The sequence below is a fragment of the Peromyscus californicus genome, unplaced genomic scaffold (assembly GCF_007827085.1).
Source record: "Peromyscus californicus insignis strain IS unplaced genomic scaffold, ASM782708v3 Scaffold_21__1_contigs__length_65335640, whole genome shotgun sequence".
Lineage (NCBI taxonomy): Eukaryota > Metazoa > Chordata > Mammalia > Rodentia > Cricetidae > Peromyscus > Peromyscus californicus.
The window spans coordinates 1-111,739 of record NW_026294514.1 but is presented as its reverse complement, the minus strand read 5'-3'; the positions used below and the strand labels follow the sequence as shown (position 1 = coordinate 111,739).

Here is a 111,739-nt window from a genome sequence, read left to right as displayed (position 1 = left end):
ATGAGCAGGTCCTGACAGCTCAGTTGAAGCTCAGCTTTTTTTTTTTTTTTCATTGCATTCATTTTTCTTTTGAGTGGTGGACATCAGAACTGTGTGCTTGTTAAAAACCATGAGATCATCAGAGGAACCAAAGGCTTCCCCTAGGTTAATTTATAAATGACTCAATTACCCTCACTGTGGTCAGAACCTGTGCCCAATATATCCTACACTGACACCATCATAAAATACAATAAACTTTGAGGAAATAAAATGAAAACATATATAGACACATAACCTATAAAGCCCTAGTTTATTTTTAAAATTCTATGCAACAATCACTATCACCTGAAGTCACTGTAGGTCCTGCCCTGAAGGAAGCTGTCACTGAGTAGGGCTCTTTCCAAACTCACCTTCCTCTTCCACCTTGAGTGGCTGCTCTGACAGACATCAAATGTTCACTGATTGTTTTCCCACCAATTTCCTAGAGCCCAGATTCTATTCCTGTCCAAAACTAGTCATTTCCTAGGACACAAAGACAAGGGCCACATGTCCCTTTTGCTTCAAGACAGAATCCCCATTGTTGGTTCCACTTTAGTCTTTGGCCAACAGCGACTGGTAGGTTGTGAGCTCAGCATCCTCATCCTCCTAACTTTTGCCTCACTGCTTTTCTTAAACTCTGGAAAACCTGTGAAGATTTGTGACTGCATGATACCAGCCCCGTCAGGTGCTCTCTTCATTTTATATGACATTTGAGAACTGCTATCATGGCTCATGGGGCTAAAAGAGTATTTAAAGCAGTTGTAATTTAATATCTGGAGTTCGGCCAACAGCCTCCCCAGGCTTAGAGAAATGGTTCAACTGTGGGTAGCCTGGGAGGGGGGGTAGTTGTGGATTTAAGAGAACGTGCTCCTGCCAACATGTGGGAATATTACCTCACCCCAAGAGCTAAAAATAGGCAGATGTGTGTTTATCTAGCTTCTCCAAGTTCAGAGAGCTCACTCAGGCCACTTTGCATATAACCAGATAACAATGCTTTCCTTTGGTGGCAAAAGACAGTGGGACAAGTATTCTGTTCTCCTAAGGAAAGATCAGGGGCATCCTTTGTCATTTTGCCATATATAAAGTGTCACATGTGAATTCCAGTCTCCATCAACCCCATGTAATTCAGTTTTGTGTTTTATCTAGTCAGTGTTGATGGTGGCCCTCCCGTTAGAGAAAATTTCATCTATTTTCATCTTAATGAGGTCCATCTGATTTTTCTGCTTCACAGAGTCTGACAGGATAGAGTCATCTCTTCATAGTATCCAGAAATTTGTTCCTACAGATTATGCCAGCTACACACAAGAGCATTATTGGTTTGCAGGCAAGAAGATCATCATCCAAGAATCTATTGAGAGCTATGGCACGGTGGTGTGGCCAGGGGTGAGAACTGCTACATTTATTTGTTGTCAGGCTTTCTGAAGAAAAAAAAATGTTTCATACATCTGTGTTGTCTAGGACAACTGGCCATTTGCCTTCTCACCTCTGTGCTTTTCTGATTGATGAGTAACAGCCTGGTCTCCCAGGGGCTTGGGTTGTGTTTGGGCTCTGCAGACATAATAGCAATTCTTCTAGCAACACTGGTTTGAAGCAAAATCCTCTCCCTTTCCTGTACCTCCCTCCTCCTCTTGCTCCTTGCTGATCCTTTTTCTTCCTTCTCATCATGATAGACAAGTGTGCCATCACTGAGCTACACACACCCCTAACCTTAAACAATATTTACTGAAATACTTTCAAGTGACATATAAGTAGACCACATTGGAAATGAGATGTAAAACTGATACAACTATTACATGAAAAAAGTTAAGAATTTATAGTGTAGAATTTGCAATAGGCACCTTTGGGATCCCCTCATTCTCAGCCACTCATTAACTTCAGACTTATTTTACATGGTAAATGGCATTTACTTCAGAGAAAACATTCAGCAGTCATTTCTCTACCTCTCACTTCCCATGCTTGTGAGGATGGTACTGAAATAGACAAAAAGTCCATTATTTTCAGATGTGTGGTCATGGGCAGTTTTTGTCCATTTTTCCTTGGTTTCCGTATTTCAAATGTGAACTAATGGTGTAACAATGAGTTGCTGACATGCTTGTCAAGATTAATGAGCCACTACATCTAGGACCACATTAGTTTTAGTTATTGATGCAACATTATTCATACACCTCACAGCTGAGAATACAAAGGCTCAGTAAGGTTCATAGGCTTGATAAACCTTAACCCTGGGGTGCTCTGGGTCCCAGTATTATCAGTCTTCCCAAAGCAAGCCTGTCCAGAATTAAGGATCCACAGCAGAAATTTCAGACCTTTGGAGTTATATTGAGATCTTATTGAAATGTAGATTTTGATTGAAGACTGGCTAGGGGAAGGAAGAAGGTTGTGACTATATTTCTTAAAATCTGTCTTAATAACACAGATGACATAGTGCAGGGACTCTGATCTGGGAAGCCATGATGGTGGCTCTGTGGAGCACTGAACAGTCACGAGGGTCCCACAAGACTCTCCAGGTGGTCCTGGGGATTGGTAGTAAGTGGGAGGAGCCAGGGCTTCTAGTCTGGGGGCTCTTTTAGTATTTATACATGGGTATGATTTCCTTCCAGCAAAAGTCTTTTCTCCAACCCTAAGTTTGACAATACCACACCTCCCTGTTCCTTTCCTATTATATTAGGCAAATAGGTAACTATAGTGATGGTAAATATTAGGAAAAGGCCTCAGTCTGTTGTGCACCAAATTGGCCTTTCTTGGGATCTGTAAATGGGAAAATGATACTTCCTGTGTGATTTATAGTGCAGCTGTCCATGAAAAGAGGTTACTGTTAGAGGTTTTTTGTTTTGTTTTTAAGGGATAGAGTTTGGGGTTTGAAATGTCAAAATGATACTTCAGATGACACTTATTGGAGGGCAGGGTGTCCTCAGAGGGAGGCTGGCCTTAGCCATCTTCACAAGATTGTACAGAGAATTTTTTCTGGGCCACTCTAGGTGACCCTCTACAGTGAAGGTCCACACAAGAACTTCTTGCCAACCCAAACCCCCTTCCTTGCCTTGGTGCTGTCTGACATCTACTACTCTCACCCGGCAGGCCACCTGCATCTTTCCTCAGCTGGCACGTCTCTCCCTGCATGAGGAAGACTGTACTGACTTCCCAGCCTCTATTCTGCTCTGTTCCACTTGTATGCTTTGCTTATGCCATGTAAACCACAGTATTTTGTAACTGGTTTACATGTCTTAGCCCTGCCACCAGAGTACCTTGACAGCATAGATAACTGCTATTATCCTTGCAGGTATCTGTTCAACAGGAACACAGGATGCAATGGGGTGAATAGGGTTACTTCGCTATTCACCTTATGGCCTGCAACGATGAAAGCAGGTGTCCAGGAATTCTCTGGCCAATCATTTCTGAATAGGAAGTAGAGTGCAAACTATAGAGCTCAACTCCTTTTCATCTCCATGTCCACACTGCAATCCTGGCCTAGTATATATGGGTTTGTTAGTCTCTTGCACATACTTACCTTTTTAGTTTTTCCCAGGGCATTGCTAATATTTCTCTCTCTCTCTCTCTCTCTCTCTCTCTCACACACACACACACACACACACACACACACACACACACACACACACGAGAGAGAGAGAGAGAGAGAGAGAGAGAGAGAGAGAGAGAGAGAGAGAGAGAGAGAGAGAGAGATGGTCCTAGCTGTCCTGGGGCTCACTACATAGGCCAGGCTGGCCTCAAGCTGACATGGATCCTCCTGCCTCTGCCTCCTGAGTGCTAGGAATAAAGGTGTGTGCCACGATGCCCAGCTGATGCAAATAACACTTATTTTTGGTGAATCAATGAGGTATTATCTCATTATAGAAAAGTTTGGGGAGTAGAAACAAAGAATGAATAAACAATGAAAAGGACATTTGCTGTCATGCACAAAAACTAATTTGCTAACTCATATTGTAGTCCAGACTGGCATCATTAGGGTTGATCTAAACATGCAGAACTAGACCTACAGAAGCTAAAGATCTGCATTTTTAACAAGTTACTCTGAACACTTTGAGAAGTACTATTCTGACAGTATTTATCAGCCAAGAGGAAGGGGAGGGATGGTGCCACTTGTCCAATTAACAGTCTTAGTTAATCTGAATTTTGATGAAAGAACTGGGAGAAAGGTGTTCAAATTTGTAACTTACTTGAAGCATTTAAAGACTCAATATGACAAAGCTGGTAGAAATTGCTATTTTTCAGTGCACATTCCCCATTTATTCTAAGAGTGGAACTAATCTCCTTTTCCTTCTTTCTGCTTTGAGATCAGTCAGGTCTGACTCAGATGAGACTAATCTGTTTCTCCAGTTCTGTAGGTAGAATTATAACATTCATAGCAGAGATGGGTATGACATTTAATTTTTCTTTTTCTTTTTCTTTTTTTTTTTTTTTTTTGGATGGGGGAAAGAGACAGAATCATAGGGTAGCTTAGGTTGGCTCAAGTTCCTCAGTGCTGTGCTTACAGGTCTGAGCCTCAGTATCTGGCTATTTTGGTTCTTATAAAACACTTACAAGCTGAAAATATTTAGGGTTACACCTTAATGTTCAACTACAAGCTTACAGTGGTCTGCTCCTGGCGTCTAATGATCCAATTCCAAAATGGAAATTGTTGTTAATGTTTTTTAGGCTACAGCTTTGTGCCAATATTTGGAAGAGCATACAGAGGAATTAAATCTCCAAGATGCTAAAATACTTGAAATTGGTGCTGGACCAGGCCTTGTTTCCATTGTGTCCAGTCTTTTAGGTTTGTTTCTTCTTGTTCTCATTTCAAAAAGATCTCCTGTGACAATACTGATTTCTTACTACTGACAGGGTATGCATAGCTTGGCCACAATTTCATTGAATCACTCCCAAATGTCACATGGCAGGAATCATTAGTTATTCAGAGATAACAGTCTTGGAGGAGCTAGTCAACTACTTCAATTCATTTAATTTTTATGCAAGGAAGTTGAAAGTCCAAAGGTATGAAACTGAATCCCTTTGACATTCATGAATGGGGATGGAGGTTCAAGTTGGGATGCTGGTGACATCTAATGTGGTACACAAAGAGGAAACTGTACAGTTTAAATAACATCAGTTTGCTCAGCCTATACCAACAAAGGCAGGGTTTAGAGATGCAGATGTTAACTGTCTTCTAATAAAGGAAATTGTGGCTACTTACATGTCTCCATGAAGCATTACCATTTCTCTTTCTTTTAGGAGCTCAAGTCACGGCAACAGATCTGCCTGATGTTCTAGGAAATCTTCAATACAATCTTTTAAAAAACACACTGGAATGCACAGCTCATCTACCTGAAGTGAAAGAACTGATATGGGGGGAAGACTTGGACCAGAAATTCCCTAAGTCAAACTTTTATTACGATTATGTCCTGGCCTCTGATGTGGTCTACCACCACTACTTTCTGGATAAGCTACTCGCTACCATGGTGTACCTTTCCCAGCCAGGCACTGTGGTGCTTTGGGCAAACAAATTCAGATTCAGCACTGATTATGACTTTTTAGATAAGTTCACGCAAGTTTTTGATACCACTCTCGTGGCTGAACATTCAGAGTCATCAGTCAAACTTTTTAAAGGTATACTAAAATGGGACTGATATGTAAAGAGCCTTTCAAAGTATTGGTGTCTTGTGAGCTATTAGAAGGTACACTGTTCCATACTGGTATAGCTAGAATTCAAGTGTAACTCAACACCACAACTTTCCAGGATGATAAGATTACATAGTCAGTCTAAGTATCTACAGAGAACACAGAAATATGAAAGCTGACTTGCAAACTTCCCAAGAATTTCACTTAGTTAAGTGCTTAACACATTTTACATAAAGAATGTAATGAACAAGTGGGTTCCTCCTTGTTTCTGCTGTAACTGCCTGAATTTTACATGTGCCAATATGCTTTTGCCATAATTATTGACATAGAACTTGACAAGGTCTTTGTAGCCCAGGGCAGCTTTGAAATAGATATGCACCTGCCTCAACCTCCAGATTACAGGTGTGTGCCACGGTGATTGGCATACTGTGATTAGGACATTAATATGGACTGTGGCAGGGGGAGGGTAACAATGACTAAGGGTGCAAAACATGGAAACTGCTAGAATGAGGAAATAGATGTCTTAAGAACCTCTTTCGAGGTGTTAGAGATATGGCTTGGCAGTTAAGAGTACTTGCTATGCAACCATGGGGACTGGACTGCAGATCTCAGCACCCATATAACAAGTTAGTGTTCAGCAAACAACTCTTTACAGCTCTCAGGGATCTGATGCCCTCTTCTGGACACACTAACACATCCATGTTACTAACACACTCAGACACATATGTATCTTAACAAAAACTTCTCTAGAGAATTTACAAGTACTTTATCTCAATTACATGTGACAATTTCCCATTAGACTTCTACATTGCCTGTTTTTTTTTTCTCTCCACAAATTTCTGATTAAAGTTCTTGCAACATTAGAAAAGAATGGAATTACTTGTTCTCATAAAACATCATAAAAATAAAAAATAAGTATCACAGGACTGGGCGGGGGATCAGTCAATAATGTGCTTGCCATATAAGTGTGAAGGCCTGGATTCAATCCTTCAGAACCATATAAAAAATTGGGCACAGCAGTATACTCCTGCAATCCTGGTGCTGGGAAGGTAGAGACAGGAGGATCCCTAGTCTTGCTGGATAGCCAGTCTTATCCGAATTGGTGCGCTTCAAGTTCAGAGACCTCATCTCAAGAGTAAGGTAGACAGTGATTGAAGAAGATACCCAGTATTCACCTCCGGCTTCCACACAAATGTGAACATAAATACATGCATACTCCCCCCATACACTAGAGTCAAGTTTTTCTTATAAGAAAGGAAAAACAAAATTCTGACAACCATTGTTACACACACATATGAAATTATGTATCCTTTCACTAAATAAATAAAAACAACTAATTTTGACAAACACATTAGCTATACTTTCCTAAAAAAAGAACTTTTCTGCAATACTCTGCTTTAGGATACAGAAATTACAGGATCAAGTCTCACAGGAGAAACAGTGTAGGAAAGGACAGAGTGTTTTTGGTAACTGTACAATGTATGTCAAAAACAGGGTATTTGTCTGGGAACTCTACAGTATTATTTTATTTGCTGTTATTCCCTGTTGAGTATGGGTGGGAGAACTCAATCTGGAAATCATTTGTTCTCAGTGTTAATTTCAGTAACTGAGTATGACAAAGACATGATGGCCATGATGGTGGTGGGGATCAATGGAACAAAATACAGTTCAGAAAGACACTCCCACACACTGTCAACCAATTCCGACAAAGGTGCCATGGTCATTCAATGGGAAAGTAGTCTTTTTTGTGGTTGTTGTTGTTTGTTTTTTTCAAGACAGGGTTTCTCTGTGTAGCTTTGCGTCTTTCCTGGAACTCGCTTTGGAGACCAGGCTGGCCTCGAACTCACGCCTGCCTCTGCCTCCCAAGTGCTGGGATTAAAGGCGTGCGCCACCACCGCCTGGCAAAAGTAGTCTTTTAAGTCATAGATTCAAGAATAAAAAACCTGTACACAGCCATATAACACACCCTTGACTCTTATCTAATTTCATAATAAAAAATTATAAAACACAACAGGGCAAAATCTTTGTAACCTTGGATCAAAGAAAGATGTCTCAGAAATCATATCTAAAATACAACTTATCAATTTAAAACTACTCTGTGGCAGGTGTGGCAACTCACACCTTTAATATTAGCACTTAGCAGGCAGAGGTAGGGGGAATCTCTAGCTAGCCTGGTCTACATAATGAGTTCCAGGCCAGTCAGGATTACATAGTGAGACCCTGCCTAAAAAAATTAAATAAAAATTGTGCAACTGGATCATACCAACCACAAAAACCTTTGCTTTTTAAAATTTACTAGCAGAAAATTTACAAAATTTACACCAACATAATACAGGGCTAGTATAAAAATACATAAAGAACTAAAATAACAACACAGTCCAAATGAAAAAGAGTGGACAAACTTTGTAAAAGGCTTCAGCAAAGAAGCGACACATGTCTAATAAGCGTATTATTTACTGTGGAAATGCAGATTAAAACCACAAAGAGATAGCACAACCACTACCCAGTTTAAAAGTAACAGAGAAAGATGAAAAACAAAACCACCACAACAAAAAAAATCCCCCCAAAACTCATGACCCTTACTTTATGAACAATACATTAAATTAGTATCGTCATGTTAGAAAATAATTTGAAGGGTTCTTACATTTAAAAAAAGTCTAATAAACATCAATTTTGGTCTCTGACCCAGAGTCCTATCTCTAGGACCTAGACCCTGCAACACAGCCAGTTCCCGGGAACCCCCAACCAACTCTGTCCCAGTTGCAGGCCAGCAGGGAAAACTGCAGGCAGGCTCTCCCACCAAAACCCCCTGCAATCTACAAGACCCAAGCCCTACCCCAATACCCATCCACCTGTGACCCCAGTAACTTCCTGAGACACGGAATCTGCCAGTTCTCATTGGACCAAGAGGTGAGTGACTCTTCTCCTACCCAGAGTCCTGCCTCTAGGACCCAGGCCCTGGGACACAGCCAGTCCCCAGGAACCCCCACCCATCTCTGCCCCAGTTGCTGGCCAGCAGGGAAGATTCCTGTGGGCAGGCTCCCCCACCAAATCCCCCATTGGACCCAGCAATCTACAAGACTCACACCCTACCCCAATACCCATTGCCCTGCAACACCAGTGACTTCCTGAGACACAGAATCTGCCAGCTCTGACTAGACCAAGAGCCCTGATAAGACCAAGAGAGGCTCCCTGAGTCACAGAGTCAGCTAGCTTGGATTGGACCAAGAGCAGCTCCCTGAGATACAGAATCTACTAGCTCCAATTAGACCAAGATCTAAGACTGGACCCAGAGGGGCCTCCTGAGACACAGACACAGCAAGCACAGAGTGGACTAATAGTAGCTCACTCAGACACAGGCACCTCTTGCACGTATTGGAGGAAGAGATGGGTAGACATCAGTGCAAAAATACATACAACAACATAAAAAGCAATATGGCACCACAGAACCTAGCCCTCCAACAACAGCAAGACCTGAACATCACAATGTAGAAGAAGCAGAAAGTGACCTTAAAAGTAACTGCATGAAGATGCTTAGAGGCCTTTAAGGAGGAAATAAAAAATTCCCTTAAAGACAAACAAAAAATTGGAAGAAATCAATAAATTTCTTAAAAATGCCAAGAAAACCATGAAAAAGCAATCAAACATATGAAGGAAACAGTTCAAGACCTGAAAAGTGAAATAGAAACAATGAAGAAGACACAAACAGAGGGAATGCTGGAAATAGAAAATTTGAGTAAATGAACAGTAAACACAGATGCAAGCATAACCAACAGAATGTAAGAGATGGAAGAGAGAATCTCTGGTGTAGAGGATACAATAGAGGAAAAACATTCATCAGTCAAAGAAAATACCAAAGCCAAAAAAGTCATAATACAAAATTTCCAAGAAATCTGGTACACCATGAAAAGGCCAAACCTAAGAATAATAGGGATAGAAGGAAAAGAATACCAATTCAAAGGCACAGAAAATATATTCAACAAAATCATGGAAGAAAACTTTCTCAACTTAAAGAAGGAAATACCTATGAAGATACAAGAAGCTTATAGAACACCAAATAGACTAGACCCCCCCCTCCCCAAAGTCCCCTTGCCACTAAACATACAGAATAAAGAATATTTAAGAGCAGCAAAGGAAAAAGGCCAAGTGATTTATAAAGGCATACGCATCAGAATAACACCCGACTTCTCAATGGAGACTTTGAAAGCCAGAAATCCTGGACAGATATAATGCAAACACTAAGAGACCATGGATGCCGGCTTACATTAATATATCCAGCAAAACTTTCAATCACCGTAGATGCCGTGAACAAGACATTCCAGACAAAACCAGATTTAAACAAAACCTATCCACAAATCCAGCCCTACAGAAATTAGAAGGAAAATTCCAAACTAAGGAAGTCAGATACACCCACAAAAACACAGCAGTAAATCCCAAAGAAGAGAAATACACACACACTACCACCAAAAGATAACAGGAATTAACAATCACTGATCATTAATATCCCTTAATATCAATGGATTTAATTCATCTATAAAAAGACACAGGCTAACAGATCGTATACAAAATCAGGACCCATCCTTCTGTATATAAGAAACACACCTCGGGCTGGAGAGATGGCTCAGTGGTTAAGAGCACTGGCTGCTCTTCCAGAGGTCCTGAGTTCAATTCCCAGCAACCACATGCTCACAACCATCTATAATGGGATCTGATTCCCTCTTCTGGTGTCCCTGAAGACAGGTCACTCATATACGTTAAAAATAAACTTTAAAAAAAAAAAAAAAAAAAAAAAGAAACACACCTCAACTTCAAAGACAGACACTAACTCAAGAATAAAAGGCTGGGAAAAGACTTTCCAATCAAATGGACTTAAGAAACAAGCTGGCGTAGCTATCTTAATATCTAACAAAATGGACTTCAAACTAAAATCAATCAAAAGAGATCGAGAAGGACATTACATACTCATCACAGGAAAGATCCACCAAGATGAAGTTTCAATTCTGAACATTTATGCCTCAAATACAAGGGTACCCACATTATGTAAAAGAAACATTACTAAAGCTTAAATCACACATCAAACCCCACACATTAATAGTGGAAGACTTCAACATCCCACTCTCACCACTGGACAGATCTGCCACATCAAAACTTAACAGAGAAATAAGGGACCTAACATGTTATGACTCAAATGACTACAGAACATTCCACCCTAACAAAAAAGAATATACTTTCTTCTCAGCACCCCATGGAACCTTCTCTAAAATTGACCACATACTCAGTCACAAATCAAATCTCAACAGATACAAAAAAATTGGAATAACCTCCTGTATTCTATTGGACTACCATGGCTTAAAGTTAGATGTGGACCAATGGAATCGAATTGAAGACCCTGACATTAATCCACACACCTATGAAACACCTGATTTTTGACAAAGAAGCCAAAACTGTACCATGGAAAAAAGAAAGCATCTTCAACAAATGGTGCTGGCATAACTGGACATCAACATGTAGATTGCAAATAGATCCATATCTATCACCATGCACAAAACTCAAGTCCAAGTGGATCAATGACCTCAATATAAAATCAGTTACACTGAACATGATAGAACAGAAAGTAGGAAGTAGTCTTGAATGCATTGGCACAGGAGACCACTTCCTAAATATAACACCAGTAGCACAGACACTGAGAGTAACAATTAATAAATGGGAACCTCCTAAAACTGAGAAGCTTCTGTAAGGCAAAGGACACAGTAAATAAGACAAAATGATAGCCTACAGAATGGGAAAAGATCTTCACCAACCCCACATCTGACAGAGGGCTGATCTCTAAAATATATAAAGAACTCAAGAAACGAGACATCAAAATAATGAACAATCCAACTAAAAAATGGGCTATAGAGCTATACAGAGAATTCTCAAAGTAAGAATTTCAAATGACTGAAAAACATTTAAGGAATTGCTCAGCATCCTTAGTCACCAGGGAGATACAAATCAAAATGACTGAGAAATCATCTTACACCTGTCAGAATGGCTAAGACCAAAAGCACTGCAGACTTATGTTGGAGATGATGTGGAGCAAGGGGAACACTCCTACATTGTTGGTGGGAGTGCAAACTGGTACAGACACTTTGGATATCAGTATGGCTGTTTCTCAGAAAATTGGGAATCAATCTTCCTCAAAACCCAGCTATACCACTCTTGGGCATATACCCAAGGAATGCTCAATTATACCACAGGGACACATGCTCAACTATGTTCATAGCAGCATTATTTGTAATAGCCAGAAACTGGAAACAACCTAGATGCCCCTCAACTGAAGAATGGATTAAGAAAATGTGGTACATATATACAACGGAGTACTACTCAGCAGAGAAAAACAATGACATCATGAAATTGGCAGGCAAATGGATAAAACTAGAAAATATCATCCTGAGTGAGGTAACCCAGACTCAGGACAAACATGGTATGTACCCACTCACAAGTGGATACTAGATGTAAAGCAAAGGATAACCAGACAACCCACAACTCTAGAGAAGCTAGCTAACAAGGAAGACCCAGAGGGATGCATGGATTGCCCTGGGAAGGGGAAACAGATGAGTTCTCCATGAGTAAACTGGGGATGAGGGATGGGCAATGGAGGGTAGGGGATAGGGGATGAGAACATAAGGGAATTGGATGGTCAAGCTGGAACGGGGATGGAGTGAGAAAGCAATGATAGACAGAGATACCATGGAGATAGAGAAACCCGGTGCTAGGGAAGTTGCCAGGAGTCCCCAAGGGTGACCCCAGCTTGGACTACTAGAAATAAGAGAGGGTGCCTGAACTGAACTGGCTTACCCCAGTGATCAGACTGGCGAATACCCTAATTGTCATCACAGAGGTTTTCTCCAACGACTGATGGAAGCAGATGCAGTAATCCACAGCCAAACACCAGGCAGAGCTCCAGGAGTCCAGTCAAAGAGAAAGAAGAGGGATTCTATGAGCAAGTGCATCAGAATCATGATGGGGAAACCAAACCAAACTAGTGGGAACTCATAAAAGTTGGATCAATGGCTGTGGAGCCTGAATGGGACTGGACTAGGCCTTCTGCATGGCGAGACAATTGCGTAGCTTGATCTGCTTGGGGCGCCCCCTGGCGGTAGGATCAGAATCCATCCCTGGTCAATGAGCAGGCTTTTTGGAGCCCACTACCTATGATGGGACACCCTGAGTGGCCTTGAGGTAGGGGGAAGGGCTTGGACTTGCCTCTACTGGATGTGCCTCCCCATGAGAGGCTTGACTTCTTGTGGGGGGGGGGAGTGAGTTGGAAGGGGGAGGCTGGAGGGACAGGAGGAGGGAAGAGGGAGATCTTTGATTGGTGCATAAAATGAATAAAAAGTTTTTTTAAAGTTGTTCTGTTTTTTATTAAGAAATTTTCCACTCACTCTACATACCACCCACAGATCCCACCTCCTCCCTCTCCCCCCAGCCCTCCCTCCCAAACCATCTGCCATCCCTACATTCTCCAAATCAAGGTCTCCCATGGGGAGTCAGCAGAGCCCCACACACCAAGCCAAGGCTGGTCCAAGCCCCTCCCAGTCTCGCCAAGGCTGCCCAAGGTGCCACAAGGCAGGAACCGGGCTCCCAAAAGCTTGCCCATGCACCAGGGATGGATCCTGATCCCCCTGCCCGGGTGTCCCCCAAAACAGTTCAGGCTAAACAACTGTCTCCCAGATCCAGAGGGCCTAGTCCAGTTCCATGGGGGCTCCACAGCCACTAGTCCACAGTTCATGGGTCTCCACCAGTGTGGCCAGTCATCTCTGCAGTCTTCCCTTCATGATCTTGACATCCCCTGCCCGCAGAATCCCTCTTCTCTCCCATCAGCTGGATTCCCAGATTATTCATGCCAAAGTAAATACAAACACCCATCAATGGGTGAGCAGATGAACAGAATGAAGTATATCATGTAATAGTGTCCAAAGTGTATTAATCAGCCATGACGTGCACCACAGAGCCAGCCTACAGTGTGCATTAAACTCAAGAATATTGCACTAAGGAAGAATGAAGAGATTTTGAATTTTGTCATTCTACTCTGAGAACTGGTGGAAAACTCAAAAGGGTAGTGATAAGCAGGCCATGGCTTGTTAGGGACAGGGTAGAAATGGAAATTGATGATAAATGGGCAAATGATTTGTTTTAAAAACAGGTTGTGAAAGGGGGCTGGTGACATGGCTCAGGGTGTAAACAAGCTTGCCTCTAAGCCTGATGACCTGAGTTCAATCTCCAGAAACCACAGGTGGATGAGAATTAACTCCTACAAGTTGCCCTTTGACCTCTGTGTATGTGATGCACATGCCACACAAATACAAAAAAAAATTCAAATGCAGCCCAATTTCTTCTCATATGTTCTACCTTTGAAGTATATAATTTAGAAAAATAAAATTATAGCAATGAGATTCTGTCTTCTAAATATCTTCTTGGACTTACAAATGTATCTTATTTTTATTTCCAGGGTAGGACTCCAATTCCATGCTATTGTGTAAATGGACAAATATTTTTAGAAAGTCTGGATTGACTACGGTTAAGAGTAAGTAGACAAACTGCTGCCTGGTGTCTAGTACAATTCATTACAGGGCCATTATAGCTCAACCAGGACACCAGAAACAGAACAGCCTCCTAGATCCCCATCCCTACAGGATTTCAACTCATTGAAAATCTTTTTTCTTTTCCTTTAAACCTCCACTCACTTTTCCGCTGCTGCAAATTTGAAGCAAATTACCGGAAAATCGTTTCTTCTGCAAGTTCAGTTTGTCTCAAAGTATGAGCTCTAACTGTATCAATGCATCTGAAATACATTTTTTTGTTTGTTTTCATCTTTCAAGACAGGGTTTCCCCATGTAGTCTTGGCTGTCTTGAAACTCACTCTGTAGATCAGGCTGGTCACGAACTCACAGAGCTCTGCCTGACTCTACCTTCCAAGTGCTGGAATTAAATGCGTGTACCACCACTGCCCAGCTTTAAAATAGAATTTTTAAAAATCAAGTAACTAAGCAATATATATGCAGTGTATAAATGTCATTGTCTCATTACATGGCATTTCTAGTATCTCCACAGAGACCCTCAAAGGTTTCGTTTATTTTTTTTGGTCTATTTCCATCTTCTGCTCCCATACTGCTCGTCTTCTTGTAAATCATACATTCTGATGCCTCTGATTTGGAATCAGTTAGGGCAAGCCTAGACCAGATTAGCCAAGTTACAGTTATAAGCTAACACAAATTGATGCTGGAAGATGAGTTTTGAGGCAGCTAGCTTAAGGAATCATTGCCAGCATGTGCTAGGTAAGCCCACACATGAAACCAAATGGAATTATTACAGCTCCTCTATATCCTGTGCACATGTTTGTTAAGAGCTGGCACTCTATTCTTCACTACCCCTGGTGTATGTGGCTGAAATGTACATATACTACACTAACTGCAGGACTGGCATTTCATGATTAATTACTGTATGGCCAAAGAGTGAAAAAACCATACAGCTGCTCAAGCTCTTCTCACACAAGTGGGGGTTCTAGATGAAATTAAACCAGCACCTTTGTATGCCAGCAAGCAGCTAGTATTTTGTAAGAGCAAAGCTCCCATCATGCCCCAACTGATGGATCTAGCGGGTCAGGAGAGCAGTTGGAAATTCTGTCAGGGAGAGTGCTGTCTTCCTTTCTTTGGTTTATATGTTCAGACTCAAGTCTAGTTTATTTACTACTTTCTTATTCTTCAAAAAGAAATTCCATTCGAGAGGTTTGGGGGATGCTCTCTCACTCACCTCCTTACATGTAGGCTTCTTACTTTACATCCTACATGTAGAGGAAGAAGACACAAATCCTGGCTTATTGAAAGAACAGAGAAGAAAACATGACACAAAAACTGTAGTTAATTCAAATAAGCAATCTCTGAATGTAAGTAGCATATTGCACGGGACACAGCCATCAACTGAAGGGCTTTTGAGTGCCTGTAGGAAGATTAGACAGTAAGGGCATGTTATCCAGCTTCTGGCCAAATCATTAGGGTAATGGGCACCACAAGGGAGGTTTGAGTTTGTTTGTCTAAGGGCAGGGCTGGCCTCTTCAAAGGTAAAGAACATGTAATTCTTGGATTCAGGTAAAAGTATTAAGAAGGAATAGGAAATCCCAGGATGACAAACTGCTTATAATTGGAAAGAGGATCAGGAAGTAATCCCAAGTACACTCTGCAGCTCTAATGTTTCTTTAGGACATTGCCTGTCCCTTGTTCTTCAGTTGTTTCAGTGAGAAGAGTGTAACGTAGTTACTTTCAGTCACAACCTCATCCTTGCATCTTCTTTTACATTTTCTTTTCTTTTTCTTGGTTTGAGGACATGTTCTAGTCTAGAGATTACTTGAGTTCATCTGTTCTCAAGAAGCACAGTATAATCCAGACAAAAATAGTGGGTGACATGGTAGCACCTTGACTGACCCAGCTACAGAACTGTACCATAAAAATATTTACAAGAACAGGCTCAATGGCCAGAGTTTACTGACCCCTGTCTGAGGAACTTCAGAGGTAGGGGCAAGACCTGCTGATAAAACAGATTCTGAAATTAATAAAAGGTCACTCTGCAGAACCTTTGGGAGCTGCCCTCATCTTTCTGAGCCTTTCAATTCTGTTACTGAGCTAAGACTGGATGCAAGTGCCTGTATGTGTACAGGTGAAACTACATGTAATGATGTGAGAAGTCATGAACATGGCTATCCATGCATGGATATTAGACTCTAGACCCTGCAGAAACTGCATGCAAAATATTTTAAAACATATTATTTGTACTTTTTTCATAAGGCTCTCTAACGTTTTTATCAGATAAAAGAAAAACAATTACAAATGACAGACAGGATTAACTAGTAGATTCTTTTATAGCAGTAAACCAAGGGATGAAAAACTCACACACACACACACACATGTGTGTGCGTGCATACACACGTACATATGTGTACACACATACATGCTTCGCTATTAGATTAACTATAGACTTTTTAATATTATCTCTTTCTATCTATTTATTTTATGGAACCAGAGATACTAGACAAAAAAATAAAAGTAAAATAGTTAAACATACACAGGACTTAAACACAAAATAAGCACTGGAAATGTAGTCAAATAACTGCAAACCCATAAGAAACATTATAAAATACATTATACCTCATTTTTTGGCCAATAGATTTAATAAACTGTTTGTTCTAACGCCAAGTTTAATTTATAAAAAATTAAGACCAACTTTAAGGAGCTTCAATATTTACTTTTATTATTTATAAAAAATTAAGGTATCAGAGTGCATATGGTGTACTGTGCCTGTGGTTTTGCACATTTATTCATGTGTTTTACATGATTTCAATGTTATGAACATACTGTGTATATCTTTACAATACCTGATAGATTCAGCTGTCTGGCACTGACACATGAAATGTTAACGCATTCTGATGGACATACTTGAAGGACGCTGTAAAAACAACTTGTCTGTTATGACTCCTTGTTGAAGATCTCTGTAACAGCTGTCCTCCCTCAGTTGTCATGTGTTAATGCTACCCCGCCTCCCGTTAATTGAATTGCTTTTTAGAAAAAAAAAAAGTCTGAAAATGAAGTTCTCTTAATTTTTAGTTAAATATATAATTTAGCTACCCCTAATGTAGCTTTTTTAAGGCCTTTATATAATTGGAAAAAGAAAAAGTTGAGCATGTTTTAACCCTTTTGATTTATAAAATAAAAAACAGGATTTGACAGTTTTACAATTAAAATTCACAGATGAAAACCTCTCATGCATGTGAGCAGCTGCACCCAACTCATAGTGCTGGGGCTGGCAGATAGGATATGCCCTGCCCTCGCCAGTGTGGGAGGCAGTAGGAAAACAGCATGATGTCAGAGGTCTAGATTTACATGTATTAAGCCACACGCCAGTGAGTTCTCTGATAAATACACATAGTTTTAATTATCAGTATTGGATAGTGGATGAAAACATGCATTAGTTAAGACTAAAAATGCCACACATTTGTTCACTATAAAATTTTCTTTTTGGAAATTTAAAGTCTTGGTTCTTATTTTAGAATACACAATAATCAGGAGGATACATGATGGGGAGCCAGTTTTCAGTAAAAGATGCACAATGGGTCCATCCAAGTAATTTCATCAGCTATAATAAAACAGAGCATTAGTAAAGGAGATGGAGTTCCAAGCCCAAAATTCAGAATATGTAGTAATATTATAGTAGTAACACACAGATAGAACCTTCCTTTTATCAGTCTATTTTCCATTAATCCATCCACCCACTGCTGTCCTTCCTAACAACCAATCCTTTTCGGAGCACAAGAACATAGAAACAATGACAAGAACTCCATAAAGAGTTCTCCTAACCTAGTCAAGATCCAAAGAACTTAAAATGTCTTACCATTTGGACTGACTGATGAAGGCAGACATAAAAGAAGATGACATTAAAATAATTTCTCTTTATATAGTTTCTCTTTGACCATCTTAGAACCAAGTCAACACACATTGAGAACAAATGCTTCCTTCAAAAAGGAAAACATTGTCTTCTAACTAAAGAAAGTAATTAATTCACTTTTGGCCTTGCTGAAAACATTCAAGGCTAATATGGGTCTCTGAATAGCAGTGAGAATGTTTTAGAAATTTGGATGGCTACATGTGATCTCTCATGCATTTATTAGACAGTTCATATTGCTTTAGTAATGGTAACAACTGGCTACAATAAAACAGGTAATGTTTTATAATGAGCACAGGTGTTTTTCCCCAGTGTTCTTGTCACTATGCAGTATGGAAATGATGTACAGTATAATTCAGACACCACTTACTTGAATACAATTTTTCCAGTTTTCTTTTGTTGGTTTTTCTTCTACAAGTTTAGTTGCAAACTTAAGGCCTCTCCCATACATCTTATTTACTAATGCATGCTTGTATGCAAATGTCAAAACCTATGATATAAAACAAAGTAAAGATTACCTATAGAACATGTATATTCTAAGGCATATAGCTTTAATAATGAAATAATTAAAGCTTTCACAGAAGTATAGCTTTTTGTATGTGTAGGTATACATGTGCATGTAGAGGTCAGAGGTCAACACAGGGTATCTTTTCAACTTCTCTATATCTTATTAAGGTTGATTTGGCTAGAATGCTGGACCCATAGATCATTCTACTTCTGTCACCCCAGCTCTGGAATTAAGAGTGCATGTCATGGTGTTTTTTACATTGGTGCAGGAAATTGAACTCAATTCCTCATACTGGTGTGGCAGGCAATTTATTGACTGAGCTGTCTTCCCAGCACCTGGAATCTATAGCTTTTAAGCTGAATAGGTTGTATCAGGGAAATAAAAAAAAAAAAAGTGTCTTTTACAAGTAATTACATAAAAAAGTATAGGAAGTAACTGATGAGAAGTCATAAGCTACTAAAATCCACTTTAAATCATTTCTTTGTGCAAAGTAAACCACAATTAACATAATTACAAAAAACAAAGAGTAGAAATACAAGCGGTCACTATAAATCACTAAAATTGTAAAGGATAAGTTTTACATAAACATGCTCCTTCTGTATACTGATATATCAAGCTGTTTCTTTCTACATTTTGCCTGAACTGTGGAGTGTGGTAACCATTTTCAAAAAAAGAAATTCCGTTACACTAATTAGTTCTTTAGGGCTAAGCCAAGTATTAAAAAATATTCCATTAACAGGGTAAACAGGTCAGTATTCTCATGTATTGCCCCTGGTCAGCAGTGTCACTGTGAAGACAGAGTTATACCTAACAATTTCACTGTGGTGACAGCAAGTGTCTATCACCCTGTTATATTTCTCAAAGACAGAGACTAGATTCTAGTTATCTTCATGTTTTCAGCATGAAATAGTGTTTATCACACAGCAGACCTTCAATAACAGTTAACAGCAATACCACTGAAGACTTTCCATGAACTTAATACTTATTCAGAACATCCAAGGGTAGGTAGCCATTGATCTTACTTAACAGGTAAGAAATAGGCACCAATGTTCAGTAACTTGCCTAAGGTCACTGACAAAATGGCAGAGGTAGGAGTCAAACTCAATTTCAGGTCCTAATGCTTATTCCCTACAAAATTCTGCCTGCTTTAGTTTCTGGAAGACTACTGAGGCCTTCTGTTCTATGGGGAAATTGGAACCACACAGGAAGAACTTTTCCTAGTTTCAGCTGCTTTGGTTTTTTGTTTTTTTGTTTTTTTTTTTTAAATTAAAAATTACCATGGCTAATTCTGAGAACCAGTGATTGACAACTATAACAATGGCCATTTCTGGTGAGGAGTATTCATTTACTTTTCCTTCTTTTCTTTCTCAAGGAAGATTAATAAAAACATATATAGTTAACTGGGTGGTGGTGGTGGTGGTGGTGGTGGTGGTGGTGGTGGTGGCACACGCCTTTAATCCCAGCACTCAGTGGATCTATGTGAGTTTGAGGCCAGCCTGGTCTACAGATCGAGTTCCAGGATAGGCTCCAAAACTACACAGAGAAACCCTGTCATGAAAAAAAACAAAACAAATCAAAACAACCCACAAACAAACAAACGAAAAATCCAAAACAACAACAAAACATATATAGTTATATAATCTCTACTATAAGAATAGAAACAAAAGGGATTTGACATGTATTTTTTAGAACCCAAATCTAAAAAACAACAACAATAAAAAACAAGCAAACAAAAAAAAATCAACTTTGCTTTTCCAAACATTTGTTTAAAACTAGTCTCTAAAAACTGAGAGATGTAGAAGTTAGTGTTTTGAGGAAAATGAATAGTGATACCTAAACTAAGGAGCATATTTTACTTTGAAAATTAGCATAAAAAGATGCAGGGAGGAAGAAGGAAGATTTCTAGAAGATAACGTTTGGGCTTCATATATAACTGTCTTAAAAGGCTATTATATATGTCCCCAAAATGTTTTCAAAATTATTGTTAAACACTTTAAAACAGGCAGGACAAATGCAAGGTACTTGGGCTAAATGCATCTTCTTCAGAGTGGAGCCTTATTTTCTTCCTCTTTGGCAGGCAGAGCACAAGCAGGCCTGAGAGACCACCACCAAGAGCTGTACCAAGACCAACACCAGAAGGGTAAGTTACCTTAGTGTCAAAAAGATCTGTCCACTTTGTAGTTTCCCAAAAGGTTTCTGACAGAGAGTCCAAGGTACTTTCTCCTTCCTCTTCCTTCCCTTCTGCATCTCCAGCTGCTGCCCCATCATGAGGCTGTATGTGAAGAAGGTGGTCGGCCAGAGCACATCCTTTCCTGCAGAGGGCATCTACCAGTGTGGATTTCTGCTTGTCCATATCACTGGAGAGGAAATAAAAGAAATTTTTTTTTTCATGTCAGCTAAAGGTTTTCCAAGGGGATGGTCTTATTTGAAGTACATGCATTCTTCTTCTCTAAGACTGAGCATGCATAAATTTTGTATATCCATGTGCATACATTTGTGTTACATATCAAATGAGATTCTTATTAGTAAGCATCATAAGATACTGTAGTACACACAGATGATATCAGTTAGGGCAACTATACTTGGCTGAAGCAGAATGCCATAGCAACAGAATTGAAAGACCATTCAGTTCTGTCAGCTACACAACTTTTAATAAGAAGAGTATCGTTTAAGCCTTTACATTAGGAAATATAGCAATTATATATTCATCTATATGTAATGTACAGAAAGACAAAGTTTTTGTAGTCATGAATATGATATTATGTATAAATCAAGCAAACAAATATGTTTACTCTGAATACACTAATAACTGCTAGCATTTCAGCCTATGAATCCCTTCATAGTCAAAACAATTCTATGGGGCCAGTAAGATGCTCAGTGAATAACAGTGGTTGCCACCAAATCTGATGACCCAAATCCATTATGGGAACCAACATGGTGGAGAGAGAACTGATTCCTTTAAGTGCTCCTCTGACCTCCAAGGGTACATCATGACATGTGTACACCCATACACAACACAAAATAAGCAAACTCAAAACCAGTTCTATGTATAAGACACTCCTATGGGCTGGGCAACAGTGGCACATGCCTTTAATACCAGCACTCAGGAGTCAGAGACAGGTGGATCTCTGTGAGTTCAAGGCCAGCCTGGTCTATAGAGTGAGATCCGGGACAGGCACCAAAACGACACAGAGAAACCCTGTCTCCAAAAACCAAAACCAAAACCAAAACAACAAAAAAGACACTCCTATTTTGCATAGGAGGAAACTGAAGCTCAAAGCAATTCAGGACTTGATCATGGCCTCCAATTAGGAGTAGTAGGCATAGGATTCTAAGCTTAGCAGTCTGGCTCTGCAATCTATGCTCAGTCTCTGGAATAAATTGTCTTGTTCTGGAAAGGCATCTTGGTTTTTTTTCTAAAGAAGTTTTACAGGTGCTAACATACTGTTCCAGACTAGGATATTCTCAGAGGCTTCCAAGACTATTTGATTGTGTGAGGTCATCTAAAAAGACACCTTCAACATCAAATGCACTGAAAATGAAAATATACCCATAAGACCCCTTAGTTTATTACCAAGAACAATATAGTTTCCTTTTTTATTTCTGAACTGACTGCTTACAATCATAAGTCAGGGGGTTCACAAACCTATGTCTAGTTGTCCTATGGTATCAGCAGACTGGTTTAATACCCACCTGCATTCCACAGAGCTCAAGAATGGAAAGGGAGTGCTTGACATGGACCAGAGTGCTCATTCTCCACATTTCCCATCTAATCCCTTTACCATTTTCAATTGTCAGCCTGAACCATGAAGTGGTAGAAGTGCTATATGCTCCTCCCACCCCTCAAGTTCAGGTCACTTGCTTATTTTATAATCCTGTGGCAACAGCCTTATTCACCAGGGTAGTTCAGTACTTGGCCTGAACCTTGACAGATAAATGCATACAGAATTTGATGGGCCATAGGACACCTCATTTATCTGTTCATTTAATCATATAATGCTTGGCAAGACTCATTAATTTGGTATCCTACATATCTGCCTCCCTCAGTAGATTATGCTAAAACACAAATATGATTCTTCCAGGTCTCAGTTTTAAATATTTTAAGGAGTTTTTCAGCATAAACTCCACATTCCAGGCTTTGTGGTCCTTCTCAATTTAATTCTTTTTTTTTTTTTTTTTTCTCGGTTTTTTTGAGACAGGGTTTCTCTGTGTAGCTTTGCGCCTTTCCTGGAACTCACTTGGTAGTCCAGGCTGGCCTCGAACTCACAGAGATCCGCCTGGCTCTGCCTCCCAAGTGCTGGGATTAAAGGCGTGCGCCACCACCGCCCGGCGTTCAATTTAATTCTAATCTTTGTAATCTGACTCCAGAGAGAGTGTCACTACCGTCCTGTCTGGGCTCTAAGTTGACCTGAATTCTACCAGTCATCAAGAGCATCGACGTTTTGAAGAACTAACCTTCTTTCTCTATGTGGAAGTGCCTGGATTCTGCTTTAGCTACTCCAGATTAAGAATAGCAGACTTTTGAGTCCCCTCTTGAGGCATCTACTTTCCTGCTCACTTACTGCAATGTTCTCTCATCACTTTTCAGATGCCTGGTACCATTCTTTTCTACATTAGGGCAGCTCTAGGAGTCAGGAACAAGCATTAACCCCAGCTTTTGAAGGAGACAAGTGCTTTGGAACAGACTCAATCATGAGGGCAGTTATCATCACCCACGCCAAACCCAACTGACTAGTTCCAACTATTCAGGAAGGTTTGGGGAATTCAGAAGGAAGCTGGTATTGACACAGGTGCTCTATGCTTGCCAGGAATGGATTAAGTTACCAGCAGGATTATTTTCTTAAAGTTTTGACATCCTCTGATGCAATAATCTAAATCTCAAGTATATGGAAATATTCTGTTCCTCTCTGCTACCTTAGTACTGGATCTATTCAGGTTGAACACCTTGTTAAACTATAAAGCTTTGTCCATTCAGAATAGAGTCAAAGCTTTCTCCTTATAGGCTTTTAAAATATTAAAAATATTTACTATATTTTATCCTATCTGCCAATTTTTGTTTTTGTTGTTATTATTTTGTTTTTCTGAGACAGGGTCTCACTATATAGACCAGGCTTGCCTTGAACTCAAAGAGATCCAACTGGCTTTGCCTCCTGAGTGCTGGGACTAAAGACCCAGCTCTATCTTCCAATTTAATTTTCAGCATTAGATTAAGTTCCTTTAATTGGAAAGTCTTATTAATTTCTTAAAGTGCTTCTTAACAATAACTTACATATACTTGTTCATATCTTCTGAATTAAAACTGGTTGTTCCATTGTGGTTATCATAGCTACATTTTAGAAATTATTTGAACCCTATATTTTTTTTGAATCCTATATTTTAATGCCTAAGCAAGAAACTATAATTCTTATCAGATTACCTAGAAAACACCAGTGTCATTTTCAAGATCATAAAATAGCAATCCTGTCTCCATCTTTCTCTCTCTCTCTCTTTCAAGATGGTCTCACTAAGTAGACCTGGCTAGCCTTAACTTACAGAGGGCAGTATGCCTCTGCCTCCTGCATGCTAGGAATAAAGGCATGTGCCAATACATCTGCCAAGTAATCTTGCCATTTTTTTACAAAAATGATTTAAACAAAAGCAACTTTGCATGGAAAAGAGACATCCAAGGAGGTACGCTCTGTGTGTGTGTGTGTGTATGTGTGTGTGTGTATGTGTATGTGTTGTTCTTTTATAGACTTAACCTAATTATTTCAATGTCTCTAAAAATATAGTCTTCTTATATATTATAAATATATAAAAACAGGGTAGTTATTATTGTTGGTAGCCATTAAAAGTCAATTTCAGGTGCTTTTCAAAGCATAGAAATTCTCAACTAAAGAAAATAAGAGGCCAATACATGCCTGACTCCCTTTAACTTGGGATTATTTCTTCTATAGATGGTAAAATTTAGAAAGCACAGGGAAGGTAAATGGACCTTAATACTTACTGAAATCTCAAAATGAATCCTATATTTTTTCATATATACTTGAATTTGAGAAGATTCTATTATTATTTTAAAAGATATATATGTTTTGTCTGCATGTATGTTAAATGCATCGTGTGTGTGTGTGTGTGTGTGTGTGTGTGTGTGTGTGTGTGTGCGCGCGCGTGCGCGCACACACACAGTACCCCAAAAGTCCAAAAGAGGGTGTTGGATAGCCCTAGAATAGTTACAGGTGGCTATGAGCTGCCATATGGGTACTGGGAACTGAACCTGGGTCTTCTCCAAGAGCAGCAAGAGCACGAAACAGTTGCACCATCCCTCCAGCCCAGAGATTCTATTATTTTTCACAAACTATATGATGTAACACATTTAGAAGGCACAAAGAAAAGGGAAAGTCATATAAAGCCAAGGAAGACAGCTTAACATAGTCACTGTCAGTCTCCTCCTATGTCAAGATAAACACTGGCTTTAAGGAAGTAGAACTGCAATCCAAACTAGCCTGACAACAAGCCAGCAATATGCAAAAGGCTATGTCTTTTCACTGAGTATGGTTATGAAGGACAGAGACAGATAAAGTAGTTTTTTCAGGAAGGTCAGCCCCAGAGAAGGAAGTCTCCTGATACTCAAGAGGCACAGAGGCAAGCAACACACCTAGGTAGCTTATATGTTTCCCTTTGAGATAAAAATTAGTTCTGTTCATATTCCCAAGAAAGGGCTGTGGTGGCACACACCTTTAATCCTAGCACTCAGGAGACAGAGGCAGGCCTGTCAGTTCGAGGCCAGCCTGGTCTACAAAGCAAGTTCCATTCTAGGACAGCCTGGGCTACATAAAAAAGCCCTGTCTAAAAAAAACCAAAACCAAAACAAAGGAAAAAGCACAAGCTTTGGAGGCAGACCTTGGGAATCCTGATTTTCCCACTTCCTAGCACAGCACTATAGGCAAGCCATTCATCCTCTATAAGCTTCACTTTCCTCTCTTCTAAGAGCTGGGCAGAAATGATTCTATTTTACAGTGTCTGGAAGACTAAAGATAAATGAGACCATGCATTTAAAGTGCTCAAAATTCCCTGTATACAATCATCATTTAATAAATACCAATACACTTTCTAATATTATTAAAATTACAAAACAGCAGCCAAATGCCAATGTTTTAAAAATCATACTACTGGAAAATATGAAAGGGAACTACCAACTTCTTTTAATAAATTTTATTGTACTTGAAAACTGCTTTGATGACAAGTCTTAAAACTCTATAATAAAACTATAACTAAAATGTAATGCCAAAAACTCTAGCAGTTTTGCATCCAATATTTTATGTAGAAATACATAGTGACTGATGAAAATTTTAAAGAAAACTGTAGTTCTTTTAGGTAGTCAAAATAGTCCTGGTTTATTAGCTACAACTATAAAACAATTAGGATATTTATAATCTTATAAGTCAATGAGTCTATTGTGTTGAAATAAAACCATACAATATAAGAAAAGAGTGATTTTGGGGAGAATTAGTACAGGGTAATGGTAGGAGTTCACAGAAGAGTGAAGGGACTGAATCACAACAGCCATTGAAGCTCCTCCATGCACACAGAGCACCAAGCTTTATAAAAGCCAAACTATAAATGCTCCTCTGCACTTCTTTCCAATATTAATGACAAACGTCTTCCATAAAACTAACTTTGTCAAAAACTTTAACCTCATTTTATTTATTTCACAAGACATTATGAACTAGACTCTATGTTTTCTATATTATTGGTCAATAAATAACTTAGAATTTCATGAGGTGATATCTTCTTTATCTACCTAGTTCATATAACACTGTTTGATCAAAACTATGCAGATATTCCGCCTGGACAGTGATGAAGGCAAACTATTTTTGACGGGCTGTGTTTTAAAAGCCTGAAGAAAATTATTACAAAATTTCTGAGGGAGTATGAAAAAAACTGTCAATCTTCAATGTTATGTATGTTACAACAACAACAACAAAATCCTCAACACTAGTCCCTAATTTTTAAACAAGTAACTAAGAAATGAGATGCAAGAAAGATTATTTACTGGTTAGGTACTTTTTTATAGTAGCTGCATCAGGCCTGGGGTCAGTCTTCATTGCAATGTAAACTGCTAGAGCAGTTTGATCGATGTGAGAAATAACAGCATTGGCAGCATCAACGATTTCATTAAGTCTTTTCATCCGTTCCTGGGTAGGAAATAAAGGGGTGTATCAATCAGTGCATTAAAGCCTTTTCATTTCTACTGTCCCAGCCATGGACTGTCAGGGCATATGTCACTTCCTTCTAGTGCTAGAGCTCTGTGCTATCTTCTAATCTGACTTTTACAATTCCAATATCCCTGGAAAATGGGTTCAGATGTGACAATATCTGACTTACAGTCTGTAGTTCAAAACTTAAAACAAACATATAAAGTTTACCAAAATGTGGGTTTTTTAAACAAGGAAATTTCCTTTCTATCATACCATTGATTTTAGAGATAGCAATCTCTACTTTATCCTATGCCACATGAAAAAAACAGAAATAAAACAAAATCCCCAAGCCTTCATTCTCAAGCAAATTCTTTCTAAACAGTCACCAAAATAAGAAAGATAAGAGTAAATAAAGATTATAATCAAGACTCTAACTATGACTATCATGGATGGTCTACTTAGCAGTTGTTTTCTCTTCTGTCAAACTGTTTTTGAGAAGCCTCCTTTAAATACTCTATTCTAGTTTACTCCAAACCTTTGTGACTTTTAACTGATCATAGCTGGCATGCTCCTACTCACTAACCAATCAAGCACCAGTTTCATGGTTTCAGCATATACATACTACACATCATTACTACTACTGAACTCAGTAGTGGCCAGCTCTATATTAAGGACATACATATCCAATTGCAGGAGACTCATTTTCAGTAGTCAGGAAGAAAAGACACAGAGAGATGCACCTTTACTCAAAAATACAAACTTTAGCTACTCTTACACAAAAAATTACACAAATTATTAAAAAAATGAATATATCCAACCTTTTCAGCATCCAATTGGTGAAGTCGTGCAACATACAGAGGAAGGTAAGCAGGATATGTTTCTTTCAATTCATTGTAAATGTCACTAGAATCAAGCCTAAGAGAGACAAATTAGTGATTTTTAATTAAAAGCAAACTTCTGTTAAAAAGAAACTTAAACATTGCTTCACAGTCCTAGTCATTAAAATATTTTATAATTATTAATAAAGACTAGTTACAGATAATATACCTATCTGAAAATTACTTTAGTTAAGAATTCTATAAAATGTCCAGATTAAAGTAGACATCAACATGGGTTGGAGGATATGGCTTGTTATATATATATATCCTTGGAGTTGTTAAGAACTCACACTGCTCTTGCAGAGGACCTGAGTTCAGTTTCTAACACCCATGTCAGGCAGCTCACAACTGCCTACAATATCAGCTCACAGATACACATTTCATGGGCAGTACTACACTCATGCACAAATCCATATCCACACTTAAATATACACATAACTAAATATAAAGTCTTTAAAATAAGACCTCAATGGCTTGCTTACATACTAGCTATACCTAGATTTACTAAAAACAAGAACAAGATTTCTCTTAAAAAAAAAAAAAGGGGAAAAAAAACACACACTTCATAAAAAAAGCTTTAGACCCATCTAGAAAATTCTAAACTTTTCTGAAAATTCTAAGGTCTTATTTTAAAATACTTCTTCTTTTTTTTTCTTTAAAGATTTATTTATTATGTATACAATGTTCTGCCTGCACATATGCCTATAGGCCAGAAGATCTCATTACAGATAGTTGTGAGCCACCATGTGGTTGTTGGGAATTGAACTCAGGACCTCTGGAAAAACAGCCAGTACTCTTAACCTCTGAGCTTAAATGAAGAGATAAACTAATGTTCCTAAATGGAGAAGCTGCATAAAACTATGCCAATTCTTCCTGAATATATTTATCAAGATAAAAACAACCCAAATTAACACCCAAGTGGTAAATAAGTAATTAGCACTACAGACAGGTCACATCAGGAAATTCACTTAAAATATTCAGAATTTCACAGAATATGAAAATAAGACTGATAAGAATTTTTTACAGAGAAATATCTCATTAAGTACATTTAATTCTCTATAACAAAACTTAAGCCCTCCAATTTAGTACAAAGAACAAATTAGAGTCTGTTTTCTTTTTCTCCCCCAGCAATTATTCAAAAGGAAAACCAGTATTTACACCTTTTTTAAAAGTCAATTACAGGGCTGGAGAGATAGCTCAGCGATTAAGAGCACTGGGTGCTCTTCCAGAGGTCCTGAGTTCAATTTCTAGCAACCACATGGTGGCTCTCAACCATCTATAGTGGAATCTGATGCCCTCTCCTGGAATAAAGGCATACATACATACATACACACACACACATACATAAAATGAATAAAATCTAAATAAAAAGAAAAAAGCACAAAAAAATGAATACATGTAATAAATTTCTTTTAAAAAGTCAATTACAGTTTAATTATAGAGTTGTTCCCCACCCCCTCCCCAAGAATTATTTCACGTTTCCATAAAGAGAACAAGAGAACTCTACTAATTCTTTGGGTTTCTTCTAAAACATTTTCTGAATCAACATCCTTTTCAATTATTTTCTCCTTTTGTTTCTGAACAGTCATGCTCATCTTGGCTTTGTGAATGTTACGATTAGTTCTCTAATACCATTTGCATCAGCTACATTAAATCTTATATATTTCACTAGATTGCAAATTCACATTTTAAAAACAAAACTAAGAGGCTAGAGAGACAGATCAGTGGTTAAAGTGTATACCACTTTTGCAGAGGACCCGAGTACAGTTTCTAGCACCCATGTCCTCTGCCCTCTTCACTTATGTACATACCATATAACTAATCTATCTTTGCTGTACATTTCAAATGGATTTAGAAAACATCACACACAAACACACACACACACACACACACACACACACACACACACAGACCAGTTAACTTAAAAAACATTTCCAAAACAAAAAGAAACTCCTAAACCATCTAGTTATCAAAACCTTCTCAAAAACTCCATATTCTAGCCCTAAGCAATCACTAATCAACTTCTGTCACTATAGCGCTCTCTAGACTGGACATTACAATGACAATCATTTAAGAGGGCTCTTTTGTGACTAGCTACTTTTGTTTAGCACAATGTTTTTAAGTTGTAACAAGTACCATTTCTTTTCTTTCTTTCTTTCTTCTTTTTTTTTTAATGTCTGAATAGTGTTCTTGTATGGATGGATATAACTTTCATTCATCAGCTAATAAGCACTTGGGTTACTTCACTTGGGTTACTTCCTTTCTTTTGGTTTTTCAAGACAAGGTTACTCTTGTCTCGCCCAGCCTGCACTTGGGTTATTTCTAAACTTCGACAATAATACTTCTGAAAACTCCTATGTGCAAGTTTCTATATGCATATATATTTTTTTCTTCAGTATGTACAGAAGTTAAATTACTGGATAATATAACAACTTGCCATTGTGTTACCTTACTACTTTCAGGATATTCTCTTTGACTGTCACCATTTTTACCATGAAAACTGATGTATGGATTAATGATGGAAACAATTTCAGAAAAATCTGTTGTCAAGGGGTTTTATCATTGTGTAGACATACATGAATCTAGAAAGAATTGGCTAATCAATGTGTCCTCTGAGGCACTCCTGAGACATTATAAAGAGGAGATGGTTGGGTGGTGGTGGCCCCAGCACTTGGAAGGCAGAGCCAGGCAGATCTCTGTGAGTTCGAGGCCAGCCTGGTCTACAGAGCAAGATCCAAGACAGGCACCAAAACTACACAGAGAAACCTGTCTCAAAAAAAAAAAAAGGATGTGTAATGCTTCTGACTGTGTTACAGAAAACTTGTTTAAGTTCAAGAACTCTCTAAAATGGGAAGCGTAGTATAGTATATATACATAATAGTACATACATAAACCGGTAACATGGTCACTTGCTAAGTTATATGTGGTGTACATAACTTATTTATTCTACTTTTACAGTGGTAATACTGCAACTTTATAACAGCACCACCATAAACACTTCAACATTATGGAGACTCTGAACATTATCAGATTTCAGACCTAAAAATCTCATGGAATCATTGTTATGGATACAGTCTGTGGTTGATTGAAATCCTATGTGGTGGACCAGTGACAGCTCTGTTATAATATTTCTTTGCACTTACTGTTTTTATTATTTATTTGTTTTTGTTTTTGTTTTTTCGAGACAGGGTTTCTCTGTGTAGCTTTGGAGTCTTTCCTGGAACTCACTCTGTAGCCCAGGCTGGCCTCGAACTCAGAGATCCACTTGCTCTGCCTCCTGAGTGCTGAGATGAAAGATGTGCACCACCACCGCCTGGCTGCATTTACTGTTTTTAGAGTTCACTAAGCAACCTGGATGTATAAATTAATGTTTTTCAATAAATATGGAGGAGTTTTAGCCATTATTTCTTCAACCATTTTCTCAGCTTTGTTTCTTTCTCCCAGTACACCACTATTTGTACTTTAAAAGACTCCGAGATCCCGTATTTCTCTGAGGATCTGTTGCAATTTTTTTTAACCCCACTTTCAATCTAGAGGTCTTGAGTTTAAATTTACAGATACTTTGGCTCAAATGAAGTGAGTTCTTTAAAGACATTCGATGCCGTCATTTTTTAAAACTTTTCTCTGTCTCACCAACATAATTTCTAAGCCTGGGTTCTGGAACAGGTGGCAGGAAAACAGCATACTTTTCTGTAAGTGACACCCCACCTGTAGGGATGAGAACTTTTTAATTTTTAGATTTTTATTTATGGGTAAGTGTGTGTTTGTGTGAATGCTTGTCATTTGTACTCGGGTGCCCATAGAGACCAGGAGAGGGTGTTAAAAAGAAAAACCCGCCGGGCGGTGGTGGCGCACGCCTTTAATCCCAGCACTCGGGAGGCAGAGCCAGGCGGATCTCTGTGAGTTCAAGGCCAGCCTGGACTACCAAGTGAGTTCCAGGAAAGGCGCAAAGCTACACAGAGAAACCCTGTCTCGAAAAACCAAAAAAAAAAAAAAAAAAAAAAAAAAAAAAGAAAAAGAAAAACCCTACAGTTGGAGTTCCAGGTAGTTGTGAGCTGTCCAATATGGATGTTGGGATCCAAATTTGAGTCCTTTGGAAGAGCAGCACATGCTCTTAACTCCTGTGCTCTCTCTCCAGTCCATGAGCTAAGTACTTTTGATGGAGGGAGAGCACATGGGGTCTTTAAGGTGGAACGAAGCCTGCAACAACCAATAAGAATATGTGTAGACTCTGTCCAGTGACTGATGGGGGCAGATGCAGAGATCCACGGCCGGGCACCAGGCTGAGCTCGATTCTGCAGTCAAGGGATGTCGAGATCATGATGGGAGGACGTTCAGAGATGACCGGCCACACTAGTGGAAGCCCATGAACTGTGGACTGGGACTGGACTAGGCCCTCTGGATATTGAAGACAGTTGTTTGGCTTGAACTATTTGGGGGGCACCCAGGCAGGGGGATCAGGATCTGTCCCTGGTGCATGGGCAGGCTTCTGGGAATCTAGTGCCTGTGGTGTGACACCTTGCATAGCCTTGGTGCAGTGGGAAGGGGCTTGGACCTGCCTAGGTTCAGTGTGCTGGGCTCTGCTGACTCCCCATGGGAGACCTTGATTTGGGGGATGTGGGGTGGCTTGGGAGAGAGGGCTGGGGGGTGGGATGAGGGAGGAGGGGGGAGGGGGGAATCTGTGGGTGGTATGTGGAGTAAAAAATTTCTTAATAAAGAAAAATGAAAAAAAAAAGAATATGTGCAGAATAAGGAATGGTACAGTGATTTTTCTCTTACTGAAAGGTAAGGTACAAGGAAGACTGTGTCCTGGTGGTACCAGTCTAAATCAAGAGTTGGGAGGGAAAAGGCAGCAGTCTGTAATACTTTTACTTTTCTTACAAAAATGTGTGAGTGTACATGTGTGTGAAGAGACATAGTTCAATTTTAGAGTTATTTCTCAGGTACCCTATACCATTTGAGACAAGGTCTCTCACTGAATTTGAAACTTGCTGATTAGGCTAGGTCAACTGGCTGGCAAGCCCCACGAATACATGTATTTACCTCCTCAGTGCTAGGATTATAAGCATGTGCCACCATGCCTGTCCTGTTTATTTTTAAAATATGGGTTCTGAGGACTGAATTTGGGTTTCTCATGCTTGTGAGATAAGTACTTTATTGAACTATCATTCTTACCCACCATATTTTACAAATATTGTTGATTAGAAGCTTCTCTGGTTTGCAGTTTGCTTTCAGAACCACTTCCAGAGGTTTTGAAAGTTCTTTTTTTTTTTTTTTTTTTTTTTAACAAATTTTTTCACCAGTTTCCCTGGATGGCAGACTAAGGAAGGGGCTTCTCAGGCTCTCATGAGAGAAGCCAATCTTTGCAACTCTGAAGAAATTGTACTGTCTGCTAGTTATAACATCCTAAGTCAGCCAAAGGCAGATATGGTTGACTGACACCTGGAAAGATACACTCAGTTTAAACAGGACAGCATATATGAATATGGACTGACATCATAATGGTCTAATCCTTGGGAATTCTGTTCATATTATAAAAGCTTTTGTTCCCCCTCAGGGAACAAAAAAAATCTACAAGGATTTATACAGAGAGTCTGCTAATGAGGACTCCAGAAAACCAGCAGTCAAATAAAGCAACAATTAGAAAAAAAAAACAAAAAACAAAAAAACCTGATATAACCACACAGAATAAAGTTTTAAGTGGTAAAATATTTTAAGTTTTAAATGGTAATCTAAAAGCCCAAGAATAAACTGGGGAAAACAGTGATAAGTAAGAACTTATGTTAAAAAGTTTAAACTGGTAACAAAAGCTTAACATTCTAATGAAGAATGGGCAAAGTACATGTTAAACTGAAACAATAGCTGGTATCTAAACAGCCCAACTGCCAACAACAGTGGCTTTTCCATCATGTCTGGATATGAATCTTACATTCACAGCAGAAAGCAATTTGAGAAACATATCAAGATAACTTTTAAAGACATCTAAACTAACAATTAGACTATACTATCTGACAGAAGTTTTAAAAATATCTTCATTAGGCCAGGTGTGCTGGTATAAGACTGTTATTCCAGCCTTTGAGCAGTGGAGGCAGGATGATCAGAAATTCAAGGTCATTCTTGTCCAACTAGAGAATCAAGACCAGCCTGGGATAAATGAAACACTATCTCAAAAAATTAAAACCAAACAGATAAGAAAACAAAGTTAAAACTATATATATATATATAAAGTCATCATAAAATTATAGACAAGCTATAAACATATATTCTAAATAAATTATTAAATATATTATATTCATGCACTCATAGGACAATAAATTACATAGTCACTAAAAATGGAACTTTTAAACTATTAAATGACACAGGAAGTACCCAACACCAAAATTAACTGGAAAAGTAGGATACATAACCACTCACACTGCTACATGCTCAAACAGACAGAAAAGATAACAAAGGCAATGGTGATTTTTGGAGAGAAGAAAAAAGTTATTATTTTTTTTCTTTTTTTAATGCCCTCCAATAAACTTCTCTTCAGCAGCAAGTTATAAAAAATTTATAAAACTCATAAAGTATAAATCTAAGAAAAGTTTAAAAACCTGCAATTCTATAATCCAGTCAACAGTTTAGAGTAAGGCTAATATACATACAAAAGCATTAGTTGAGAGAGACTAAGAGGGCTGGAATCCATAAAAACAACCTACTTTGTCATCCACTGAATTTTAAGATCTCTTAATGCTTCAGTAAACTCTTCTTTCAAATCTTTCTCTTTTTCTGAATCCTTTTCTTTATCTTTGCTGCCATTCTTCATCTTTGTTGGTGGAGGTATGAGATAGTAATGAACAGGGATCACATCCTACGAAGGTGGAAGAAAGCCTTAGGTTCATACACTTCATTTCACACACTTTAAAATCATTGTCAATAGCTGAGAATATTGCAATATGGGTTGTGCCTGAGTTCTAGTACACCGTATTCCAGATCTGAAGGGTCAAAAAACAGCAAAAATACCAATCCACAATTACCGAAGTCTTTCGCCCCTCCACTTTTAAAAGTACTGAAGCTTTTATCCATCCCTTTAAAAGAGGTAGGAACTTTTCTCTTTGAGTGTCTTTAGTATTCTTAGTTGCACTTGACACAATAAAGACAGTGTATCCTGTCCTTTCATAATTAAATCTGAATAGAGGAGTAAAAAAAGTTAAAACTCAAAAGAGAAATTGTTTTTTTTTTTCTAGCAAGAGGGCAGAGTAGACAAATATCATTCCTGCACTTATAAACACACGCTCTACCTAGAGTTAGTCAGACAATAAATACAGAACTAAATAATTTCTGATAGTGACATATGACACACACAAAAATGAAATAATATAAGGATAGCATGACTGTTGCGTAAGACAGGGAAACCATGGAAACAAAGATCAGTGAATCTAAATGACAAACATGAATGAATCTGAATAACCTAACTGAAGAGAGGAAGAAGTACCTTCCACCCCATGAATTAGCATTTGGAGTGGAGTTGAACAAATATAAAAATCTGAACCAGTATATGAAAGCAGTTATGTAAATTGATAAAGTGGACTACATATATAGCGAGTAGAGCTTGGTAGAACATGGTAAAAAATGTAAATCGCATTTTAAATATATAAAAAAGTTTATCAAATATCTTATGCAAGGCAGTGGTTAAAGGCTTTTTGCTTTTAAATGACTTGATCTTGTATATATTAAAATTTGAGCTTATATTTTCATTTTTGTAACTCTTGATGATATAAGTCTTGGGAATAGACCATGAAAGGGAAAACCAGAGGTAAGAAAACAAGTCTAAGAATCCCTACATTCTGTGGAACTAAATAATAGGCTGTGGAAACAAGAGAAAATGAATAGATTTGAGATATTCTTTGAAGGCAGAACCAATAACGTTTGCCAATGGTGCTTAAAGCCAGGACATGATCAACAGGGATAAGAGACTGGAAGAGAGTAGATCTGGTATTCCTGCTTTGCCCAAAGATGCTCTAAGACTGGGACAAAACAAAAGGAAATTGGGTTTTGAAAACCTTGAGGAAGACCATGAAGAGTGAAAGAGCAGGGATGGCAAGATGACCCGAATCTGATTCCTGGACCCATACTGCGGAAGGAGAGAACTGACTGCTGCTAGATATCTATACACACACACAGACACACACCCTGTGGAAGGAGAGAACTGACTGTAGCTAGATGTACACACACATACACACATACACACACACACACACACACACACACACACACACACACACACATCACTCCCTACACAGAATAAATACATGAATTAAAAAAAAAAAGAATGAAGTGATGAACTGCTAATCTAGATAGAGAAGAGATTGACCAGAAAACTTGGCTGTTAATAACCTTGGCAACAGTAGTGTACTGGAACAAAGATCAAAGAAGAGACAGAGAAAAGGGAAATAAGCCTACAGTTCTTTGAGAAAGTTCTGCTTTGAAGACAGCAGAGAAATATAGCTTAATTAGTTTATCTATGGTATATAGTCTTTCCTATAAAAACAAACTGCTTGGGAAATGTAACCAAATGGCTAAACTTAGTTTTCGGCAAAGAACTGATTGTCCTTAATCAAGTCATTAAGTCTACTTTTCAAATTCTATTTTCAGGATTATATTGATCTTCTAAGTTAATATCTATACTCATCTTAAGTTTCTAACATTGAAACAAATTTATCTTACCAAAAGGACATATAATGCCCTCTCACATTATTTCAGAAATAACATAAATGAAAAGTATTTCAAAATCCTTCTATCCCAAATAGGACTTTCAGGTACGCATACTGTATAAACACATCCATTTTAACAACATTCTGACACTCAAAATTCTGGGGTATATAGTGATTCAACAGTGTATGAGCAATTACTGTTGTAGCTCTACTATCACATCAACACAAAATATTAACCACTATCTCTTCATGACTCATTTAAAGCACAGAAAAACAGAATTGAGGAAGCCACAGAAATCTATTTGCAGACCTCTATTATGCTTTCTGAGTTAAGGGAGCCAGAGCCCAGGTACAAGGGCTCACACAAGATCTACTATTGGGCTTGCTCCTTTAGGACCCTGCCACCTACCTATACATCCTTTTCCCCTCAACATCACCCCTCCTTTTATTTTTGAGACCAGTCTTGCAATGGGAGCCAGGCTGACTCTGAATTCATGATTTTGTCTCAGAGTCCTTCCTCTTAACCCACTGACAATGCTGGAATTATAGGCATGCTACACCATGCTCAGCTTTCTTCTCCATTGCTTGCAGGTCACTTTCCTGGGTGGGCATTGCCCCAGATAAAGCAAAAAATTATTTGAAAAACCTGAACCAAAATGCTAGCATCAAATTTTCAAGCAAACAGCTTCAGTATCAAGTGTTTAGTACAACTGTCTAAGAAGTAAGGATAAAAGGAATCTCCAACATTTACTTATGTAAATATGGTTATATTGCCTTTGGAAAGAAGTTCTTCATATAACCAAGTTCTTCTGTGTGCTACACAGACTGTAGATCAACACTTGTCTGACAGTCCGATTCAGTCTAACAGTAACGTGTACCCTTTTTAGCTTCCCAGGCTAGAAAGAGGGAAACACTTCTAGGTAGATAAACCTGTTTCAGAAGGCAATTTCTCCTCTGAATTTCAAAGATAAGGCATTTGCTATTACTATTTTAGTACAGAAGACAGAAAATAGAATTTAATATGAGTATATGCTAATGTACAATAAACAACACTTATAAAAATAAGAAATCCTGTTACAGCAAACTTAAACTATCACTAAAAGTGTAAGAGTAAAAAAGTTTATGATCTTAGGGAAAAAAAGTCAATAACCAGTACAATTAAAATGTTAGTAAAACCCTAGAAAATACTTCATGACAAGAATTTTCTCTTATTAAGATTATAAAGGTAGTACTTTAAAACCCTAATCAAAAGGAAAATGGAGTTATTTTAATTTGAGTCACTATGATCACTCTTTTTTAATAAGCATTTTTTTTCAACTCACTTTTTTTTTTTTTTTTTGGTTTTTCGAGACAGGGTTTCTCTGTGTAGTTTTGGTGGCTGTCCTGTATCTCGCTCTGTAGACCAGGCTGTCCTCGAACTCACAGAGATCCGCCTGGCTCTGCCTCCCAAGTGCTGGGATTAAAGGTGTGCGCCACCACTGCCTGGCTTCAACTCACTTAAGTGACTCATCTCATAGGGTTAATTTAGTAGTAATGATTTTGTACCTTAAATCACAAATAATTGTGATTATGTTTTATAAAAGATAGTGAAGAAGAATATCCATAGTAGAAAAGTTATAAAGAGTTCTCATTAGGAGAAACTTAGTATTAAAGTTGAAAAAAAAAACTTTCTTTTTTTTTGTTTTTGGGTTTTTTTTTTTTGGTTTTTCGAGACAGGGTTTCTCTGTGTAGCTTTGCGCCTTTTCCTGGAACTCACTTGGTAGCCCAGGCTGGCCTCGAACTCACAGAGATCCGCCTGCCTCTGCCTCCCGAGTGCTGGGATTAAAGGCGTGCGCCACCACCGCCCGGCCCGAAAAAAAAAAAAAAAAACTTTCTAAGCTATCCTCAAAGTTTTTTAATAGTGTTCAAACTGAAGAATATTTTTCAGAAACTTAATGTTACCCATAAAACCAATAACTGCTCAGTAAGCAGCATAACACAGCATCATTTAGATATGGTCCAAAAGACCCAATTTCTCTAGTGCTTAATGTACTAATTTAGCTATTAAATTAAAAGCTTTATACAAGTTCAACTATTTTAAAGATGAGTATCATTGATGCCACTTGTGATTTATTAAAGTAATTATTTTACATTATATGTGTAAGTATTTCTCTTTGTAACATTATATTTGTCTTTTATACAAGAGTTGTAATGTGCCATGTACTTGTACTGATAGGAAGGGACAGAAGTAACTCTAGTTCCCAAATTTGTTACTCAAGCTTTTTTCAGCCTCCAGCAATAATAATCTCATTCTTTAGTATCATTTATCATACCTTGCACAACCTTAGCCCAACAAAACTTTGCAGACCAACTAAAAAATACAAGTGGAAGAAAAGCAATGCTTAAACCCTTGTTGATATATGCTTCCTATTTTAGTGAGTTCCTGGGAAAACTTTTCAAGCTTCATGGCAACTCAAAGAAGCACACATCAATACATAAGATTTTTTAAATGCTGAGTTATGATTTATTAAACATGTTTAGATGTTGCCCAAATGGGTCAAAACATCCATTTGAGAAATACTGGTCTTCAGTTCCTTAACTAGAAAATTCTTCATGGTGCATTAGGGCTTATCCTATCAACACACTGCAAGGACATTCTGGAAGACATTTTAGTACTTTGAAACACAACTGATTCTCTCACTGTACTAATTCTTACTTGAAGAGATCACTGAAATGCTAAATATATCAGTGGCTCTTCCTCAAATGTGTCCCTTTCTCTGTACTTGGAATAGAGACCTTTTTTAAGTTAAATGTGGCTCCAGCAGTCAACATAGACTCTCATATGCTAAAGGAACCCAAGCAGAACCATTCAGAGCATCAAATCTGCCTGTATTTTTATTACGGACTTGACTTAAAAGTCATTTCCATCACTCCTTTTTGTATCTGTCCTTCTATAACTAGGATAGATGTAAGAGCAGGGACTAGTTTATCAACAAAACCATCTTTTTAAAAATGGCTTTTAGATTTTAATAGTTTTTTTACATTTAAAAATATTTATTACGTGTGTGTGTGTGTGTGTGTGTGTGTGTACAGGCAAGGGCCACGATACACATACAGAGGTCAGATGACAACTCTTTCCACCATGGGAGTCCTAGAAATTAGACTCAGGCTGTCAGATTTGTCAGCAGGTACCTTTACCATCTTGCCAGCACTAGATTTTAAAAATAATTAATTACTTTGCTCTCTATTGCTATATTATCACATTCATCTTTTTATGGTTTTGGATATGCAAAACTTCAAACTTTTCAATTTGACATCTTATCTATACCAAGAAATGAGAAGTAACAAAAATTGTCCATACCATTGGAAAAATAGGGTTTATGGTTTGAAAAACCTTTTATAGAAAGGCATTATGCCAATACTGCTCGTAGGTATTAACTTACAGAACTATACTGCAGAATGTAAAGAAAGGAAACTAAGGGAGAGATTCTTTAAAAATAAAGATTTATAATAGTGAGAGAAAAAAAGTTTAACTACTATGTAAATACGGCTTTAAGACATCGTTTTTAAGAACTGACAATCAGTACCTTTTTAAATTTTCCTTGTCGTTTTGTTGCAGACTGCCCCTGGGAGTTAGAACGACATTCTGTAAGAAAACATGCATAATCTACACAGGATGGAGATACCACCTCTGCCTAACTTTCTTCCAATTTAACATTCCATTTGTATGTGTCACAGTACTCAGAGGGTCAGATCTGTGACGAAAATGGCACGCTTTAAAGAAAGCAACACTGCCATACCAATTTTTAAAAATAAAAATTTGCTCAAATATGCCATTTTAAGGCAAACCTTTTCAGCTTTTTATTTAAAATATTTAGTGATCAAATTCCATAAGCATTAAAACATTTAAAAAAAAACATTTAAGTTAAGCTGACAGTCTGCAGAATCTGATTGTATAGAGGAGGTCATAACCATTACATAAGCCTATGGCATTCTTTAAAAACAAACAAAACAAAAACCCACAACACTCAGGGTTACAATGAAAGGCAAAGTGAAGTAAAATCACACTTCCTTTCCAACTACCAAATTGTAAGAAGTGTAAAACTGCTGAGGAAAGTTTAAATGAAAATTTCAATGGCAATTATACTAACTCAATAACTTTAGATTACTGCTGTCTTCTTATAAACGACCTTTGTAACTATAGTTGTCTCTAACGGTACAGTCAGGAAGTACTATTTTCTGAATTGTAAGAAAGTTCTGTCAATAATTCTTTTCTGTAACACTTTCCATGAGAAGTGAACTTCTGAGATGAGCTATCTATCATCTTGGTCAAAAAAATCAGTTGCAGTCCCACAGAAGGAGCTATGTAGGTAAACGTACAAAAGGATCTGAGGATTTATTTTCTTATTTCTTTTCCCTTTTGTCAAGACAGGGTTTTTCTGTGTAGCCCTGGTTTTCCTGAAACTCACTTTGTAGACCAGGCTAGCCTTGAACTCAGAGATCCGCCTGTCTCTGCCTCCTGAGTGCCAGGATTACAGGCATGCACCACCATGCCTGGGTTATGAGGATTTCTTGAATCAGTTCAAGAACAAAGTCCAGTATCAAGTGCTGATTTACTTCAAATGACACTGAGGTATGTATGTGTAAGGAGTACACACTGAAATGCATCCTGAGAAATGTTAAGGTAAACAACTTTTTCTAAGCACAAAATCCTCAAATTATGCTTCAATGGCTGTGAATATATGACCTTCATTGAACAATGACAAGCAATAAAAATAAATTTCAAGATAAATGAGATGAGCTCATTCTGACAACAGCATTTACAGATCTCAGTATTAGGTTAAGCATACTTGCATAGTTTTGTGTGAACTAATTCTTATGAGAAATGCAAAGATGTGAGAATGACAACCCTGACTGGTATTACAATGAAATGACCTGTGATAAAGGGTGAAAGATCCACAGAAAACACCATTCTAAGTAACAAATCTATAATGAAAACAGATGGAAAAACCTGAAACAAATGCCTATAAGGCTGTAATAACAGTTATCTCTAAATGGGAAACAAAAAGCATCTTTTTCTATAAACTATAAACACAATATCAAAAGAAATATCTTGTATCTATCCACATAATTATACAAGGTCTCAACAAGTTTTCACAAATGTGAAGGCTAGTATCTAGTAGTAAAAATTCTTCAGACTGGGTTTTTATAAACAGTTAAAGAGAAACTGACTCATTCCAATCTCTACAATATGTTTGATTGAAATTCTAGGGTTATGTTGTAACTTTTACATATCCCATTTATTTCAGCCAATTATGATTGGGATCTCAAGAAGATTAGGTACTGAGTCAGGACAGGTTCAGGACATGAGGTACAGGCTTGTGGAAAAGAACATAAAACTATTTTTCAATGACACATTTAAAAAGACACCAAATATTAATTCACCTTCACTAATAGGTCAAGAAAAAGAAAAAACAACAATTACCCTGTGCCCTCCCTGGTGTCTCTTTTACCCATCTAAACCGTGCATTTAAAGCCCATCTTCAAAAGGATGAAAATTTTAAACAGGTACTTTCAGTGTAAAAACACTAGTACTTACAGGCTTTCTTTCCCAAGCTCAGTCTTTGACAATGTCAAGGAGCCTGCAAGGTAGCATCCGGGTCCTGCCCCCTTAGGTATTCTAATGAGAGAATTAAAAAGGGAAAAAAGTAACAAAAGAAAAAGTTTCACAAAAATACTTAGAGGAAAACCATCAAAATAATCTCATACTGAAATATATATCCTATATCTAAATTTTCAAAAATAAGACTGAGAAATAACTTCAGACTAAAATGATAGCAAATTATAAATTTAGACTAATATATGAACCACAATGTCATTCATCAACAGCATCACTTACCTTATCATCAGGTAAGGGAAGTAACAAAGAATGGCTGGTTATATTTGGGTGGTAATGTCAAACTGCTTGATTTCTTCTTTCCTAGAAGTGCAAAGGCTATGATTTTCATGAATATCTAAGCTCAAGGTATTAGATAACCTATGAGAAACAATAAATGGAAGATCTTTAAGACGATCCAAATCACTGATTTGTTCATGACGAATCTGCAGTCGAATTGTATAATCTCCTTTCTCCAGTTTCAAAGAATACTAAAAAAGAAAACATTTGGAAAAAGTAAGTTTAGTTCAATAACATAACAATAAAAGGATAAAAGAGACAGTTCCATTTACAGGATGTGTACAAGGTGTGAGACATTATCTATACACAAAATGCCTAGGGTGCTAGTGAGCAGGCAGGATCAGGAATATCAACTGGTTTGCTCAGAGATACAGAGAGAGTAAAGAACGAAGGAGCTCAAGTAAGGTCTGACCCCAATGTTCTCATTCTTTCCACTATAGGATATCAACACACTCACATAATCAATATACATGACTAAGAAATGCAACATTTTTGTTCATGGGTCATCAGAAACATGAAATAACAATCAAAATGTCAAACTGAGTTTTTATATATTTTCTAAAATAAACATTCAAATGTATGTAAACTTTAAATTTTAACTGTGAAGTGTCACACACAGTTTATGACAAGCAGGGAAAACAGGGAGCCAGTACAGATCAAGAAATACAAAGCTACTACATTCGACCTTGCTAACATGCTCATGGAATAGGAATGCTATACTCTGCAGAAGCAGTGTCTTCTGAGATGGAAAAGGTAACTCAAGTATGCCTTGCAACATTCCATTTTATAGCGATGAGACTGCTGCTTGCTTGAGGGGGTAAAACTGGGATCACTCCTTAAATGACCAAATGCAAAAACTTCCATAAATGATTTTCATTATTCAGCAAAAAAACAAAACAAACAAACAAAAACACCCACAGCATTTCAGGAAAAATAACTCATTTTTTTTTTTTCAAATACAATTGCAACTAGAGATGAAATTTCCAAGTAGTTACATATCAAGAGATTTTTTTCCCCCTTCAGTGACAGTGGAAAGCACAGTGCCTGGCATGTAGTTCAATGCTCAGTACAATTTCAGATCTGAAGGTACTAATAAACTGAAACTACCGCCTTACTAACCCCAGAGTTCCACTCAGACCTGGGATCACTTTATAGTCTCATACACCTCATTCCCTATCTATATTTAAATAGGTAGAAGCAGTGTGTATGAAGGAGAAACAATACAACAAACGAGGTCTAATCTTGTGGCAGAGTGCATGCTGAGCACATGCAAAGTCCAGGCTGTAGTCCTTCTCCTCCACTAAAAATGCTCTCCTGGCCAGTGTTTGTAAGTAACATCCTCTAGTATATGGCAGAAAAGTTGTCAAGTCTGTTCCTTAATAACTACAAGAGATTTCCAAAGGTGTAAAAAGATTGAATGCAAAAAATTATACTATCTTTAAAAACTTTTCAAATGTTTTACCTTAACACAAAATTTGGGATTTATTAATTCTTTTTACAACTTATACCTGATGTGGATAGGCATCGCCTGAGCCCATCTGTCTTTTGTTCTGGTCAAAAATAATCCACAGTTGGCTGTCAAATTCTGACTCATATAACAATTCACAAAGAAGTGGACAACTAGGTGTGACTTCTCCACTTTTGGGCTATTAAAAAACAAAAGGAACAATACTTGACATGGCTTATATATAATTTATAATACCATTATACTGTTTCATTAAGAAGTATTCAAAATACATTCTTGTAAACAATTTTTTTTCAGAGTATAAGACAGCTACTATCTTGGCATTAAATAAATTAACTCTTGTAAACTTTAAAACATACAAACCTAGTGCTATTCCTACACACACACACACACACACACACACACACACACACACACACACACTCATTTCTAATGAATATATACAGTTCTAACATATATACTCTAATTTCTTTATAAAGACTGGAATCTACCAATTCACTGAAATCTATCATTCTGTAACATTAAAACTAAATTTACATTATGTTTCAATATAGTAAGCATAACATGAACTGAAATCTCATCAATTCTAAAAATCCCCTGGATCCAACATTTACAATGGTCTCAATTACTTTCACTACTAATTCTACTTTCACTACTGATTCTTTGCAGGGGGCAAGAAGGACAGGTGTTATTGATGGAGAATTACTGTGGTCAGGATGTACAGTATCTCTCACATATGCTGAATGCTTGGTAGCCAGCTGGTGATGCTATGTTGTTTGGGAGATGGTTGAAATACAAGGAGGTAGGGCCTCAGAGGAAGTTGTGTAGCAGGGGGCATGCTCTAATTTTTAGTTCCTGGTCCCCTCCTCTCTGCTTCCTGTCCTTTATGAGTTGAGCAGCCTCTGCTAAATATTCCTGCAGCCATTGTGTATTGCCTGACTACAGGCCCAGAAACAGCCCAGTGAGCACAAGCTAAACCCTCTGAAACAGTGTGGCAGAGTAATAACTCTTTCCTTTATGGTTTTTTTTTTCTGTTGCTTGTCATATTAACAAAAAAAACCCAATAAATTATTAATAAAAACTAAATCTCAAAGATAAGTCACGTCTATCCACCTGTGATTTCACAGTATATAAAATGAGAGTTTACAGTGCAGGTATATTTTACTAGGAAACACTTACCTGATGAAAGCTGTATGTCAGAACCATCTCATAAAGTTGGCGATTATTTGGCAAAACATCTCTTGATCCTAAAGGTCTGGTTTTTGCATTTACTGGGCTGTAATAAGGCAACTGCATCACTGAATTAATTCAAAACTTCATTTAATGATACAGAATAAGCAGCTAAACATGCCAGGTGAGAAATCACTCCTGAAACTGCCTTTTACAGTAAACCACATAATATTTTAATTATTAATATGTTCCCCAAATTGACTAAATCACTGCAAATTACAAAGATACTCTATTTATCATCAAAAACATTTTTAAAATGTTACCAAAAAGCACTTAGCATAGCCAAATCCTAACACCTGGGTGATGACTACCAACAAGAGTCAAAGAACAGCTCTGATATATACACTTCCCCCACCCTTACCCACTGGTGCTGCTGCACAGGCATGGTATGGGCCACATCATATGCCAGAGATATAGCTAGTCCTTGCCCTAAGTAAATGGCACTGCCAAGGTATAAGTAGCAGAACAACAAGATTGGAAGATTCTGCTTCCACAAGGAGTTTATAGCATACACCCAGGAGACAAATTTCTTCTACCAGTCAATGGAATTTTTCTGGTATTATTGAATTTTTTATAAATAGTGGACCTATGCATTCACAAAATAAAAATTGAACACTGTCAACTTGCTTTTTGTAATAGCTGAGACTAAACTGAGGGTCCTACGCATGGAAAGTGAACACTACGGTTAAGAAGAGACAGGGTCTCACTAATTTATCCACGTTAGCCTTGAATTTGCTCCTCCTGCGTTAGCCTCAATTACTAATGTATGTCAAGGAGTGAAATGGTTAACATACAGTGACACTAGTGATAATAGGATCAGTGAGGGTAGAAAGCAATGCTGAGCTACCTTTTGGAAACCCCAGAGGATTCCTAGGCTGAAAAATCAAACTGGATTTTTTTATTGCTAGCATCACATAGATAAAAATTAGAAAGAAAACAAACAAACAAAAACCCCAAACCCCACATCCATCCCATTAATACCCAGCTTTTGTAGCTCTTAAGACAGTAACAGATACCGTAGTGTTTGGACCCAGCTCTTCAAAGTTATGCAAGGAGCCAGGTCTTCATACTTCAAGGAGGATTGAACATCAAAACGATTGATTCCTTCAGATGCATGCTACAAAAGATATTTAAAAATTAATTTCTCAAACTTTAAGATAATATTTTATATCTAAAATAAGTGTATGTAATGCAAATTTTTAAAAACTCATAGATGAATAAATTCAAATTTATTGATTAGTTCACCATTAAGGTTTACATCTACCACAGAAATTATTTTTCATAACACAAATGACACTAAGAATGATGTGAATGTTATAGTACTTACAATGTTTAACTGTGGTGCAGTACACACTATCCCATGGAATGATATGGTATAATCAATATTGACATCACTGAGACTTGCCCACCAACGAGCAATACAAAATTCAATTGCTTTCCCACCCTGCAAATAAGAATGTTAAAGAATGAATTTGTTTTCTAATTCTTCTTCATATCACCAAATACTACCTGTTATAAAACAAAATTTTTATTTGCAGCAAGAAAACTAAAGATTTTATCATTTATGCTAGATGTTCAACAAATTATAATTGCACAGATGGGTATTGGTAAGGCATTTAAATAGTTATTAATAATCCAACACTATTTTTAAATTATAAAAGATACAAGACAACTATAAAAACTACACACAGAAAATTAATAATTAAAAAAACACCTAGGACCAGTTTAAAGATAATTAAGATTAATAATGAGAAGGAATATTATAAAACTTGTAAGGCATACTCAATAGGCATGAATGAATTCTGTTTTCACAGCCACATGGCAACTGAAGTGGTATGGTCACATCCTCTAAGAAAAACTTTAAAAGGGTATCCTAACACTGCTGTACTAGTACAGTTAAAAAAGAGATGAATAATGCTAACACTGCCCCATATAAAAGTAACAGAGACACAGGAGATTCCAGGAAGAGAAAGCCCGAAGGAGCAAGCAGAGCAAGCACATTCACCAACCATGAAGGAAGAACGAGTCATTCCTAACATGGTGAAAAATGGAGATCTGACAATAGTTTTGTCTGCAAATCAAACCACTTTATAGATTCTCAACAGGAGGACATTAGTAAGATAACTATAGAAAAATCTCACATAAGGAAACAATCTGCAGTACTTTGTGCTAACAATGTAAATGAAGGTCCAAATTATAAAATGGTACAAGATTAGAACTTTTCTTTGAATTAAAGAGATACAAATATTGGTTGGGGTACAGTTCAGTTGTAGAGCATTTGACTTAGATGCACAAACCTGGGTTCCATCATAGCACTTTAAGGAGAGAATAGAGGAGTAAAATTAACTATCGAAACACATCTTAAATTTTATTTACTGGCATAGATTTGCACTATGTAAATCAGGCTGGTCTTGAACAGCCTTAGAGATCTGCTTACCTCTGCCTCCCAAATGCTAGGATTACAGTTAAGCACTATGATAACTGGCTTGATTTTATGTACTCTTTGAAAAAAAAAAAAAAAAAAGATTGTTTATTTTATGTATACGAATGTTCTGCTTGCATGTGGTGCTTACTCAGTGCAAAGTGGTTGGAGGGCATTAAATACTTTGGAACTAGAGTTACAGATGGCTGTAAGCTGCTATGTGGGTGCTGTAAACTGAAGCAGAGTCCTCTACAAGAGCAGCAAGTACTCTTAACCCCCAAGTCATCTCTCCAGCCTTGGTTTTCAGTACTCTTCATTAAACGACCTATCATCCTACCTCATCTGATAGGCATGAACAAAATATGAATCTCTAACATGTTCTAGGCACAAACTATGAAGTCTTAACCCATACCAAAAGAAAAGGGAGTGTTCTGAATTTTAACCTGTCAAACTTACCAGGACAGGAAAGGCTTCTATCAGTGTTCCCTTTTCTGGAAGGGAACAAAACTTATAAAATTCATGACTTCGATATGCTCTCTGCTTCACAAGCTGTACTGCATGAAGAACAAACTTTGCTGATACCTCAGAAGAACATGAACACACAGTAACTTCTAAAATGAAGAAAGAAATTAAATTTTAAAGTGGTAAAAATTAAAATGATCACAAAATATTTTTAAATAACTTTTACCTGTTTAGGGAATAATAAAAAATATTTCTTTATTATTTTTAGATTTATTTTAATTTGATGTATATGGTGTTTGTTCTCATGTACATTTGTTTGCACATCATGTGCATGTCTGGTGCCTGTAGAGGCCTGAAGAGGTCATTGGCTACTCTGGAACTAGAGTTACAAATGGAAGCCTCCATGTGGGTTCTGGGAATCAAACCCAGGTCTCTCTGGAAGAGCAGCAAGTGCTCTTAACTATGCTTCTCTCCAATTCCTAAATGGTATTTTTAAACGAAAGCTGCAAGTTTCCTCAAAACAAACAGAGTACATGTACAGATGATATTCTGTAAGAAATAAACCATTATTAAGTGAACAGTAATCCTAACTTCAGACACTAGGAAAGAACAAAGCTATTTCTGGATCTATACATAATTATCCTAACCAGGGATTTTAAAATCCCACATTTCTCTCGTTTTAACGAAAACAAATTAATTCCCAATAAAAGGATTATAATTTTAGAAACCCCTATTTATCATGTCTAAATTCTCTTCCTAGTCTTTTACCTCTTTTTTTCTCCAAAGTATCATCATCAGAACCATACATGCTTAGTTTTATTATACCACATGGCTAGGGGTAAAGTAAAATCATGAGGCAATATTATTTAAAGAACACTTGTTCTAATTCTAGAGTACTAAAGCAATGGTCAGTTCATTTTGGTTCTTATAGACAAGGGGGCAAAGAGGGGAATAAGAGTACATATATGGTGTTTTGACAGTATTCTAAATGATCTGAAATAGAAACCATCAGACCCTTTCCAATCTAACACTGAAATGATATGGAAACATGTTCATTCTACACCATTCAATAATGTTTTATAACAATAACCTCCACCCAAACCCCTGCATGTTTTCAACACCAACTAAATAAATCATAAGGGAATTATATTTACTGACTTATCGCTAAAAAAGTTTTTTTCTTCTTTCTCCTTTTTAATTAAAGAAAACAGACTGTGAGTAAACTGCAAAGGCTGGGCAGAAACAAGAGTAATTTCTGTGAATAAGGTTTTTACTTTTTAGTACACTTACTGAATTGTATCAGAGCCTTGAACTGTACAACTCCAACGTGCCGTATGTAAATACTGCAGTACTATGCAATGCCACAACTTGGCCAGAAAATAGCCCACAATGACAACTCACAATTATAGCCCCAAATAGCTTTCTGTCACTGAGTACACCAAACTCTTAAGAGTACAAAGGTGACCTTAACATAGAGGAAGTACTTTATAATTATCTATTCTTATGGACAGTATCAGTTAAGATACTTCATGCTACCTCTTTCTCAACAAGTCAGTCAGAGTCTGGAGAAGGCATTTCATAGGCGAAAAGGCCTTTAAGATGTAGTCTTCCGCCGGGCGGTGGTGGCGCACGCCTTTAATCCCAGCACTCGGGAGGCAGAGCCAGGCGGATCTCTGTGAGTTCAAGGCCAGCCTGGGCTACCAAGTGAGTTCCAGGAAAGGCGCAAAGCTACACAGAGAAACCCTGTCTCGAAAAACCAAAAAAAAAAAAGATGTAGTCTTCCTCTAACAGCCTAGCATAGACATAGGATACAAAAAGATAATAGTTAGGAGTAACTCCTGAGAACCCTCAAAAGGAAATCAACACATCAATAGTGCATTATTACCAGTGTGCAAATTCTCAAATAGATTTTAAAAAAAAAAGGTCATAGTCAAATTTTACTTACCAGCCCAGGTTGCACCCTCAGGAACCTCAACAAAATGTCTTCGAATCTGACCAGGTTTAAAATGTACATCTGTAAAGGCTAGGTCATAATGTGATGACTCATTTACTCTGAAAATTAAAAAAAATATATTAAACATGATACTCTAAAAATAAAGCTACATGCAAACAATAAACTCAGTGGCACTCTAGATGTTATACAAGAGTATACACAAGAGTACAGTTAGATTGAAATAAGCCTTGGGGCTTGCAATAAGTCAGTGATAAACAGTAAGCACAATACTACCTCATACTGTAACACAGCAGCAGATATAACCTCTGACAGCAGCACACAGATGATTCTACTCACTTATCATTTTATATCTTGTAACAGAAACAGTAAAAAGCTTATGATGTCTCCTGTCTGATTAATAGAAGTTTACAAAATTCACAGGATTTTCTCATTACCAGATTCTCAACTAGTGATTTCTAAATATTAAAATCAACTTTTTTTGTGTGTCAGTAATAGTCTTAGAGATGTACAGTTGAAACAGATAGTTTCAACTCAGTTTTCATGCATTTGTACTGTTGGTTCCTTTGCCTCATTTGCCTGTCTCTTAAATAACCAGACTTAATTCTGGGCATCCTATGTGAAAGTAGTTTCTTCTCTCTGCACATAAACACTTTTTACAAGCTCCTAGACAGTCTTTGACTGATGTATTCCAGTTTCTTTAATTTATACTATTTGATTGAGAGTCCTCTAGGGATAGAAACTGTATCTTAAACATTCTAAGTTAATAGCTTTTGGGGGGTTGTTTGAGTTAATTATGCCATAGGCCTCAGGCAATGAGGTCTATAGCATTAAATTAAGGAGATTAAATTTAAAACATGCTGTGAACATTGGAAAATTGCATCATAGTTAAATTTTCCATTATATATTTTGTATAAGTCCAGTGGGAATTTAGACAGGACTTTCTTTTATTGAATTTTATTTAAATAAGTTGAATTCCTGATTCTAGGAAGGATGAAAGAATAATTCAGGAAACAGAAAGTTGTAGGATATTTGTACACTGTGTGAAATTGTATTTGCTGTGCTTAGTGTAATAAAAAGCTGAACAGCCAATAGCTAGGCAGGAAGTATAGGCAGGATTTCCAGGGAGAGAAAAGAGCAGAATCCAGGCACACAGGAGATGCCAGGAGAGGAAACAGAAAGTACAAGATGGAAGAGAGGTAATACCACGTGATAGAACGTAGATTTATATAAATGAGTTAATTTAAGTTACAAGAGCTGGTTGGGAACAGCCTAAGTTAAGGTCAAGCTTTCAAAATTAATAATAAGTCTCCATGTCATTACTTGGGAGCTGGCTGGTGAAACAGAAAAAGACTTGTTACAAAAAGTAACTAGAAAAGCATAATAACTCAGAAGAGCATAATCAGACATAGGAAAGTAAAGCAGAGTGAGTGGAAGAGGATGAAGAATCACTACCGAGTAATAGAGAAATGGGGTAAAACCAAGGCGGCCTCAATTGGGCAATATGAATTCACTGGTAGTCTGGGTAAAGACATTTCAGTGGAGGGTGAGCAGATGCCATGGGTCCTCAACTACTCATAATTAATAAAAACAACATAGCTAACTACATGCCATCTGTAATGCTAGCTAGGAGCAGAACCTGATTATCTGCTTCTGTCTTAATAATCTTTCTGGTTATTGACTTCTGGGCTAATACTCCTCCAAAAGTCTATACTATATCACACATAGGCATTAACAATTTATATGTAATAGTAAACTAAACATCTTACTTACTTTGCTGCTATAACTGCGGTGATTGGAACTCTGAATAGAGGACCTGCATTGGGGGATGCTATATCATAGCCACATACCTTGAAGAAAGAAGGGTAAGTTTCAGCATCCTTGAACAAAGTTGCAAAAAAGGAAATAAAAGGTGTAATATAAGCTCAGAATAATTTAATCTTAAAATTTAAAGGTCCTACAAGTAATTCAATACCAAATTATTGACATTAGTTCACATAATAACACAAAGTACAAATAATCACATAGCAAACCATGACTGAGACTAATGGACAATAAGGCATCATATTAAAAAGAAAAAAATTATTTTAATTACTTTCTACTACAATCTAAAACTAGTATTATAAATACTTTTGGAGGTAGAAAGATGTTATGACACTGTGTTTACTTACAACTACCATGTTTAACAAATGTTTTGTTTAAATAATAAAGCTAACTACAGTTTGTCTAAATAGTATAGCTAACTACAATACAGGTTTAGCTACATTGTATAATTAACAAAGCAGAAAGGCCTGATCAAAAAGGCTTTGCTATCTATGTCTTCCACTAGCCTTCTTCACAGAAAGATGCAACACTATATATCTAATTGCTTAAATGGATATAGAAAAGCTAGAACATCTGGCAAGTGAAAAGGTATATAGCTGTTTTTTAATGAGAAAGAAAACACACCAGGGTTCACTTTTACCTCTTAAAACATTTCAAAGAGGAAAGAAAAAAAAAGATATGACAATACCTCTGTATAATGCAACCCTTCTCTTAAGCCCCTGGGATCCACACGTATGTTTATGTGCCGACACTGATTCATGAGCTCCAGATGGCTGGGGCACTGAACCCAAGATGAATTTGAAGTCAAAGCTAAATGAAGCTGAAGGGATATTTTTTCAGAGTTTTCTGGCATTTAGAAAAAAAGAAAAAATTAAAATCAACATTTCCCCCTTTTCCTAGAACCATTTTAAAAGTTCTATGTTCTGTCAAGAAAATTTAGCAACTTAGTGTGGTCAGCTGTACAGTGCATTAACCATGACATCCAAAATAAAAGCACAGAATCTTCCTTATATTTTAGTATCCTTGTGTGATTCATATGCATTTTCATCCAACACTGCTAAGTCTTAAAAACAGGTTAGTGGATATTTTATATTACTGCATGCAGAGAGAAGCATCCAACAAAAATAAACTGTCAGATATACAATGACAGTTTTAATTATACCCAACCGTGCTACAGTGTCTGTGTGTGCCCCCCCCCCCCCCCCCCGCTGCTTCTATTTCTAATATTAACCCAAAGCTCTGTCTTCTACTGAAGGAATGAAATATAGGCAGAAAAGGAATCTGTAATTTTATTACAAATTTAATAAAACTTTGGGCCACTGAAGGCCTGGGTCCACTGTTTTCTTCATAGTCAAGAGGCTGCCTGAACTGCCATGGTACTGGGATCCCTAATTAACATTTTCCATCAAATCTTTTAAGCTTTAAAATAACCATTAATTAATTTGTAACTTCTCCTTAGAGCAGTGGTTCTCAACCTATGGGTCGAAACCCCCTTGGGTCAGCTAAGACCATTAGAAAATAGATATTTACTTTACAATTCTTAACAATAGGAAAATTAGTTATGAAGTTGCAATTTTAAGGTTGGGGTTTACCACAACATAAGGAACTGTATCAAAGTGGCATTAAGAAGGTTGAGAATCACTGCTTTAGAGCATTAGACAAGCAGCATTCTTCTTTTAGTTACCATTCATTTAAGCCACTAATATGAACGATTCTGCTTATTGCCAGCCTACTACTTACCTGTGTTCTCTGGAAATACAGGTTCAATGCCAACACCATGATCTGAAGGAGCAGCCACCTGAACAGGATCTCGGAGGTAGATGCCACGGTTATTTCCAACTGTAACTGTAAAACCTAATCTGTTAGCAAATGATGTATTCTGAATGAGGTAGTCATAGGCTTTGTCAACCTAAAAGAATATAAATGGTGAAACGTAAATGGCTAGGTCAAGAAAAATATTTTAATCAATTTAATTTTAGCTGTAGCAAAGCTAACCTCTATATTCACTTCTCTAAACTAATTACCACAGCTAAGGTGGCAAACCTATGCTTTAAAACAAAATACCATTTTAATCATGACTTGATGACCCTCCACTTCAGTCTACATTTACAATTGTTCTCACATGATTCAAGGCCACTCACTAACTTATGCTTGACCAATGCTTACTTTTACCACTTTGAATTTCCAATCTCTACATGCCCTCAGTGTTTCTTTATTTTAGTGCAGCTACTCTCTTACCTACAAAGTGTCTTTTTACCATGATTGCTAATAGTTCTACAATGGCCCACTCTATAGTTTAGACAGGCTGAATCACCATCAAAAACCCAACTTTACAGCATCATCTTGATGCTTTATCATTATTTTGTACACAGACAACAATACCTGAATAATTCCATGTCCTTGAGCAAATACTTCTATATTGTCAGCTTTTATTGCAGTATTTTCTAGAGCTCTTCTGACTGAGTGAACAGTATAGTCAACGTTATTTGCTTTCAGACCTAAAATTAAAAAACAAAACCAAGAAATTAATGAAAATGAAGTCACTAGTTGAAATACCCCCCTTCACCAAGATGATAACATGTACTCTCTTCTACTATGTCTTCTTTTAATGTTTTAAACACTTCTGATGTTTTCTTAAAAACTAACTAAATAGTTGATTTAAATTGCTTTCATCGCATAAATACCTTTACTCAGAGAAAAATTCACTGCAGGCCAATCTGCAGTCACATCAATGTAGGTTACATAGATATGAAATAGATGTACCAAGCAGACATCTAAGGGGCATTCAAATGGCATTTTTCTTAAAATATTGTAGGTTCAGCACTATGGTTGGTAACAGCAATTTTCAACCAGATTATATGTTACAATCACCAGTGGAACTTAAGCAAACTAAATAAAAAACACCAGACAGGTCTCACTACAGCTCAGAATCTTTAATGACTAGGTACCAAGTGATTCCAGTGAATAGCCAGATTTCAAATGTAGAAAGCTATGGCCAACAATCTGCCAACCTATTATTCACTATTAAGGGATGAATACTATACTATTTTTGTCCTCCCAGAACTCATCAAACATGTTAAAAGTAAAATATTGTAATATGCAAACAAAACAAACAGGTAGTCTATGATACAAACTAAAGAAGCTATAATTGTGTCCGTGAGAATCCAAAGGAGCAGTAGATGAGTTGACTCTTATAGAATACATGAGTTTTCAGATCCAAACCATGGCAGAAAGGATTTGCAGTAGAGAGCTGAATATTCAGAGAGAAGACATGCAACCTTGAAATGTTTGGTGAGTTTGAAGGACTAGAAATGAGTAGAGACCAAGATCTGTTCTGAGGTCTGACTCACCCTGATAGGTGATGTAGCACTGACTGGGAAGCAGACTATTTCTCCCCAGTGTGGCTCATTCATATTGGGTAGAGGAGACAGTTACAAGAGACAGAAAGGGAGTGAACAACAGAGGCAGGTGGGAGGGACACTTTCTGAGGCCTGAGTCCTAAGTGACTTGGTGACACCCTATTTAATACTACACAACATTTATCACCTGGTAAAGTAGTATAAACATTTTGAAATTCAATGGATTGTTATCTCGTGTATCATTTTCTACCTTTCACCTTATTTTGTGTCTAGGACATAACCAATTCTATCCATGCTCTCACCATGAGAACCACAGAAAACAGTCTACAATAAAGAAGAGAGCAATAAATAATGCTCTTACCTGAAAGTACCAGGGCAATTCCCCCACAGGCATTGGGGGAAGACATCGATGTACCATTCATTAGCTGAGTCCCCCTCAATGTCCAGTTAGGCACAGAAGCAATGGCACCTCCTGGTGCACTGATGCTCACACCAAGGGCCCCATCAGCACTAAACAGAAAACAGGGAGGTTTATGTAAGTAAGGATAGCTGGATATGTACAGTCTTTAAAAGGTCACAATCATAGTCCAAAATGATATGGTATTTGGAATCAACAAAAAAAAGAGAGACAGAGACAGAGACAGAGAGAGAGAGAGAGAGAGAGAGAGAGAGAGAGAGAGAGAGAGAGAGAGAGAGAGAAGAAAGGAAGGAAAGAAGGAAGAAAAAACCAAGATATTATTATGGGGCAGTAATGGAAGGAAAATGACTCAACACAGAAAATTTCTCACTGTACATTTATTTTTTTTTCCTTTCAAGTGAAATTTCTGTGTGTATGTATCTATGTTTATGTGAGAAAGTCAAAGGCATCAGCTATTTGAGTGCTCGAATTCCTTATATGGGATTTTAAATTTTCTAAGGGCCACATTAAAGAATTTTAAAATTACACTGTGTGTGTGTGTGTGTGTGTGTGTGTGTGTGTGTGTGTGTGTGTGTGTGAGAGAGAGAGAGAGAGAGAGAGAGAGAGAGAGAGAGAGGAGAGACAGAGGGAGAGGAGAGACAGAGAGAGAGACAGAGGGAGAGGAGAGACAGAGAGAGAGACAGAGAGGAGAGACAGAGAGAGGGTATGGGAGGCATATGCTGGTATCATGGCATGCCTGTGCAGATCACAGGACAACATATAGGATTTTGCTCTCTCCACTATGTGGGGCCTGGAGATTAAACTCCAGTGATATGTCTTAAACACCTCTGATCACTTATCCTACCAGCTGTAAGTATATGGTAGCATCCAGCGCTTTACTCTGTCCCAAGTAAAGCTATAAGGGCATGCTATTTCATGATTCTTCCCCCTAAGTGAGTGATTTTTTTTTTAAACTCCCAGCTAAGACCTCTAAGGCAATTTGATTGCAGTTCCACAGAAAGTGGGCGCTATTACTAGTGAAATGGGTTGGTGGAGGCACTTTCAGAGCCTATCTGAAATATGATTAGGCTAAGTGTCAGTTAATCTGCAAAAACATTCATATTATATTACCGAGAGAAAACAAACTCTTTGAATTGTATCATCTCAAGAATAAAAGTATGTTCTTCAAAATGGCACAAATAAATTATATAATGGATGTGAAGACTTAGGGAGAATTTTCATGTTCTTGTTTATAATATCTACAGTATTGACCAATAGTCACAATGAACACTAGGTATTTAACAACTGGAAGTAACTACAAAGAGTCAAAACAAATTCTTTTAGAAAACTAATTTCCCACTATCCTGTAAAGCATCTTTAAATGTTTAATGAGGTATCAACAAATGTTTAAAATTTAAAAAAATATTTTCTGTGGTTGCTTTTGTCACCTGGAATCTTAATGAAGAACTATCTAGTTTGGGTTGGCCTGTGGACACATTTGTAGAGGACTGTCTTGATTAATTGATATGCAAGACCCAACCTGAAAGTGTGTAGTACCATTCCTTAGGGTAGGGCCCTTGACTGAATGAAAAGTAGAGAGTGAGTTGTGCATTACAAAGTGCGCACTCCTTTCTGCTGACTGTGGATATAATGTGACCACGTCTCCAAACCTTTTGAAGTTATGACTTCCCAGTTATCATGGGCTGTACTTGGAATTGTGAGCTAAAATAAATCCTTTCTCTCCTAAGTGGCTTTTGTCAGGATCTTTTATCCATCAACAGAAAAGAAAACAGAAACTAGTACTGAGAAGTGGTAACAATACTGTGGTAAACCTCATCGTGTGGTTTTTGAACTTTTGGAATTATTATTGTTGTTGTTGAGGAATGTGTAAGATTTTAGAAATTTAGGCTAGAAAAGTCACTGAATGCTATGGCCAAAGCTTAGTGGGACCTTCTTGTGGGAGTTTGGAAGACAAAAGTGCTGAGAAAAATGCTGACTGTGGAGGCCTGGTTCGAAAGTTTTCAAGGGGGAACAGATATTCTATCAAGAACTGAGATGGGGCCGTTTATGTGATATTTTGACAGGAACCATGCTGTAATTTGCCTGTGAATGGAGAGCTTCTGTGGGGTAAGTTCTGAAAGTTATAGCCTGCTTTGTTTGACATAGGAAATTTCAAGACAGAATGATATTCAGGCTGGTGCTAAAGTGAAAGTTGTAATTCATAGAGATTAGTATCTTTATAATGAAACTTATGTTATACTGGGATAAGAGGAAAGATGTTCTGAGTCTACACCCTTGAGACTTCATTTTAAAGTGATCTAAAGAAAACCTAAGATGATATGGGGTTGGGGGTTTCGTTAAAAGCAACTACATGGGAAAATGTTTCTCCAGAGTCAGCACCCAGGAGGCTGATACAGTTGTGGTCCAAGGGCTGGGCTACATCTCCAGAGGACAGCAGAACTTGGCAGTGTTAGTGTTATAAATGTTGTCCATGTAGTACTGGTTCTGAAGACAAAAAAGAAAAAAAAAAAAAAAAAAAAAAAAAGCAAGAGCAAGACTGATGGAGTTAGAGAGGACCTGAAGCCAGACACTGTAGCAAGGTTGAAATTCCTGCAAATAGGCCCTGATAAGCCAGGGTATGGATCTTCAGTTGCTATAGAGAACCCAGAAAATCAAAAGCAGATCTATGTATCTACTATTCCATGCTGAGAAAGAGGAAGTACAGTTTTTTCAGAGGATACTACCAAATATGTCCTTCACAGTATCTTTAGTCCACATCTTATATTTCATACCTTAGTAATTTAACCAAGTATCTACTAAGGTGTTTCATGTGTGTTGTATAGTAAATGAAGACAACTAAATTCTCAGAGGGTAGTTGGTTGTAGTATTTTATTGAAATAATTCTTTTTGTATTATTGTAGTTCACTTTGTTTTGTTTTTGGAGTTGAAGATTGAATCCAAGGCCTTACATATGCTAAGCATACATTTTATCACTGCACTATACCCCAAGCATTTAAAAAAATTCTTTAAATGTTTTATAGTAAATGACATTGGCAAAGGCTGGCTTTTGGCTTAAGTAATAGTCTTTAATACATTGGTTGTATTTTAAATAAAATTTTATTTAAAATTTCAACATAAAATTTAAATCAGAATTAGAAGTAATTCATTTAATAATTTTTGAACTAGCTGAACACAAACCTTTGTGGATTTTGAATTCTTTTTTAAAATTAAAAAAATTTAATCAATTAATTTTTAAAGATTTATAAGTGTGTGTGTGTGTGTGTGTGTGTGTGTGTGTGTGTGTGTGTGCCGCGCACGCGCGCGGCATGTATGTCTGTTTGAAGTGCAGAGATGTTAGGTGCTCTTATAAGTTACAGCCAGTTGTGAGCTGCATGACATAGGCGCTGGGTCTAAACTCAAGTACTAAACTCAACTCTGCAAGAGTACTACATATTCTTGGCTACTGAACCATCTCTCCAGCTCAGACTTTAGATTCTCATCCCAAGCTATCCTTCCTGACATCAGATGAATGGACAAGGGCAGCCTATGGTGATAGTACAAGACAAACTTTTCTGATCCATAAGGAAAAACCAACTGATTAGTTTAGTATAATAAATTAGTTCCACACCAAGACCTGCTTATCTTTGACTTCATGCTTTCCTTCCATATAGAACTTCCTCCTGTCTCTTAACATCCTATCACTCCTTCAAGACTGACTATGACCATCTCTTCCAGGAAGGGTTTAACCAACTGCTCCTATTGTCCCACCATCCAACAACGTCATTGTGAACTCACAGCATAAATTAGCCATTTGTGTCTGAACATAATGCATGCACTAAGACAGCTGTGAATCAAAATTCTTCTAAATCATCTCCAAAGAAATAAAGGAGTGAATAAAAATGGGCTTTATTTTTTTATCAGGTGCCAGTACTCACTGATGTCCTAATTAGGTATTGTAAAACTTAGGACTTCTACAATCTCTTAAAGAAAAAAGATTTGTTCCTAGAATCAAATATAGTTCAGATGATGTCAGAAAACCAACACTTGTCAATCACAATTTGCTTGCTTATGGTCTCACCCAAAATGCTCAAAGTAGATTATAACTTCAAAATGAATATAAGTTCTGTTACTGTGATTCTTGATAAAAGTACACCATGTTTCACCAAAGTTTAAACATCAAACTTGCTGAAAATAAATCTATCACTGCTTATTATCTACAACCTCCCTCTTCTCCCAACAGTACAAAGTTTTATAAAATATATGTATTACTTCCAAGAACTACTTGTACTCACCTTGGGCCTCTAGAAGACCATGTGTATTGATTTGCAGGTAATTTCTCTCTCAGTGAATACTCTGCAACCATCATATCAGGAGAAACATAAGCTCCAACACCTATAGGATGAATTTCACCAATAACTAAAGGGAGCACAATTTTTTTCACACATCCTAGTTTTTTTTCCCAGTGAAATACAGTGTTCATGTGAGTAAACTGCTTAATATCTACTCTCTCTCTCTTATAAAATGGAAAGGAAAGAACATTTAATGGAGAAACAAAGGAAGTTTATATAATAAACTAAGTACTAAGTACATTGCTTTTGTGCATATAGAAAAATAACTTCCAGGATTATTTTGTGTACTAAAAAAACTGCCTAAAAGTGTGCACATGTTTTATTAAACCACTTTTCCTAAACTCCTAGATAACACAGTTCCTCAGACTTTCCTAAGAACACATTTAAGGTCTATGTGAAGGCATGTCCAAACCACATCCCACATGACACACGCAGCCCACTATAAGCTTATTTAAAACATTATGAAGGTTAGTTTTTGTAACCCAACTTTGTAGAAGAAAACATCCTGGGCCTACAATGTTTTATATATAGAATACAATACTTGATTAAACTGTGATTGTTTATTTTAATTTATGTATTTTTGAAGACAGGGTCTCTCTAGTATCATGGGCTGACCTCAAACCTGTGATCTTCCTCCTTCAATCTTCTGTTTTGCTTGTATTTAAACAAACCTTTTTCTGAAACTGTAAAGCTTACTAACCTATCACACTGGACGTAGTTCCACCTGGACAACCCACTGTAGAAAGGCATGGGCCATTATTTCCAGCACTTGAAACATAAATTGTATTATGTTTCCATACTGCTTCATTAATTACTTCACAAATTCTCCTAAAAAACAAAGAATTCCTTTGAGCAAATACAATTATTCCATATTTAATTATAACCAAACAAATCACAACGATTCCAAACTGTGTAAATAACAGTAGCTTTAAATGAGGTGAGTATCAGATCTACTAAGTTATATGATTACATACACATTAGTAGGTAGGCTTTTAGTAGGACACAATGTCATTCCAACTGATATACCCTAGTTGAGTTTCAGGGGATTGGGAAGTCATATGAAATGCAAGAAAAACATAAGATAAAGCCTGGCTGGTGGCACACACCTTTAATTCCTGCCCTTGGGAGGCAGGCAGAGGAGTAGCTTTGTGAATTTGAGGCCTATCTGGTCTATATAGAGACTCCAAGGCCAGTCAGCCAAGGCTATACAGTGGGACTCTGTCTCAGAACAAAAACAAACAACAACAACAAAAAAACCAAGCAAATAAAACCATATGTGGAAAACACAGTATTAACAGGGTTTGTGAAGTGGAATGTTGAGAGAAAAATAAAAACCAAACAAAACACCAAAGTGACTCCTGCATGTATTTTGACCAGGGATTATTTGACTAAAAAAGCTACTTAGTATCTTTAGTGATAAAGTTAAATGGGGGAGAGACTAGGAAAAAAGTCTAAGAATTTGAAAATCAAAGAAATCTACTTAGAGACTGACAACAAACAAGAAAGTTTACTGGCATTAGTTAAGGAGGACGAAGAAAATGGAGATTATGGAAACGTCTAGCTCCAAAGGGTCCTGAAAAATCCAATGTGTGATATCTGACAAGAGATTCAAGTTCAGTTACCAAAACACTCAACACTGTGGCTCAGAACTGCCTGTGACTCAAGCTCCAGGGTTCTACTGCCCTCTTCTGACCTCCATGGACACTGTGACACAAGTCACACCCACACCCACACACACCCATACACACACGACAGAGAGAGAGAGAGAGAGAGATTAAAAAAAGTGTAACTGACAAAGGAGAAAAGAAAATAATGAAAAAGATAATGAGATAACAGAAAAGGCAAGACTGCACTATAGAAAGAAATGGGTACATATTAAAATAAAATAATATTTCACAAGAAATCCAATTACCTAAAAAGAGTGAGCCACCCAGTAACAGGATGGCATCTAGATTGTTAAAGCTTACCTTTTAATAGGACCTTAAATAAAGCCTCAGATGTAGCTGTTGTTTTCTCCAGTCCTGCCCAGGCCGCAGCCTCTCAGACCCAAATAAACACATACAGGCTAATATTTAAAACTGCTCAGCCATTAGCTCAGGCTTAGCTCTTTCACTGACTAGCTCTTACACTTAAACTCAGCCCATTTCTGTTAATCTATATGTTGCCACATGTTCCGTGGCTTTACATGCTGCTCCCTGGACGGCGGGCTGGTGTCTCCTGACTCAGCCTTCCTGTTCCCAGAATTCTCTTCTCTACTTGTCCCGCCTATACTTCCTGCCTGGCTACTGGCCAATCAGCATTTATCAACCAATCTGAGCAACACATTCACAGCATACAGAACATATCCACAGCACTCAGATATCAAATAACTGGTATATATTAGTACTTTGGTGATGGGAGTAATGGAGACATTGATCACTAAAGTGAATGCTCTAAATATTTCAGATATATATTAATATAAAGGAAAGGAGCTAAGTGTGGTAAATCAAGTTAAGGCCAACACTGTACTTAAGTAGAGGAAAGATATGGATGACATATGTTGTGGAACAGTTTCCTCTAAGATTGAAATTGTTCATCCTGCAGGGAAGCTCCTTAAGCAGGAAAGTAAACAATTCAACATAGCTTCAGCAAGTCCTTGAAACTGAAAAGATTCACTAGGCCCCCTCCCTGCCAGAGTACGCAATAAAAGCTGAGAGTCCATGTTAGAGGAGTGAAGCTACGCTGCAATGAAGATTCTCACAGAAGCTAAGTTGCAAAGAAGACTCTGAGCCCACCAGCTGCCTGCAAGAAGTAGAAATCAGCTGATCTGCCTAAAAGAGGGTTAGACCAACTAAGGCATTTGGAAAGGACAACCTGTTGAGCTGCCTGCAGGCTATGCAGTGTGCTCCAAGTTCTCAGCTTTTGTGAGCTGTCACCCATGCTGGAGTGGGCTTTAATGACGCAGCTATCTTTGGGTCATTTCTGCTCCTGCAAGTAACCTCACCCATAGTACTATAAGTAACTCCAATAAAATTCATTGGTTTACCAAGTTAGACTCTGGTGGTATCTGTACTTTGGTCTGTTGTGGGCTTCCTATCAGGTGAGTAGATGTATGTGTGTTGTATCTCCCTAGTGAAAGTTTTGTTACAATATTACAAGAAAAAAAAGGGATGCAAGAGAGAAAGCATGGACTGAGGAGACAGGGAAGCCTAGCAAGCAGAGCCAGCACGTGTAACAACAGCAAGGTTGATAGATAAGGTCAACAGTCACTGAAGGGAACAGCAAGGTCTGTGCATATCTGAGAACCTGTCTAAGCACCACTGACAAGTCCCAGAACATTTGTGAATGAGCTATTCTGGTGATGGATGGTCCAACAAATCCAAACTGGCTGGAAAGGAAAAAATGGAAGCAGGGATCAATGCCAGAGGGTTTGGCAGGTTGTGAGTTTCAGAAGCACCATTTTGGAGGAGCAACTCTAGCTACCCATGATTGGAATGGTTTGGCAAGGTGCAGTGATTGAACCTGGCATCAAAGACATAACATAGGAGTGAGGGTCTGACGCACAAAACACAATTATTTGCCCATCACAGCTATATTTGACTGTAACTGCAATTCACTTAAACCATTTGATGCTCTCCGTTAGGTAGGTTCTATCATGTAACAACTGCCAAAAAAATACTTACCCAGAATTTGGCCAGTGAGTTGCTTCTCCATAGCTGTAGTTGACAAGATCACACTTATGATTTATAACTTCTATCATCTATTAAAAAATTAAGAATCTAGTTTAGGAAGTCATTTATAGAGACATAATAGCCAGTAAATAAGGTTTATAATTCTATTATGTCTAGACTAATCATATCCTAATTTATAAGGTATTTCTAGGCACACTGTAATTAAAGCCAAAGGGTAGCATGAAAAACAATTCAAAGTGAAACTATTCTCTTTAGAATGCAGAAATCATACAAGGAAATAGGAAGAGGCATTGATTCTGAATAGATTTAAGGGCACTTAAGTTATATGACAAAGTGAATCATACAAAATATTAATTTACAAAGGGTTTTAATTTCCTTTTAGAATACTGGAGCAAGTTATGTTTTAAAAAACTATCTTGAAAAGCTTACTCAGAGATATACTACAATGAATAAAAATATTTTTTTCTACAAAGACTTTAAGCCAAGAAACTTTTTCCTAGTGATTTTTAACTTTAAACTGAATTAATCAGCAATGGTTTGCTTCTAAAAAAAACATTGTTCTGTATACCAAAATACTATTTAATATACTCTTGATAAACCAAGAGTGCAAACATTATATAGGTTTTTTTTTTTAAGTCTCTAAATTATTAATCTATATCAAGAACTCCCAGATACTCACAGCTCTGATGAGGCCTGTGCCTGTTTCCATGGTGCTTAGCCTTGTATCACCAATCTTAATGGATAGAATTTGAGCACCAGGAGCAACTCCATTCCGTTCAGGCTCTTCTGGAAAATGCCCAGCAGCTATACTCGCTACATGGGTTCCATGAGCTCCTATAGATAGAAATAGGGTGTGTGTGCACAAGATGAAAAAAAAGTCATCGCATACTAAAATTTTAACCATTTCAACATGTATATTATGACAAAAATAATTAAAAAACACAACCTGATTATATATCTAATATTATCTCAAATATATCCCTACTATTCACACAACATAAACTTCAATTACATATTTTTTTCTACCCTGGATCCTACTGCTTGTAATAAGTAAATACTGTAAGCCATAGAAGACAGACAATACTGAAATACATAGAACTCACAAGTAACTTGTATCCAAAGTATTTTAAAAAAAAAACTTCCAAACCCAACAAACAAAGTAGAGAAAGGAGTTAGAGACACTTTGCCCACCAAGCAAAATGGTACAACATTTGAAAAATCATTTCACAAAGAGTATACAAGACATACAAATACGAAAACATGTTTTACTTCATTAGTCATCTTGGAATTACAACTTATTGTCACAATGAAGTATCTCTATATATTTTTTAATATCGCTAAGATGTTGAAGGTTGACAATAGTTTAGCATATACCATACACTGTTCTTGTTCAACAAATTTGAACACAGATATACTTATAAATTTAGTAATCTCAACTCTGCCCCAGTACCCAAAAGACAAGTGCAAACAAGTTTATCAAGGTATTCACAAAAATGTTCATGGCTGCATTATTTATGTAATTCAAAATTCCAAATAACTTAGGGTTCACTAAAAGTAAATGGATATTTAACATATTAATCCATAGAATAGAGATAAATCACGATGGATTGAATTGAAGCTTATAAAAATAAGGATGAATTAAAGTCTCATACAAAAACTGGGTTAATTTTATTTACATAATTGGAAAAAGAATAAATCATGTAGAAATGAGACTATTTTTTATCACTTCTGACAATACAAACACCCCCATATGGTCCAAAGTAATCACAGAAATGTAGTAATGAAAATCAAGACAGTAGTTAACTTGGGAGAAAGCGGTAAAGGTTATTGTTTTTTTTAATGTTAGCATATAAAATAATAAATTTCATTATGACATTTTTATATATTTATCGTACTCTGATTTCATTCAGTCCTCATTATCTTCTTTTGAATCCTCCTATCTCTAGTCTTTCTCAACACAGTCACACCTTACTGTACTCTCTTTCTGTCTCCTCACCTGCCAAACCCTGAAGGCAGCATGGTCTTTTCACATTTTTATATCCTCAGCATAAAAACACCAAGCCTATCTACAAAATTATTTGGCATGCTCTTCTGCTTTATATAAGTGTTTTATGATAGTTATGTTTTCACTAAAACTCATATTTGACATTTGTATATATTATTTTTGATTATGTAATATACACAAGTATTTACAATCTGTCTCGGATAGTTATCTAGTAGTATACTATCTAGTAGTCAACTTATTTAAACTTACATAAAACACTATAATGAGAATCTTTTTACCTAAGTCTCTGTACTTACGGGTGAATTTCTCAAGGGTTAACATTTGCAAGTAAAATCACTTCATATTTATTAATGGATTTTCTGATGTTAAGATTTTGCTTTTATTTATGAACTACCTCTACAGTTATAACTTTAAAAGAAAAGAGATAAATCACATCAAAGTTTCTAAGCTTGGTCCTTCAATAGGAATTTCTATAATGAATTCATTAAAGCCTTACGATGACCTGCAGGAATTTGTCATTCAGCCACTGCATAACTATCTCTCACTAATAAATCTGATAAACCAGATACCTCCACTGGTCACAATGGAGAGTAGGTTTCCATCATCATAAATATTAACAGAATAATTCAGCATCTCAGCTGTGCCAAAAGAGCCGTATTCTTGGGCCTCTTTGTAGTTTCTTAATACAGTAGATTTACTCAACTCTCCATTTTCATTCGAATCAACACAGGCTCTGTTGGGAAGGAGAAATAGGTATTAAAATTTACTCTTCCACCCCTTGTTCTCAAGATCACACAATACATTTTCTCAGTCATCTTCTCATGCATACTTCTTCCACTACTCAAATCCAATGACTAGATTCCTTTGTTTCAGAGTTAACAGTAAGGCTTAGGTAAGAAGTCAGTGCTAAAACCATGCACAAAGACACTGATGATCACAGATGGTATAGAAGAAAATCATCTGGGCAGATGAGAAATTAAAATTGAAGCTTGGGCTGGAGTGTAGACTAATTTAAGATGGTTCAGACACTTCCTGCTGCCATTTTTAGTGCTGGCGTTGTAAATCCAGCAGCCTCTACAGCTTCCTGATACCACATGACTATAAACTCCAAACTTTAGTCACATATAGCTTTAGGAAAACAGATTTTGTTTTTTATTTTTTAATGAAATGTATGTTATGTAAAAATCAGCCCTTTGTTTTATGTTTATTTGTGTATGTGTGTGTATTTTAAGACAGTTTTACTACACAGCCCCAAATGGCCTGATAGTCACTAAGCAGCCCATGCTGGCCTTGAACTTGTGGCAATCCTCCTGTTTTAGCCTACCAAGTACTGAGAATGCACATATCCACCATTCTGTCTAACCCAGGACTCAACACTTAATTACTGTGTTATGTTGCCAAGTTAATTTAATCTATCTCTATTTAAAACATCTATGCTCAAATTTTCTTCTTTTTATCCTTAACATGTTTTTAGTAAATGCTCCACACTATCTGTGGTTACTTTGCAAACTGCCCAGTTTTAATGAGGATTTCCATATATCTCAGTGATCAACCTGCCAAAATGTGGTTAAGATTTAAAAAAATAGATAAATGTAATGCTTAATGTAAAAAATACTAAGTTCAAAACATAATGATATTAAGTGACATGGTTATATAAACCAAAACATTTTGCAGCTTTGAGAGTTTACAGTTCTTCAGGGTAGATAAAAACATTTGAGATTACCTCCAGGTCTCACCATCATGCCACACCAAGCAGTCATACACAGGGCCTGGATCACTATACTTTTTCTCAAAAGAATTAAGTAATTCCACTTGACTTTGCAGCTCTTCCTTGATTAGTTTATTGGCCTATTAACCAGAAAACAGATTAATATTATAATATTTTTTGTGTACCTGAAAGTTGTATTAACATATGACCAAAGACAGTGTTGAACAAATAGAAAAAAAAAATCACTTCACTTTGAAAAAATAATAAGAAAACAAAATGTTTTTGCAGTGTTGGAGACTGAATCTAGGGCCTCCAGTACGTAAGGCAAGTGCTCTACCACTGAGTTATATCCTCAGTCTACAATTTCACTTTTGATTATGAAAATGTATATATTAATAATAAAAGAACAATTAAAAAGGATAAACACTAAATTGTGACTTGCTCCAGGGATGGCATAATGAAAGCTTTTCATTTGTTACTTATTAACACGCCTGGGTTGACCAAAGTTGCTGCAATTAGCATATTATTTTCACAATAAACAAAGACAAAAGGCTTACTACTAATGAGTTCACATATATAGTATATTTCATGGAAGTCCTTTGAACGCATTCTCAAGGTATAAAAAAATTTAATGCAAGGTAAGTCCCTAAATCAGCAGTGTCTAACTCTGATTCCATGAGAAGCTGTTACCTTACTGGGAGACCGGAATTTTAAATTATGTGTTCATTGAATATTTCCACAGGGTGTAGTTCTTTATAAGTATTATTAAAGTTAACTGTATTTTATTCTTTAAACAAGAATTGTTGTATTTATATTATAGTATGACGACGGCTAGAATTGTTTACAATATTATAATTTTGAACTATGAGAATAACGTGGGAATACTGATTTATTGTCCCTGAATCTCAGAGTAACACCTGAAAAAGTTGAAAACACTGAGAAGCTTGTTGGTGTTTTCAATGTTGTAATTCTAAATTGTTAACACTGTTGATGAATAAACGTATTTTGATTTTGATAGAAACAGCATAAAAACAAACAAAAAAACCACAAAGACATTATTTTCACTTATAAACTGATTAAAAATGAAGAGGTTGGGAGCAGTGGTTAAAAGCAGTTGCCACTCTTGCAGAGGACCTAGATTTACTATCCAGTACCCATAACTGTGTAACTTCAGCTCCAAACAATCCACTGCCCTCTTCTGGCCTGAGGACACTATGCACACATTATGTAGGCAAACGCTCATACACATAAAATAAGAATAATAAAATAAAAAAAAATTAATGGGTACACTTATATGCCTCTGGTGGGAATATAAACTGGCATAATCATTATGATTTATGAAAAGCTATACTCCAAAATATTTTAAATATTTTTCTTTTTTTAAAGATTTCTGGGTTTGGGGATTTAGCTCAGTGGTAGAGCGCTTGCCTAGCAAGCAGAAGGCTTGGTTTGGTCCTGGGTTTGGTCCTCAGCTCCGGAAAATTAAAAAAAAAAAAAAAAAATTCTTTTGTGCCTTTAATCCCAGCACTAGGGAGGCAGAAGCAGTCAGATCTCTGTGTGAGTCTGAAGCCAGCCTAGTCTAAAAAGCAAGTTCCAAGACAACCAAGCTACAGAGAAACCCTGACTTACAAACAAAAGGTTTATTTTGATTTTATGTATGAGTGTTTTATATGTATGTATGTATGTATGTATGTATGTGTACCACCTGATGCCTATAGAGGACAGAATGAACTGGATCTCTGGGAACTAGAGTTACAGACTAACTCTGAGTCCTCCTTGAAAGCAGCAAGTGTTCCTGAAAACACCAAAGTATTCTTAACTGCTGAGCCATTTCTTCAGCTCCTAAACTGACATTATTCTTAACACTCAAAACAAAACACAAAGCCAGTACCAATCTGCAAAATGAACCAACCGTATTATACCCATAAAAAAAGACTATCATAACAAAAGTATAATGAACTTGAATACCTAGACACGGCAGATATTCTAATATTCTCAGCAAAAGAAACTGCCTAAGAGCTCTGTATGATTACATCTTACAAACGTCAAAGAGGAAAATCATTCTAGTTAGAAGACAGGATGATGACTGTCTTGGGGAGGACAAATGGGACAGTGGCTAGGGAGAGGCACAGAGGAATTTCCATGTGCAGCTGGTAAAGACTTCATGGCTATATTTTAAAATATTCATAATATATATGTAAATTGACGTGGCATAATGATGTCAGAACTGGTAACTTTAACACACGGAGAAAAAAATTGTCAAGGGATGAACCCTATGAAAATGTAGTCTACTGAATTCTTTAGAATACTAGTATGATTCTTTGAAACATTCAAAAAAAAGTAAGTAGCACCAACTTGGGAAGAGCCATTGTTGGCAATATCAAATTCTTCTTGTTTTCTACAAGCTTCTGCAAGCGCAACTCTGTGAATAGGATCCCAGATTTTTTCTTTCCGTTCTTTCTGCAAAGACAAAAAATTCATCTTACAATCAGGCAGACAAAATAGTTAGGGAAACCTACATGGTTATATTTATATCTTGCTAGCAGTTCAGATATTACAAAATTCTAAAGGCTTACAAAAACCATTTCTAGTTAAGGTTTTAAAGTAGTAGATCAATTGATGAAGTTGGTTAGGAGAACGAGTTTATCAAGTCACACCAAAATATTTTTATATTATTATTCCTCAATTTATACCCACCCTTCTCTAAAATGTAGTGTATCTTATCAGGTGCTATTATTTAGAGTAGAAAATACTCACTCCTGGACCCATACAAAATTGGAAAATGCAGATAGGCAAATACAATGACTAAATAAAGACTGTAGCTTCACTGGGAAGTGTAGATATCCTCAATCATTCCTGTCCAGGATGCCTCATCGTCTTATACTGGACAAGGCTCCATGCTTCTGAAATTGGTCTTAACCTTTATCTCCATTCTTCATCACATAGTATCTCCTATCAAAAGTCTTCTAGATAAGAGAAGCCTTTCAGTAAACTAATAACTGGACTATCTACTAATAAAAAGAGCGTATGTCAACTATATGATCTATATTCGTGTATTAATTTGTTACTTATAAAAGCTGACTGAACATAATAATGTCACATCTGTGTGTTTATATCAATCAAACTATGTGCATTAAAATGAGTTCTGGCTCATGGATCTAAAAGGAAGAAGAATATTCTGATTAGATGACAGCACCCACAATATCTATCAGGGTTACTGTCAAAACCTATACCTTATTTTACAGTTGAAGTACTGGACTCATATCAGCAATTAGTGTCATAGCGATATTCAGAAATGGCACCATGCAATACAGTAACCCATAGCAGTTCCCTTAATAGAGCATATATTAAACACTTCAAACATTTGCATCATCACAGAAAGTTTCACTTGACAGCAACTCTTTAAAGCAAATTCCTAACCACACTTAGCTCTTCTTTTTCCAACTACAGACATGTTTTATCTTATTTATGTGCTTGTATATGTGTCTGTGTGAATTTATGTGAACTATGTGCATGCTGGTGTCCACTGAAGCCAGAAGAGGGCATCAGGTCCCTTGGAACTAGAGCTATAGGTAGTTAAGAGTCATCTGACCTGGGTGTAGGAAACTGAACATGGGTTCAATGCAAAGGCAGTAAGTCCTCTAAGCTGCTAAGCTATCTCTCCAGTCCTACTTGTGTTTCTTATACACATACTTCAATAGCTTTAGATCTGATTAACAGAATAGTATTAAATGATGACAAACTGAGAACAAGAAGACTAGACAACAAGATAAATGGGGCAAATTCTTAGAAAACACAAGAACCAAATAAAGAGGTCTATACTTTAAGAAAGTTCTTTAAAAAATCTAAAGCTCAGTTTATGTCATCTACTCAAAAGAACCCAAGCTTTAGTTTAGTTTTTTTGTTTTAATTTCCTTTAAACTAACTACTCCAAGCATCCAAGACTAAGAACCACTTTAATAAAAAAACATACTCTTGAACAGTCTTTCAAAGTTCAAGTCCCTCAAAGATTTAAGACCTTATGAGAGTTTACAAATGCAAAAATTTAAAAAAAAATCCATTTTCTTCAAGTAGGAATCAAATCTAAGCATATAAACTTGCAAGCAAACTGATACTGGGTTTCTCATTACCTGTATCCTTTCCTTGAGGGCCTTTGGATAGAAGTCATAGCCATTTTTAATGCCAATATGATATTTTCCCGAAGGATTTGTCCAACTTGCAGGAATCTGTAGATAAAAACAAACTGTCCACTAACTTTCCAATGCCAATGATACACCACTGTGAAGTCAAACTATTTCACATCTACTCTACTGGCTCACATTGGGTAAAGAGACTCATGTATATGAGAAATACTTTTAATATTCTAAGTGGTCACTTAATGTCACTATGGCTTTATAGTTTATAAAATTCTTTGAAAATGTATTATTTCATTAAATTGCTAAGATTATTTAACAGTTCTTAAACACTGCTTACACCCCATCTCTCCCTTTATCACACTTGTGCCAATTAAGAAGCAATTTTCAGAACTTACTCCACACTCAGATTTCCTATTTAGAGTAAGAACGTCATTCTTCTACAATAGCACCGTACAGATAATGCACAAATATTAAACAGGGATCTTTGAATCCTTATGGACAAAGCACTATAAAATCATGTTAATTTCATTTAAGATCTGTAACACTCTCTCAAATTGTCTCATCATCTTTAAAAATAGTTTTTTAATAGAAAGATGAAATGAAATTACTTATACAAACAGGAAGGTAAAAAACTGGAATCAGTTCCATCTTGGAAATCAAAAAATTCAGATCAAAAGATGAGATTTTAAACCAGATAAATGTGGCTGTGACTCTAAACTTCACCACTAAAGTGGGGGATTTTAACATTTATCTCCTCTTGTGTGCAAGGAAAAAATATCCCATAATCCTAACCTTATAACTTTTTTTGGGGGAAAGTCAAGCGGGAGATGTATATGGTCTCTCTATTCTTGGAAGCAAAAACTAACCCTGTTTAAGAGAAGCTGATTCAGCAAAAAGCAAGCAAGCACTCCAAAGAGGGGAAGAGTCAGCTGTTTCCAAGATGAGGTGGCAGCACTGCAGCTCTAACATATATGTCTTAGAGAAGTTTCTACGAATATTTATGTGGGTGATATATTCATGGGGTAAATGAATACATCATTTACCCTCTTCTCTCCACAAATCATGGGAGGTGAATTCAAAACCACAAAGTAAGTAAAACAATGAACCCAAGGTCTTTAGGGGTTGCAGGCCCTTCATTAGAGCACGTGTGGGAAAATACCCTGGCACCTTAGCTTCTGATATACTGAGAACAGCCAACCTATCAGCAGCCTCAAGGCCATTTAACCACAAAGGGGCATTATGAAAATGCAAATGCCAAGATAAATCAGCACTTTCCCTTTGAGAATGGCTCAAGGTTCATGACTGCTCTCATGCTCTCTGTTGGTTGACATTATTTACTTCTGTAGGATTGAGACTGCCTGTCATTTTAAAGCTTGATTTATCATGAAAGCTGGGATTTGCAATAGACAGGCAGGCTGCTCAAAGAACCTGACTCTGGCTGTCTAGCTCTACCACTCTTGTCTATTTTTTACCAAACAGTGAAGCTAGGGATCATAACTCAACTTTATGATTCTTATATATAATAAAATGCAATGACCACCAACCAGTTTAAAATATCAAAATCTATTCCTATTCATCCTAATTATGAAAAAAAAAAAAAAAGGGGGGGGGCTGGAGAGATGGCTCAGAGGTTAAGAGCACTGACTGCTCTTCCAGAGGTCCTGAGTTCAATTCCCAGCAACCACATGGTGGCTCGCAACCATCTGTAATAAGATCTGGTGCCCTCTTCTGGCCTGCAGTCATACATGCTGTATACATAATAAATAAATAAATCTTTAAAAAAAAAAAAAAAAGCTGTTAGCTACCAACAACTCACATCTAGCTGGCTTGTGCCTTTAATCCCAGCACTCAGAGGCAGAGGCAGGTGGATGTCTGTGAGTCTGAGACCAGCTTGATCTATATAATGAGTTCCAGGACAGCCAGGGTTATACAGTCAGAGACTATGTCTCAAAAACAAAAACAATCAAGCAAACAAACAAAACATCCTCACTTGTCTCACTTATACAGTATCTTTCCCCAACTCATTCCCATGTTCCATAGCAATTATTTCCCACATAAAAAACTTTTGGGTGAGAATTTCATAAAATTAGATCTATGAAAATTATTATTAAAGGCCTACATTTTAACTAATAATTTGTGAGTCAGCTGGCTGTCTATAGAAACTCATTCATCATCAGAAAGCATGTTCATCATATTCTTGTAATGTCTTGACATAACAAAAACAATGGCAAAACGTTGCAACAAAATGCCACTACCAGGCAACACAAATAGCCACTGTACATGTACCTTTGTAAACTTTGCCTAGTACAACTGAAAATGTTCAAAAGGCCCTGAAATGCCAACTAATAAAGAAAAGCAAAACTCAAAAGCCATTAGACATATTTAACACATTAGTTAGCATATATATAAAAAAACAATGAAAATAATCCTGTTGTCAATTTATATTTAACTATAAATAAAACAAAAATTCTTCAGGGTCCATGGAATCACATACATCTCAAAAATTAAGATTATCTATTTTCCTTTAAAAGTAGAATAGTTATAAAAAGTATACAAAAAACTCAGAGAATAAATACGGCATATACTTCATCTACTGAGCTATCTCTCCAGGTCCCCATGGACATCATCCTTATCTCTTTTTTAAAGATAGGAGGCACAGCTCCTTTAAGAGATGGCTTCCTGACTCAGCATTAGTGGCAAAAAACCATGTGGCTCTTTTAAGAGATCCTATTACCAAACACTTAAATGGAGTTTATGAGCAGCCAGCAGCATGCTACTTGGTGGTGGCATGGACCTAAAACCTCCCCAGAGTTGGGGCGATACCTGTGGCTCCCACCAATACTTCCACCATGAAGCTAGACTCATGAAGCAAAGGAATGGGGTGGAGCCAGCTGTTTAATCCTAGCCACGCCTGTTTAGCAGATTAAACACTCATGAGGTCAGAAAAAGATGGAGATATGCATTAAAGACAGATCAGACAAAACAAAACAAACAAACAAACAAAAAACCAAAACCCTCTAAATGTTTCACAGTGTGTTTAAAAATATACATAGGCTTGGGAGAGAAAAGAGAAGGTATAGACAGTCATAAAAAAGAATACATAGTTTTAAAATAATAAAGTCCTTAAAAGGAAATAAAGCCTTTTTAAAAAAAAAGCCATGTAAAGATGGAAAATACACAGAGAGTCTGGATACTGTATGTTATTGTGTTTCCTTTGAATTGTTTGATTGCTGTATGAGCAACAGCTGATAAGAGACATTTGATTATAAATGTTGCTGGATTAATCCAACCTATATATTTTAAAAATGCCTTGACTTCAAAATTTAAGTCAAAAGATATGTTACTTTGCAGAATAGGTTATGCTTTTATTTCCACAGGAAATGAGAGGCTGTGGATTCATTCTGTGTTAAGAAAAATCAGATTTGCTAAAGGAAGATCCCCTGAAAAATCTCCAATGGAAACAGATGGCCCAGATGATCCAGTGTTTCAGAGCACCCCTGCTGCAGTTTCCTCTGAATTCTGCATCCAGAAAGGCTTCAAGGCTGCTACAGGCTGAGATGATCCAGCCTCACAGACTACTCCAGTCAGGACTTGACCATAATCCTAAATTTTCTCAGAGTCCCCATAGATTAACAGTGCCCCTAACTGGCAGGAAGTAGCCTAGGAAACTATGCCCACATTCCCCCCAAAAAAATGGATTATGGATGTTTGTCTTTGTCTAGGGGGTTTGGTTACAAATAGTTATTGGTAATAGTCAATCTCTTGAAGAAAAAGAAAAAAGTGGGCTATGATATAGAAATGATGGAGAAAAAGGTAGATTATTAAATCTACTTTAATCCAAAAAACAACTGTTAATCTTACACATTTTACATCAGTATGGATTTTAGTTTATTGATACAAATTTATTTTGTTATACTGTATGTGTATTTCTACTCTTATTTAGGGTATTATGTTTATGTAGCTCATTTAAAATGTAATATATAATTAAGAAATGCAGACTAATAGTCATCTATAATAGCAAACTTATAGTCATGTTAGGTATGTTTCATACAGAGATATATTTCAGATAGACGGGCAATCTTCAAACACTTCAAAGACCTACAGAATATGGCATTTAAAACGTTTTAAGAACTTAAGACTTTTCTCGACAGTGAGATACATCTGCTCCTGGTAGCACCAATTACTTCAAAGAGGATGGTGGGCATGGAAGAAACTATATGAAGTTTGTTTTCTTTACGGCAAAAGTTAGCTACTGGACAAGAAACTCCCCTTGCCTTGACTGCCGACAGTAAGTACGCTGTCCAATCTGGACAAGCAGGACACAAAGAAAAGCAAATGCCAAACTTTGCCAAGATAGGGTAGGACAGTCCTGCAGATTTTCCTGCTTCTGAAAAAAAGTCTGTCAGACATGCTAGGCCTGTAGGCCAGAACTAGATGCCTCAATGTTGCAGAGGAACCTTGGGTGACTGGCCAGGCAGCTTGAGGTCCCTGTCATTGTCATTAGGTAACATTTCACCCTTCTGGGGTCTTTGAAAGAGCTGAAGACTAGAGAGTTATAATTATAGTTTTCCTTAGTCATGATAAAAGATAAATTAGATACAACACTTTAGACTTACCAAGATAAGATAGATATTTTATCTAATTAGTATCTAATAGTATTTTCTCTAATTTTGCAAAATGCAAATGGATTAGTGTTACTGTAATTCTTACTTAACTATTTTTGTTGTAGATAGTTTTACTATATTACAGTTAAAAATCTTCCTTCTTAATTAGACAAAAAGGGGGAATGCTGTGGAATAATCCTTTTCTATACTAGGAATACATATTACTCTCATTGGTTAATAAAAAGCTGACAGGCCAGTAGCTGGGCAAGAAGTTAGACAGGAAAGCCATACTGAGAATGCTAGAAAAGAGGAAGGGTGTCAACAGCAGACACAGAGAAAGCAAGATGAGAACACTACACTGAGAAAGCGTACCAAGCCAAGCAGCTAAAACATAGATAAGAATCATGGGTTAATTTAAGTGTAAGACCTAGTTAGTAATAAGCCTGAGTTACCGACCAAGCATCTATAAGTAATAGTAAGCCTCTGAGTCAATTATTTAAGAAGTGGCTGCCAGGTATTTGAGAACAGGCAGGCAGGAGAGAAACTTCCGCTAAAAGCCTCAGCATAAAGATAAAGATGTTATATATGACCTAGTAAAGCTGTATCTCCATGACTCAGCAATTCCACTTCTGGCATACATCCTGGAGACAGCTGCGCGCACACACACACACAGACACAGAGGAAATGTGCACAATACTTTCAAAAGAACTGTTAACAGTCTCAAACTGCAAGAAACAGTTCAATACAGCAGAGCAGATAGAATGTGCTGTGTAGAAATCATATATTACTTAGCAATGAAACTGAACAAATTATTGTTACATTCAACAATAATAAAGACCAATCAATCTCAAATCTTGCAAACACCAACAACAGGAAGAAAAACTGATACAGAAATAAGGGCATTCATGAAAAGTTGAAAAGTAGGGAAAATTAAATAATGTATTTTATGTATCTACACAAAGATGATGTATCTGCACAAACAAAGAAATGATTATCATAGAAGCTGAAACAGAATGTGACCTGGAAAAAAGGAGTAAAGACTGTACAGAGGATTACCAACTATAGACAATGGTACCAAGGTGTTCAAAGTATTACCTGTATTCTTCTGGTCTTAAACCAGAAGAATTAGGCTCTGTTGGTGGTTTATGAGCTATTTGGAAGAAGGAGAAACAGAGACAGATATTTACTTCACTGTACCACATGGCTAAGTCAAAGAAACTTACTGTGCTACTTTCAGAAAATGATGTCCTAAAGAGCTAAGGAGAACCAAATAGCCATGGTACAGTGACTAATAATTATTCCTTCCTGACTACTGAAAAACATCTCAATACCTCTGTAAGTATATTTTATGCATGGATGGAGAAAGGAAAGATTGGCAGAAAGTCTAAATGAAGGGCAATTAGTTTTCCACCATCCTATTCCACAAGCTATCCAAACTTAACCAATCAGTAGATCCCCCTATGTGGACTAGGAGGCTGGTCCAAATGTCAACCTCCTGGAGAATATGCATAGCAAATGAAGCAATAAAACATACTAGAGAACAGTCTGCATGTGAGTAAAAGGCAAAATTATCAGTCTTAATTGTCTTATCTTTTTTTAAAATTTTTTTATAGGGCTGGAGAGATGGCTCAGAGGTTAAGAGCACTGGCTGCTCTTCCAGAGGTCCTGAGTTCAATTCCCAGCAACCACATGGTGGCTCACAACCACCTGTAATGAGATCTGGTGCCCTCTTCTGGCCTGCAGTCATACATGCTGTATACATAATAAATAAATCTTTAAAAAAAAAAATTTTTTATAATTTGATTTAATATTACATATCAGCCACGGATTCCCGTCCTCCCTCCTCCCGTCGCCGCTGCCACCCCCCCCCCCCCATTCCCATCTCCTCCAGGGCAAGGACTCCCCTGGGGATTCAGCTCAACCTGGTAGATTCAGTCCAGGCAGGTCCAGTCCCCTCCTCCCAGGCTGAGCAAAGTGTCTCAGCATAGGCCCCAGGTTCCAAACAGCCAGTTCATGTACTAAGGACAGGTCCCGGTCCCACTGCCTGGATGCCTCCCAAACAGTTCAAGCTGATCAACTGTCTCACTTATCCAGAGGGCCTGATCCAGTTGGGGGCTCCTCAGCTATTGGTTCATAGTTCGTGTGTTTCCACTAGTTTGGCTATTTGTCCCTGTGCTTTTTCCAATCTTGGTTTCAACAATTCTAGCTCATACAATCCCTCCTCTTTCTCACCGATTGGACTCCTGGAGCTTATTTATTACATATAATTTCTACCTTTGAGCACTAGTGACAATAGTTTATATGGCTTATTTAAAGCTTAGGTTATTATAATTATCTAAAAATAAGCAATAAGAATAATTACGTAGGTCTAAATCTACAGGACTCACTGGAAATATGATCTACTGTCCAAGAATAAATTAATGCACTTCAAACTAAGTCTGCTTGTTTTGAAAAATGTAAAATAAAATCACTCAATTTTTTGTCATCCTCTAAATGCATTAACTAGTAACTCATGAATAGCTCTAAGCTTGTTTTACAACTATTATCTCATGCTTAGCTTACTTGTGCCTTTCTACCAAGGACAAAATAAAACAAAGCCAGTCATTTAAATTGGAAGGATTAGGGCATAAATATTTCTTCATGATCAGGTTCACTGAGAAAATGATGAAGGCAAAACTCTATAGGTGGTTACTTTCTCTGTTTTTCTATTCACAAGTTAAAACCACTTGTTGACCTCAACTGAAAAACAAAATAAAATAAAGGACTTTACTGAACAAATAACTTCTAAGATGACCCTCATAATCCACACCTTACAGTATACATGCTGTTATACCTTTTCCATCATCATACCTACTGATTTATTGACTGATTTCCAATAAACAGAATACAATGAAGAGGTGGACTGTCACTTGTAAGCTAACCTTATAAAAAAAACGATGACTTTCACTTTGATTGTTCTCTTAGATCTTATGCCCTGAGAGAAGATAGCTGCCATGCTATACTATAAAACAGTTCTGTCGAGAGAGCCATGTGGCAAAGAAACAAGGTGTAGTGGTGCAGCCTTTACCCAGCACTTGGGAGACAAAAGCAGGCCTGTGAGATTGAGGCCAGTCTGGTCTACCTAGAGTTCTAGGACCACATAGAGAGACCCTGTCAAAAAGAACAAAATACAACAAAGAAAAAAACCCAAGTTATTCATTCATGAAACAGCCAATTTCCCAATGCTCCCTAGCTAAGCCTTTAAATGAAACCACAACCACAGCCAACAATTTACAACTTCATGAGAAATTCACAACTATAAGCATCCCTCAACATCACAATGTAGGTTCCTAGAAGACAGTAATGGAACATTTTATTTTAAACCAAGGGCTTTTGGGATAATTCGCTTTACAAGTAACAGGTAAATACTACTCTACTGCCCATTTTAGTTAAAAAAACATTTGATGCTTTGAAGCAACATTAAAAAACAAGGGGGGGTGGGCAACAAGCCAAAAGAACTCATTCAATAAGAAGAGAAATGTTTCAACCTTAAGCACTCTTCCAGAAAGACCAATAATTTCACCATCTTTTGGTTCTACTTCTGTAGCAGTATTCACATCACCACTTCCTGTGGTATCAATGATATCAATGATTTTTGGTTTTCCATCAGTTGTAACCTGAAAATTGAGGCAAATAAAATGAGTTAGTTTTGTCTTTAAAGAAAGTAATATAAATCCATGAGTATATACATACTATATATATATATATATATATATATATAAAATTACCTACGAAATTTTTCACTTATATTAAAAATATAATTAAGAAAAAAGTCTAACAAATAAACACAAAAAAATTAGTCATGGAAAACAATATACAACCCTCCAAGTGGTTTCATATATTTCTTTAATATTTATAATCTTTTGGGTGTTGGATACAGCAGTTGTCAGTACACAAAAATCCCTTATCTTATATATAGCATAGTAAGGAAGTAGACAATAAATAAAGATGTAAAATACTGAGAAATTAAGCAGAAGACATGAAATAAGTAGCATGGATTTTAACTTGGTTGGGCAAAGAAGGCCTAGCTGAGAAGGCAACAATGAGCAAATATATGAAGAATGTGAGCTCTGGGCTGGATAAAAAATGGTAGTATTTTATTACTAAATGTCACACCAGTACTTCAAATTTAGTAAATTCCAAGTTCAAAGGTGCCGGGCAGTGGTGGCGCACGCCTTTAATCCAAGCACTTGGGAGGCAGAGGCAGGTGGATCTCTGTGAGTTTGAGGCCAGCCTGGGCTACAGAGTGAGATCCAGGAAAGGCGCAAAGCTACACAGAGAAACCCTGTCTTGAAAAATCAAAAAAAAAAACCAAACAAACAAAAAAGCAACCAAGTTCAAAGTAACACACTCCCAAATCTGTTTTTTTCCAAATGTTATCTTTACAAATATCATACACCAGTTGTTCAAGCCAGAAACAGAAGTCTTTCTCTGATTATCTAATTTATACCTTGCACCACAGCTATTGGGAAGCACTTCCTCTAAAATGGAATTCAAATCCATTTTTCTACTTCTCATCACCATTGTGCCAACTTGCCAAACCACTATCATCTCTTCCTTTCATAATGTAGGTATCAGCTTCTTAAACTGAGCTGAAACTTTACTCTTTATGAGGATCCTGTAACTTAATGTTTGTGGTGTCACAAAAAACCTGGCAACAGTAAAAGGTTACTGAATATACACACAACTATCAAAACTTAATTCAAAACTAAATGTGCAATGAATCCAAAGTGTTTGTGGCAGCACTTATGCCAGCTGCATTTTATAAACACTGTGGCCTTGGTTTTGAACATTCAATTGTATACTTCATATTGTGCATGCCACCAAACTACAAAACTCATTGAACACTAGTTTGAAACATTCCAGGCTGACTTGATCCTACTGTATTCTATGGACTGCAGTATTTTTACTGCACCAAATTTCTACTCTTATAGAAACCTAATCGTTTAATTCTAGAAATCAAAACTTTTAATATTTTCCCTCCACCACTCCTCAGCATATAAATATTAAATTAGTTTATTTTTAAATTGGATTGTGTTAAACAAGTTTATTCATCTCAATGAGTATGCACATTTGTTTTGCCTTTAGTAAAATGCTATTATATTTAACCAAAATTTTTAAAAATAATTTTAAAAAAGGTTTATTTTTATTTTTATTTTATGTGTTTGCCTATATATATGTATATGTACTACATGTGTGCCTGGTGCTCTCAGAGGCCAGAAGAGGATAATGGATCCTCAGAACTGGAGTTGAAGGTTGATGTGAGCTGCCACATGAGTTGGGAACTGAACTCAAGTCCTCTGCAGGAACAGTTTAACCACTGAAGCATCTCTCCAGCTCCTACAATAAACTTCTTTATGACTTATCAGTAAATGCTTGATTTGTATACTCGTTTTATTTGCCTATATACCTAGGGTTGTGTAAAATTTCATGGGCAAAAAGAGGTCAGTTACAAATGAAAAACATTGAAGAAGCCCTATATAAATCACTTCCTTAAAGGTGTTCCTTCCACAGCTGAATGTATTATTCAGACAAACTGTGTTTTATTATTCCTCTCTTTCCACAGATTCACAAACATAAGAAGCTCTGTGGCACTACTTCCCATAAAAAATGGTGATCATTTTTGACTCGACTGTTTTCATATAATCCCCCTTTTTAGAATTCTCTATTCCTTCAGTTGTGTAACAGCATTTGATCATACATTTCCATTTTCTAGTAAAGTTATCACCCCTTTAGAAAAACCTCCCCAAATGATCTCTTTCATGTGTTCACCACCCTCAACTTCAAACTGCACATTGTTCACTTCACAGGACACAATCCAACTTTCAATAACACACACGAGGTGACCCTCATCAGTTTCTCCTGTTAAAGAGTGTAAGCTCCAAAGGGACAGGTTGTATCCCCATTCAACTTGCAGATACATACCCAACAACAGTGCTTGTTGGGTATTAACATTTTTTTTATTACCGAATTAGCATCAGCTCTAATTTTGGTAAGGTACATTTCCTTACTAGCCATAAATTTTAATGTGAGTTACAATCTACTGCTACAGGAAACTGTAGTAGTATATTTTCATGGGAGAGCAGTTGATAAGGCTCTTCGGGGCTAGTTTTGCAAAAGCAAGCTGTTGTATTCAATATATATTGAGGAACACACATATACTTGAAGAACCTCAATACTGATTTTCATAGTGGCTGTTCTAATATATATTTTCACCAAGAGTATATAAGGATCTTACTGCAGTCTTCAACCTCATCCTCACCAGCATCTGTTGCTTTCTTAATGATAGAAACTCTGGAGTTGGTTAAGCTGGAATCTCAATATAGCATTGACTTGCGTTGCCCTGATGGCTAAGGATACTGAATTTTTTTCATGTATTTATTGGATAGTTGTACATTCTTAAGAATAAATTGTATTTATGTTGTGTGTACAGGTATCTGTGTGAGTATAAGCATGCCACAAAGTGTGAGTAGAAGTCAGATGACAACTTGTAGGAGTTGGTTCTCTCTTTCCACCATATGGGGTCATGGCAATTCAACTCAAGCTGTCAGGATTGGCAGCAGGAACCTTTACCACTGAGCCACCTTAGAAGCACTGTTCTACTTTTGAGAGCTGTCTAATTCATTTCCCATTTATTATTTATTGTCTTTTGAGATATACATGTATTAAAATGTCATAAAGAAACCCATCATTTTGTACAATGAACATATACACTACTTAAAACTCTATGTGTACACACACACAAGTATACATATATTTATACGCACACACACACACACACACACACACACACACACACACACCAGCAGGAATTAGGCATGGAAACACAAAGTCTGAAAAAAACAGAAAGGAAAAACAATTAATAAATGTCAAGAATGTAACAAGCACAGTCTTCAGACTTTTCTTCCACCTGGAAAATTCATAAATCTTAAGACCAGGGTTAATGGCCATTACTATCATGAATCTTTTCCCCAACACAAAATATTTCCTCTATAGTATATGCAAAGTTTTGTATTTAACATATACTCAAGGAAGAAGTGACTCTTAGAGGAAGCACATTTTTTCTTCATAGGGCTAAGAAGGTACAGCTGGTGGATCACACATTGAACTGCATCATGTTGCCCTGAAAAACTGAGAGCATGATGGTGTGAAGCTCCAAAGGGCCTGTCAGGGTCAGCTATTTTTTTTTTTTTTTTTTTTTTTTTTAGTTTTCTTATTTATACTAGATATTTATACTAGAAGAATGCTGATAACCAGAAGGTTCAATATGACAATTCAGAAAAAAGTCAATGAAAATCATATCAAACTAGTAAAATAAACCCTCATTATCAGTATGTCAGCAAAGCCAAATGGGATTTAGTGGTTTATTTACCATGTATTATTTCTGTAAGTTTTACTTATATGAAGTAATCAGGGTCTCTCTATCTCTGTCTCTGTCTGTCTCTGTCTCTGTCTCTCTCTCTCTCTCTCTCTCACACACACACACACACACACACACACAGACAGAGACAAACAGAGAGGAGACAGACAGAGAGAGGCAGAGCAAACATACAAAATACATATGCAAAAAATTTAATTTATTTACTCTATTGAAGATTTTCAAAGAGACAACAGAATTTAGAGCTGGAAAAAAATATAAAGGTAAAATCATATGAGAACTTTGCAGTAGAGGTTTGGGATAAGAAGGAAACTCAACTGGTAATAGTGGAAGTATGCTGTCCATCTTTGAGGAAGGAGGTGTGCATGAGTGAGGGCTGGCAAGCCTAGAAAATGGAATTATAGGGAAATCCACAGTAATAAGCTTGAAGGGAAGGCAGGAAAATGTTTCCTGGATATGCTAGCTAAAAAAGAGAAACTGCCTAAAGTTTTCCCTAAATGTCAGGAATACATGTTACTTGTTTCTCCACTAGCAGGAACTGTTATGGGTAGAAGCCATTCATTAAACATTTGTAAAGAAGACCAGAACAAGAGGGGGTAGGCTTGCAAACCAGTAAACACAAAGTTCACTAAACAGGGAAAAAAAAATGTATTTACTTGAAATTTCAAGGGAAATACTGAAAATGTACATTTAAGCAAGGGATTTTGTATGTGATTATTCCTCAGTAACTTTTACTCCAAGAACATGATCAATTTAAAAGGCTCCCTGCTTTTAGAAAGCTTATTATTAGTTGAGATAACAGATGAGTAGAGATAAGAATGCAAGAGAGTAAGAGGTTCAGGAAGTAGCCACGAAATACCATAAGAACACAAAGCTCAGCTTTCAGAAACTAAACCCAAGTAAAAGACAGTTAATAAGTATATAACCAATTATATATATATATATATATATTTGATTGCTTATTAATATTTTAGTGAATTAGCACATTAAAAACACTTTTATGAGCTGGGTGGTGGTGGCATATACCTTTAATCCCAGCACTCACTCAGGAGGCAGAGGCAGGCAGGCAGATCTCTGTTAGTTTGAGACCAGCCTGGTCTGCTGAGTGAGTTCCAGGACTGTGGTTCCAGGTCTGGAGTTCAAGGCCACACTGGGAACAGAGCCAGGCGTGGTGACACACACATTTAATCCCAGCACTTGAGATCTCATGTCTTGCTTGGGAAAGACACACGCCTTTAATCCCAGGAGTGATAGCAGGAAGCAGAAAGGTATATAAGGCATGAGGACCAGGAACCAGAGGCTTTTAAGCTTTTAGGCTTTTAGCAGCAGTTCAGCTGAGATCCATGAGGACTCAGAGGCTTCCAGTTTGAGGAAACAGAATCGGCTGAGAAGTTGGCCAGGTGAGGTTAGCTGTGGCTTGTTCTACCTCTCTGATCTTTATTTACCCCAATAGCTGGCACCGGGTTTTCTATTAATAAGACATTTTAAGTTTTGTGCTACACAGGACAGCCAGAATTATTATACAGAGAAACCCTGTCTCAACAGAACAAAAACCAACCAAACAAAAAACTTTTATGAAGTTACTTGTATACATTTACCCCAAACAGTTCTTTTCCAAGAGGATATTCCCCTATTATGCATACAGGTCTTTTCAACAAAAATGCTTATTACTAGCAGATTTCATACCAAATAAATTTGATATGCTTTCTAAGAATTTTAACCAGGAAAAATGTAAGGAAAATAAAGGGATATTTACAACTTGAGAGGAGAACAAAAGGGAGAAAAACTGAAATCACTGCTAGCAGGGACTGACTAGCCTTATTCATCTCGGAAGCAACAGACCTTAACAGATAAGTTTTATTGGGGTGCACAATATATCAACACACTCTTGCACTAATTCCTAACGTTTATGTCAATTATCTTACTATCCATTTATGTCAATTATCAGGCAGCACAATGAAAGAACTAAAGATGGGAGGAAAATCAAGGACTAGGAATAAAGGAATTACTAAGCATCCCTCTTTTGTGAAGAATGGGTTTAGGATAATATATGTCTATGTAATCTAATGCATCTATCTGATAGACACAGAACTGAAAAGGAGGCAATAGTCAGAGAAGATCTTCAACAATGGTTGTAAATCATTATTAGTGAGTTTTAGTAAAAGGCTAGTTTAGTTTAAAAACAGAATGCATTTTACTCAGAGGCATTTTTTTTTAACATCACTTTTCAGTAAGGTCCCTGACCTAACGACTTCTAACTCGCATGAAGGAAAATGAAGTCATTTGGGGAAAACACAGCTAAAGTATGTTCTCTTACGTTTTGAGGCGTTTAAAAGCATATTTTCATAAGGCCTGAAAAGTTCGCCCCTAACAAATTGTACTTTATGTAAAAACTAACCCAGGAGATTTCAACCTAAACAAATACATAGTAGATAACTTAAAAATACAAAAGTATCAGAAGAAATCATTCCGGAAGCGGATCGGGTTGTCTTCTGGGAACCCCGTTTTGCTAGTCTTGCCAAAACCAATCTCTAAACCTCATCACTACCAAGTTCTGTCAGGGCTGCTGCCCCATCGGTGTCACCCCCCCGTTCCCCCAGGGTTAAAAACTGTAAAACCCTCGCTCGGCAAGATCGGGCAAGGACCCAGAGGAGATGTGGGGCCTGGCACGCCGGGTTGTCCAGCGGGCTTCCCCGAAGCCCCGATCTCGATCAGCCACGCCGACCACGCTGCTTTTGTGTGGAGCGGGAACGGGGTCCTGCGGTCGCCCCGAGCTGTCCCACCCGTCTGAGGCTTGGTCTCGGTTCGGCCCTCCCGGCCGCGGGCCCTCGGCGCCGCCTCACCTGCATGCCGGGAGCCCCGGGATCGACCCCCGTGTCCAGGACGGCGATGAGCACCCCGCGCCCGTCATACTCCGGGTAGCGGCACAGGAAGGAGGCGGCCCCGGTCTCTTTCTTCGGCAGAAGACCGTGGAAAGGGAAGGGCTCCTCGGTCGCGGCGGTGGCCATGGACGCAAGCTGGAGGACGGACGAGGAAGAGGCAAACTGCCAGGCTGCTCGCGGAACAGCGGCTCGAGGACACCCGGCGACCGCGGGCCTGAGGCGGGGAGGGGGCGGGGCCATGCCGCCAGTACCCAATCACTTGCAGTCAGAGATGCCCAGCCAATCCCATGCCTCAACGTAAACTAACGGCGCCGCTACGAGGCGCCAGATAGGAGTGTTGCTCGGGCTGCAGTGCCGGGGTGGAGTCTGCGCTGGTGCTGAGGACACCGTGCGGAGCGAGGTTCTTATAGGGTCTATGCTTGGGGTGTGAAGAGACTCGGACTTGGCTTCCGAGCTGTCACTATCTGTGAGAAGCCTTGAGAGGAACAGGCCGCCCGCCTGAGGAGCGTGATCTTCGCGACGCGGATGTTGGCTTCAGTTGCTGCAGGCCCGAAGCCATGTAAAGTCAGGCTCGGAGGTCTCAGATTTAGTGGTGGAGGCTCTGTGCGCCCCCCCACCCCCCGCCGCTTTTGGCGGGGTGAGGTGAATGGATAAGATTGGGAGAGGCAACCGTTTAGTAAACAAGAAGAGGGTTGTCAGCTATTCTGTCGTCAGTGTTCTTGAGACAAAGCATGGGGCCGAAATGGCATCATGGCCTACTCTTGGCATCTGGGATTCCTGAAAAATATCTGCCTACTTTTCTCCATCTAAGTTCCTGTTTGCTCCTTCAGGTTTAACACTGTTTTCGAGCCATAGTTTGCATTTTTTTCCCATTAGGATGTCCAGTGATGGTAACCAACTTCTGCGTTCTGTGGTCCCTGAGTGAGCTGGCTGTGCCTCTATACCTCCCAGGGTAATCTTAATTGCTTCATTGACAGTCTTATGAGATCTTCCCACAGCGATGTTTCTAAATGCATAACATGAAGCCTACAGAACTATACAGAAGGAAAACTGTTGAAATAGTTATGAAAACCCAATTTTTGTTGATAACTTCACATATAAATAATTATGTATGTGATTTGTTTTGCATTAAATAACAAGAGCCAGCGTCGAGTCTAATAAATAAAGTCTTAAAAATAAAGTCTACCATGATTTCTAAAAAATAAAGCCTACCATGATTTCTAAAAAATAAAGTCTACCATGATTTCTAAATCAGAAAGTAAGCATAAATGACATTCCAATATATCTAAACTGCACAGATTAGTTTAACTGGTAACAAAGCAGCAGTGCCTAGTTGTTACCTACATTCATAATTAAAAAAGTTTCAGAGATGAAAATAATATTTCCTTATGCAGTCATGGGCCCTTTGCATTTCTGTGGACTCCAGTTTAAGAGGCGGGTACATGGAATGCCTTATAGGCCATTCTTCAAATCACAGCACTCCCAGTGACTCCTCAAACTTTGCTCTGGTGTCTGCAGTAATTCCTGCTGATTCCCTTCATTTTTCATTCTATAAGGTTAGAAGAGTTTGCTCTTGGTGGTGAGAGAAAAGCAGCAAGGTCAATGTTATCTTTATTCCCAACCGTGATTCATTACCTTTAGGAAAGAATTGGAAAGCACTTAAGTACTTGAACAGTAAAGAAAAGAGAATGGCAAACTCTCCAGAGATTTTCAGTATTGACCATGCAGTGGCAGAATGAATTGATTTGCAGCTTCACGTGAGCCTTGGCCCCACCACTTCATTTCACATAAAGGAAATGACTTTGAAGGCCAGGGGTTACAAAACAATTCCATGCTGAAACTACATTCCTTTTTTCATGGTCTGCTTGCAGTACTTTCTACCCTACTGTGTTGTGCCCACCAATGACAGTATGAATACCTATACAGTGAGTACTTAGAATAGAACTGTTTATTATGAAAACTAATCAGCAGGATTTTTAAAAACTTAGTTTCAAGTTTTTTGTTTTGTTTTTTGCTGTGTCTCCCAGAATTTTTTTAAAAGAAAAATTAAGTATCCCTTGCTACAGTTTTAAGGTGACATCTGATACCATATCAGAGACTAGGAGATTTAAAGGACATTTCTGGCATACTTATTGTTTATATCACTCATTTCTATATAGCCAGTTGAATGTTAATCTTTAATGCCTAACATCCTTTATTTACAAAACACTCATACATTGAAAGTCTATGTCACTCATTTTGCAATTATATTTTCACTCTATACAGAATTTAATCCAGATGTGATTTACATTTTTGGAGATGTGACTTCTATTATAAATACATCACAATAAAATATCTCATAACTACATAAGATCATAAACTGTATTAAATTGTAATTTTAAAGTATTTCTTAGAATCAAAATATTAATTTTCTCTTGTATTGTTATAACTACAAAGTTGGTGAAAACAATATGAATAAATCTTAAGATAAAAAATGAGAAAGGGCCGGGCGGTGGTGGCGCACGCCTTTAATCCCAGCACTCGGGAGGCAGAGGCAGGTGGATCTCTGTGAGTTTGAGGCCAGCCTGGGCTACCAAGTGAGTCCCAGGAAAGGAGCAAAGCTACACAGAGAAACCCTGTCTCGAAAAACCAAAAAAAAATTTTAAAAAAATGAGAAAGGAAGGGGGAGGAAAGATAAGGCAGCTTTTACAAAGATGTATGGCATGAATAAGCCATACTTCCATTAATAACAGGCTGCTTGAGTTAATAAGGATAAGATTACCATGTGTATGTATATCTCTTGTAAAACCAGAGCAATCAGCTGCTACCTTTAGGGAGCAAAACCGGGATACAGAAGTATTACATAACTGCCTCAAAGGTGACATGAAAACGGTCTGGGAGCACAAGCTATTCCCATTTTTCTGAACCACGCATGACAATGGTCATCTTTTGCTATAACCTTTGTCTAAATTGCAGATAAGATGGATTTAATGAAATGGTGAAAATTAAATACAAAACACAACAGAGCACCATGTGCTGCTGTGTTTTCCTGATCATTCCCCAGCACTTGCTCCACGGAAGAGTTCCTGGGGTATGTTTGAAAGACTAACATTTAAGTGATGTGGTCCCTGCAATACTATCTATGAAAAGGTAGAAGCATTTTTGGTTTTGAGCTGGAGGCCAATCTTGCCTATACAACCAGACTCTATCTCAAAAAAATGTAATTTATTCTTGATTTAAATTTTTTCTATGATTCAGGATATTGGACTTTGATTTTTTAAATTTTACAGTATTTCAGCTTGTTCATTTTGTATACTTCCAAGGCTACTGCACCTGTAGGTAACAAAAAACAACATTCAGGATACATGGCACCCCCACTTAAAAAGTAGAAGAACCAGTCATGAAATAGGAGATGCAAAGGAAAATAGATATGTCCTTCCACCATAGGCACGTTGTCAGGAAGTTAAGTTTAGAAAAATGTTCCAAATGTGAAGCATCTGGAAATTGTGTTAAAAAACAACCTGTGACTTTGTACTATAGTTTGAAGACTTCTATTTTATGTAATCCTGAAGCCACTCTAACTCAATTCAAAATCTCTCATTGTTCATTTTCAAGCCATGGTATTGCACATTTACACGTTTACTTTTGTTTTTTTCTTCCTCTGGCGCAATGGCATCCCTAGATAGAGGGATTTTTTTCTTCTTTGTTGAGTTAGTTTGTGCTACTTGACAACTTGACTATTGGATATAGAAAGGAAATAAGTAGAGGATATTTTGGGTGGGGAGAAACAATGAAAATATAGGTAAACAAAACAAAACTTAGATGTGAGAGAAGGAAGAGGAGGATAAGTCAAACAGGTCATTAAACCAAAGCATCTGTCTCCCTATGTGAGGTTAAGTAACAGGCTGGATGCCCAGAAATTCCCATGGAGGACTGTTTAAAGCAGGACTGCTGAGTCAGATGTATTGTGCCTTCCCCCAATACCTGCCCCATATGAGAATGCAAGCTTATTGCATTGCAGTATTACTGCATCTTGTGGTTTACAGAACATTTTATAATCAAATTTCCTCAAATAGGTAGAGACTAAGCATTTACCACTAGCCCTACAGGCTTTGAAGTCCTCCACACCATTTGCTGCAAGGCTACACCTCCCTATGGATGGCTCATAGACAATGCCTGATTGCAGTAGAGATCTCAAGGAGGCTGGTTCCTGAGAGACAAGGGATTTCTTTGACTCTCCAAAGCCTTTGCCAAGTGTTTCTTAGAGAGCATAACATTCTCTTGCACAAATTTATTTTAAAAAGTAGCAGCAAACTTGTTTTCAAAAGTGCTTTTGATTTATAAAACAAGTAGAGTAAAACAAGTTGCTTTAGGTGTTCCTTAAAAATCTGTTTTCTTGAATTTTGTTTTAAAAAGTTTTTATTTCCTCACTCTGATGCAGACTTACAGGGAATTATCAAACATAGGAAACAAAGTGGTGTCTAAGTGATCCTAACAGACATCTTTTTCTTTATCATAAGAGAATGAGATCCTTTTAGTAGTCAAAACTATTTTCTACAAAGTTAAAACATCAAAAAGCTTCAAGTGAATCTCTTCAATTTTGGTGGAACAGTCCTCCTCTCCCAACCCATTTTCTGTTATTGGAAAAGGAGAGAACCGGAGTGTGCAGGATGAGTTTTGGTCAGTGATTTCTTGGTGTTTGATTTTGATTAGAATCTTGTTATTCTTGTTTAAGGGACCACAATATATATTTATAGGTCTGTCTTTGTGTCTTGTTTTGTTAGTGGTATCAACTATGTTGTTAATTTTATCAATTATATAATTATATTGCTCATTTTCTGGAAAATGATGAACCTTCACCAATTTTGTATTCAGAAAATTCCTTGTTATGAGCTCCTTGTGTTTTTGTTGGTTTGGGAAATTTCTGTGGAGAGACAATTTTAGTTTTCTCTTCTTGATGTTAGACGCTTGCCTCTTCCCATTTTCTGGCACATCTGTGTTTTCCAGTTGTTGCTATCTTCATGTTTGTGTTTTTGCTGCTTAAGTGATTGATAGGATTAATACATTGGCTTTGGATCTTTAAAACCTTCTTGTATATTATTGTTTGTTTTTCCTAATTAGCTTCAGCTGTCAACATGACATAGCCTATAGTCATCTGAGGGAACATCAATTGAGGGTATGCCTAGACAAAATATCTGGTTACTGTGTCAAAGAGAGATTGTGCTGATTTTGTTTGTTGTGGGAAGGCTCTTCCACTGAGTTGACAGTATCTCTGAGGAAGTGGGCCTGGGCTGGATAAGAGAGCTAGCTGAGCATAAGGCAGTGATAAAGCAAGAGACAAAGCCAGGAAACAATGTTTCCACATGTTTTGCCTTCAGTTATTAGATTGAGTTTCTATCCTAAGCTCCCACAAGGAAGGACTGTGACCTAGGGGTATCAACCAAATGAATCTGTTTGTTGCCTGAGTTACTTTTGGTTAGATAATTAAGTCACAGCAACAGAGAAGAAAGTTGTAACAAAAATGGTACCTCAAAAGTGGTTTTGTTGCTGCAAAGGATCTGGAAATGTTGATTTTTGGAAAAATGTTGAAGATATCAGGTTTTAATGTGATGGTGTTGTGTTCCCCAAAATATTGTGCATGCTAATAAACTTATCTGGGGTCAGAGAAGAGAACAGCCACATTATTAAATGTAGAGGATAGGCTGTGGTAGCACACGCCTTTAATCCTAGCATTCCAGAGGCAGAAATCCCTCTGGATCTCTGTGAGTTCAAGGCCACATTGGAAACAGCCAGGCATGGTGACTCATGCTTTTAATCCCAGAAAGTGAGCCTTTAATCCCAGGGAGTGATGGCAGAAAGCAGAAAGGTATAAAAGATGTGAGGACCAGAAACTAGAAGCATTTGGCTGGTTAAGCTTTTAGGCTTTAGAGCACAGCAGTTCAGTCGACATTGATTCTGGATAAGGACTCAGAGGCTTCCAGTCTGAGGAAACAGGATCAGCTGAGGAATTGGCAAGGTGAGGTGGCTGTGGCTTGTTCTGCTTCTCTGATCTTCCAGTGTTCACCCCAATACCTAGCCTCAAGTTTGATTTTAATAATAAGAACGTTTAAGATTCATGCTACATCCTTTTTTTTAAAGATTTATTTATTTATTTTGTATACGTATGACCAGAAGAGGGCACCAGATCTCATTACAGATGGTTGTGAGCCACCATGTGCTTGCTGGGAGTTGAACTCAGGACCTCTGGAAGAGCAGTCAGTGCTCTTAACCTCTGAGCCATCTCTCCAGCCCTCATGCTACATCTTAAGATGTCAAAAGCCATAGACAGCTAGACACAGAGATAATTGGCTGTTCTTGTAGTTCCTGGAAGATGGGAATGCTGAAAGTAATGGCAGACAGTGGAGGTCAAGGTCATAAGATTTTATTGGGCAAGAAGCTCTTCAGGAAACCATGGAGTTAGCCTGGCCTACCTTCCTTGAGAGATGTGTCATATGTTTTTCAGGTTAAAGTCCATGGCTCCTGGGGCACAATGAGCCTTCCAGTTTTGACAGACTGATGCACTCCCTCAGGCAGTGAAACATTCAAACTGATTTTTGGCTTTCTGTATGATCTCTTAGTAGTCAAAAAGCATGGAAAATTAACAGGACAATTGGTCTTTGTGGTGATATATTGTGTACCCCAGTAAAACTTGCCTGAGGATCAGAGGACAGAGCCAGCCACTAGATTAGATATAGAGGTCAGGCAGTGGTGGCACACACTTTTAATCCTATCACTAGGAGGCAGAGATCCATCTAGATCTCTGTGAGTTCAAACCCACACTGAGCTACAGGAGATTGAACAGAGCCAGGCAGGGGTGGCACATATCTTTAATTCCAGCACTTGAGATCTCATACCTTTGCTTGGGAAGCACACAGGCCATGAAGTAAAATGGCAGGGCAGAGAAAGTTATATCAGATGTGAAGAGATCAGGACTAAAAGCATTTCAGCTGAGACCTTTTTGGGTGAGGACTTAGAGGATTTCAGTCAGAGGATTCGTGGAATTGGTGAGGTGAGACATGGCAGTGCTCTGGTCTTTCAGCTTTCATCCCAATATCTGCCTCAGAGTTTTTTATTATAAGAACATTTAGCATTCGAACAACAGGTCTTAGACATTAATCTTGTGTACCCTGTATATAGCTTGACAGTTCATTGTATCCTGGAAATTGCCATTGTGTTCTGTTTCTGATAAAGATATAAAAAGTTTGATTGCTTTCAATAAAACAGTCATAGCCTCCTCTTGCTGTGGCCCCTCCAGCCCAAGCCTGGCTTCATTCCTTGTGACCCTATCAGGTGATCTTGGCCTGGTAAGTATGGGCAGGTGCTTAGAAGACTTAATGAAAAAATTAGCTAGAGTTCATTTGTTTGATAGTTTGACCCAAATCTTTCTTATTCTCTCCAATTCCAGAGAAAGTGGGCAGAATTAAAAAGTAATGGGCTAATTTCTTAGACAAAATATTGTTTTTGTTGGATGGTTATTACTGTTGACTCATTCAGGTCTACAGTGAAAAAGAAACATGTAGAAAGAAATGAAAAGCTCTATTTTGTTGAGAAAAACAGCACTAGGTAGTCTCAGATGGCAGTCTAGTGGTGAAAAAGAAGTAAGGATTTTCAGAGATTTTAGCACCATTAAAGGTAAGACCCTTGCCTTTTTTTAATTGAAAATAGATTTTCATACAACATGTTTTGATTATGATTTCCCCATCCCCAATTCCTCCGACATGCTCCCCTCCCATCCAAATATATACTCCTTCTCTCTTTCTTTCTCATTAGAAAAGAAACAGGCATCTAAAAATTCTGTTTGCTTTCTTATACACTGCAGTACCACCTGCATAAGAATAGTACAGCTCCATAGTGGGTTGGGCCCTCCCTCATAAATCATTAATCAAGAAAACACCCTATAATTGAAGGTCATCTTCCCCAATAGTTCTAGCTTATGTCTTCTTGAGGAAAAGCCAACCAGGACAAGGACCATGAGTTAAGAGCCAGCCTGAGCTATGTAGTGAAACCCTATCTGAAAATAAAATCAAATAAAGTAACAAGCTAACTAAATAAACCCTCACAATTCATTTATCTTTTATCATTACTCTTTTCAAATAATTTGGTCCTCATCCCAAGATGTTGGAATGTTTCATTATGAAAGCATCTAGTATTTTTGTCTTTTCTTAAGTTTGGCTTTTAACCAAGTCTAATGATTTTGTTCAGAGGTATAAAACAGAGAAGGATGCTTTGGATATGGGTAGGATCTGCTCCAGGTGTCATATACTTTGATCTTTGCTCCTAAATTAAATCTCAGGATAACACCGAGGAATGACACCCAAAATTGTCTTCTTGCCCTCTCATGAACATTGTACCCCATACACACATGTGCACCTTCATTTGAATACATATGCAAAATAAAAAGAAAAATTAAAGCTTAGGAATAATGATAAGTGAAAATGTCTAGGAGTTAGATCATTAATATGATTGGTTTTTGTTTCTAGAGCACAAGTTGAATTTTGGAACTTAAGTGGGCTGATTGAAGTCTTAGGGAGGGAATAAGATTCAGAAGAGTCATTTAAGTCAAGAGGGTTAGTAGGAATGATTAAGTGTAAATTAGGAGATAGTGATGTCAATAGGGTACCAGAAAGTGTTTTATCATTAGGGAAATGAAAGAAAAGCACACTACTTGTCTTGTTAATGAAAACACATGTGTTCAATATTCTACTGTTTGCATACACACAGATTCCACAGTGCTTTTGTGGATGGCAGAGGACAACTATAGGGATTTTGTTTCCTTTTAACATATGTGTCTTGTGGATCAAACTAGTCTTTAGCCTTGATTGCAATGTCCTTTATTGTCTGAGGCAACTCTCAGCTCTTGTATTTTATTACTTTTATTTATTTGTCAGGGCTAATTTGCATGTGTGTCTAAGGATCTGACTCAGATGGTCTTGCTTTTCTATCTTTAAATATTAATCATACATAGGTTTGCCTGCCATCCTAGGACTTAATGCAGTCCAGCATAACTTTCATTCAGTTCTACAATATATAACCATGTAGATTGCATCTAGGTTTTATTATTTGTGTACTCATGTACAGGTGTCTTGGTGATCATGTGTACTTACAAATATCTTTAATGTTAGGAGAATCAAGATGTTTTGAAATTATTACTTATAATTTTGCTATTGTCCTCTTATCACATTCTATAGGTCATTGTGTAGATACTTAAGCATTTTTCAAGAGAAAGTTCAATTTCTGTGTGTTACTTAAAAGCAGCAATATTTGTTTCTGGTGTGCAGTAACAGTAAATGTACCACATTTGCTTCCTACTTTGTTCATAAAATCTAAGATCTCGTATTGGATAATGTGCATTTTAATGTTTGCTCATTACATACTTAGAACAATTAGAGTACAAGTACATATATATTAATAGCATTTTTTTTATTTTTAACTTGTAAGGCTCTTGAGCTTTTTTTCAGAGGTACATTCTGTTGCTACTCTGTATTTTATGATAAAATGTAACCAAAATATAAAAAGTAGTGATAATGCAATGATATTTATATCAAAGTATATACCTTTACACCTATTTACATATTTATAGCTGAGTATATGCCTAGACCATCATTGTGGAAACACACTCCCAGAATGAAGAATATAATACAACTCAAGATTTTAGTTTGCCTTTGAGAGGATATAGAGGCCTTGAAAGGGTGGCAGCATATTTTGATAGATATTAAAATGAGTACACAAGCATGCTTCATAATTCCATTTGATTGAAATATATTTTTTCCTCCCCTTTCCAGGAGGTAATGTTTATTTTTGATATTGAGGTGTGTTTCTTGTATGCATCAGAAGCATGGACCCTGTTTTCATATCCATTCTGTTAGTTTGTATTTTTTATTGGATAATTGAGACCATTTATACTGAGAGATATCAATGACCAATGATTGTTGATTTGTTCTTATTGTTCCTCTCTCTCTCTCTCTCTCTCTCTCTCTCCTCTCTCTGTGTGTGTGTGTGTGTGTGTGTGTGTGTGTGTGTATATGAGAGACAGACAGACAGACAGACAGACAGACAGAGAGTATTAGTTTCCCAGTTTCCCTTCTTTTGGCTTTGCTGGTATAAGATTATTTCCTGTGTTTCCATGGTAGTAGTTACTCTCCATAGATTAGAGTTTTTCTTCTGTAGAGCTGGATTTGTAGATAGATATTGTTTAAATTTGATTTATTTGGAATATCATATTTTCTCCATCTGTGGTAATTGAAAGTTTTGCTGGGTATACTAGTCTGGGTTGGCATCTGTGGTCTCTTAGAGTCTGCAGCACATGTGTCCAGGTCCTTGGCTTTTAGAACCTTCATTGAGAAATCAAGTGTAATTCTAATAGATTTATGTGTTATTTGGTGTTTTTTTCTTCAGTTTTTTGTAGCATGAATATTAAAAAATCCTATTAATTAAAAAAAAAACCCATAGACACATATAGGAGTGAAAGCTGAAAGATCAGAGAAACAGAACAAGCCAGCCATGTTTTACCACTACAAAATCCTCAGTCTCAAGAGTATGAGTTCCTTTTTCCTCATGCCTTATATACCTTTCTCTGCCCAGACATTACTTCCTGGGATTAAAGACATGTGTGCTTCCCAGTACTGGGATTAAAGGTGTGTGCCATCACTACCAGGCTCTGTTTCCAGTGTGGCCTTGAACTCACAGAAATCCAGACAAATCTCTGCCTCCCAAGTGATAGGATTAAGGATGTGTGCCACCACTGTCTGGCCTCTATGTCTAATCTAGTGGCTGGCTCTGTCCTCAGATCCCCAAGCAAGTTTATTAGGGTATACAATATATCACCATAGCTTTTAATATTCTTTCTTCAATGTTTAATGTTTAGATTATTATGTGGTGAGGGGACATTTTTGGTTCAATCTCTTTGGTGTTCTGTATGCTTCTTTTACTTTGATAGGCCTTTCCTCCTTAGGTTAGAGACATTTTCTTCTATTATTTGGTGAACATATTCTCTGTGCCTTTGACCTGAGTTTCTTCTTTTTTCTCTATTCTTTATTCTTGTATTTGTGTAGATGTAACCAACCGTCTTATTAAATAAGAAACACAGAGCCGATTCAGAGAAGAAAGCCAAGAGGTCAGAGCTAAGAGCCTCACCCTTCCTGCTTCAGCGATCCTCTTCAGTCAAGAGAACTCTCCGAAAAGGGGCCTACTTCCTGTGTGTATGTCTTTATATAGTCTAGCTGTTCTGCCTTCTCATTGGTTGTAAACCCAGACATGTGACTGCCTCGTCACTGCTTGTATGTACAGTCCTCCAGGTCCTCTATGGTATTGAGATTAAAGGCGTGCGCCACCCCTGCCACGCAATTGCTATGGCTCTAATAGCTCTGACCCCTGGGCAACTTTATTTATTAGCATATGATTAAAATCACATTTCAGTACAAGTAAAATACCACCACATATTTGTTCTTTGTAATATCCTAGTTTTCCTGTATTTTTTTAGGAATTTTTTTTTAAATTTTCTTTGACCAATTTATCCATTTCTTCTATCTTAACTTCAATGCCTGAGATTCTTCCATCTCTTCTATTCTGTTGGTAAAATTGCCTGTATAGTTCCTGTTTGTATTCCTAAACTTTTCCAAAATTCCCTTAGTTTGTATTTTCTTTATTGCTTCAATTTCCATTTTCAGGTTTTGAACAGGTTTTATTCATTTCCTTCAACTTTTTTTTTCCTTTTTCTTGATTTATTTAAAGGATTTATTCATTTCCTCCAATTCTTGTGTTTTCTTCACTTTCTTTAAGAGATTTATTTATTTCATCTTTAAGGACCTCTATCATCTTCATATAGTTGGTGTTAAGGTCTTTTTCTTGTGCTTCAGCCTATGTTGGAATATTCAGGGCCTGCTGTGCTAGGATAGCTGGGTTCTGGTGGAAACATATTGCCCTGGCTGTTGTTGACTATGTTCTTATGCTATCATCTAGGCATCTGGGTTTGGGATGATTATAGGTCTAGGTCTTGATTTTCTGCATTTTTATAAGTTGTGTGGGTATTATGTTCTTTGGTTTTTATTTCCTTTTTGTATTTTTCTGTCTCTTTCTCTCTCCTTCTCTTTGGTAACAAGATCATAGGTCAGTTCCTGAGGAGGCTTGGGTGGGATTCTGATTTAATAAGATAAAAGCATGGGTCATAAGAGGGCTACACTATATCTTACTCTATATGAGGTTCATAATTCTACCCTGGCAATCCTCAGAAGAGTACTTCTTACATCTGGGAAAGGAGTAAGTCCATACTCAATAGGTTTTATATACTTTGGCCTCAAACATAGCTCATTGGTATTTGAGATATCACTAAAAAAAGAAAGATTTTCTTTGCCTACAACATTTTGTTATTTTGTGTTATGGTTAATATTCATTTTGACTTGGTAAGATCTGGAATCAGTCAAAAGAGACTTCTCCAGGCACACCTGTGAGGGCTTATCTAGATCATGTTATTCTCTGGGGTGTGCTTAGATATGTTAGCTTATATATTAAGTTCATTGAGATGGGAAGACTTGTCTCCCTTCCAGAAGTGATATCACCATTCCATTCCATGGTCTTGGTACTGAATTATGCAATAAGGACCAACATTTATCACTCTCTGCCTCCTGATTGTGGATACAGTGTGATCAGATTAATAGTATATTAATACTGTATATTGATTATATACAGTAGGTTGAAGGAATAGAAACTACCCTTGCTTGCTATCTGGCTAGAGTCTAGACTGTTTGAGAGTTTACTGAGATTCCTGTGTCTGTGTCTTGACTGTCAATCCAAGATTGAAGGTCTCATGGAGAGCTGATGATCCTGTTACAGATTTGAAACACCTGCAGAAAGGACCTGAGAGGACACTGCTTACAGTGGGCACCTGAAGGTGTGGTAGAGTATAGAACCATAGGCTAACCAAGGACGGCTTCAGGCATGGAATAGAAATGACATGGTAGGAAATCTGTGTGTGCTAGGGATGGTAAAGCCTGAAACATGGAACTTCCCCAGTCCATGAGAGCCCAAATCAGAATATCATTAAGAGTCTCAGAATTTGCAAAATATGATACAGGAAGCTGTTCAAAAAGGGAAGAACAGGAGCATAGCTTTCTGTTTTGGTTTCCTTAAATGTGATTTATTATTTGCTGTGCTCCTGTTCTTCCAGTTTTGAAAACAGTGGGCTGTTATTCATTTTTTTCACAGAGTATACATTTAGGAGACTGTAGACTTTTTAAATGTTGGAATTTTTAAAGACTATGGGATTTAAGAAGTTAATTTTGTAGCTAGAGTTTTATCCAGTCCTGCCTGGCCCACGGTATGGACAAATCTCTCTCACCCACCAGTCCCGCAGCCACTTAGACCCAACCAAGTAAACACACAGAGACATATTGCTTACAAACTGTATGGCCACAGTAGGCTTCTTGTTATCTAGTTCTTATATCTTAAATTAACCCATTTCTATTAGTCTATAAGTTGACATGTGGCTCATGGCTTACCAGTACCTTACATCTCACTTTTCATGGTGGTGGCTGCCATCTCTCTGCCTCGGCTTTCTGCTGTGGGATGGTCTGTATGGCAAATGTGTTGCTGATTAGTCGATAAATAAAACACTGATTGGCCATTGGGTAGGCAGGAAGTGTAGGTGGGACAAGGAGGAGAATAAAGCTGGGAAGTGGAAGGCTGAGTCAGAGAGACACTGCCAGCCGCCACCATGACAAACAGCATGTGAAGATGCCAGTAAGCCACGAGCCATGTGGCAAGGTATAGATTAATGGAAATGGATTAATTTAAGCTGTAAGAACAGTTAGCAAGAAACCTGCCATGGCCATACAGTTTGTAAGCAATATAAGTCTCTGTTTACTTGGTTGGGTTTGAGCGGTTGTGGGACTGGCAGGTGAGAGAGATTTGTCCTGACTGTGGGCCAGGCAAGAAAACTCTAGCTACAGCCTTCCACTTCCCGGAATTCTCTTCTCTTCTCTGCTTGTCCCGCCTATACTTCCTGCCTGGCTACTGGCCAATCAGCATTTTATTTATACAGAAAGATATCCACAGCACTTATGTTATGATTAACATGAGACTTTGGGGGCCATGGATGAAAACATCTTTTTTTTTTTTTTTTGGTTTTTCGAGACAGGGTTTCTCTGTGTAGCTTTGCGCCTTTCCTGGAACTCACTTGGTAGCCCAGGCTGGCCTCGAACTCACAGAGATCCACCGGCCTCTGCCTCCCGAGTGCTGGGATTAAAGGCGTGCACCACCACCGCCCGGCGAAAACATCTGTTTTGATAGGGATGTACCATAAAATTATGAGCCAAATGATTATTTTATCCCCAAAGTTACTTTGACTCAGATTATTTTATCTATTTAATAGAAATGAAAGTACTTCACTACCCTTTTTTTCTGCTCAAAATAAAAAGAACCCAGATATTAATTCATTGACATCTACAAGACTTCTTACTGAAACACACTTTTAATAGTGATCTTCAACATACAAGTTTGAGTCCTTTTCTGTGTCACTAATGTATAATTCTTTATTGCTCTCTATTACATCATCAGCCCTGCAACCATATACATAAAACCAAGAAAAACAGACTCAGCAGGTTGTCTTCATATATTTTAGCATACTTATTCATTCATCCTTTACAAGGAAGAATTTGGAAGCAAACTATTTGAGAAGGGATGGAGTGAATTGAAAAAATGGGAAAGTGGTGTTATATTTTTTAAATAAACTGTATAGAAATAAAATTTAAATAGAAAGAGGGGCTAGAGAGATGGCTCAGGTTCCATTCCCAGAACCCACATGGTAGCTAATCATTTGCTGTAACTCCATTCCCACGCATCTCCTACCTTCTTCTGGACTCTGTAGGTCCTGTGAACATACACATTCAGGCAAAATACCCACATAACTAAAATTTAAAACCAATTTAAAAAAGAAAAGAAAAAAGGAAAGAATGGAATTTTCTGCAGTGATGTCACAGGCCTGAGACAGACAGCATCCAAGGGTAATTAAAATGAACTCCTTGTCCTGCATAGAAGAAGCTGTGATCTTCTTCTGAGCCATCTGCACAGAGGTAAAAGCAACCTTGTTCTGAGCTGAAAATAGCTCAGCAGAGCTATCAAACTAAGAGCAGTAGCCATAGTGCTGATAGGTAACTTTTCCTTGATGTTTTCTGTGTTTGCATTCTCTGTCCTTTGTTTTGTGAGAATTGATACATCTATCTAGTAGATGAAACATCATGATTGACAGGCATCATAGGCTCCAAAGCAATCTAATTTCATAGTGCCATTTCCTTGATTTTCAGCTTAGACCTTGTGGTACAAGATGAACATGCCAGAGATATTTTTTCCATCATTTTTATAACATATATGTTCCTGCATGACTTTGAGGCAAGAATGTCCCTAAATGTCACTCCTTTTAGATTGTGATCCTGTTCAGAAGTGGATTTGTTAACTGAGCATGCTTAAGAAGTGGGAGAATGCTACATGAACATGTCCAGACTCCCTAAGTAAAATCCCCATGCTTCCTCTGTTTTGGAAAAACATTGGTTTGGAAATAACTCCTATGCTCTCCTTGCCTCCTGCAGGCAAGAAATTTTTCTCTTGACTTCTATCTTGACTGTTGTGATGGCTATTCTTGGTAGTCAAACTACCTCTGAAATTAACCAATATGCAAAGAAATGGGTATACCTGGGAAGGATTTTACTTAATTAAAGGTTTTAAAATGGGAAAATCCTTCATTAATCTTGAACTTTTGAGGTAATAAAATCTACCTGTAATCTTGTCAGACCTTCTGGTGGCAGACTACATATATAAAAGAAATTGAAGATGGAAGCTCTTTCTCTTTGAATGATTGCCCTGTCTGTGGCTGGGAAGGTTATTTCTTTATTATCTTTAGAGCCTAGATCTTAGGAATTCTGGTATATACTGAAGACCATCTGAGACATCCAGCCTCATGGATTAAAGAACTATTGAATTCTTCAGTTTTCATTGGTAAACAACCAATGCTAGACTAGCTGGACTACAGTCTGTGAAATATTCTAATAAATTCACTTACTAAATACATACAGAGATTTATTTTATCAGTTCTATTCAAGCAGAGAACCTTGATTAATACTGCTGTTTTTTCAGCTGCTCATTGAGTAACACATGCTAGCTAACTATAGTGCCCATAAAAGCATTTTTCCTTGCTCAGTTTCTAAGTATTCAACTTATTGTGAAGACTATACTTTTTATTATTATTAAAATTTCAAGTGATTGAAATGCATTTCAGAAGAAAACTCCTAAAGCAATGGCGCCATCGTCCAGCCTTCTGATAGGAGAAAGACCTATCATCTTGTTTGTGATCTAGTTCCTGCTTTTCTCTTCTGGTTGTCTGAAGTCCCTGGGACAACCAGATAAAAAGTACCTTGAGTTCACCTGACCTCAGCATGGAGCCACAGAGCAAACATCTCCTTTTTTGTCCTAAAATCTCTCTTAATTGCTAATACTTTGGGTACCCTTCTGTTGTTCAAATGTTAAATGTTCTTATAATAAAAAACCCTGAGCCAGATATTGGGGTGAAAGCTGAAAGATCAGAGAAGCAGAGCAAGCCACTGCCATGTCTTTCTTGAGTCCTCACTCAAAAGGGTCTCAGTTGAACTGGCCCCAGCAAGAGCCCTGCACCACTTCTGACTGACAGACTGGAGGCCCTGGTTAGCTCCTGAAGACTGAGTGACAAGAGAAAGTCCCTTAGGGTTACCCTGTGCTTAAAGACATAGCACAGTGATTCCTTGGCCCTGCCTCCCACTCCAGACTCAGACCTTTCCAAATTTACACAGGTAAACATTTCAATAGTACTTGCCTTGGCTCCATGGAAGATAGTTGACCCTGCTATCTTCCTGCACTCCATAGGCACTTTCCATTCTTCCTCTTGCACAGCCCATTACACAATGTGGAATAGAATGATTCCCCTCTCCCCCAGGTGGAGGGCTATAATGATAATAGTGTGTACCCTAATAAAGCTTGCCTGAGTATCAGAGGACAGAGCAAGCCACTAGATTAGACACAGATTAGATTAGAGGTCAGGCAATGGTGGTACACACTTTTAATTCTAAAACTCAGGAGGCAGAGATCCATCTGGATAGCTGTGAGTTTCAGGTGGCAGTCAATTGCTGAAACAGGCAGGGATTTTCAAGGAATTTATCATCATTATAAAGAAGGCCCTTGCTATAGAATGGAAGCATACCAAGGTGCCCTAAGGGTAAGACTCCATCCATCTAAAGCTTCAATTTATGGAAGGAGTAAGCAAAGTGATTTCAAGTCCCAGGAAGCAACTTCATACAAAATCTGCTGCTCCTGTGGTCCAATTATGTTAATGTCCATCCCAATTAAGGAATCAAACTTTGCAGGATCAGCCTTCATGGGCTAGTCCTGGAAACAAGAAAATCAAATTTTAAGGTCAAGATTCTTACTCTGTGGTTACAGTTCAGGATTGTTGCAAGCATCTGTGTTTGGCAGAGTCAGAAACCCAGTGAGAAGACTGTAAGAGTTCATTGCATGATGCTTGGTGTTATTGGTTGTTTTTGTTTTTGTTTTGTTTTGTTTTGTTTTGTTTTGTTTTTAACTCTTTACTCTTTTGGTGTCCTGCCACTCAGCTCTCAACACTCACACACACAGAGGCTTATTCTTTCTTACAAATGCTCAGCCTTAGTTTGGGTTGTTTCTAGCCAGATTTTCTTAAATTCTCCCATCTACCTTATGCCTCTGGGCTTTTATCTTTCTCTATTCTATATGCCTCTGGTCTTTTATCTTTCTCTATTCTGATTATACCTTTCTTTACTTCTTACTCCATGGCTTGCTGTGTAGCTAGGTGGTGTCCTCTCATTTTCTTGCTCCTCCTTCCTTTTTTTTCTTTCCAGATTTCTCCTCACGTTTATTCTGTCTGCCAGCCCTGCCTTTCCTTTCCCACCAAGCTATTGCCCATTCAGCTCTTTATTAGATCAATCAGATATTTTAGACAGGCAAAGTATCACAGTCTCACAGAGTTAAACAAGTGCAACACAACAGAATGCAACACATCTTTGCATCGTTAAAACAAATGTTCAACATAAACAGATATAACACATTTTAAAATAATATTCCACAACAGCCTGGGTAGCATTTTGAGACCACAAGATGTTTAGATATCTAAGCTATGAGACATTTTACATGGAGACTGAGCTGCATATTGGGAGTGAAAGTAACCAAAAAGAGATGTATGAGAAGTTGCAGGAATAGGGCCATCTAAGCCCTTTGAAACTGAAGCCCTATGTGTCTGAGACAGTGATAAAGAATTTGATGTTTGTCCTGCTGTGCTTCAGTCTTGCCTTGGTCCAATCTTCCTTCACTATGTCTCCATTTCTCTCATTTGGAATGGTAATGGTATTCCAATATCTATTGTATGTTGGAAAGATGTAACTTGATTTATGAGTTTACAAGATGGCACTGTCAAGAGATGGTCTTGAGTATCAGAAGAGACTTTGGACATTTGAACAGCTCAGGGGCTGTTGTAGATTATGAGGATCATTGAAGTGAATAAATGCATTTTTCTTTGTGGATGACCATGAGCCTATAGTGACCTGTGTCAGAATGAATGAAAACCTCCCAGATAGGATGATATATTTGAACATGTGTATCTCCTTGGTGACTTTCTTTAAATTGCTTGTGAAACCTGTAGTAGGAGGGGCCTTTCTGGATGAAATTCCTCATCGGGAATGGGATAGTCTCAACCCATTTACTGTAGTTTGTATCTATTGTGTTGTGGTTGAAACTAATCAGCCAGCTTCCTTCTTGTACTGTTATGCCTTTACTACCATTATAGACTCTATCTCTAAATCACATAAAATACAATAGAAGCAATTACTACTGCAGGCTAAGGCAGTTTGGTAGCCTGCTGTTTTATTTTTGTTTGTTTGTTTGTTTGTTTTTGAAGACAAGGTTTGTCTTTATAGCCCTGGCTGTCGTGAAAGTAGCTCTGTGCGCCAGGCTGGGCTTGAACTCAGAGATCCCCCTGACTCTGGCTCCTAAATCCTGGGATTAAAGGTGGGCCAACATTCTTGGCTTTTTTTGTTTTTATATTATTGGGTGATGGCCCTGTGGTGTACACGTCAAGCATATGCTGGTGTACTAAGCTTTACTCATATCTTGATTTTAAAAATTTGGCAGAGGTTATCATTCTGCTTCCCAGGATGGCATGAATTCATGACATTAATACTGCCTGAGCCTTCTGAGTCATTGGATTGTAAGTGCATGATCTTCCTGCATGTTGTGTTTGTTTTGAATATTTTAAATGAATATCAGTATTTTACTTGTATGCATGGGTATGCACCATGTGGGTATGCACCATGTGGGTGATCACCTCATAGTGTTCAAAAGATGGTCTCAGAAACCCTGAACTTGAAATAATGAATAGTTCTGATGCCCATGTAAGTACTGGCAATTGAGCCTACCTATATGCAAGACCAGCAAGAGTTCTTTACTACTGAGCCATCTCTCCTGCCCTGTGTTGATTATATATGATCAACATTTATATCGTTTATGTTTTCATCTGTCCATTTGTAACTGTTTAAAAATGTAAAATCTTTTAGTAATAATATTTTAGTAAATAATCTTTTAGTAAAATCTTATTGATGTTATAGTATAAATTAGGGCACTTCAGGTTTCTGGAAGGTGAATACAGAACTGGAATGAATGCATAACTCTTTGTAGGCACTTCAGTAAAGACCTCTGAGTTCTTTCTATCATTTTTGTTAGTTTGACTGATTTTTTTTCGAGACGGTTTCTCTGTGTAGCTTTGCGCCTTTCCAGGAACTCACTTTGTAGACCAGGATTACTTTGAACTCACAGAGATCTGCCTGCCTCTGCCTCCCGAGTGCTGGGATTTAAGGCATGCACCACTACCACCTGGCAAGATTGACTTATTTTTTTACATGGGAGACAGGGTGTCAATATGTACTTCTGGCTGTCCTGGACTTGATTGCATAGACTAGGTTGGCATTCCACTCAGAGACAGATATACTTGCCTCTTCCTTCTGAGTGCTGGGGTTAAAGGTGTGAGCCAGTTTATCTATCTTATTTTTCTTCTCTGTTGTTAGTAACTGCTCATACAATTTCTCTCATGTGTACTCTGTACTGTTGATCTGTTTATTTGTCTCTCTGTGTTTGTTAATAGGCATTTCTCTTGTAAGGTGATATTCCACTCAAACGGTACAGAAATGACAGAGATGACCCTCCTATCAAGTTTTCTTCAAAATGACTTAGTGGTTACATTATAATGTATATGTCATGGAATAAGTGTGGGGAGCACAAGAATTATATGACTATGCTATGTTGTCAGTATCATGCTTTCTGTTGTACACATGTATGGGATGTTTTAGAATGCAGTGACCTATGATGATGTGCATGTTGACTTTGCTTGGGAAGAGTGGACTTTGCTGGATCCTTCCCAGAAGAATCTCTACAAAGATGTGATGTTGGAGACTTACAGGAACCTCACTACTATAGGTAAGACAGAATTTTCCTTTACATTTTAAAATAAGGGGGCAACTGTTCTTTGGTTATTTTTGCTCCTCTAATATGATTGAGAAAGAAGATGAATGATGTGAATGAATCAATCATAGTACTAAGGTTCACTGAAGATAGTAACTTAAATTTTGCATAATTTTCAATAATATAACATACATTTTCTGGTACTATATTTTAGGATACAGTTTGGAAGACTATAATATCAAAGAACATCATCACAGTTCTAGGAGATATGAAAGGTAATTTTCATGTGCTAGGTGATACAACTGTGCCTCTGAAGAAATTGTTATGTGCCCTGGAAGTTTTTAACAAAAGAAACAGTGTAAATGAGCACAGCTTATAGTGTGTTGATGATTATTAAATTCTCACAAAACCATATGCCTCTATTTCAGGTAGGCGAATTGCAGTTGCCATGCATTATTTTAAGAAAGAAAACAAGAAAACAATGCCTTAACAGATATTGCCATTTGAATCACAGCACCATGAGAGCTATGCTGTCTTACAAAAGGCATATTTGTTGTGACTGTGCTCAGTTGAATAAGAGGGGAAATTAGAGTCAAAAGCCAAGGGACAGTTTTTGCTAAAGCAAAAGGGTTTCTCTGTGTAGCTTTGGTACCTTTCCTTGAACTCACTCTGTAGCCCAGGTTGGCCTCGAACTCAGAGATCCGCCTGCCTCTGCCTCCCATGTGCTGGGATTAAAGGCATGTGCCACCACCGCCCGGCCTAAATGTATGTATTTTGAATCAGTTTTGGGTGAAGAACTTCTTTTGCTTTAGCAGATCAAAACTTCCTCATGGAGTGGAGCAGACAGCAATGGGCACCTCTGATGAGAAACTACCTTTTGGGAGCAGTGCAGAAGTAACAACTTTTTGCATGTAACTGGAATAGACTGCTACATTTCTACAGTGGTTTCCCTCTCAGTTGAGTGAAGCAGAGAAGTAACAATTTGGGATGGATCTGAGAAGAAATAGACATCTGTGCTGGGAAACTCCATAGTACAGCAGAGCAGAGCAGAAAAACAATGAACACCTCTGCTGGGAAACTCCCATAGGGGAGTGGAACAGAGCCCGGCTGTAATGGCTTTCTCTCAAAGAGGAGCAAGATTCCTTCATCCTGCTGTGAGATCATCCTCAGCTGGAACACAACTTCGGGTATAGCCTGACTTCCTGACAGTTGTGATTCCTTTCTCCTCACTGCTGTAAGTATTCAGGGTACCTTCCCTTCACAACTGTAGCTATAGTCTCAATTCTGACAGTCAGGGTACCTTTCTCTCCTGAGCTATAGGTATCTACAGAACTGTAGATAGTTCAGGGACAGGGTAACTCAAGGTCAGGGTCATGGTTAGAGGGTCAGGGTTAGGGTCTGGGTGTAGGCTTAGGTCAGCATTAGAGTCAAGGGTTAGGGGGTTAGAGGGTGGGAGAGTTAGAGGATTGGGGTTGGGATAGGTTGAGGTCAGTATCCTGGTCAGGGTACTGATCAAGATGGTCGGGGTCGGGGTCGGGTCCTGTAACTCAGGGTTTAGGGTTAGGGTTAGACTTAGGTTATGGTTTATGTGTTAGGGATTAGGGGTAGGTTATGATTAATGGTAAAGGGTTAGAGGGTTAGGGTCATGGACAAGGTCAGAGGGTCAAGGGGTGAGAGGGTCAAGGATAGAAGGCTACTATCAGGGTCAGAATTACTCAGGGTTGAGGTTAAGGTTAGGAATAGGGTTCAGAATAGACAGGGTAGGGTGAGGGTTAAGGTTAGAGGGTTAGGGTTAAGTTTAGAGTCAGGTAAGGGGTTAGAGTCAAGGGTTAGGGTTAGGGTTAGAAGGTTAGGTAACAAATTCCCCCAAGTGCCTGCCTTGAAGAGATTTTTATCAGGGTCAAGAACAGATGCTGCAAGGGGCTAAGCATACTAATCTGAGGGATATTCAATGAATCTTAGCAAACTGAGTTTGTTAGTCCATTCACTTTATTCTTCTAAGTCAATTCCATCTACACAGTTTTTTTTCTGTTCTCTTACTTAACTCTTCTTAGTGCCTCCTGCTCTCAGTCCCTTCTGCTGTTCTCTCATCATTCTACCTACTTCTTTCTACCTCTGTCCTCATCTCTGTTCTCATTCAGTTCTCTCCAGTGCTCTCAGAATGTCAGTATATATACATATGCAGTAATTCTTTGGCAAAGCAATGCGAGGCTTGAAATTTTCAGGGTCATTGAGAGAGGTGATAAGGATCCACACATAAAGCAGTAATTGTCAGCTTCTAATTACAAAACAAAAGGGGGAGTGATTAAAGGTGAGTCCTCTGTTAGGGTCAACTAAGGCTAAGATCAGTTACAGAATTTATGTGCTCAAACTATAACCTAGAATTGGTTAGGTTAGGGGTCAGTAAGTGACAAGAAAGTAAACTGTCTTTGTCGCCACCTTTCCCACTTGTCCAGGCTGCAGCTCCTTTCTGATCGGGAGGGGACATATGCTAGGTGGCTAAGCAATCTATGTTAGAGCATGTAACATTTGGTTAGTAATATCAATCAGAGTAATTTATGAGGAGAAAATCTAGGAATAGCACCTGGCTGAGAAGGAATTAATACTTATTTTGCACAAGAAGCTTGACAACTATCCCCTGCCTGACCTTGTATGCAATTTCCTTGGGTCAGTGGGAAGTAACTGCCTTAACTCAGTTACTAGCAAATGGCTAAAACTTCATCTCAGGAGTTTGAGCAGTAATGTCTTAAGTTATGGTATTGTATAAATAACGCTGGGTGAAGGTAAGGATGTGAGGATTTAATTATTAGTGGTTATTTTCTCTATCTGTGAGTGAGATGAGCTAATGTTTATATATGTGCAGTTTTGAACTTTGAAAGAGGATTTTTGCTCAGAGTTCAGGTTTCGGGTTAGGGGTTCAGGTTAGGGGTTAGGGGTTCGGGTTAGGGGTTCGGGGTTCGGGGTTAGGGTTTAGGGGTTAGGGGTTGGGGTTAGGGTTGGGTTTAGGGTCAGAGTTGGGGTCGGGGTCGGGGTCAGGGGTCAGGGGTCAAGGGTTAGGGTTAGGATTAGAGGGTTAGGCTTAGGGTTAGGGTTAGAGGTTGGGAGGGAGGGCTGTGGGGTGGGAGGAGGGAGGAAATGGAATATTTATGTAGAGTGAGTAGAAAATTTCTTAATAAAGAAAAATTAAAATAAAATTATGCCCTTAAAAAAAAACAAAAACAAAAATAAATATTCCACTATTATCCTCTCTACAAAATCCCACCCCTGGGTATGCATCTACACAATCCCACTCCCATGACCTGTACACACATGACCTACCCAAGCAGCCTTAGGGGGTTAGGGTTAGGGTCAGGGTGTGGGGTCAGGGTCAGGGTTAGGATCAGAGTTAGAGGATAAGGGTCAGGGTGATGATCAGGGTCAGGTTCAGGGTGGTCAGGGTTAGGGCTGGGTTTTAGGAGTTAGGGGTTAGGAGTTAGGGTTAGGTTTAGGCCTCCATTCCGTTCCTTTCCATTTCCGTTCCATTTCATTCTGTTCTGTTCTATTCCACTGTTTGTGTCAGGGTCAGGGATTAGGGTCAGGGTTAAAGTTGGGGTCAGAAGAGTTAGGGTCAGGGTCAGGGTTAGAAGGGTTAGGTTCATGTTCAGGGTTGGAAGAGTTAGGGTTAGGTTCGGGTATAGGGTCAGGGTCAGAGTCAGGGTCAGGGTCGGGTGTAGCGTGAATCCTAAAGGGTCTTATTAATAAAAATCAAACCTGATGCCAGGTATTGGGTGAATTGAACTCACAGAGATCTAGGTGGATCTAGGCCTCTGGAATGCTAGGATTAAAGGGGTGTGCTACCACTGCCTAACCTCAATGTTTAATATTGTGGCTGTTCTGTTCTCTGACCCCAGATAAGTTTATTAGAGTGCCCAATATTTTGAGGAATACAATATCACCACAGTCGGTTCAGGGTTAGGGTCAGGTTCAGGGTGAAGGTGAGGGTCAGGGTCAGGGTTAGAGGGTTGCTGAGGATCAGGATTAGAGGATCAGGGTGAGGATCAGAATTAGAGGGTCAGGGTGAAGGTTCAGGTTTAGAAGGTCAGGGCGAGGGTTCAGGGTTAGAGGATCAGGGTGAGAGTCAGGGTGAGGGTCAGAGGGTCAGGGTGAGGGTTAGAGGGTCAGGGGTCAGGATCAGAGGGTGAGGGGTCATGGACAAGGTCAGGGGTCAAGGTAGGGGTCAGGGGTCAGGGTTTAGGGTCAGGGTTTAGGGTCAGGGTTTAGGGTTAGGGTTAGGGTTAGGGTTTAGGGTCAGGGTTTAGGGTCAGGGTTTAGGGTTAGGGTTAGGGTCAGGGTTTAGGGTTAGGGTTAGGGTTAGGGTTAGGGTCAGGGTCAGGGTCAGGGTCAGGGTCAGGGTCAGGGTCAGGGTTAGGGTTAGGGTTAGGGTTAGGGTTAGGGTTAGGGTTAGGGTTAGGGTTAGGGTTAGGGTTAGGGTTAGGGTTAGGGTTAGGGTTAGGGTTAGGGTTAGGGTTAGGGTTAGGGTTAGGGTTAGGGTTAGGGTTAGGGTTAGGGTTAGGGTTAGGGTTAGGGTTAGGGTTAGGGTTAGGGTTTAGGGTTTAGGGTTTAGGGTTAGGGTTAGGGTTAGGGTTAGGGTTAGGGTTAGGGTTAGGGTTAGGGTTAGGGTTAGGGTTAGGGTTAGGGTTAGGGTTAGGGTTAGGGTTAGGGTTAGGGTTAGGGTTAGGGTTAGGGTTAGGGTTAGGGTTAGGGTTAGGGTTAGGGTTAGGGTTAGGGTTAGGGTTAGGGTTAGGGTTAGGGTTAGGGTTAGGGTTAGGGTTAGGGTTAGGGTTAGGGTTAGGGTTAGGGTTAGGGTTAGGGTTAGGGTTAGGGTTAGGGTTAGGGTTAGGGTTAGGGTTAGGGTTAGGGTTAGGGTTAGGGTTAGGGTTAGGGTTAGGGTTAGGGTTAGGGTTAGGGTTAGGGTTAGGGTTAGGGTTAGGGTTAGGGTTAGGGTTAGGGTTAGGGTTAGGGTTAGGGTTAGGGTTAGGGTTAGGGTTAGGGTTAGGGTTAGGGTTAG

At 37.8% G+C, this 111,739-nt stretch overlaps 2 protein-coding genes across 2 annotated transcripts in view; one reads left to right on the top strand and one right to left on the bottom strand.

The window, feature by feature from the left end:
* Nucleotides 1–5,805, top strand: part of LOC128117453 (protein-lysine methyltransferase METTL21C) — a 7,015-nt gene extending 1,210 nt beyond the window's left edge. Inside the window, exons 2-4 of the mRNA XM_052749342.1 lie at nucleotides 1,250–1,401; nucleotides 4,672–4,789; nucleotides 5,245–5,805. Of these exons, the coding sequence (XP_052605302.1) occupies nucleotides 1,250–1,401; nucleotides 4,672–4,789; nucleotides 5,245–5,639 (665 nt within the window). The 3' untranslated portion in view covers nucleotides 5,640–5,805. The remainder of the gene's footprint in view (nucleotides 1–1,249; nucleotides 1,402–4,671; nucleotides 4,790–5,244) is intronic.
* An 11,082-nt stretch (nucleotides 5,806–16,887) lies between these two features.
* On the bottom strand, nucleotides 16,888–86,407 carry Tpp2 (tripeptidyl peptidase 2). The gene is given in 31 exon segments (XM_052749339.1): nucleotides 16,888–17,796; nucleotides 18,473–18,592; nucleotides 20,760–20,967; nucleotides 26,654–26,784; nucleotides 27,606–27,702; nucleotides 34,364–34,515; nucleotides 39,925–39,963; nucleotides 41,933–42,017; nucleotides 42,233–42,327; nucleotides 42,329–42,484; nucleotides 43,802–43,939; nucleotides 44,938–45,034; nucleotides 46,005–46,105; nucleotides 46,316–46,432; nucleotides 47,867–48,021; nucleotides 49,818–49,924; nucleotides 51,597–51,673; nucleotides 52,336–52,493; nucleotides 53,388–53,556; nucleotides 54,030–54,145; nucleotides 55,368–55,516; nucleotides 59,696–59,795; nucleotides 60,453–60,580; nucleotides 63,415–63,491; nucleotides 64,103–64,257; nucleotides 65,998–66,161; nucleotides 67,152–67,276; nucleotides 69,492–69,596; nucleotides 71,267–71,362; nucleotides 79,404–79,532; nucleotides 86,137–86,407. Coding segments are annotated over 31 exon segments (3,801 nt in total). The 5' UTR covers nucleotides 86,302–86,407; the 3' UTR covers nucleotides 16,888–17,706.
* Between the last annotated feature and the right edge of the window lie 25,332 nt (nucleotides 86,408–111,739).